This window comes from Lonchura striata, chromosome 2 (genome assembly GCF_046129695.1).
Source record: "Lonchura striata isolate bLonStr1 chromosome 2, bLonStr1.mat, whole genome shotgun sequence".
Lineage (NCBI taxonomy): Eukaryota > Metazoa > Chordata > Aves > Passeriformes > Estrildidae > Lonchura > Lonchura striata.
Window position 1 is genome coordinate 69,130,314 of NC_134604.1, and position 132,411 is coordinate 69,262,724.

At 41.7% G+C, this 132,411-nt stretch overlaps 2 protein-coding genes across 9 annotated transcripts; one reads left to right on the forward strand and one right to left on the reverse strand.

The window, feature by feature from the left end:
• Positions 1-28,992: 28,992 nt before the first annotated feature.
• Positions 28,993-46,569, reverse strand: LOC110476762 (uncharacterized). 2 transcript variants are annotated; one of them, XM_021541986.3, is made up of 3 exons: positions 46,439-46,569; positions 38,429-38,503; positions 28,993-30,333 (listed from the first exon to the last, which is right to left on the reverse strand). In XM_021541986.3, the coding sequence occupies exons 1-3, from the start codon at positions 46,462-46,464 to the stop codon at positions 30,048-30,050; spliced, it is 387 nt and encodes a 128-aa protein (XP_021397661.2). In that variant the 5' UTR covers positions 46,465-46,569; the 3' UTR covers positions 28,993-30,047. The 2 variants fall into 2 exon arrangements, with proteins under 2 accessions (XP_021397661.2, XP_021397662.2); XM_021541987.3 differs by having other exon boundaries at positions 38,429-38,499; positions 46,439-46,554.
• Positions 46,570-47,052: 483 nt separating this feature from the next.
• On the forward strand, positions 47,053-106,347 carry LNX2 (ligand of numb-protein X 2). Of its 7 annotated transcripts, XM_021541990.2 has the most exons (12): positions 47,053-47,242; positions 54,061-54,208; positions 54,281-54,431; positions 79,636-80,160; positions 87,976-88,214; positions 89,266-89,465; positions 93,000-93,371; positions 94,876-95,022; positions 97,194-97,371; positions 99,063-99,294; positions 101,024-101,182; positions 103,981-106,347. In XM_021541990.2, the coding sequence occupies exons 4-12, from the start codon at positions 79,760-79,762 to the stop codon at positions 104,114-104,116; spliced, it is 2,064 nt and encodes a 687-aa protein (XP_021397665.1). In that variant the 5' UTR covers positions 47,053-47,242; positions 54,061-54,208; positions 54,281-54,431; positions 79,636-79,759; the 3' UTR covers positions 104,117-106,347. The 7 variants fall into 7 exon arrangements, with proteins under 7 accessions (XP_021397665.1, XP_021397670.1, XP_021397663.1 ...); XM_021541995.2 differs by lacking the exon at positions 54,281-54,431; XM_021541988.2 differs by lacking the exons at positions 54,061-54,208; positions 54,281-54,431.
• The last annotated feature ends 26,064 nt before the right edge of the window (positions 106,348-132,411 follow it).

The following is a 132,411-nucleotide window of genomic DNA, read 5'->3' on the forward strand; positions in this document are numbered from 1 at the left end:
GTGTTGTTTCACATCCTCTCCTGGGCATGGTGGACGGCTCCTGGTCTTCAGCCATCTCTCAGCATCCTAACAGGACCAGTGCTGTGGGCACTAACAAGAAAAACACTACTAAATCTATGCTTCCTTGCCTCAAATTAAAGTTTTTTTCTTAAGGATTATCACATCTCCAGGTTCCTGGTCAGATAAGTTATGAAGTCAGTGGAAGAACTGCCATTTCTTCCCGTGGCTTTTGAATACCTATCACCTTGCAATACTTTCCAGGGGTTTCTTGTTGTCCTCTCTTCTAGGAAACTTGTTTTGTGCTGTTCTTCACACCAGCTGAGTAAAAACGTTCAGCAGTCTCTGATCCTCCTTCCACTTCATGGTACATGTTCACATACCTCTATTTCCCTTTCTGACACCAGGGAGCACAGTGCAGACACCCTCTTCACATCCCACAAGTGCCAACAGCAGCAGCAGCAGATGCTGAGCTGTGCTCAAACTTCAGGGGCCTTCCAGAGTAGATACATCCAGCATGATTAAATCCAAAGTAGGAGCTAATGTCAGGCAACACATCTTGCTTATTTTTGTGTTTATATTAGTGTTTTTATAGGGAACAATATTTCAATTATATTGCAACAACCCCCTGGCTGTCTCCTCATATCCAAGCATATCATACTCCAAGCATATCATGCTTGCTCAACTGAATGGTTTAAGTACATGTGAGTAGGGTGCCTTCTGGAAAAGAACAAAAAGGGAAGCTTTGCCCAAGAGGGACATGAAGTGGGTACAACCCATAAATGTGGCCATGAGGACCTGAACCAGCTACTGGCCTCTCAAGCAGCAGCAAAGCAGAGGCACAATGGATACATTGGCTCCAAATCATGTTCAGAAGATGGCCCCTTATCTGAAAATGAACTTAGAAGAATGTGTTGCAGATACTTCAGGTTACACACCTGCCTCTACTATGCTGCACTGCTGTTGGGGTGGGTGCAGCCCCAGGAGACAAATGTCACCCATCCATGGGGACAAGCACATTCTCTCCAAAGCCATGCCTTCAATTCATCATGCTGAGCCTGTGACTTTGTTTATAAATTACTGAGTAGATGGAAGACTGAGCTGCAATGGAAAAACAATACATCTAAAACCTAAATTGTGTTTATTCTACTCCTAATCACTGCCTATGTTTTGACCACTTTGCTGAAAAGATAACAGGGATCTGGGTCTCTAAACCCATCTTTCTCTGCTAGGACATCACTGACAGCTGTGAATGAGACTTGCACAATGATCATATTAATCCCAGAACAGAGGAAGCTGCAATCAGTGTATGGCCTGGCCCCATCTATCTGCAGAGTTTTGTGTATCTCCTGGTAGGTTACTGTTATGAAGATGCATGTCCAAAAAAGAGTGTGAAGCAGAGTACCTGTAGCTCACTGCTACATGCTTTGGCTTCTCCAGGAGGACAATTGGCCTCCACAATGCAGCATTTCTGCCAGCACAGGGGGCTAAGCCCCAAAGAGAGAATAATAAGATCCCTGTGTCATATTTGTTAACTCCTCATGCATTAGAGAACTGTGTATCCAGAAGCGGGAAAGCCCTAAAGAATAAAGCTGTTAGAGTCCAGAAACAGCCACAGTCTCATTTTCACCTTATGCAGTACAATACAGCCACGTTACTACACAGACCTGATGATGAAAATAATTTTGTTTTTAACATTTGGTAGCACTAGGAGTAGGACAAGACTCTGAATTTACAGGTTTTACATCAGTTGGTATTTTACTGGCTTTTTTATTAGTATCATTATAATAGAATAAACTTGTGGCAGATAAGGACATAAGTGCAATGCAAATTATTAATATGATTAATAAAAGGATAGTTGTCTTTCTATGGCAGAAGATGAGAACCAGACACAAACATATTCTTGAACTTCTTTTCTGCATATGTCTCAAAGGTCCCTTTGTCCACTTTCTAGATTGCTCATAGAAATGCCTTTCTCAAGCAGTTACTATTCATGGTTTCACAATGAACATGGAAGTTACTATTGGAATCAAAAAATTTAAAACCTCCAAATTTTTCTTTTGCCATTAACTTCTAATATGGGACAAAAAAAGTCTTTATTTCCTTCAATAATAGATAAGGGTCAAAGGCTACACATTAAAATCCCCTCCATTAGGCACAGTCAATTGAATTTTGAAGTTGGGTTTTTATTCTGGAGTCTTGGTTGGGAGCTAAATATAAGAAGAAGTTACATTTCCTGGAAATAAAAAAAAAGCCCGAGGACAAAGGGACCTGCTGATGAGTGTTCACACGACTCCAGGCTCTGGCAGCACTGCAGACCAGGTTCTGACTCTCAGCTCTGAGGAGGCAGTGATGGATGATGGCCCAGTGTGAAGGCTGAGCAGTGATAAATGAGGCAGCCATGCTGAGCACTCTCAGGGTAGCATGGTAGTTTTACAACACATCATAAAACAACACTGGCTGCTGCTTTGATGGACAAAACTCGTGGAGACTGGAGAGGAAATATCAGCTGTCTGTGACAAGCTGGGAAGGTCTGGCTGGCAACTGAATGAAAACAAGAGCACCTTTGATGGTGTTTCTGCTGGGAGAGCAAGAACAGCCATTCTGTAGGAAAAGACAGTTGATTTTCTCTGTGGATTGCCATCCTTAGAGGGGCTGTAGGTCAAGATTGCTGAGCAATACAGGAGACAAAACCTCTGAGGTATTTTGAGCCTTGGTCTCAGATACATAGGTATGGTGGGACATTTGGGACCTTGCTCCTGGATTTTGGAAAGAAACATGCCAAAACTTGGTGGTAAAATTTCAAAGAGGTTAACTGAGTGAGTTCATGACTTCATCAGTCCTTTGAGTGTACCTTCCTCGTTGAAGATAGATGCCCTTAATCCTGGGAGAGAAGAGAATGGCCAGCTGATGCATCTACAGTCATAGGGGACCTGTCTCGGTGACCTGCAGCTTTGCAAGAGCTCCAGCCAACCTCATTTCCCTAAGACCCCATCCCAAAACTCTGTCAGCCACCTGCCAGAGTCATACTCTGCCCCTGAGCAGTGACTGATACCACACTGCAGTTTCATTACGCCAAGGCTGAAAACTGTCCTGCACATGCCTGACTCTCCACATGTGAGCACCTGGTGTTAAGAACACTTGTAACTCAGTCATGTCTGTGGACTCACTCTGATGCATTTGAGGAGGAGAAGCAGCTGGAGAATGGACTGAGCAAGGGTCAGGCAGGAGGGGGTGGATGGGAGGAGTGCACTGAGCCAGCAGTGTTGCCTAAGGCAGAACTGGACGCGTGGTGGAGAGGTGAGGGCTGTGGCCTGGCACAGGAGATAGCCAGGGCACCTCAGTAGTCTCCATCAGAGAATGGGACTGTGAAGAAGCCTGTGACAGAAACATCATCACTGGCCTGTGAGAATGGCTGATAAAAGGTATGAAAGGAGAAAAAAATGGGGGGAAATGGCTGAAATATAAATTGTGGTGGTAAGGAGATAATGGGATGAGGATGGTCAGAAGAAGTCAGATAGGGGCAGGAGACTATTACCATCATACCACAGAATGGAACTTCTCCTCCTTCATCATGCCTAGGAGCACATAGAATCACAAGCTTTGAGCTTGGCTTGATACTCTGGGTTCTCATGCACATCCTGCAGAGCATTCTCTGTGCAAAGCAAGGGAGAAAGAAGCACTTCAGACCCACAAACTGCTAAATTGCAATTCAGTGCAAATGCTGCCCTGTGGCTGCCAAAGCTGAATGCAGAGGAATAAGAAACTTGGATTCAGTCCCAGGCAAGGCATGTTTGGTCTGATGCAAACAAACATGTTTGTATTGATGTGGACCTCAAAACACAGCAGGAAACAAAACCAATCTCTGAGCACGAGGGGACTCTCATCCCACATGATTCAGACCAAGATGTAAGAAATGTCAATGGGGCATTACAGTGGCAGCTTTGCAAGGCAATGGGACCTCAGAGCTACAGCTATTGGCCACTGCCTGCACCCTGCTCTGCACCCATCCTGCTCCAGGTCTCTTGACCTGCTCCTCTGTTTAACTCTGCAGTGTCCCACCTCAAGGTGGACATTTTCCCCCAGAATTCTCAAAGAGGATTTGGCTTTGAGGTTTTCCTTTCTTTTTAAATTGTGTTTGGAGAGGCACTATGGTCTTTTGTTGCCCAATGCCTTTTGATCTGTGCTGCTGCAGTGAAGTCTCTACCTGCAAACTCCTTTCTTTGTGTTCTAGGGAGTTAGTTCAGTTTTCCTAACAAGACAGTGTCTTTGCAGGCTCAGGATCCTGTTCAGGTTCAGAATAAGGATAGACATCACTTCTGCATCTCATCTCAAAGATAAGCAATATGGGCAGCTCCATATCTCAGAGAATAATGTGATTGTAATAATAAATCTCAACTTGTCTTCTTTGTTTCTGATGTTTTCTACCCCATAGCAGCTTCCTTTTCAAACTCTTCTCTGCAATTTGGACAACATGCAGTATGGAGTTATGGCTGTTTCTTAGCCCAAGCTGAAAACTTCATACAACACAGAACTGTACGATCATGACTGATTAAAAATAGAAATCAAGAGATATTCACTGTATCTGCCAAACATGGTACATTATAAAGATCACTGTTTTTTTGCTGCTGTCCAATTTGCTGTGTTTATCTGTCAAAAAGTAACCCAGGTGAGGATTTTCTGTTTCATTGCAGACTCCCTACATGGAACTATTTTCCTTACTCTGTGTCCCCAAGTCTTTTCCCCACCTGTTGCTTTTCATGCGCTCCCTCCTTTCTGTTACCTTGGACACAAGGTGTGTGTTTGTAGCTACTCTGTTTCAGCTGCAGGAAAAGTCCAATCTCCGACTATCATTCAGCCTCTGAATTAAGCTTATTTTCTTCTCCACTTCTCTGCCTTTACTCTTTACTTTCTCTTCCCTGCTCTGGTCTAAAAAATTAAAAAAGTTATATTTGGCTTTTGTTACATAAACAAATAAATGACACATAAAAGAAAAAAGCACAACTCTCACAACTTTCACCTTCTCAAGTGAAGCAGCTCCCAACTCCAATATTCTATTGAATGGTTATTGAGTCTGGATTGGAATTCCAACTCCTGAAGACAATTTTCTGTCAAACAGACATCTTTGTCAAAACTAAAATGTGTCCAAGGAAGAAAGCAAGCAAGAAAAAAATTCATTTAGAACTTGCAGTGTGTTATCATGTTTTTATTATTCCTTAGTATGGAATAATGGGTATTGTAAAATATTCCATTTTGATAAGGTCAAGGCATAATGTTTTGACACTTTTATTCATTATGATGTTACTGTAGCACATGTGTTCTATCATTACTTAATTTTTTATTACAGTGCTTTCTCTTTATTAACGTTAAATGAATTGCTAAATGAAAAGGTACTGAATCACCAAAGCAAAATCCTTTTAATGAAACTTTCCTAATATAACACCAAAATGTTTGAACTCATGTACTTTCACCAAGGCCGTGTGCACTGATCACACCCTCATTATAGCTTAAAGTTTTGGTTTCGATTTATTGATAATAATTCCTCATTAAATTTTATTGAAATGGGATGTGCATTTAAAGCAAACAAGGGTGTTCATGACTAAATGTGTTTAAACACCTGATTTCAAGCAAGCCTTAGCTGTGCTCTGTCACAGATGAGGCTGAACTGATATGTCCAGGGTCTTGAGAAGCTGAGACATGAGTGGCTGAAACGCTGCTCCTCTGCTCTGCCACATCTTCTTCTTCTTGGCTTTCAAGTAGAAGCCTGTAGAGTAAAATCCTTGTTTACATGCCCCTAAACAAAGAGCCTGTTTGTACAACACTTCTGAGTGAGAATACATTGGAGTGTTTTTCATCTATCTGCAAACATTTACCTGGACCAACAGGAAAGCCAAGCACTGAGGTGTTTGTTGGGTCGGTGTCTACCACCTCACATGGAGTGGTGGAATAGTGGCAACAATTAACAAAGCCAGACTATCAAAGAATAGAATCAAAACTCTATGGAAAATAATGGAACATTTCTGACTAGGATTGTTAGAAAAGATCCAAAATGTTATTTTGCTGTTCATAACAGTTTGTGGCTCAGTGGGAAGACATTGATGTACTTTGAACTTTAAAAAACTAATTTTCCTGCCCAAGCATTGTGTATTACTTCTCAGATCAAGACAACATTTGCACCAGTCTAACTGTATAAAGCAAAGTGAACTCATTAGCTGATGAGATGGAAGGTCTAGGGAGGAGTCATAGGTAAATTACTGTTGAATTTCTTTTTCATGGGATAATCAAACAGAGATCACTTTTCAATATTCTCTGCTCCATGTGGCTTTTGAATGGAGTAGAGACAATGTAAGATTTTCCTTTTGTTTTTTTGTTTGTTTGTTTTTTTTTCCTCACAGCCAGTGATGCCAGTCTGCCTTATTCACCAACTTCACCTTTTGGTCCTGCACAAGTATAAATCATTGGATGAGATACTCATAGATCTCTTCTTCTGACTTCATCCAGAGTGTTGATCTCACTGACTCTCCTACATTTGCTCACCTGTATCTGCCTTGGCACAGAGGAAGCCAAAAAAGCTGGCTATCATAACAAAAAAACCATATCCTCTCCTTTCCACAGCAATCATAAAATATGTCTTGAGACACTTTGCAGTTGTCTTGTGAAAATTCCACTGTTCACATTTTCCAGTTCAGCTACCACAAGCAGAAATTATTGGAAATGAAACTTCCACTCTAGAGGTGCATTGGTGTCAGGGCTGGGCTCTCCCTGACCCCTGTTCATACTCTGGGAGCCCTGTAAGAGATCTTTTAGTCTTTACAGTGAATTCTCTGTAGACTCAAATTGTAGGGAGAACATGAACATCTGGCTATTCCTTTCCAAAAACCTGTAGTAGCTTCTACTCCTTTCCATGCCTCCTAGAAACTGTCTATCTATATTAGTTACAACCTGGCCCTCAAACTTCACAGCAGAGAAGATGCACTGCCCACCAGAACTGTCCACCCTAGAGCTTTAGCAGCAGTGCCTAGGCTCTGTGACTGCTGTCCTTCAGCAGGGATGCTAGTTATGGCACTAAAGGGAAAGGTGAAAGGATCATAGCCATCACTAGGCTCATTTCCAGCAGACTTTGGTTCCACTATCTTTAGTGTAGGGTTGGGGCAAGACATGAAATACTGGACAGATGGAAGTTGTGACTCTCTTATAGAGCACTATAAATTGCTGAAGATGCTGCCTTCATGAATCTTACATTCTTCTCCTTGCTGATGGATGTGAGGCTATGTATAATACCCCATTGTCTGCCATCCTACAGGCACTTGCTGTCTACTGTACTTTGACTGGTTTGTCTCCTCGTGTGTGAGTGCATTATACACACCGTCACTGTCAGAATGAGACTTGTCTATACTCTACATTTTCAACTACAGAATTGTTAAAATGTTTGGGGCTCATTTTTTGGTTTTTTTTTATTGGAACTTAAACTTGTGAATCTAGCATTTTTGGAGAAAGCTCAGATTGTTAAGGAATCAGCAGGACACATCACCAAGTTACAATAGGTTCACTTTCATGTGGATGCTGTAGCAGGCAAGCCTTCATGGAAAAACTCTGAATGTGAATTTAGCTAGTTTTGGATAAAGACGCCTTTCAGCGTCAATAAACACCATGAATGCAGCCACGGTAGAGTTACAACTTAATGAGATGAGGGGAAGTGCACAGGGTCAGGCCTCATCTCCCGGCCTCTGTCATGCTAATCAGCTGGGCAGCCTGCAGCTGAAAAACTGCTGGAATTTTTATTTGCATTTCATTTAGTTGGAAGGAAATTGACCCAGATGGTCCACAAAGGCAATAGAAGGCTGGCAAGCAGTCTAGTGCTGCACACTTTTCTGAGGGGCTGCACTTGTCCGCCCGTCCCTCTTGGAGCCCAAAACATAAAAGATTAAAACAGCGTAAGGGAATTGATTTCATGATTTTTAGATAATTTCCCTAAGATTTCAGAAAAGACCTAAAAAACCTAATTTAATCAGCCAGGAGCTCAATAGTAATTAAAGGGAAGAAAAGCTGAGATAATGAAAGAGGTGGTGGGGATTTTTGCTGTTGCTGGTGGGAACCTTTCTTAATTAGAAAAAGTCTAAAATCTAAATGATGTTAATGACGACAAGCATGAACATTTATTGCAAAGACACTGTATTCTTGGTCAGTTCAAATGATTGATTGCCAAATCTGATAAACTTCTTTAGAAAAAGCTAAAATAATTTGCTACGCGTTTGTGTGAGCTGAGCATTTCCATGTGTTTGCTCACATGAAGGATATTGGTGCCACTGTTTTCCTTTGGCCAAAGCTTAGATATTTGCACAAGTGTTGTTTATTATACACCATCTGCTCATGGTTTCACCTATTTTGCCTTGACATCTTAGGTAAAGCTCTGACAAAAATAAGGACACTTCAGATTCCACTTAGTTGTTCACTGGATTTTTAGAGATTACAACACTTCAGAGCAAGTTCAGCAAACTCACAGACCTGATGGCATATCCCCTTAATTGGAAGATACAAGCCATAGCTGTAATAGTATTACATAAAGCTTTTCCTAAGGGCAAACCTTCAGAGGGAAGTTGTCATGACACACCAGGAGTGCATGAAGTTGGAAGAAATGGCTGGGAATCCTTTATCTTCTAGTGAAGATGCCACTTTACCAGTGAAGGTTCTGCCCTTTACCTCCAGCCTTCCCTGGAAAGGGGAAACTGACTGGTCTGCCAGCATTCCTCCAGTCCAGGTGAAGCTTCTGTCTTTGTAGATAGTTTGGTGGCCTCAGTCTGCAGCATGCTAGCCCCTCTTGTCTGGGTCATTATTGAATATGAGTAAACAAGTCTTCCCAGTGCAAGTCCTGGGGGCCTTGGGATACACCACCAAGGTGACCCAAACATACCACCTGGTTCCTGCTGCAGTGGAGACAAAGACCTGGCCTTTGTCTTCCAAGGAATCAGTGACTCAGCCATAAATTGTCTTGAGGATTGTTCCTTCCCATCATTAATACTTCAGTTACACTTCAGTTTGATTTTATAAAGCTTACGCAAAGAACTTGTTCCCAGTTCTCTATGGAAAATCTCCATTTCCAGCACAATTAATAGTCCCAAACTGTTCCTAATGTCCCTGTTAACATTTCAGTAGCTAAGAAACAATGGAAGAATAATAGAAGGTCATTAGTTCCTTTTCTTGATCTGGTAGTGTTCCCCCTAGTAACCTAGAGCAATTTATAGGACAAATATTTATAAAGGGAGACAAGATTTATGTAGCTCTGAAGACCAAATAACCAAGATGGAACATCCTGAAATCATACCTAAGAACCATAAGGCAGCATGCAGAGCCACTGTCCACACTGAAGGTGGCTAAAAGAGTTTTGGGCTCTGCAAGTCCTTAAATTATCTCTAAAGAGATCAGTACTTTCCATGTGGCTTCCAACACCCCAGTTGCCCTCCACTGTAGAAGGGAATTATGCTGACTTTTGGGAGTGTCTCAGGGATTGAGCACATTGCATAGGAGTGGTGTTGACAAGCAGGTTAACACTTTTATTTGCACACATCCTCCTATCCACTCAGGAGCTGGGCAGTAATAGGACTTGGCAGAAAATGTGGAGGCCTGAAGTATTCAGGTGATGCATGCTAAACCTTGAAGCTCATGAGAAGCTTCTTAAAAATGCTGAAAACAGCTCTTCCAATGAAGGTAGCAGTGGCTTCACCACAGGATCATCTTCTGGAAGTAGCAGTGGTCTCAGCAATGTCACAAAGTGAAAGAAATAGGAAGATCAGGTCAGACATTCAACATCACTTGGACAAACTTACTCACAGATATGGCTGCTTCTGTCTCCTCAGGAGCCTTCTCAGTGCAGATACAATCCAACCTCACAAATGAGTAGGGAGTCAGTGCTAGAACTGAATGGGGCGGGCCCTGGTGCACAAGCTACATTTTGACTGGTGCCCAAAATCCAGATAAAAAACAGAAATTGCCTTCTTTTCATACCAGCATGGCAGGAGAAAAAAGTCTGAGGTAAAGGCAGAGCTTTTAAATTGTAACTAGAGCACTGCTGACTGACCTAGAGCTGTTCATCTGCAGTGTGTGTGCCGTGCTCACCACCCAGCTGCCCGTTGCAGGTTTCAGTGTTGCATGAAAGCACCCTCGCTGTCCGGGGCAGCTGTGCAGTGCACATGGGCTGAGCTCACTGCACCACACGCGAGGGCAGCAGCAGGCTGGGCCTCGGGAGGCACACTCATAGAGCCCTGGAGGATGCCTACAGGGCAGATGGTTGACTGAGCTTGTTCTCTGCCCCAACTTGCTCATGAAGCTCATGCTGAAGGAGTTTGGATGAGCACGGTAGAAATGGAAACTAAAATATGAAAAAAAGAAAACCCAAACAAAAAACCATCTGTGGAAAACAGCAATTTCTTTAGAAATCATTAATTATAGTAAAAGAGCCTTGCTATCACCTTGGCACATGTTTTAGCAGCTATCACTAAAAAGGGTTACCAGAACAGAAGCCATTGCTGCTGGAGAAAATGGAAAGATTCGTTTCAATTAAGCTAAAATAAAACTAAAAGCTATCAAATAAACTAAACACAGTTCTAGGATCAATGACTCCTGTTGTGTCTCACTGCAAGACTCTGAACCCTGCTGGTTTCTAAGTATATTTCAAAGCATTTCAGTATCTACCACATTTTCCTTAAAGACTGCAAAAGCAAATTTGTTGTTTCTGCTGGAATCCCGAGAAGGTCTCTGGAAAACAGGGAATGTTTACTTAAATATCTAGCAAGGAGAGCTACAGACTGAGCTGATGCAGGCAAAATAGAGAGCCCAGTGGGGACAATAATAATGACAGCAAGTCCAGAAAGGTGATAGACAATGAAAGAACTGGAGTTGCTCTACTGTATGTCTGGGATTTTCTGATAATATTTTTCAAATATATCAAGACCTGCAGGAAGTGAGCAGAATGCTCTTGCTGCCCATACAGGACAAGAAATAACATACTTAGGTGCAGTGTAGGGGTTCCCATGAGACACTTGGAACACTTGCTAACAACGAGAACTGTGAGGGACTGAAGCTGTGCTGGAGAGGTGTGTGCTGTCCAAGCAGCTTGTGGAATATCCCATCTGATGGATGAGGGTGGTCATGTCTTATGGTGATGGTTTGTACTAGAAGACTCCTTGAAAACCCCTCCAGCCTTATTTTTGTAACCTTCCACAGTGAATCTGCTTTGATGGCTTCAGCTCCCTGGATATCTTTGGTTTTATTCTGTAGAATCACCTTACACCCTAGGTAAGGGTGTCTGCAAGGATTCATCCCTCTAAAAACAAAATAGTGTCAAGTATAAGTCTCTGCTATTTTGGTACAAATCAGATAAATGCATTCGGTTTGCAAATTCTTGTCCCAAGTCTGAATTTGATTTTTGTGAATGCAAGAGAAAAGATATATAGAATTGATAAAGGGAAATAATTTCAAAAAAGCTAAATTATTTTAATGGAAGAAAAATCATCCTGAACAGCTCTGCAGTTAAAATTCAACAGAAAGTTAATTCATTGGTAAAGCCACTCAAGCTTGACTAATAACAGTCTGAACCAGAAAATCTAGTGATTTAAAGGGAACCCTTAGCTGCGTGCATAACTTGATGCATATGATGCCAGCTGCAGAAATTGCCATTCCCAACCTTGCTCTGGGTTGGCACAATGGGAACAAATAGCTCTCAGCTGCAGGTGAAGCCTACCAGACCTTTCTCCTCAATCCTTGTATAGTGTCAGTTCTTAAAAAACAGCCATTAAATTATCGCCATTGTCTTGGGGGAATGGTGATTGATGCCTCTTCTTTTATGCTAACCCAGCTTGTCTCTCTGCTCTAAATGGCCTTGTCTTTGGCATGGGTGTTGGTAGCACATCATTAGGTTTTGGTACTGGCTCGAAGCTCTGCAAACAAGGCTGTCAGATGATAAGGGTGTGCAGGATTAGCACAACTCTCCTCAACTCTTCAATGCAGGAAGCCACAGGCTCCTCCTGCCTGATGGGGCTCAGGGAGGGCATTTTTACAGCGAGTGTCCTTCCCCCGTGAACGTTAAGGCGACAAGGTAAAATACCAGGGCTTTGTGGTCCTGTTGTATCAATTGGGTGCCATCCCAGCTGCCCCAGGTGGCCTGGGAGGATGCACACGGGAGAGTGGGAGCTGCGGGGACTCCCGTGATGGCAGCGGAGACAAACCCAACCACTTCAGGTGTTTATGTTGGCGTTCAAGCGCTGTTGCTCTGTAGTTGGCTGGAAATGTGAGCTGCTCCCAGCTGTGCTGGTGCACTGCGGAGGGTGGCCTGTGTTTGTGCACAGCTGATTGCTGCCTGTGAAAGTACAGCCATAAACCTGCCGAGAAGAACAGAAAAGAGAAGTGAGAACAAGGAGAAAGCGAAAGCTCTAGAGGTCTGTAAGGAAAAAAAAAAACAAAACCAAACTGATATGCAAACACCAGTACAAGCCCTCAGCAAGCACAGAGGTACTGGTGGCTGTCCCCGGGTGCTTTGTGCCATGCTGGATTCCCTGGGAAGCACGGCGTGGCTCCAGATGTGACCCCGACACTCCTGTGGGCAGAGGAGAGGGTTGGCTGCCATGCCAAGAGCAACCTCCCTGCCACACCCCACTGCTGGCCTGTGCTGGGACTGGGACTGAGCTGGGAGTCAGACCTGACAGCACTGCACCGCTGGATGAAGAGAGTTTTCAGTCTGGGCTATGATTTCAGCTCACTTAAGTTGTTTTGCTGTGTTTGCCTACAAAGCAAGAGTAACTGTGCCGTACTCACCAGGTGACTTCGGAGAGCAAATTTCTATGGAGCTGTGGGGATGTCTGGACAAGGAAATTACAGGGCAGGGAGGACAATGGTAGGAGTGTTTGAAGATACTTTTATTGTGTGAAAAATCTTTCTTCTAAGACTATAAATCTTGCAATAAGAGAGCCAGGCTTTACATCTCTCTGGTCCCATGTGTAGCATCACCCTTCACCTCACTGGTCCTGTTCCCCTTTTTCATCCCTTACCTATTTTTATTGCAAGATCTTCAAGCAGGGAAAATTTCTTGAAATGTATCTGAATCAGCATAACATTTCTCTAGTACTGACTGCAGTTAGTCAGAATAAAATGAGCCTTAAATGCTTTATTTTTTTTGTTTCTGCTCCTCAAACAGCCATAGTTTGAATTAGCTGTAATCTTCACAGTTCATAGGCTTCAAACTTCCAAGTAAAGACAGTAAGTATTAAAATAAATAGGATACATCAAAATTCTCACTTAAATTGATAAAAAACTTAGCCTATCAGTTACACACCCTACCTAGGGAGTGTGTGAGGCTTGTCCATGTTTCTGTTCTTCAGAGATGTGTTGCCTGAGCTCAGGGGTTGTTACCCAGGCTGTTATTTTTAAGCAGCCTGATTCAGGAGGCAGCCGACTGTGCTGCAGCCACCAGGGCATCCAGTAGGTGTCACATGGACAAAATCTCTCCCACTGTGAACCTTGTTTGAGCCAAAGCTACTCACAGGACTAGTGAGGCTAGTACTACTACTAGTGAGATTACTATAACCCTCTATATATTGCATAATGTAGTTTCAATTTATCTCATTTGGTAATATTTTTCTGGGTTTTTTGGGGGGGTTTATTTTGGTGTTTTTGTTGTTGTTTTTTTTTTTTTGGAAGAAGAGAGATTGAAAACCTTATTTCTCTCATGCATTGACTATTGTGTGCAGCTCAGGTCTCTGCATTACAAGAAGGATATAGTAAAGTCAGAAGACACAAAAAGGAAATGAAAATTACTCTGGGGTGAAGCAGCCAATTTATGTGGAGACACTAAAGAGGCTCCTTAGCTTAGAGGGGAGAGGGCTGAGGGGTTATGTACAAAGTTCACCAAACGACAAATGTGATTGGAAAGGCAAACTTGGAACTGCTGTTCAGTAAATCCCTTAATGCAAGTGCCAGAGAGTGCTCAGGGTAACTTGGGGAGATCAGTTTAAAATAGAGATCAGTGCATGGCTGGTAGCAAATATCTGGAAATCGTGTCCATGGGAGGCTGCAAAGCTGAGTAGTATCAGCAGGTTCCCAACTGGATTAGACACATCTGTGAACAGCAGGCTCTCCAGCTGGGATTCAGGGTCTGTGCAGGTACCTCCCACTGACATCCCATCACCTCTGGGGCTGGGGGCTTCCACAGCAAGTGACAGAAATCCTGTGCTGTCCCTCACAGGAGCTCCTACTGTCCACAGCAAATGAGGAGCAGATGGGTGGATGAGGGATGACCAGACCTCTGCCCTAACCCACTAGGGTGTGTCTCAAGTTCACCTTCTGCAGTTTTCTTTCCCAAAGGAAGAAAAACTCTTGCTCTCCCCAGAGCCCAAGGAAAGCTCTCACTGCAAAGGGGACCACCTTGGACTGGCAGGAAAAAGGAGCATGACATGGACTAGAAGATTTTCACATCTCTCAATGTGGTCCTGGAGCTACTTTTATTCTGCTCTGGTGGTCAGAAACTATACTCCTTTAATAGAAACATTGTTTTAGAGTTACCCTGTTTACAGGCAACTCCAAACAGCTTTTTGCAAATGTTTTCCCAAATACAAAATAATCAGTCTTCTTTGGTGGCATTCAATTCCTTCTTCATCTCATTCCTTTCCAGAAATGTGAGGGCAGTATGGTTTCTTAGGATATTCATGGACACAGAGTCTGGCAAACATGTTCCTCCATGAAAAGTCACAGTAGGAGGGATCATCTGGTAAATCTTCAAAGCTCCAGGAATTGCCCAATTGGACATTAGAAAATAGTGTCTCTAAGTTACCAGTTATGACCCAGTCACACAACATTAACAAAAAAAACCTTGGAAATGTGCAAAGCAATAGACAAGGAATCTGCAGACAATCCAGAGACTACCCAGTGCTGAACAGAATGCTATGGGGGAATAATTAAGGCAAAAAATCCTTCTACAGATAATTTTGCAAACAAGAAAATGCCAAATTAACCAGCTCTGTTCAGGACTCCTGTTCTGTATTTTGGAACCTTGATTTTGTACAAAATCAGAATAATAGAAAATAATGGCTCAAAGGGCTGTTTCAGATTTGGTTTGGTGAGCTTTCTCCTTAAGTTTGCAATTGCTTCTTTTAAATGAACACTATGTCCTTGGAAGATTTCTGGGAACTACAGAATTCAACCAAAAGCTATAGAAACCTTCCTTCATACCTCCATTTTCCCAGCCAGACTTTCTGTAAGATGATGTCTTGCCATTAGCCAACACCAAAGACTTTCCATGTGTTGTTTCTGCTTCTTCTTTTCATCTTTGAGGTGATGAGATACATAAAATCATAATTCTGTGAACCTAGAAATAGAATCAGAGCCTATTCTTTTACAGACCTACTGCTACATGAAAGGGATTAAACCTGCTCCTGGACTTTCTTTTGAACACTTAAACTCATCAGCAATCCCATATGAGCTGCTGTGTTTACTGAGTTAATTCATTTTACAGACGAGAGCACTGGTTTTGCATCAGCTCAGAGCTGGATGCATTCTGCTGGAAGGTCCTGAGAAAGCATTTGAACTTCTTCAAAGCTCCTGAGAGCATTGCTGCTCCTAGGGACCATGAAGAGCTACCTGAGTTCAGAGGGAAAGAAGAAAAAGGGTGGGTGTCGGGATGGCCAAGCTTTGGCTGCACAGGAATCCAAACACAGCACAGGCTAATATCTCTCTGCTCATTCCTTATGCTGTCTTCTCCCTCTTCTCATATTCAGTGCCCCATCTCCAAAGGCACCAACTCCCTCAGCCTTCAAGGTGAGCGGAGACCCTCTTGGCTAGCTGTTATCCCCAGTCCATGGGCCTGGTGAGAGCCTTGTCCATGAGAGCCCTGGAAAAGTCAGGTTTCTCCACCAGGTTATCTTGGTTTACTCCAGTTGGATTTGGGGACTCCTGCCCTGTCATCACTGCAGCTCTGAGTCTCCCTCCTAATGCCAGTCATGAAAACAATTTGTTTCTGGAAGGTTGTGCTGCCAAATACTTGGATCTTGCATGATAACTTTTATTGACATTATAAAACTGCAGATCTTCTTAAGGCAAGTTGTTTTTGAAGATCTGTGTGGCCTGTCATTTGACTAAAGTTCACTTTCATGTTTGCAATTTATTTTTATTTCACTCCACTCTTCCCACTGTAAATAAGTCATGAACCTCTGCCAGGCAAGCAAGGTGACCAGTCCAATCCAGACTCACACAATGGCATCCCAGGGGAAAGACAGGGACCTTGGCTTCTGCTCTCGACCCCATCCCCCCAGGGCAGGACCTGCCTCTGCCCTGCCTCTGCCAGTTTACAGTCAGTCTCCCCCTTCTCAAACCCACAGCAACAACTGGGTCAGCCACATGCAGAAACACCTCTGAGTCCTTCTCACTAGGGCTGAGTGAAACCCCAGGTTTCCAGCTGTTTGATGTCTGAGTCCATGCAGAAGCCCAAACTGAGACTTAAACCTATGCTTATTCTCTAAAGGCCTTATGCTGTGGTTTTATGCTGTGTTTCCAGGCAGACTAAACACTAGTTGCAAAATTTGATCTCCAAATGCAGAAGGTTTATTTAATGATACAGTAAAAGCTGATCATTTCTTTCTCCCCGATAGTGCGGTTGACCCTGAGCATGGCAAGAGTCTAATGTAAAGCAACAAATCTCATCCCTGCCTGTCTGTGCACTAAAGAGATTTAAATATTATTTATCTACCCCTGAACTTTGCTATGCCCTGTTGAACAGATGACTTGGGGCAAGAAAAAATGGCCAGTGGGACTGTCTGCAAGCTTCAACTTTTTTTGTTCTCATTTAAGAGAGAGAAAGCTCTGATGAATTCCATCAAAGCTCTTGAAAAAACTGGACAAAACTGCCACTCCAGCTATAGCCCACACTTCAAATGGCCGTGAGATGGCCTTTTCTGTATGTTACATAGTTCAAGGAGGCAGTGAAGTGCTCAGAGGAAGATTTTGTATGGGAACTTTAACTTCCCATTCCATTTGACTTTTGGTCTTTAAAATACAGGTCAAATCAATGAATTTAATGAAGGCCGTGAAACACAAAGGCTTTGCCTTGCATTTTGACCTAGATAAAGGAGAGTCAGTCCAGGTCAAAAGGCTTTAGCAGCACTTTAAGTGGTTAGTACACAAATGTGACAGAGTGTTTAGACTCTCCAAGACTTGCAAGACCCAGTGACAAGCCGTTAAAAGTATTTGAAATAGCTGCTTGAATGAACTTTGATAAGGTATCGCTATTGTCTTCCATTGTCTCTTTCTTTTCATACCAAAACACCCCCAAAAGAACAAGAGTCAATGAATGTATAATGCAGTCCCACTTTTACTGGATTTGGGGCTTCTTTTGGCCCTTTGGACTTTTTTTTGTGAACGGTTTATGCCATTTTCATTCATTTCCTCACATTAAGCCTTTCTCAGAAGCCAGTGATTAATGTGACTTGTCAGTAAGAGCTTTTAAAGTGCAATGATACTTTCAGAAGCTATAACATGTCAATCGAATCTAAGATTAAGAACAAATTAAGAATAAATTTACTCTTAGTGAACCCTCTTGAGAGATGGAGCTACCCTATGTGAAGGTGGTGGTGGCACTTTCCACCCCCTACCTCTCAGATCCAGACATCTGAGGCAGACCTGTATGGTAAATTCTGGATTAATATCTTTCCCCTCTCTGGGATTAAACAACTTGGTGAGACCATCAGGCACTTAAAACACATTCACACACTCTATGCAGGCATCTAGGTTAGGTGTTTGAAATCAGCTTGTTGGTAAAGGTTAAGTTTCTATAATCAAAAATAAGTATATTTTAATGGTGGAAAGTGTACTGTTAGAAAGCACAGGATCTGCCAGATCTGCCAGAAAGCAAATCTCCATTTAAATATGTAATTATTCTTCATTACCAGAAAGCATTTGTCCAAAGAAAACTGGTAAAATGTGTAACAGTTCATTATTCAGGACTAAATTTGTCTAGAAAGACCAAAATCCTAGTTAATTTGTGCCAGGCAGAAAGGTTCAGTTTTGTTTTGCTTTTCAATTTTGTTGTAAAAAGTCTGCTTCTTGAAAGCTTTCCAGGCCAGAGATCAGGTTCCCCCTTTATAATAGGAGCTATTAATGCCTGAAATGGGCCACTCTAAAGAACCACATGTCCGTTTCACATGGTTTGATAGCTCCAAGATTTTGCTCACTGTGCTTTTGGGACTTTTCTCAGTATTCTCTATAGTGAGATTTTTATTGTATTTTACTCCTTTGTCTGGTTTTTGTGTTAGAAATTTTTCCCTTATTCATTGACCAGCAACTTTCTGTCACCCATCTTTGACTTTTCTTCTTACATCTGCATTAAAGCTGTCATTTACTTATGCTTTTTCCCCTCTCTCCATATTTGGCAGCAAAAGCCTTCATCAGCTTTTATCCCTTTTTGTTCACATTATGACATAACCTGCACAAAGTGGCATAGCTCCCCAATTCTTGTATATAAAATTTGCAACATTTTTTGAGACGGGTCAATGCCCATTTTTGGGATCCTTTTCTTTATCTGAGTACCGTGTTAAAACTTTTTGCAGATGTGAGCTATTCAGGAGCAGCCTGCGGCTGCATGCAGAGATGGGGAAAAGAAGAAAAGGCCTTCCTATTTTGTGATTGCCATAGTAACTCAAACATTGCCAGGGTGTTTGTCGGTTTGGTAGGGCATAGCCAGGGAATTTTATTTCCTGTGCAATCAAGCCCTCTACTGGAGATCATGGCTTGTATGACACAGGGTTACAGAGAGGACAGTGGGCTTGTTAGGCCTGGGATTAAGCATTTCACTTTAAAATAATACCCATTTGTATCCATTTTGTTCAACATAACAACAGCTGCTGGCCTTGGGATGACAGGCTTGCCTTTTTAACTGAAGTCTCATATGACATTTATGAATGAGACAGACTCCATTCATTTTCACTTTGAATTCACACTGGTTATTTTTGTTTTTTTGATTCTTCCTTTCTTTAACCATGTGGTCACAGTCAGCATTGTTCTTCCAATTACATTTGTGGTTTATAAGAAGGCAAAATCTAGCCTTATTCAGGGTGTCAAATTGTCATTTTCATCTGGGGGGAAACAGGTTAAAAAAGAAGGAGAAAGAAGTGAAGAAAGCATTTATATCAGTATAGTGGATGCTTTTTATTAAACCAGTGATACAGATGGAGAAAGAAACCTTCAGGTGTAGGAGATTTTCTTCAGATCTGTCCAGGAGCTGCAGACTTCAGGCAGTAAAAGTTTCTGTCTCTTTTTCTACTTGTTGCTCCAAGAACTTCCCATGTTTCCAGGTTGTGACAGACACTACTACTCCCTGCATACTGTGCTTTGCATGCACCCGCCCGTGCCACCCTTTATCCGTGGCTGCTCCAAAGCATCCCAGCTTCACCTGGCCATGGCTTAACTGAGAGGCAGCAGCTCCACCAACCTTGTCTCCCGGCCCCCTTCTGCAGTGGGTCCCAAGAGAGCACTGGAGATGCACTGGTGCCCGACATGGAAACAGCAGCTTTTGGACAGGCTCCTTCAAAGTATTGATTTCAAAGGGAATTCGATTTTCTGCTACTTCATGGTCATGCTTTCTGCTGACTTCAGGGCTATAGATAAAGGGCTGAGAATTTCAGATGAAGCTGAGAGATACGCTTTGTCCCTCATCCCCCCAAAAAAACTTGTTGTATTTTGTTTGCATTTGCGATCTGAAGCATGTTAAAAAGTGAGGACCTTGTTGATGCTGGTGGCAAGAGTTCCATCCAGAGAATTCAGGGGAGATCTGCAGCTGAAATTCTTGTGGTCTTTGGCCCTGGTGGGCCTTCACACTGCTGTCAGGTCAACATAGGGCATTCCCATTTCAGTCAGGCAGCAATGGCACTCCTGCCTGGGGTAATGCAAAGGGGCAAGGCCAGGGTGAATCATGGCTGCCTGAAGTCTTCAAAGATCTCAGGACATGGACACAGGTTTCTTGTTTACACCAGCTCATCTCCAGACTTACCTATTCCTGCAGCAGGGCTTTGAGAGACTCACAAAGTTATCTTGACACATCTCTCCAACCTAGACTCTGCATTCACTGTAGAACTACAGCTCTATTTAAGTAGCAGCCAAAGTACTTGCAATCTGGCACATTGGGAAGGAAATCTATAAGGGAAGCCTCCCTTCTCTAAAGCCAGAGGTGAAATTTGACTTTCCTTTTCCTAGACATACTCCCTAGAGAAGACAGTCACCCTGACCTTTCTCCTCCACTGAAGCTCATATTTATGAGCTTCCCTGACCCGGCACAGCAGCACAAAGCAGTTTGGTGCAGGTGACCTTTGGCAGAGCCTTGCAGCTGCCTGCAGAAAAAGCAAGATGGGGTGGGAGAAGGGCGAGTGCTCTTGGTGACACCAGCAAGCTCAGCATCAGATCCCTCCTGAAGGAGAGAAGCTGCCTTACACCATATTAGATCATTAAAAAAGCTCCTCCCTTTCATCCCTCCCCTTTTCCCTCTCTCCCCATCTCCCTCCCTCCCCCATAGTGAGGTTCAAATTTTTTATTCCTGAATCCTAAGAGAGGTTCCAAACTAGGTAAGACCACAAAGCTTCCTTCAGTGCTGGTGACTGAGGGAACAAAGAGGACACCAGAGGGGCTACAGTCTGACTTAGGCAGATTAAGTACTTGCTTGAGCTAATGTAGAATGAATAACAAAGAAAAGAGTCAACATTAAGATGATGGAGGGGCTGATCTTCTTAAGCATCTATTTTTCATAAACTACCTGCTTCCAGATTGAAAAATTTACCATTCAGCTATTCCCCTAAAGCAAACAGGATTGTAGCCCATTGCTACTTCTTTAAAAATACTTAAAAACCTGGATCCAGATCACTCAGTCCACAGTATCTTAGAAGCCTGAACATGCACATTAACCATTAACCCACGAAAAACCTTCCTCAAGGCCAGCTTTCCTCTGCATCACCTGGCTCCACTTTCTGCACGGAGGTGGCAAAGATAATGTAGGGACTCCTGAAGAGGCTGCTCAACATGTGCACCCCTCCTGATGTGCTACCCACTTGGTGGGTGGCTGAATGGGGCTGCAGTCCATGACCTGCCCTCTTAGTGCCCACGGCTGCACAGACCAATACTGTAACCACCTGTAACTAATAACATCACACACAATAAGGCAGGAACATCTGGAAATACCACCTCTTGGGCTGAAAGCAAGATCTATCTGTACTACAACCCCAATTCTGCCCTGAGATCTATCCAGTTATCTCAAAAAGGCTCATATGCATATCTTCCCTCCCAGAGGAAGACTTCCTTCATCAGCATAAAGCTGCTTACATTCTGTGCTATTTTGGCCTCTCTATTTTGCCAATAAATCAAATTTCCCATTTCATCTCTTTCCTCCTCCAAACCAAAGAAATAATCCCCCTGGAAGAGCCACCATTAATAAAACAAACATCTTTATGCTAGCATAGTTGATGATCATAGTATTGTTTAAGATTTTCCCATTTCCACTACCAGGAATTCTTGTTCCATTACAGCAGGTACAAAATATTAGCGGGTTGGCAAGCTTTTATGGTGTCCCTTATCTATGACAGTGAAATCAGTCACACTGCTGCCAGTAAGCAGTTGAGCTAATAACAAATCATCACATCGTGATGCTTGGAGATACTCATAACTCCTTGGAGATATTCAGAAGTCTTCTGGACATGGTCCTGGTCAATGAGCTTCAGGTGGCCCTGCTTGAGCAGGTGGTTTGGACAAAGTGACCTCCAGAGATGCCTTCCAACTTCAGCTCCTCTGTGATGCTAGGTTGAATGCTGAGCATTATAATAATGCTAAAACTCTTTATGATGTTGATAAACTAATGTAAACAGCTTTCAGAAAGGAAAGGCAGCAAAAACCAGCAAAAGATATTGAACTTTAAGGATAAAATAGACTACAAAACAGCTTCACTTCAAACTTGCATCAGCATAAATTCACAGTAACTCTTTGGTTTATGGATTTGCACAGGTGTAAAAAAGGAATCCAGTCTAAGTCCCATAGTTCTGAAATAGGGTGTCTTAAAGGTAAGTACAACAATGCATGGAAAACCATTGTTGTGGAAAACTTCATTTGGAAGTTTTACTTCTACTTACATTATTTGCAGAAGAATTTAACTGTTTTTTTTCCCCCACAAGGCGCTTCATTTGTAAGTTTTACAAGCCCAAGCAACTCAAAATATTGTATATGTATGCAGCTGTTTCCATCATTGTCAGACCTATTATCACAGCTCTGTTTAGTGGGATCATGGTCTTTCTTGCAAGTGAGTTGTGATTCACTGAGCAGCAGTAAATTCTTTCAGCATAGGAATTAAGATGGTAGAGGTATACATTTGCATTTAGGTTAGAAACATTAGAATTCAGAGAGTGGTGATCTCTGAAATAGAGAGGTTATATGCCTTTTATATGAATTCCCAAATTTACTCTCCCAAATTTATTACATAAAATACTGATTCAATTCCAGGACTAAATGATAGGAAAACCTTACTGCAATAGCACAACACAATGGTGTAATCTGGTTCTAGGGAGGGGACTGATGTGTCTCAGAGCTTGTTTGCAAGGTGTGCACATCTTCCTCACTAAAATTGTCACATTAAGATTGTTATGTAACAGCTAAAATACACCTCTGAACTGGGAAAACCAGTAGACTGCTATTGTAGCTCAGATATTTTGAATTTAGCAGAGCTTAGAAGCTTCTTCCATGTTTTTATCCTTTGCAGAGAGAAGTTTGCCATGGGATTTAACTAAACCTCAGTACAATTCTTCTCTGTGTTATTGCTTCACCAGGTACTTTAACATGATATAAGCACAATGAAAGCCAAATAAAACCTGAAGCCAACTCCTCCTCAGCAAGGTACATAGTATACAGCTCTGTTTCCACTGCTGATGGAAAGGGATGCACAGAGCAGCTGCCTAATGGCACGGGAGAGAGGAAAAGAGCCTGTGCTAGCCATGGCATGGCTGTAGTTGGCTCTAGCCCTGGAAGGGTTAAATGCTTTGTGGTGAGGTAGGACAAACTTCACTTAAACTCAGTTCTGTGGCCAGTCTGATTGTTTTGACACCTGCACTATGTGAGGGATGGCATGGTCTCCTTTGTGGTGCATAATGACACATCTTCATTATTGTTCTAATACTCTGGAAAAAAAATCCCTAATCTTTCTGTGGTGCCAGTGACTGTAACAATGCCGGGACGTTTTATTTTCCTCCTTGCTCTCTCTTTCCCTTAACCCGCTATTGTTGCCATAGCCACGATGGTGCAGTACTGCTGGTTCAGGGAAGTTTCTGTACTGTACCGCCCTGAGCTTATTGTTTAAATCTGTATTATTCAACTGTTCTGAAGATTTACATTTTTAATGGCTCATTTATGTAATCCCATAAATAAAGTAGCAGAAAAGCATCCCACACAAATGAGTGAATTGGGGTTTGAAAAAAGCTGCTGAAGCAGGTCACTCAGGGTCTCAGCTGCGGGGCCTTGATTGGTATCAGCGATATAACCACTGTGGCAATGGACTTAAGACCACCCAGTCAGCCCCAAAATGGTGCATTACCAGGGAATAGTGGAATAGTGCTATAGTTCAATCTCCCCTATTTAACAGGGAGCAGAGTTCTGCTGCAAAAAACCATTTCAGCCTCAGACTCATTTACCTTATAGCTTTGACAGCTGCACCTCTCCCGCCTCAAAGTTTCGATGATTAGCTTTTCCCTCCTTGCAGCTGATGGTGATAGGTTTTTTTTCCTTAGCCAGTATATTCCCGAAGGCTGATAAATTCCCTCTGAAGAGCCTGTGAATTCAAGCACCTGTCTGAAGAATTTGTTTTACAAACTGAGCACTGAGATGGAGATATATTCTAACAATTCTAAGCTTCTGCCCAGTGTTCCCTTTGCTGGCTCCCTCCCCACACACAAATCCTTCATGAACTGTAAACCCCCTGAGCAGGACAAGTCTATTTAATTAGTTGTGCTAATAAAAAGTTGGGGAAGATGTTTTGTTTCCAGTCAGTTCTCACCCTTGAAAGTCGATTTTTGGTTGTTAGCTCATAGAACAGCCTCAGGGCTGCTGCATATTTGGGGCACTCCACCTCGGGGCATCCACTGCGGCTCACTGTGGCATCCTGCTCTCAGGACAGGTACAGGCAGACGGCTGCGGGGCTGACACCTCGCACCCTTACACTACTCGGCTGAGTCAGTAGGAGAAACCCACCTTGTGACTCTGGCACAGCCTTGGGTACACCAGCAAGCCTTGCCACAGAGGGTGCCAGGCTGAGCACGGGCAGCTTGCTGGGATTACCCCGTTTATGGTGCTGCAGCCAGGCTGGTGTGAGGCGGCTTTCCTGGGGCTGAAGGATGAACTGATGTCACTGCAGAGAGCTGGTCCTTAGCACATGTCCTCATCACCAGGACAGCCTGGGCTTTGGGGGAGCTCAGGTCACAGCAAAACTAGGTAGCTGGGGCAGGGGGACAAGCCTGACAAATGGACATAGGACTGGCACTCTCGTCACCACAAGAGCTCTCCTGGGGATCCCAATTGGCACAACGTATTTGGAGAACAGTTTGCTCTCCTATCCCCTCCAGGTGGACAGCCTGCAGCTGCAGAGGGAAGCCTGTCAGAGGCACAAGGTGAGACCCTGCCATGGGGAGCCCCTACCCCTAGGACCTGCCATTGCCCACCTCCCAAACGGTACTGACAGGTAACAGTGGGCACCATCTTTCCCCCGGCAGCCAGGCCTGGTCCCACACATTCCCTCCTCCAGGAGAGCTGTGGGAGCACACGGCTGTGAAGACAATGCCATCTATCCTGGCTCTTCCCAAGGCGCTCAGGACAAGTGCCAGCTGAGGCACCGGCTGGAGGACAGACAGGCACCACACAGAGCTGGAGTGCCATGACCTTGTGTCCCCATCTGCAATACCTGGCCTGCTGTTACTGAGACACACCAATGCTTCCCTCCACACACACAAGCATTTCAAATGTGAAGAACAAGGTGTTTTCCCTAATTCCACAAGGAAGTAGCTCTTCACAGAGGTGTATGCCTGCAGGAAGTTCTGCTGGCAGACAAACTGCAGCAATCGACAGGCGAGGGGCAGACAGACAATAGCCATTCCTCAGTTTACCTGCTGGATCTTGTTCTGCCTGGCTGCATGGAGCAGAGTCAAAGGAAGCTGCTCAGAGGCAGGGAGCAGGCAGCAAAACAAAGGCAGGGAGAATACCAGCTAGCCCAAAGGAACAGTGGGGAAGCTGGTAATTGGGCCATGTGTGTTTGGCTTTCGCTAGGCTAGCAGGTTTGTTTTTCCCAGGCTGGAGCCTAGACTGAAAGAGACACGAAATTATTAAAGAACTCAACCTAGAAAGGATAAAAAAAAAAGGAAAAAATGTTAGCAGCAACAGCTGGAGGGGCTCACCATTCCTTTCCAAGGGCATAGATGCCTGGGAAATTATTTTCAATGGGCAAAGAAAAATTAAGTTTAGATAAAACTCATTCCAGTTGACTTTTATTGCTAATTTAACTCACTTCTTAGCTGGGAGCTTACTGGGAAGGATGCATTAGATCTTGCTGCAGAGAGGTAGAGCTGTGCCTTCCTGATCCCTTTCTTGTTGCAAGTTTCCTGCAGAGATCAAATGAGACCTGTTGATGAGGCAGATGCAGAGCCACCCTCAGGGACTCCCCCACAGTGGGGCTGATCCTCAGTCTTTTTGCCAGGCAGACATTGCAAGGAGCTGTACATCTACCTGCAGGTCTGCTGCACTTCTGGCAGGCAGGACATGTGAAGGAGCTCATTGGATTGCAGCAGAACTTCCCCGATTCACACCAGCTGTGGGTTTACTCATTGACCCAGTACCAGCCACTTCCCTAGGAGTCTGTGCTTTCTCACAGAGATTTATTTAACTAGACTAACTCAGGTGCTTGACATGAAGAAGGCCTTTCCAGTAGCCATGACCCACACAGCATCTTGCTGGTGTCCTCAGGGAGGGAGGTGGAGAGCCAGAGCATGGGAATCTTCACCTGCCTCTCCTTGGGGCATCCCCCAACTTAGTAAATGAACACTAGGAGAGAAAGAAGGAAGTAACACTCACACTTTTCTCGACAAAACATATTCTGTTCTCCAGGGATTTAGCAGGCACCTTCTTTGCATGGAGGGGTTCAGAGAGGTACTGACCATGCAGCAATGGTAGGTAGTGAAAACTGTATTTGAATATAATATACAGAATCAAGACAAGGTAACAGCTCATGTAGGGCATTTGTTTTCCTTCATGTGTTATACTCCTTTCTTAATACTCTTTTATTTAACTCAAACAACAGCTCATTGCCAGTAACTGTCAGTTGTTACAGGTCCTGATGGATTAGCTGCTTGCTGGCATTTTTCTTTGAGAAATTTTAAATGACAAGCCTTAGGCAAAATTTCATCTCTCTAAAAGACATGGGCAATTCTTTACCAGGAAAAGCTGGAGAATTCAGAAGACAGAGTCCCAAGCAGAGCAGAATACCAACTCAATTTCCCAAAACCAGACTTTGGTTGTAGTTACACAACTGATATTGAAATGAGTGGTCATATTGCTGCTATAGCACCTTCTGAAGGCAAAATTTTAAGGCCTTCTTTAATTGGAGTTATGTGCTCTTTAGCATTTACTCTTGATTATTTCCTATTGATAGTCACTAAAACAAAGCGTATATTAATGCAGACAGGAGTTTCATTCATAGATGGTGAGCTACAACAGGATTATTTGCAAGTGCAAAGATCACTCACATGAATAAAGATTTGGTGGATCAGTGACTCCACTGGTAAAATGACTAAAATCCTTCTCCAAACATAATCCAGATATGTTTTCTTGCTGCTTATCCAAACTTCTGTGTTGTTCCAGCTTAATTAACTGAAAACACATAATTATTAGTGAGAGCTTCCACAGGACAGGAGAGGAAACATGCTTCTTGGTGATCAACTTGCAGCCACAACAAAAAAACCCCCAAACGAGCTCTGTGCAGGAAAAGCAACCCCCTCCTGCTACATTATTCCATTGATCTACAAACATTTACATCTCTTTTGTTAACTAGTTTTCTGTAGAAATTTCATGATCACTAAGGAACACTCTTTCAACTGCACCTCAAGAAACTTCTGGTTTAGAGTGATCCAGTCTAAAAAAAGAGTGTGTGTTTTTGCCCTTAATTTGTGTTATACATGAAATCTGTCTGGCTTTTCTTGGACATTCAAGATTCATTGTAAATAATTCAAACTGGATTTACAAAAGAGAAGAGGCTGTACAATGAATGCAAGAACTGCATGTTACTATCTCTGACAGACAAAACTAAGAAAAGCATTTCATGAAGGCTACATAAAATGTTTTCTCCTCTTTCACATTGTTTTGTGTTCTACATTCAGTACCAGATTGATGAAAATGAACATTTGGAGGATTTCTATCTAACATAATAATAAAGTCTAAAGAACAAACTGTTCTATGGCAAGAGAATAGTTTCACCTGAATAAACTTTATCCATATAATGTGCTCTGAAACTATACACAGACAATCCTGGTAGCTCAAAGACTAACAAGGAACACCTGTGAAGCATGGCTGCAGCAACACTTAAGGTAACCATGCATTCCCTTCCCATGGGAGTAACTAGGGAAGCTGAGACCAAGAACATACTATTTATTTACATATTTATTTAACAACAAGGGCACAGCAGTTAGTAACACATTTGGAAAAGTAATGTACAAGTCTTAATTTTCATGGTTAAATCCTATCTTTAGGTTGTCTTATAAACATGATGCTGGGGCTGCACAATATGAGCAACTGCAGACGAAATACAAAACTGACTTTGTGCACCCAAGTTCTTATTAAAAAATCACTGTGCTCCCTTCCAGTTTACCCACTCTGTGATTCTATAAAGAGTTGCCTTAAGAACAGTTAATGAGCAGCAGAGGATTTTGTTTTTATTAAGTAATTACAAAAGAAAGCATTAAAGATGGAATTTACCAGTGGAAGATTAATGATTTGTGTGTATTCTGTAAGTCAGAAAAATGTGGAATTGAATCTGAACCTACCACGACCACTGATGAAAAGCTTTCTCCAGTTATCAGTGCAGGTCATGTCAGATCCTTTAGCTGAGCATTTCCAGTATGCAAGCATTATCAGCAATCCAGACTAATTTTGAGAGCATGCTCTAATCAGTTTCCCTACCTGAAAGCCTGGCATAAATTAATATAGCATCAACAACAGCCCTTATCCCAAAGTGATGTCTGAAGGTCTGAGAGGTGAAATCTTTCAGGACAGTATATACCAGCACTAGCCAGACCAGCAAGAATTCACAAAAATTTGTTCTGTGGAACATCTCCAATCCAAATTCTGACCAATGGTGAGATGAATTCTCTGCTTCAAAGTCACATCAATCCAGCACTGTCACTGCAGCAGAGCTCAGCCCATGTTATAGCTGTTGTCCTCCCAAAAAGGATTATTAAGGAGTACACAACAGTGATCAACAAAATAAAGACTGCAAACACCATCTGTTTATTTACACTGAAGATAGTCCTTATATTCTCCAAGGATACTACTTTTTCATTGATCCCACTTAAATAGTTGTAAATTTTCTGAAAGGCTGGGAGGTCTATTTTAGTGCTGTGGATCTTTCAGGGAAATAGAGGACCTGTACATAACTCCTCTGGGGAAACGTCGAAGCTCCCCACTTCATTGGATATGCTGACCCTGCCAGTCTCCAGAGGGCTCAGCGCCGGTATTTCTACCTTCCCACTGCTCAGAAGAGCAATTCCCAGGTCGTGCACCAAAATCCAGCCGAACAGAGCCCCGCCGTGTCCCTCCCGCGCGGAGCTGGCGCGGCTCTCCAGAGGCGGGTGCGGCCCATAGGTGGCGCTCTTGCCCTGGCTCCGCACGGGCGGGCCGCGGAGCCGCGCCGCTCCTGCCCCGCAGAGGCACCCGGTAAAAGATCCATTCCGCAGGGCACCGTCAATGAACATCTTCCATTTTATTGTCAACACACTCAGAAACAAACCTACGTTGAAAACAATTATTTCTGAGAACAGTAAAATACAAAATTTCACAGAGAAGTTTGTTAAGGTAACACAAACAGAAGCGAGACATAGATGCCAATGTGCACCATTCGTGCTCATGGTCACAAGTTGAAGAACTGTACCACTCCAGAATTGTCACACAGGCTTGGAAAGTGAGCATTTGACAGTTTAGGCATAATCTCTGTATTTCTAGTATTACATATTTACTTGGAAACTTTCTAGCAGTAAACAGAAAAGATTAAAATTTTGTCTTCAGGGTTTGTTTTGAAAGCACCAAGACAACAGACTGTTCCAACTACTTCCTTACAGAGGGAAGTCTAAACAGAGACAATTATTGCAGTTGCAGGTTTTTAGGGGTAATGTTTATTGTTATCTATGATAGGTTTGTGAATATACATTAACAAGCAAAATCAGTATTTCCTGACAGTCCCTTCTGGAAAGCAAAACCAGCATTGCCCAATTTAAATTTCTTCTTCTTATATTAAAGAAAGCAATGTCTTATATTCTATATAAAATGCATATGCTTGGCCAGGCACTGACCAGCTTTCTCTTCTAGATTCTAACCCAAATAAGCAAAACTTCTTTATTGGTTAGCAGCAAAGAAGTTCTGCAAACTTCACACAATAAATAGAATTCTACTTAATTTAGATTTATTTCCAGAAGAGTGACATGATTAAATGATTTGTATTAGACAGTGACACACGTAACACGCTCCATCACCAATTCCCTAGGCTTAGTCAGAAGGGGAGAGATGAACAGAGTAAAGGGAATGTCTGTTCTAAAACAACTGAAAGTTTTATGCTTACTTCGATTTTCTCTTAAAGGTCCCAAAGTAAAGTTTCTAAAGCTACCTCAAGGTTACTTCTCACACAGGCAACTTGGTTCCAAACTCAAGTTTGAACATCAACTCTTCTTGAAAAAACTGAGACTTTCCTATACTCAAATGACATTCCTGACTCGTAACAACACATTCTTGTCACTCTCCTCTCCTCATCGCTTGCTTGATCGCTTTTCATGTTTATCCTTTGTGTGCTGGTTCCTGCTTTGGTGCCTTGGAGGAGAGTAGCTGACTCTCCTTCTGGATTGAAAGCTGGGTGTATATGGATGAGTTCTGCGTTTCTTTGGTTTTTCTTCTTTTCTGCTTTTGCTTGGTTCAGACTCCTTATCATCTTCCTTTTGCTCACGCTCTTGGTCTTGTTCTTTTTGAGATGGCAATGTGTTTTTGATGGTATTAATAAGAAATCTTTTATTCGTACCAGCAAGAGGACATTTCAACCTGTAAAGACATTTAAAAATCATCAAAAGACAAGGTAAAAACTTCCCAAAACAAGTCTGAGATTTTAACTTCAGTGATTTTAAGACAGATTTGTGATTTTGGCTTTCCTTGCATGCCACCTAGTGTAAACTCTCAGTACAGAAAAGTAAGTTCCAGATCATCACCATTCTTTTGTCTTACTCTTTATGGGAAGAAAATTATTTTACTTCAACACAGTGAAAATCCACATGACTTTCTCAAGGTAGTATGTGGAGGTGGAAGCAAAGGATGCCAATATATTTTAAGGTTGATGGTGCCTAACTTAGGTTTCAGAAATCAAACATTTAGTAACATACTCTAAGTCAAATCAGAATGTCTTACAGAGATTAGAGTCTTCTAAAGTCACCATTATCTAGTGAACTGCAATATTAAGAAAGTAAGATACACATGCAGCAGGAACCCAAATAGCTGTAGCATAAACATGCACAAGACTTAACAATTTAAACTTATACTTAGCAACCACCAAAGTGTTTTAATTATTTTTCTTAAACAGTAAAGATACTTATCCAACTGTTTTCCATTTTTTTAACTTTCTCACTCACAGCTAAGCCCTTGTGCACATAATTTATCAGCTGGTTTTAGGAACCAAGTATTGTAAATTTCATTTATCTTGCTGGTATCAGCTGTACTCTACTTATTCCTAATTTATCATTTCTTAAAGAATGGAATAAAAAAAAAGTTTAAATATGTTCCTATATGAAACAGAAATCACTCTGAAGACTTTGTTTATAGTTGGAGTCACCGTGGTGTTTCTCTTCACATTTTTGAGACAGATTATAGGATTGCTTTAAAAAAAATCAGAGCTGTTAGAGATCACAGTAATTTACTGACTCAACCACAGAGTCATGGGATCCTAACAGCACAATGTTAAGATCATCTATTCTACTTGAATATTTTGTGTAAGTGTAGAAATTAAACACTAACTACTCAGAAACGTTTGACACTTCTAAACCATTAGAGGAATTAGAACAACAAGCAAACTACAGCACAGATCATGTATGATTATTTAATACACTTCATGACTTAACTGGACATGGAATTTACCAGTGTTTTGCTTCAGGTCTGCTTACTAAGCATTCCTGATAATTGTTCTTGTGCTAAATCCTTCAAGAACTTAGGAGAGCAATTTTAGAAGTATACAGCCACACTGTTTTATTTCCACTAGGTATTTTCTGATACCCATCTACTGCATAGAATTTTAGAATTTTCAAAACTTTCTTCATATAAATCTACACTATTTTTCTTAAATCCTGTTTTTAAATAAATAAGGTCTTTAATCTACTATAACTCTTTTGTAAATTAGAGAAACTATTTATCCATTAATTGTTTTACTGAGTAAAAACATGAGGATAATAAATGCCAGTAGAACAGGGTTCCTATCTGAAGCTACACCACCGATGAACATGGTGCTCAATGAGTCACAGCACAGGTTACACTTAAGACATAAAAGAAACCAGTCAACATTAAAGTCCTTTCTATGTCTTATGAGTGCATAAACTATTGTACCTCAACATTTCCTACAAAGGAGGGTAACCTTTTCTAGGCTGCATCCAGGCAAAATCTATTTCACATTTGTTCTTCCTCTTGTTTTTTCTTAAGAGCTAATGCACTGATTCAAGCACTAATATATAGTTCTAGAATGAGATAGTCCATCTGCCCTATAATAAATCCATCTGGCTGAAGCATTTATTTCTTTTTGACACTATGAGTGCTGGCTGAGCTACACAAAGAATGAAAATTGATGAGAAATGTTGGACTTGAGAGTCAGCTAAGAGATGCCATTAGTTTACCATCATACTGTGATTAAAGCGAGCCACCAGGCTTTCATGGAGCAGCCAGTAAATCATGGAACTGAAGAAAAACATTAGTTCTTAGTTTTATTAACTTCAGACTTCAACAAAGCAAATGCTATCTTTAAATCTTAAAGCAATCAAGATGTATGGCATGTACTATATATTACACGCACGCACAGAGCACATGTTTACATATAGCTATGGTATATATGGAACTGTGAAGATTAAAAGTGAACTATATGAATCCACTATTATCTTTGAGATAATAGTGTCTAATGTCTAATGGTGAGGAAATTGACATCTCTAAACACCGACCTTAGGTTTGCTGTAGGGTCTGATCCTGCAGTGCTCAATTCATAAACAGGTTTGCCCTCAGGTGAGTTCTGAAGGGCTGGGAGGCAATCTCAGCCTGGGTATGGTGGAACACAATACTGCTGTGACCAGCAAACAGTGTCACAGAACTGATTTGAAATGCTTTGGTTTAAAACAAACAAACCAACCAACCAGTAAAAATCAAACAAGTTTTTGAGACCAAAAACCCCGTCTCAAAAGAACATTAAAGTTCTGAATTGAAATATGCCCCAAGCAGGGCTGCAGGCATGTGTGAGGCAAGGACACAAACTGCAGTGCTAGAGCATTCCTGTCTACCAGACTCCAGTTCCATAGCAGAGTATTCACCCATTGTAAGATTCACTTTTTGCTCTGCGTGCTCCAAAAGCTAGACTAAGCTATTCTCACCAACAGAATATTGCCTCCCTCCACAAATAAATCTCACACCCCTCAAAATCTCTCCACAATGTAATAACCAAGACAATGCAACATACTGCATTTTGACAATGATATTACCTTTTGAGAAAAAAAAAATTAAATCTGTCATTGTGAACATAGGTCAAATATTAATCCTATTTTTGACCCTTTAAGTCAACTTCTGTGCAGTAACACAGAATTTCCAAACAGTGTCGGTCACCCAGAGCAGCAGTGCAGTTCAGCACAGAAATGTACTATACAAGTTCTTAACAGTAAAAACATGCTGACACCACTTAAGACAAGAGCACAATGCCATGTGCCAGTCTTGTCTCTGCTGAGTAACTGAACACACCAAACAGGATTGGCAGTTAGCTTCATGATACAGAGCCATCTTTCCAAGAAAAAGAGCTCACTATGGATGAACTGACAATTACATTTCTACCATTTCCAAACTACCATAGAAAATATCATATTTCAATATAAGAGTGACTGAAGGGAGAGGGGAAACAGCTGGAGGTTGTTTTGCCAAACCAAGTAATCAATGCTGTCGCCCTGTCATGGGGGACCTTACATAAGAGGATGCCTCAGAGGACACTGAAGGCTTTGAAATATGGTCTTGGCAGCCAGGTACAGCTGGCAGGACTTTGTAGGATCATAGAACCATCTGGTTTGGAAGGAACCTTAAAGATTATTAAGTTCCAACCCCACAGGCAGTGACACCTTTTCACTAGATCAGGTTGCTCAGAGCTCCATCCAACCTGGTCTCAAACACTTCCAGAGATGAGGCATCCAGAGCTTCTCTGGCCAATTTGTTCCAGTGACAGCTTGACTCAGGATGTGCCCTGATTATAAGATTTTAACATACTTATTTTTCAATCTCTATATGTACCCTGTTTCTCCTCCTCCTCCTCATATTCAAATGAAAGCTGAGGGGAATCCATTGCAGTCTTCTTGCACACAACACCCACTCAAAGACAAGCTGCAACACAGCACATCACAATTTCAGTATCCTCAACATCATCATCATCATTTTGTATTCTGCTGTACTTTTAACAGATTTGGTATTGAACAGAAAGCTATCTATAGGAATGACAGCAATTTTATGATTGCTTGACAAAAATATGGAGTTAAAAATAATGTAATGCTTCCAAAGTTTTTAAATTGTAATTTAATTTGCTCTTACAATGCAGAGCTGAACATACCATCCAAAAATATAAAGTTTTCCAGTTCTTACTTTACATAAGTTTTTCAAATAACATGAGAAGCTACATTTGATTTGCTCATGTTATCAGCATCTTTGAAGGTCAGACCTATACACTGGGAAAAAAGGCATCTAGAACTTTCTTCACACAGTAATTTTTGTGGCATTTTAACTGCCTTTCTTAGTCAAAGCAGAATACCTGCTTAAAGTCATTGCTATAAAGAAGCTCATGAATTATGTACATAGAACTAAGAGAAACACTTAAAAGAAGCTGAACGTTTGGCTTTATTTTAACAAGAAAAAATGGAAACCCCCAAATATCCTATTTCATCTATGTCCAATAGCCTCTGATGAAACAAATTTATCTAACAATTTCAAATGTTCTTAGACTATTTGTCCAAAACGTCTCACGCTGGATCCAACTGATCTTCCAAATGTTAGCTTCCAGACAACTCCTCTGCTGTCTTTTCTCATCTCAGAAGTTCCAGCATCACAGCATCATCACTAGGATTCAACCACAGATTTTGCTCTGTTCTGATTAACACTTCCAGGATTAAGACACCTTCAGAAGAGAGTTCTTCCTTACCCTTCTCTCACACATTTCCTTATTGTGATTATCTGTACTAATGCTTGAGCCAGATACATTAGCAGCAGGATCTACATCACACGTTATCATAAGGATTCAGGAAACCACCCCCCCCTAACAAGAATCACCACGACCAGAGAGTACATATAAAAGCAACACTGCAGGAACTAGAAATACTGCATTGCTGAATGAAATCTACAAATAAGAATATCCAGCATTTCTTGGATTCATTTACCACGGATCTACATACTGCCTATCTGAGCAGTCCAGAGAGTATGGAGGCCAGTGAGCTGAGATTCTCAACCAACTAAGAGATCATGCAGCCCTCTGGCAATACGTTGTTCCACGTCCAGAGAGCCTCAGATAATTTCCCTTCCCAAACAAATTCTTGGGCAGTATCACTGCCAACCTCCCTGCTGGTTACTTGTCCCAAACAAGGACAGGCCTTTCTGCCACTAGCCTCTAAGGTTGCAGCACCTGTCCATGTCATCCACATTAAACTTTTAAGACAATGTAAAACCAGCAAAACATTCCCAAACTAGAGGAAATACTAACAATACTGTCCTATATTTCAAGGCTCAGTCTTTGTATGAAAGACTGGGCTGCAGATTGATTGCTTTGTGCATTTTTTTTTTTACCTGTCAGCTAAGCTGGTTTGGATACTTGTATTTTAGGCTACAGCTACCATAATCTATCTCAAATGATGAGACAGCAAATGCTTATGCAGTGTGCTTGGGGAACTTTTTCAAATAGTGTACCTGAGCTATGAAGAATTTATCACTCTGGATAGTAACAGAGCAATGGCTTGAACCTGAGAGCAGTCCCAAAACAGTGTTGAGAGGCTTGCTGGCTAAGGTTTTGCTGCTATCAACATTTACCAGGAGACACTACTCCTGTGCAATGGTATGCACAATACAGTCACCCCACCTAGGAAAGCAGCTTCTCCGTATACCTCCCTTTGACCAACTTCTGTCAAATGCCACTGACTCCAGAAATGTATTTCCCAGTATTCAACAGCTGCTGAACAGCAACATAAACTGGAATCAGTGAAGTATGAGCAGTAGTCACCTCTGCTTGTCCTTACCCAAAGACAGATGGCAGAACAAATCTTTTCTTCACAGGTTGAGCTGCTTCAAATTTCCAGTGCCAGTGCAGGACTGATGGCCTTACACTAGATGTCTCCAGGGTGTGTGCATCTCTTCTCCAGGACTCCTCTGACAAAGGGCTGAGGAATCCCAGAAGTCCTCATGAAACACACCTGTAAGCATTTTGAGTTTGGCAAGGAAGGAAGGTTTTGTGTTTTACCTGTTAGCACTGTGCTTTGCAAAGACAAGTTGTTGATGACATTGTCTTTGCTTCTATGACTTAAGATTTCCTCGATCTGGTCTACAAATACACATTTTCATGAACTAACTTTTCTGCTCATTTCATTTGATATCCACAGAGCTCTGAGCAGAAGTTACTTTCTTCTCAGTAGTTTACACCTTGCAAGGTTACATGTCAGTCCTGATGTAATCTCTGAAGCCCTTCAGGATCAGTAGCACTTGACAGCATTTTGTTGGAGTGTGATACTCAACTGGGCATAGTTAAGTTTTCTTCCAAATATCTTACCCATTATATCTCCCATCGGTTTATGCAATACCTAGTTGTTGGGCCAGTTCAGAAGCACCAGAACAGCATAACACAGCATAAAAAAATATTAAAATATTAAAGAGGTGACAGCAGTGGCACCTTTTGTTCTATCTGTTGTGCCTGCAGAACTGGACAGCAAAGACTTACTGGGAGTTTGCCTTTGAGGGGCTTTATACTTTCCTTACAGCCACACATGCCAGCCATACACTAGTTTATGTCAAACGCTACAGCAGATTTGTCACAAAAGGGATTACTACCAGTCTGTCTAGGTGAGAGATAAAAATTCAGTGAGATAAAAATCCCTGGAGGTGCATTACATACAAAGAAATAATCTCTAAGAGCATGATATCCTGAGCTGCAGAAGAAGTACGTTGAAGAAGGTACTAGTGAGCATACTCAGAAACAAAGATATTCAGCAAATCACTTCCTAGGCACTGGGTATGAGCCACTGAGGGACACAGGGCACTGCAGGGATGGATCCTTTGTTTGACCCAGTACAGCTGTTTACATGTACCTCTGCAGTCGAAAGTACTTCAACAGCCTCAGTGCAGGATATCACCATGCCAATCCCTATGTCAACAGTCTTCCTCTGCCTGGAGTGGTCTTGACAGGCCTTTCCTTCTACAACTTTAAAAGAACAGTAACCTACCAAGCACCATTCATCTGCAACTGCTCTGAACAACAGGTCACCCTTGCCTATCCCATTCCCTGGCAGGCCTCGGGCATCAGGCTTTAGCGAACTGCATTCTGAGCTGATCATCAGAGCCAGCTGAACAGGGCCACTATCCTCCTACAAACAAAGAATAAGAAGGAGCCACATTCAGGAGCAGATGCCCATACACTCTCCTGGCAGGTATTCCAGACTGCACAAGTGGCAGCAAAATTGTACAGGGGCACCTGATTACCTCCCGGCAGAAATCTTTAGTTTCCATATCTGGATCAACTTGCAAACTCACAGTGACTGGATGCATACATCACTTCATGGTGCTAATTATGTGCACTGGGTTACCTGGCCACATGGCTAGGCTGACAGGATCAAAGCACAGCAGATCAGGACAGCTGTAGCCACTCTGGGAGATTACACCAATTAAGTTATTTTAGCAGAAACAGTATGAACTACATCCCTAGAAGAAATACTGAGTAAAACATACAGAAAATCCCAAAGATGTTTGAAAACACAAAGGAGTAACTTTTTTTTTTCCAGCAAGACACTATTTTAATCTCTTCAGAGCTATTAAAACAGACAACTGAACTGAGACCTTAATGAATAGTGCAGACTTATCTCTTACTACTGTTGATGGAGGAAGACAAATCTTATTTACAAGTGCACTTAGTGCAGTCAACCGGTGCACTACTTGTGTGAATGTCCCTAGATCCAACAGCTTCTTATCAAAGTCATGTACATTATTTTATGAATGACTGTCCCCAGTATGTTATTACTTCCCTAATTACAATTACATGCATTACATTCCATGTCAATCTAGCTGTAAATCTGGACTACTGTATTGAAGAATAAATGGTATATTTCATTTAAGATTTAAATACTGCGATTTTTTTCCCAATTACTATACAAATTAGCCCCTGGATTTTAGTATTTTTTTCATATTAGTAAGTAACCCTCATTCCAAAACTGGATTATATTTTTGAGTTCATTGAGCAGCTTTTTGGCTACAATTTATATATGAATTGTCTACTAAAGGATAGTTTGTTGACTTATTAATAAAAGGCTTTAGGTTTCTTTGTCAGGTTATGAATTCCTTTCACTTAAAACAGAGTCTAACCCAGTAACATGTACACAACATGTAAGTACATGCACAAAGACTCATGAGATTTCAATCCAAACTTTGCAATTCTATTATAAGAACATATTCCACATTTTCCAATTGTTTTGTGCTCAACACATTCAGACAAACAATTTCATGACAACAGAATTTACCTAAATTTCTGTCTTATTTAGACTGGATTTTTTTGCCAAAGTATGTGGATGAAGACAAATTATTTAAACATGAAACACATAAAAAGGCAGAGACTTCTGTCACACATTAAAGACAAGATTTATTTTGGCATCAGCATTCATTTCTTCCTGGCACAACTTACCAACCCATAGCTCCCATTGTTTCAGCTCTGGTTCTCCCACGTTTGGCCTCTTTAAGTAACTCTTCCACAGCCTTTCTAAATAAAAGAAAAGGGAAAAGGTCACCACTTGTGGAACACAAGAACTTGACACTTTATGCGCTTAGGCAAATAAAACAGACAGATTTATTCACTGAAGTGAATTAAGTAATAAAGAAGCTACCAAAATCACCTTGACTTTTAAGATAATGCAAATTCCTATGCACCAAGATTAAAAAAAAAAAAAACATTCTGAAATATTAAAACCAACTAAAGCTGTTGTAAATACGAAAACTGTAACACTGAATGAAGAACAGGGCTTGGGGTACTTCAAATCCTTTTTAAGCATACTTCTGCTTGTGAGAACAAGTTGGGTATCCTGTCATACTACAGGCACTCATGGAAAGGAGTATCTCCCAGGTGAGCCATCATCAGAAGATACCTTCTCCAAGATGCCAAGTTCAGTGCCAGCAACCTCACCAGCTACTGCTGCCTTCCCAGGTAAGAGAAGTGATGGGTGAGGGATGGCTACTTCCAAGAACACAAAAAAATAAATGGTGCACAGGCACCAAAAAAAAACCCCACAGGCTGTAGCACTGGAACATGAGAGATGTTGCATACACAGGTCTTCATGAAATTACAGCAAAACTTGTTTTTTCTCCAGACCCAGAATTTGCTATCTGAGCATCCTGAGCTAAGTTATAGCCATGATAGTGTGAACACACGGCTTTTATAGAAGCTTGCCCTGAGCCTTCAAACAGCAATGTCAGACAAAGGTGAGGAAAGAGGGGAAGAAAGTGTCTGACTTTTAATTACCAGTTACCAAACTTGGTGATTCTCTTTTTAAGAAACCTGACTGAAAGATTAAAAGCCTGTCATTATTATTGTACTATAAAAGCTGTAACAATTATAATTGAAAAAAGAAACCAAATAATCTGAGCTACAAAGCACTAATAAAGCACAGACATAGGTATTTTAAACAGCTATGATTCAGTTTTAGGGAAAACATCATAATAAATTAACATGGTGAGACCAATTGTATTAACTTAGGTAGGAATTACATACCTTTAAGTATTTTAGACTTTTTTTTGTTAAAGCTCAGACTGACTTGGCATCCACCTTAGCAGCCTTCTAGTTCCACACCTTCATTATCAAACATTGTTTCCTAATCGCTCAAACATTGTTTCAACATCGCTCTTATTCACTGCAGCTTTACAAAGCCCTTTTAGCTTGCACAGACAAATTAAATGCAATGCCCAGATCCTCTCTGAAATAATGTTTCCACTCACTGAACTTATATCCTCTAGACAAGTAAGCCAAAAGCTACACAAACAAGTTTTTAAAATTTGCTTTTAGAGGCCTCGTGGGACTCCACATTCCTCGCTCTCTTCATTTTTACAGCTTGGTTACAGTACAAACAGTTCCATGGCTGCCAGCTTCAATTCTAAAGGCAGCAGCATGAGCAAAGGGAATGCAGCATGTAACTTTCACATGAGAATCATCCAAACACTTGGGGACTGATAGGAGGGAAAATTAGGGACGGGGCACATTTAAGAACTCTGTCATCATTCTGACATCTTTTATAGCAAGCACCACTTAAAACTTGCTGTGGCAATTATTTTTGGGCAATCAAGTTGCAGAATTACAGTAACATGAAGGTACAAGCAGTGATATTTTTATCTTCAAGAGTATGGTACAAGACCTATTTACATTTTTGAGCAATTAGACTTTTTCCTCTCACTGTATTCCAAGGTTACAGGCAAAGTTCCCATTGCATATATCTTAAAAACCAGTATCATAAATGCATGTGTCAAAATAATAGAATAATTCCTAGTCAGGCAAAATGAGAAGTATTTTCTATTCCTCACTCAGGGGAAGAGCTTCATAATTTTTTTCCAAAAGGTCAAATAGATAGACCTAAAAAATGAAAAATTGGTAACAAAGAGGAATGTCTGATAGTTATAGGCAACGAAAACACCATGTTATTACAGAGACCACCCATGGTTTGTGATTACAGATGAGAAGATGTACAATGCCACTGAGAGGCCAGGCAGCCTCCATATGAAGGTCCAACCAGTAGCAAGGCTGAAAATCAGCTCCTAGGAGGCAAATGCACACACCAGCCACTTACACTGCTGGCCACATCCATCACAGACATCACAGACAGACACACAGCATGCTCAGACCTACAACTGCATCCTGCTCTTCTCTCCAGCCAGGTGTGGGAGTCCCCAGTACTTCAGCCCAAGTGCACTGCCAGTACAAATCACCACACAGGACTGACTGGGACACCCTGATCCCCCAGTATCCAACCCCACTTCAGTCTTGTGTGCAGAGACACACAGGTGCACACACACACATCTCACCCCTAACCCTACAGTCTCTTTAGCAGATGGTCAGGATTCCCTGGTCTCAACAGCTAGCTCCTCCTAGCTCTTGGAGATACAAGCTCACACTCCCGCTCTCTCCTTATTCATCCACTTACCAGCTGTTCCAACTTGATCTTCACCAACAGCCACATGGTCCCTCATACACCCATACTTGCTCAAGTACTACAACACAGATAAACACATGGCACCCAATGTGTTGTACCCCATTTCAGGGGCTAACATTTGGTTTTACTCACTCCAGGAAACGTCCCCAGTTGCCAGTGCACAGGCCTCCAGCCCAGGGCCCAAGCCCAGCTGCTGGCAACCAAACCTTCACATGTACCAGCTGCTGGCACCATGGATCCACCGTCTGTAGCTGCTAGCACTGCAATGTACACCCTCTCCCCTCAAACAGAGTCCTTCCCCCAAGACAGAGTTAGAAAGGAATTTAACAAGAAGACAGGACATACTGTGATGATTAGGAGCAGGGCACGACCAGATAAGAGTACCAATCAGCAGCCTATACACACACAACCAGACCTTATTATTTCCTTGTTCCTTTATTTTCCCACTCTCACTTCTCCCCACATCACTAGAACATCACTAGACTTTCCCTGACTTTGGTTTCTCCCCTATACATCCCATAGTAAGCCACAAGTGAAACAACACAGACTGGTAACCAGGGTGACCACCAAGCCACAGCTGAAATGCAGAGCGTGGATTTCTTTCCTGACCTCACTAACAAGGCCAAGCAGGGACACACAGGGACACAGGCTCCCTTAGGCTCAGTTCATCTGAGTGGCCAGGGGAGCCCACTGCTCGCCCCAGTTTATCAAAGGGCCTCACACATGCAGTTCATCACCTTGCTGTACTTTATATCATCTCTGGGCTTTTGATCTCTCTCTCTCAGCAGGAGGCTCAAGCCTCTCTGTGAAAATGCCTCGGAAGTCTTTGATAACATTTATGTTATCTCTACAGCTCTGTCAAACCAGAGTATAATCAGCAGCAGGCATAATATGTGAAGTTTTCCCACATTGATATTCTTAGTATTCCCAGCTGCAACATAATTCGAGCAAAACTACTCCCCTCTTGCCAAATCTTCCCTTTTTGACCCTTTCCTCCCAACAAGCCATATGTGATCACAAAATGCTTTTCTTATGCATTCCATAACCCCTCCCGCAACCCTATGCAGCATCACCCTTAAGTCCCAAAGGACTTAAGTCCCAGGACTGACTCATCTTGATGGATATCATGCTTGGAGGCACAGGCTGTCTTTTGGGATAAGTCCTGAAGTGGGAGGGGGGCCCAAAGAAGACCTTATTGTGAGTTCCCACCTACTGTATGTGTCCCATTGCTCCTTTGGTCTCATGGAGATGGAGCTCTGATGGGCTGGTAATTCTTGGCACGGGGATGGGAGAAGCCAGGACTGGGTGACATTTGGGTTCCCCCCATCCATCATGGTCTCTCTGTAGTCCTCAGTGGGAGCTTTCAGCACACAACCTAAAAAACTCTGCCATCTCCACCCATGCCACCATCTCATTAAAGATCCTGATGAGAGCTCTAATGAAAATATTTCTATTGGGATTGCTTCACAGCACACAGTCAGCTACAGAAGGGCACAGACTTGGAGTAGGAGGGCAGTGCTCATGTCCAACATCTCCCAGTCAGAGAAGAGACATCTTTAACAAACACATCCTCATGAAAGCATTAATAACGGTTTGCAGCCTATTCCACTACTATTAAAGCTCAAAGACCAAGCTTCTCCTCTACTGCAACTGGGAAAAATCACACTTAAGCCTACTTTCTGAGGAACTGCAGGTCCTGACAGCAAGCTGCAAGGTCAGTAAAAACAATTAGCAATTTTTAAAATCAATTTTCTCAAAGCAGTTGTATACTAATGATACAACTTATTTTTAACTGTGCATGGGATTAGAAATAGAAGTGAATGTTGGTATTCCAATTACAGCTGAATAATGATTATCAAGACCTTAAATCAAACAAGTGACTGAAGACACTGACATTGTTATTTAAAATTAAATCTCATGAGCTGGTCCTATCCACTCACCCTTACTAAGAAAACTGATGAAAATGAAAGTCAGGAATAAAAGCTATGCCATAACTACAAGAGCAAGAATGAAAAGAAGCACAATACACCACAAGCTTCCTGACATTTGTTCAAAGTCAAACACATCGCACACTGGGGATAGAAATGCTCTCATTCTTTGCTGATCAGGTTTTGTACTTATTTAAGTATTCTACTTGCCAAGTCTTGTGAGTGTTATTTGCAGCACATTTCTGTGCTAATATTCTCACTGGTCTGAGTAGCAAAGTGAACGTATCACTCCATTTCAAACACCAATCCTAGCTTGCATACCACTTTTTCTTTTCTTTTTTTCCCCCCTTTTCACCAGGGGTAAGGAATACTTAATCCTGACACTTGACTTCAACTGTTAAAATCAATAGTAAGAACCATTAATTTTCTCCAAGGCACAAAGCTTGCTTTTCAAAAAGTGTAGTTGGGCTGCCTTATGAAGCAAAAATATTAGATTATTGATTCTCAACTCAACTAGAGGCCTCTTGTTACAGAATTATAGCATTCTTTGTGACTCAGAGCAGCATCTCCTTAGGAAACACTTAATCCCAAGTAAATGATGCTATAAATAAGCTTGGCAGGTACTTCTAATAAAGTATGATATCCAAGGTTGTGGAATGTTTATAGCTATTGAAAGACAGAATGGATTATGGAAGGATATGGACACACAGTATAACAAAGCCACTTCCTCTGTATTTGAAGAGAAACAACGCATCTTCTGTGCTTCAAACATACAGAACCACAATGGCAATACTTTAGGAAGTAGAGGGGGAAGAAAGATTTCATTTTTTATGCAGGAATGAAAATGGTGACCTACATAATATCTCAGTGTATATTTAGTTGAAATAAACTAGGAAAAGCAGTTTCAGGTGCTTGCAGAGGAAAGAAAGTGAACAGCTCCTACTAGCTGATTCCCTTTTTCCACCTCCTTCTTACATCATAACTTCAAATACCATTAATCATATGCTAACATAATTTAGAATTTTCTTAAGAATCACATGGAACCTTAAGGCTCAGGGTCTTCACTGATGTACCAGCAAGTTCACAGGGGAAAATCTTAGTTCATACTTCTTCCATCAGAGGTTACTGGGTGAGATGGAGTAGAGGATGTAGTTCAGTAGAATGTAGCAAATATTACTGTTTTACACATCTGTGGTATTTATAGCTTTTAGAGTTTTAAAACCCACAGACTGTTGCATTCTGTATGCAACAGTCACACAGGAACTTATAAGTACTCAGCTTCGAGGAAAACCTCACTTCATATTAAAGTGAGGAAAACATCAAAAGCAAGATCAAGTGAGAGTCAGAAACAGTAAAACTGAAAAATAATATTGGGAAATGTGGCAGTAAGGATAAAAATAAAAGAAGCTAGAAGAAAAGACTTCTTAGTAACAAAAATATAGGGCGATTGACTTAACAGATCACTTTTTGGAATACTGGGACACAAAATTAATTTCTGACCTGAAAAAGCATGCACAAAAATATTACGCTTCTTTCTCCCTCATGGTTAATTAAATAAAAAGCACATGTACAAAAACCTTGAATTTTTATTTAAGTCTGCATTGCAAGACAAGCCTGGATTCAGAGACAGACTTCTCAAAATATTCCACATAAACCCATTTTTGAACACTAAAAATGCACTAAAGGAATTAATACTATGGCTACAGAACAGAAACACTATTATTTGTATGTTAAACCCATAATACAAAACCCTTAAAAATTATAAGCCTAAACTGCCATTACTACACTATTCACAGGATGATATGATCAGTATGTTATTGAGTATGAATCTAAGACATAACATCTGTAACACAAAGGATAAAGAAAGATCTCTGTTAGACTGGAAGGGCTCTGTACTGAAGACTGTACAGTGAAGCACTATTTAGAGTGCCAAAGTACACCCTCTAAATGCACACAGCACAAACTGAATTCAGTTCAGGGTGCTACTATCAAAGTAAGCTGTCATGAAAACTTAAGGTATGAAAAAGTAACTGATGATAGGTGGATCGAGGACAGGAAGAGCCAATTGTCAAGTGCACTACACTGTAGTTATAATGTGTTTGGGGCCGACTAAACACCCTCTGAGGTGCACAGTGACACAGATTGGTGACACCAAACAGCTAAACCCTACCGTGCCACTTCGACAAGTGACACTGAGCTTCATCCTCATTATTTACCACACTGCCACAGAACAGGAATAGCAAATCCTAACTTGGAGTGAGCCTTTGAGGAAGGTAAAACTTCAAATGTAGTTTCTGGGAAGAAGAGCATCAGTCAGGAGGTGGCTGTGGAGCAGCTGGCTACAGCTGGTGAGGTCAGCTATGCCCTGAACTGCCCAGAGAACCCCAGGCCCCCAGCACGGCAGCAGCAACCAGAAGACAGCATGGAAGAACAGTGGCATGGTTTCAACTTGCCATGAATGAAAAAGGTTTAAGTTTAGAATGGCACTAGTAAAAATAACATTCATGCATACACCAAAAGAAGCTTTAATTATTAAACTAATGATCTGAGAACAGAAACAGCTCAGCAAGAATTAAAAGCCTCTTAGAAAGCATTAAGCGCTCTAGCCCTTCCACTGTCTCAGTACTATTGCTTTTGGCACATTTCAAATACCTGCCAGATACAAATAGAAAAAAGTTATTTTCGGTAAGCATTCCCAGATACGGTTTCTTAAAAGTTAAAGGAGAGAACCATGAGAACAGTTCAGAAAGCTTCTGGTCATCACTTCACTGTAACAGTTGTTTTAAACAGCCGTAAGGAAAATGAACAACCCAGAAATAAGCTTGCAAAAACAAATTCCCATCAAACAAATAGCACTGTTTTGCAAAACATTTGTGATATAAACACCAAAAGTCTATTCCTAAAACAAAAGCAAGAGAGGCCTACTTTGAGTATCCTAATATGGAAATCAATGTTTTATTCCTCAGTGTTTGCTTGAGAGCACTGCAACTCAAAACGTGCAGCAAGACAAATCCACTGGTTCCAACGAAATGCCAAATAGAAAACAGTTTTAGTTTTTGACAAAATAACTACCAACCATTTTGTATTTTTCTCATACAAGAACACGACAATTCTAACAACTAGTCAAAGGGCACAACTGAAAATTGAAATCTCTAACAACACAAGGTGTTTTGGGATTTTTAAAATTTATTTTGCCAAGTCCACAACTCATCAAATTGTAGCTAATGAGGGGTGAACCATCCAAGACCTTCCAATCCTGTTTCTAAGCGACATCAGCACGCACCCAAAGCTCTGTGCGGAAGACACGGCAGAGGCAGCCCCAGGCCGCGCTGCCCTCGGGGCGCGCCCTGGCCGCACGCCCACAGGAGGGGCTGTCTGCGGGCAGCGGGCAGAGCCCGGCGGAGCTCGGGGCCGGTTCTGCGGAGCGCTCGGGCCGGGGGAGCCGGCCGGCCGCAGCCCCGCGCTGCCCGGGCCCCGCGGCGCGGGAGGCGCTGCCGGGCCCGGAGCGGCGCAGCAGCCGCGTGGAGGCCGCTCGCTCTCGAGACCGCTCCCCGCGCTGTCGCTCCCCCCTACCTCTCCAGCTCCGGGTCCTCCTCCATGGCTGCCCCACCGCTCCCCGCTGCGGCTCCTCAGGGGCAGGCCGGCGCCATCACCCGCGGTCGGCCGGGGGGCGTGGCAGCGGGGCGGGCGTAGGGGCCGGCGAGGACCCCGGCGGGAGGAGCCGGGGCGGGGCGAGCCGGGCCCCGCCACACCCCGCCGGGCACCTGCGGCACCGGTGGTCGCGCCCCCCGCCAAAAGGAGAGCGGGGCGGTGGGCTCCCTGGCGGGCAGGACCCCCGTGCCCCGCCGGCAGGGCGGGGGAAGCAGGCGCGGGGCGGTGACTGAGTGTGGGAGGGTGGGAGCGCCGCTGGGGCTCTCAGTCTCGGAGACGCCCTGGGTTTGCTCCTTGGGCGCGGCCGCAGGGCTCGGGCAGGCGGGGACAGGTCCGCGGGCAGCCCCGGGCGGGCAGCGCCCCACCCGGCCCCTCCTCCGCGCCGGCCCCGCCCGCGCTCCCCACCGCTCCGGGCTCCGCACAGCCGATCAGGCGAGCGGCGGGGACACCCCGGCCCCGGGCTCCAGCGCGTCCCGCCCCGGCCCCGCTGCCATAGGCTGCGGTTCGGCCGGCCCCGCGCCCGGGGCCGCCGCCGGAGTGGCGGAGCGCCGCTGTCACTTGGGCCGCGCCGCTGCCCGCGGCGGGGGGCGGAGGCGGGAGCACCGGCCCGGCCCGGCCCGACGAGACACGTTCTCCAAGTGCTGCTGCCCGGAGTTTGCTTCCCCTAAGGCGGGGCGGGCGCAGCCGGCGCGGCTGAGGAGGAGAGCGCTGCGCGGAGCCGGCGCGGTGAGTAACTCCCCTGCCCCGCGCGGTGCCGGGCGCTCAGCCCCGCTCAGCCTCCTTCAGCCGAGCGGCACCGGGGGTCTCCGCGGGGGCGGCGGCGCCGGGCTGAGCTCTGCGCAGGCAACAAGTACGGGAGTGGGCAGAGCTCCGGAGCCGCCGTGCTGAGGTGGCTGAGGCTGAGGTGGGATCCTCGGAGCAGCGTCCCCGCCCTGGAGCCCCCGGCTCGGCGGCGGGGCTGAGCCCGGCGGCCCCTGCAGCGCGTCTCTGCGAGGCTGAGCTGTGAGCTCGGGTGCTGGAGACCCACTTGGAAAGCGCCTGGTTCTGGGTCCCCCGATACACCTATGCTGCTCTCGTGTGGCTTCATTAAAGAAGCTCTTTCTTGGAGAGGAGTCAGATTTCTGCGTGCGGGGGAGGCAGAGAACAGCTGCGAGCGAACCCCTGCTGCAGGAGCGGGTTTCAGGTTGTGTGTTTTACAGCTGCGCCAGAGGAACTCGGGGCTGCCTGCGAAATGCCGCTGAGTCCGTGTGGTTGGCAGCTGTTTCCAAACGTTCACGCTAGCCCTCGGAGCTCTGACCCGCACTCCCTGGTTTGTCCCCTCATTTGTTAGCTCTTAGCACTGAAAATGTGGTTAGAAAAGTTTTCGTCTTTTATACTTTTAACAAGGCGTACTTTAAAATTACCATTGCTCTTGATGGAATCATAGTACTTGGTCAACTAACTGAGAAAACCGTTCCTGGAGCTCTGGTGGGGGTGAATCTGGTAGTCCCTGGTGACTTTTCTTACTGTGTTCATAATGCACAGTACTGATTGTTTGCTTCTCTAGAAATCTATTAAGTACTTCTGAGCTTCCTTTAATTCCTCTTTTAATTACATGATTTAGGGGTTTGGTTTTTGTCTGTGTGCAGAGTAAAAAATGTCTGTGACAGATTAGCTTTGGACTACATTTGATAGTCTCTGGAAATAAATTTCCAATCATAAGTACTTTTAAACTTATATTCAAAATAAGAACTGGTCTGAACTGTGCTCTCATTAGATAAAGACTTTGAATTACTCATTTTTTTATTCCTCTACCCACTTCTTCTGGCTTTGTAATGCTTTATTCTAAGCTGCAATCCAGCTCAAGGAGGCTTAGGAAGAAACATCAGATGAAGAAACATCAGATGGTTTTGGTTAGTGTCCCTTCCACTTGGAAAATAAACATGTTAGTACCATATGCTGCCCTGTCTTTATTAAAACAAATTTCCTTAAAATGGAAGCAAGTTATATCAGTGTACTTGCTAGAACTGTAAGACTAAATAGGAGTCCTTTATAATTATTCTTTTTTTCTAATTATCAGATATCTAAGGAATCCTCTCTCCTGAACACAGTACAATATAAAATTATTAACTCCAGAGTCATCAGGCTGCAAATAACACTACTGTGCCCAAGTAGATTTTTTTAAATAAAAAAGGTCATAATATTATGTTTTAAAGTGCTTGTTCTGTTGCAATTTGAAAATGTATGGATCTTAAAACTCATAATTTTGCCATGAGTTTTCAGTTCTGAATTTCTAACTATACTTACCCTTTACATTGCTTGGTGACTTCAGGATGAGGGAGCCCAGGGCCTTGGACTCAGGTCTGAGATTTGCAAAGGTAGTACCTTTTCCTAAGACTGCACCTGAATTTTCTGTTACCAAAACAATAAAAAATGTGGCAGTTTAGGGACAAAACTTTGCAAGAGGAATGTAAGCAGGTGATTGGGTGGAAAAATACTGTTCTCCTGAGATGGGTTAAAAAATAAGCTTACTAAAACCTGTCCTGCCAAAAATGGTGGCTTTGGCATTGCAACATTTGGCATTTGTTTATTATGTGCTACCATGGAAGCACTAATCACCTCAGTGAAAGTTTCTTTTTTTGTAAGCCTTTACCCATACTGAGCGGTCTCAATCTTGGTATATATTTATGGATATATATTTTAGTAATATATTTATATTACGAAAAAACAGCAGAAGTTTGTTAGCTACCAGTTAAAACTATGTCTGAAAATATGCCAAAATACCCCCCTCTTATTTAATCTCATTTTTCTGTACTTCTAAAAAAAAGTTAATATATTTGAAAGCAACTGGGAAGAAGTTATACCAGCAATATCAAAGTGAAATGTGTACTAGATGTTAAATAAATACAAATTATTGCCTTGCATCAGCAAAATGTTGTTTGTTTAAAGAGCTACTAGACACGAACGGCTGTAACTAATGAGAAAACAACATTTATTTCGTGTTAAAATGCTCCCTGGTGTAAAAGGCACCAGAGGAAGCTGGTTGTCTATTTGATATGGCAGTGGCTTCTCTGGTATTTGGAAATTCTTTGTTGATTTGGTTTGCAGAAGCATTTTTAATGTGACGCCATTGACTTGCATGCTGTTTAATTGCTTTATTAGGTCAGTGGAGTTTGTCCTTTAGAAATTCTAGTGCCTTTTGAAGATGAAAATGCTTTAAAATATTAGTATTAAGTTATATAATTGATAGGTTAAGGTATCTATGGAGCAGTAAAAATTAATAATATTATGGAGTGTACTTTTTGTGTTCTTTTTGTTCAAATTCTGTAGATATTTATGCTTGCATATGCTTGATTTTAAACATCCAGATAGTTCTTTTGCAATGAGGCTTAATGATAAGCCTGCATGTAAGTGTTTTCGGGATTTATGTTTGCTAAATTCATGGGCTGAACCTGTCATGTGTTTTCATACTGACTACTCTGTATTCTGTATGAGATAGTGTAGGTGGCTGATGGGGCTGGGCTGCACCTTGATGACACATGTGGAGATGTCCCCAGCCCCAGTGTTGTGTTACAGGGGGTCTCGGTGCTGTACCTGACCTGGCTTCATTCTTGCAATGTGCTCTGCAGTACTACAGGCATGTCTTTTGTTTCTGAAGCACTTTGGTGGTACCAGAGATGTCAGTCATTTATGTTCTCATGGGTGCTTATTTCAGCTGATGTCAGTTCAGCAAATAATTTGCGGGCTGGAACAGGGGCAGAATCTCTTGCAGAGTCTTTCCTGCTGAGCTGTGTGTTAGGTGGTGGACACAAAACCCAAAGCATGCAGCTGTTTGATATAAAGTCAGATAACTTGTGAATGTACAAGATTTCAAATTGGTTTGCATTTTTTCCATTCAAATAATGGAAACTATTTTTGATGTGGAAACTTGGGGTTATATAGCTCAATATTTGCAGTCTCATTTTTGCTTCAAGTAAGCAAGTTGATATTGCTCTGGAGTTGTGGCATGTTGTTAAGAGTGTCTAGAATTTTCTCACTGTCATCACAATAAACCAGATCAAATATTAGATTATAAATGAGTCAGATCAATGTTATATGGAAGGTAATTTTACCCAGGAAGAGTTGGTTAACTTTGGGATGGAGTGATAGATGTTCTGTTTTGCCTGGCTGTTTTTCCTTTGTTCCACAGAGAGAAATCATTGAGTCATCACGGAATGGTTTGGGTAGAGAGGGACCTTACAGATCATCTAGTTTCAATCCCCCTAGGAAGGAACACCCGCCACTGGACCAGGTTTCTCAAAGCCTCATTTTGGAGGATGTGATCTTTGAATATTAACCAGCTTTCTGGGGCTCCTCTTCCCTCAAGGCCGCTATCCCATGATTCTCAATCAAGCAGATCCCTGGAGAGGCCAGTCTGCTCTCCTGAAGCCTGGGGTACAGAGCCTGCTGTGCTCCCTGCTTGCTGCCTTAAGGTCCTCAAACTCCACCATTCCAAGGTCACTGCAGCCAAGGCTATGGACTAGCTTCACGTTCTGTACCAGACCCTCTTTGTTGGTGACAACAATGTTCAGCATAGCACCTCTTCTTGTTGGCTCTTCTGTCACTTGGAAGAGGAAGTGGTTTCTATTTATTGGAGAGATTTGACACAATCACTGGATGGACTATACAGGATTTTTCAGAAGAACCTTTGTTTGTAGAACTAAATGCAGTTTGCTCAAGTAGTATATCCAATATGAGAACTAATCCAGTTTTAAAATGTTGTAAATTGTAGTAATAAGTAGTTTTAGATAATGAAACAGAAGGAACTATGACTTATTTATCCTTTTTCTAGCAATAGAGCACAATGAAAAGTGGTCCGTGTTAATGGAGAACCTGTAAGTGCCTGGGCAAAGGAAGGCACTCAGTAGCTGCAGAAAGGCAAACCAGGACTTTTGGATTGTGTTGCCTGGAGTGGTGTAGTGCTGTCAGATATTATTCTGCACAGTGGGGAAAAATGAGCTACATGCTTCCTGCTTCTGCTTTGTACATTCCTTGCAGTAGGAGTGATTTTGAAGTGTGATACAGGCTATGTTCCCCAGCCTCTGAGATCACACTACCACTGTGTGTTCCCATGACCTTCTCCAAAGAGGTTGCACAAGCCCAGTGGAAGATGTTAAGATGTCTGTGTTGTGTATTCCCAGAGGCTGGCTCTTTAGAAGACAATTGGGAATAAGCACAGTTTATTATTGGGTTCAAGTCAGTGTTCGTAAATGCTGATGCTTTTATTGACTCTTGCAGTTGTACTCATTGTGTAGATTTTTGTTATGTTCTTCGCATGCAATTTTTGCTTCAATCTGAGCTCTTTGCCACAGACAATCCTCTCTTACTGCAGTATCATTGTCAAAAACTGTGGACTCAAAAGACCAAAGAATACCAGTGATGGAAGATTTTTAAGCTGTTACCTTCCTGTGGCTTTCTTTGTTCTTCAGATTGGCACTAATCCTTCTGTCAGAGTTCATAGGAGAAGAAAGCTGGTGCAGCAGAGGTTTTTTGGCACAACAGAAGAAAATTGAAATGCAACCAAAGCTGATGGCTGCTGGTTTGAGTACCAAAACAAGTTTGTGGGAAGCTATTTTCTGTGATTGCTGTCTTATGCTTGGAAAAACTGTCCTGTTCTGCCACAGGAATGTTATGTTTGCTTTGAAACAACCCACCCAGGAGGATTTTATTATGATACAAAGCAACATTTCAGAATCCAGGTGTTGTGATTTTTCTGGACATGGAGTTTTGATTGGCATTCCTGAACAAGGTCTTAATTAAAAAAATCTTGGCTGGTATCAGTGAGCCACCTTTGTTGTTGCATTTTACTTTGTGAAAGTGCTTTTGTCGACATACCTCATAGTCCCCAGATGAAATGAGCTATGTCATAGTGGCAGTAGAATAGAGCCTCTGGTGGGGGTTTCTGTGGCTATAGCCATGTAATCCAGATAATTTCTCTAACTGACTGGCAAAAGCAAAAAACCAAGAAGAAAGCCCATAACCCCTACAAGGCTCTTAAGCTAACCACGTTCTGACTTCAACACAGCTGGTTCTTCCATTGCTGTCAGTAACAGCCTTCACAGAACAGCAAGTTCAAAGTCCATCTTAGGGCCAAGTAAGTTAAATTTCAAGGAGGATGCTGGAAACATTAATGTCTGGATGTGCCTCATGGATAGTGCACTGAATGTCTGTGATAGATTAAATACTTAAGTTTGCATTTTCTTGAGTTGCCTCTGCGTGTTTGGAGGTTAAAAGTTACAGAAAAAAACCCGAAACCCAACCAGTTACTACTATTGCCTCCTCTGCCTGAAGTGGATTCCTTGTTACTTCCAAGTTATGAATTTATTTACCCATTGCCCACCCTTCTTTGTCTTCTTGCCTCTTCTTACTGGATCTATTGCCCTGGCCCATGTAATTTTCTCTTGTATTGCCCTTTTTAAATTGAGTTGTTTAACACTTGTTTATAAGCAGAATGAATTAACCATAAGTGAAAGTTGGTCGATGCATCACAAGACCACATAGATCCTGACGTGTTGTGCAAGCGTTCTGATCGTGTTGGAGAGTTTGCCGTGAACCCTGTCCTGATTGAACAGCTCTGAGTACCCTTGGCACAGTGCATGTGTGCCACAGCGCTCAGCCAAACCTATGCTACACCCCATGGGCTGCCCCAGCTCTGAACTGAAGTAACTTGTTTTTTTAAACTTCTCAAAATATATTTTCAGTCAAGCTTCTTCCGGAGCAGGTTGACAAAGGTTTCCTCCTGTCTGGCCTCTTTTTTCCTGTTTTTAGGTCTTGTTTGTTCTAGAGCAGTTTTCTCAGGCTTTTATTGTTATTGACAGAAGCTAATGAAGGCTCACCTACTTAATTAATAAAATAGTTCTTTCCTGCTTTTATGTTAATTAAAAATTAGTACCAGTCAATTCCTGAACTGTTTTTACAATTAATCCATTGCTAAACTGTCATTTCTGCTTCAGATGAAGCTTGAAGTTTCAAAATTCACAGGATTTCCTGCCTAGTATTAAACCAGTATTGAATGCCTTCAGATTTTAGGTTTGCTTCTTAACTATTTCAATGCCTTTTAGACGTTAAAGATATGGTTAGACTAATTCAGATTTGATTAGGCTAAAAATACTTGTGGATCTGTCATTCAAATGTCTTAAAAATGTGTGTAAGTTAGGTCTGTACATACACATTTAGTGACAGCTCCCAAATGTTTTTTTGAAATCGCCAATAAAAAAGGTATCTTTCTACTTTGTCTGGCAAAGTAACTACACTTCATTCCTGTTATGAGGGGTTTGCTCAGCATGTCTGTTCAGCACCGATACTTTTATATTCTGTAGCTGGAAGGGACATGAACTGAATTGGACTTCACCACATGTACAGCAGCAAATATATGTGTTGTGATGTATTTATACAGTTTTGGAATGATCCTGCATAAATAATCTATAAGGATTTAGTTGTGAGGAGGATTTTTCCCCCACTTTGAAATCCATTTTGACTGTAGCTGCTGACTTGCTATTGAATGTGGCTCTACTGCTTTTTTGCAGGGAAAATAACTTTGCAGTGAAGCAAAAGTGAAGGTGATTCAGTGGTGGTAAAAAGGAGAATCAGCAGCACAGCTTGTCTGAGCACTTGACCTGAGCTGTCTTGCCGTGTAAGCAGAAAAAGAGAATCTGTGGGAAAATTAACGCTAAAGTGAGTGGTAACACAATATTTTGGGTTACTGGAGTGTGAAATGAAAACTGTTAACAGTCCTTTCTTTTGCAGTAAGGGATGTGTGCCATTGACCAGAGAAACGCTGTAGAAGTGTAATGCTTTCCTAACTCATTTTGAAAAGTTTGGGAAGCTGTGAAGCCAGGAAATGTTCTGAAGTGTTGTGCTGTTATGAAGTCGAAGATACTTGACTAGGAAATTTCAGGTACAGCTTGACTTGCTGCTTTCTACAAACAATCACACATGAGTTTTACAACAGATGAAGCCTTTAAGTAAGCTTAAACTTGAGTTCAGCAAAGACAATTTATTTTACACAATAATGTCAACATTGTGCTGAGATTATTTTTGCCTCAAATTGTCAAAAAGGAGAGAGTTATGTTTTAGCTGATACTAACTTTGAGGTTTTTGGGTTTGTTTTAAAGTGTTTGTAAAGGCAAGTCTGTCTATACCCGAAAACCTGCTAAGCTGGTTAAGTTGATATGCAGGAGAGCAGGGACTTTATTACAATGTACCCACGTGTGTTAGGAGCAATTGCTATGCTGTATATATAATTTTTCAGGCGATGTATCACATGTTGAGGCCTATTTTGCCATCCATATAGTTTGACCATACAATTGAATCCATAGTGTTGATTCCATAGGGTCCTTTATGGGCATGAGGGTCCTTTTGCCTGCTTCTGCTCCCAAGGAAGTCACTGAATTCAGCACAGTTATGATTATATGGTACAACAAAGCATCCCTGGTGGGCTTTCTTTGCTAAGGCTCAATCGCTGCTTGTACAGATCTGGTTAACATTCTGCTTGTCATTGAACTTTACATGTTTGTATATGTATAATTAATTTCTGCATGTGAAAAAGTAAAACAGCATAAAAAGGGAAACAACAAACCCTTTCTCTTTTTCTTTTTTTCTTTTCAGATCTTGGAAATCCTGCTAGCTTTACCTGTTAGGAATTTTTATGGAAGAATAGAGTAGAAATACAGTAGTGAAAGACATTATAAGAATATGATCCAGGATGTTTTTACGAATTTAATTATTGTTCAGTTCTGTAGTGTTTATTTTTTAGTTGTGAAGTAAATAGTCTTTTGATGCTGTCAGCAGTTACAGCAGTGTGGAGCTTCAATCATGCAGTGTTTAAATAGAAGAGCAGTACTGTTATTTGTCAACACTGATTATAGAAAATATCAGGAACAGTTTATGGGTTTCATTGTGGGGATTTTCACATAAATCGCCACACCACAACTTCAGGACACAGTAAATGGGTGATGGAAAAAGATTAACCTTTGTAAGATAAAAGGAGTTAGTTTCTTAATTTTCCAGCTGATGAGTAAGCATGAAAGGAAAGACATAAAATTTCTTTTGCTATTGTGTTATATTTTTATTAGTCCACAGGTTGTTCTGTCCTTATTTAATATTAAATTTAGTTTTTTACCATAAAATTATCCTGCTTCTCAATTTTGAAATAAATTGGAAGCAATTAATAAGTGAAATAATCAAGCAATCATTTAATCAGAGTTAAAACTGTATGTAAATATATTTAAGTATTCATATATAAAATTGCATTTAAGTATAGTGATAACAGTCTTTATTAGAAAAAGTGCTCTGATTTAAGACGAATTGACAAGCATTAGGATTTAATAATGAATTAATTACTGTTTCCTATTTGAGGGGGAAGATATTTTCCCCAAAGACTTTGCTTTTAATACTACCATCTTTTTTCCCAGATGTTCTCAAATACATTCTGCATTGTTTTAAAACAACTCTAATCTTTAATATGATTATCTGCAAATTTCCTTTGTTTACGGAGGGATTTTTTCAGATTATCAAATCACTTTATATACAAATCCTCCTTTCCTTGGTGCATACTGTAATTCTCCATTGCATGCCCAAATCAGTGCTCCATATGAAACCAACTGACATCAATTATTGATGATTACTCTGCCTGCTGGGAAGCAAAATCAAGTCTCCAGTCTCAATTCAGGATTTGTTTCAAACACAGGGTAATGAGAGCAGGTGCAGGGAGACACTGGAGCGTGTGCATTGATTTGCAGTGTAAGCATAGGCAGGTGATTTACAAGTACACAAGACTGAGAAGAGAAAATGGTTTCAGCCGGAGTTGTCATTGCTTCTGAAGAACTTGGCTGGTGTGTTTTCCTGGTACCAACACCAAAATGAGAGGCACTTTTTTTTCTCATCATGGTGGTAATGTTTCATTACACTGGGGCATGTGATAGCACTTAACAGGTGGGGAACGCCCCTCTCTCCCTCTTCATCTGCCTAAATTGGCCTGATTTGGTTTGCTCTGACTCCTTCAGGCTTCACAAGCTATAGCTGTACTCCCTATTTCTCATGCACCAATAACTGTCTTTCAGTGGGGTTTCCTAAGTGTGAAATCAAGTAACTTAACAGTGGAAGTATGCTTAAGCATCCTTTATGCCACTCCCTTTTGTGTCTGTCCTTTGTGAGGGATTGAGTTGCAGGGGGGAAAAAATGCTTCAGAACAGAAACCAGCAACTGAGTTACAACATAGGTTCAGGAGAAGTGAGGGAAAATTGAAAGGCAGTAGATAAGCTAAAGCATGACATTTCTTAGTTTTGTAAATGACCTCCATGTAATTGTAGGTGTCGTTTACATGTGATTTTTGACATTGTCTTTTTAATGCATCAGTTGCAGTAACTACTGTCATTAGCAAAATCTTTATTGCTTGTGAGGTTTAGAAGGAGCTGGAAATACTGCCTGAGCTACAAGATAGCTTAGAGACAGCTGAAAACTTTATTATCATTTAGGGGAAAATAAGTCTGCTTTATTTGTTTCTGGAGGACATGAGTAATGAGTGAGGATTTGGGTCCAGCCAGATTTCCCTCACTGCAACTTCTTTCCAATGCTGGCAGCACCTTATGGGCCTGCCTGGGTTTCCCTGTAAAGCATTCACTCTTGCCTGTTGTTTTGGTAAGCTGTTTTCAGACTTTCAGAACAACAGACAAAAGAAGGGAAATACTCATTGTTTACAAAACCCAATGTGGAATTTCTTGCGACAGAGCAAGCTGTGCATAAGCATTTTCATGTTCGAGGTTGTCAGAATTTCTTGTAGGAAAAAAAGTTTGGATATGAATACAAGAGTCTGATATTTCCCCATCAGGACTGCCCCTCCATTCTCTGGATTCAGGAGCTCCAATGCCAAATGTTAGGCAGGAGTAAGAAGTAAGTGAAAGAGGATGCATCTTCGAAGGACAGAGCAGTGCGTTGAGAGCTTCCCTTGCTGGCAAAAGCCTGAGTAAGCAGGTGGGGCTGGCAGTGTGCCCTGAAGGATAATGCAGTCGGTCACCAAGCTGGAGGGGAAGGTGAAGCTCTCACTTCTGCCCAGCTTCTCAAGAAGGGTCCTCTGAGCAGGCTGCAGGCTGCTGCCTCTTATTTCACCTTGGGTGCTGGGAGAAAGAAATGGTAGCTAGGACCGAGACAATGTAAGGCTAAAAAAAGCCAACACAAAAAATCAATGTATATAGTACTGATGGCATTTAGAACCATGTTGGTTTCTTCCTTTGGTGAGCTCCAAGCAGCAGCAGGGCCAGCGTTTCCTTTCTTCTGCAGCTGAGCTGCCCCAGAGAGGCTGCTGTCTGCCCACCCAATCACCCCAGCTGCCTCTTGTGTTGGCTGGGGTTTTATGGTGCCCCGAGGCTATTCCTGGATGACAAGTCTATATTAGAGAAATATTTTTTTAGTGCTAATGCAGGAGTGGTTTAGCTGAGCACAGACAGTGGTATTGTTAATTTTCCAGGCTGTTGCTATCTTACTCTCAGCCATCCCTAGACATCCTCACCATTTTATGTTTCCTCTCTAATGGCATGAGCCAGGATGTCATAATATTCAAAATCAAATGTACCAGAAAATATAATAAATTAGAGTTGGGCTAGCAAAGTAATTGAAGAATAAACTGAATTTAAACTGAACAGGATTGTGTTACGAACTGATTGCTATTCACAAAATGCACCAGAGGAGTGTGTCTTCATGTAGATTTACTATTGATGGCAGCATTTTCTAGATGGCTATTGGCAATAAAGAAATGAAAATGGCGTGAACTTTTGGGTTAGTACCAGAACATAATAATATAGTAAAGGAAAAGTACCATTCTTGTTACACTGCAAAGTGATTCTGGAAGAAAAATTTTCCTGTGTTTTATTTATTTATTTAAGATGTTTATGTGTATTTAGAAATCCTTGAGTTTATAAAAAGGGAATGCAGGCCTTGACATAGAAATAACTGATTTTTTCCTCAACTCTTAATGTAATTCTTCTGTAAAAAACTACTTGAGAAATGTAGCGGTAGAGAGGGTTCCCCTCAATTCAAAAAAATGAGTTTAAGGACATTTGATGTCCCTAAGGAATCTTAATGTTGTTTGCCGAGACAGTTTTACAGCAGATAGTGTGTATTTTTCTTTGAGTAGAACTTTCTATTTTGTATTTCGTTAAAACCAGGTAATGTACATACATAAGACATTTTAAAAATAACCCTTCAGCTGTGATGCTAGTAGAGATGTAGGTAGTTGGCATAAGATCTGGATTTGTGAGCTACAAGTTACCTGAGCTGAGCCCTGTGTTCTTCTGTTCTGTTGAAATGTGAAATGAGCTAGAGCTAGTGAAAGGCACCCTGAGGGTTGCTTGTACAACTAGAAGCCATGGAAAGCTTGTGCAAATGGAAGCAGTCAGCAGCAGGTACTTGCTGAAACACAGCAAGTGTTGTCTGAGCTGCTGGGTTGAGGCATCTGCGTGGGTTGTGCGAGGGCCAGCCCTGTGCTGAGCAGGCCTGTTAGTGTTGAGGCAGTCAAACTGCTGGACATTACTTTATTTTCCATTTATTCTGAGTTTGAGAATGCTCGAGAAATTTTGGAAGAATGAGATTTTGGGGGGCTACGCTCTAAGCTCAAGGCAAGATTCTGCTCCTTCAAAATTATGTGCTGTGGTGGAACACCAGCAAATGGAAGGGCTGTTCAGTGGTGGAAATTGAACAAGCCTTTGGTGTTGGTAGGGACAGATGGGTAAAAAGCAATATTACTGCACCAAAATAATTAATTTTGTAATAATTAAGCAAGATGATTTGTTTAATTGAGCTCTTTTAAATTTAAAGGTTTAAGTTGTGTTTAAATGTGAAATGGTATTGTTTATTTTCATTATTCCTGTAAAGTTTAAATAAGGTTCTCTACCAGGAATGGCAATGAAATCCATTCAATTTTTAAGCTAATGCTACAGAATGGTTAAAAAAGCAGCTCTTGTGAGTTGATTATATACAGTAAGGTTTAGCATTATTAAACTAATTGAAAATGTTGTTAAATCCCTTGATTTAAATTACTTCACTGTGCCATGACCTGATGGAATTAGAAATTAATCTAGAAGATGCAATTAATAGACTACTTATATCTCTCATGTAATACTTAAAATTAATTATTTTTCACTTAATAACTTATCTCTTTGCATCCATCCCATATCCCATAGAAGTAGGCTGAAGGATCACCCCAGGAAGGAGGATGGGCAGCCAGTCCTAGGCTGACTGGGGAAGGCCAGTGAGGGCCAGTGTCGTAAACAAGCTGCCAACTACCTTGGCTCTCTCTTCAAACTTGTGTAGGAGAGAACTTGGGAGAATGCTGTTATAAAGAAAAAAATAATCTTCCTAACAGTAGGGGGGAAATAGGCAGCATTTAACCCACTTAAAAAGAAACAGGCAGTACAGGAATTCCTACAGGAATGTTTTGAGGAAGGTAGCCTTCTAGATTTGGTATTTCTGCTTGCTGCAATGGGAAGTTCTGGTATTTTGTGAAAAATTAAGAGCTCTTCTGTGCTAGTGAGGACTCCGTTACTTTCCATCTGTCCTGCATCCCAGGTGACTTTTGGTGAGTTACAAAACACTGCTTATCTTTGAGAGCTTTCCCCAGTGGAGCACAGCACTTGTAACAAGCATTGTCTGATTAAGGCTTTTTTCTAGCTGTGGTCAGTCTCTTTCCTAATGCTTCTTACCTTGTTAACTTAGCACATGGAATCTGTGAACTATGGGTGGGCTTTTACTGCAGGTAAGACCACTGGAGAGACACTGAGTGCAGTTGTTAGGGAGAAAGATAGGTAAATGGGGTGGAGCATGATTTTCTTTTAAAATGTGCTGGTGGCATGGAAGAGGGTAATTATTTCTGATAAAGTTCATTTCAGTAGTAAACATTAGAAACAACTCAGTTTGAGGAGTCCATGATTGTTTTGGAAGCTGCAGGCAGTTGAACGATGTATTCGAATTTAAGTAGTATATTTTCTATAACACTTGGAAGCAGAAAATCTAAACCATTTTCACAGGGTGAATGCATCCTGGAAACATGCAGCAGTTACCATAATTAACCATTTGAAAATACTGTAGTGCTCAATCCTGTAGTAATGTGCCCAAAAGTCCTTTGAGGACCAAAAGGTGCTGTTGCTGGGGTGTGGGGCACAGGTGGTACTTGGGACCAGCCAGTTTTTGACATGAATGCTTTCACTTAACATGTGAAAGCTGGAAGACCTTGGAAAGAAAAAAGTTTAGAAAAAAATATTGGAGGATGCTTTATGGTATTTATTCAGGAACTCTTCTTTCCTCATCTAATTGGTAAGTAAACCACAGTGCATAAATGTAATGGAAGCTTTCCTAATTTAAAAAAGATGTTTACATATGTGGTGGCATCGCTGATGGGCAGCTAATCCAGCCAGGTATGCCTGGTAACAGTTTGCTACAGACTGGGTAAATATCATAAACACTTAATGATGGGAAACCCTCAAGAACCATCAACATGACCAGCTAACACCAATAGGTAAAGATTTCACTCTTGGATCCGGAATTGCGGAAGCGTGTGTTTAATGTGTACACATGAACTAATCGCTTCAGATAGTTCCATTGTGCAGTGATGCTGTTGGGATCAGCATTTAATGTTTCAATTTCTGTTGAGGAATGCTTTTTCTGCATTAGGTGGGCAGGGAGACAGTGTTATGTACAGTCATTGATGTCATTACATGGTGGCTGATAAAGGGGACAGGTGGGATGAGGGATCTGAGACTGATATGCAAGACACCTGTCTTTGTACACCCTGCTGCTGTGATGGTGTAGGACTGTTGAGGATCATTGTATGGTATGTTGTTGAATCCTTTTAAGGAAAGCCTTTTAAAAGGAAAAGTCTTCAAGGTCTGGCAAGTCAGCTTTGCCATGGAGACTTTTATGCCTGAAGAATCTTTTCAGTCTCTTATTTTAAATTATGAATGCCACAAAGCAAGTATAAGTCATAAAATCAGAAAATACCAGGGTGAAAGGGATCTCAAGGATCATCTGGTCCAGACTTTCTTGACAAAAGTACAGGCTAGGCAAGATGGTGCAGCACCCTTTCCAGATGCATCTTGAAAGTGTCCAGCATTTGGGAATCCACCATTTTCCTGGGGACGTTATTCCAAAGGCTGATTGTTCTCATTGTGAAAAATGTTTCTTTTGTGTCCAATAAGAATCTTCACAGAGGTAACTTGCATCCATTGCCCCTCATATTTTCCATGTGTCTCCTTGTAAAATAGGAGTCTCCAGCTTCTTTGTAGCCACCCTCTAGATACTGGAGCACGTTGATAATGTCTCTCCTAAGCCTTTCCTCAAGGCCGAACAAACTCAATTCTCTCAGCCTCTCCTCATATGGCAGACTTTTCAGTCCTTTGATCATCTTTCCCCTCTCTGGGCCTTCTCCAGTTTCTCCACATTGCTTTTAAACGTTTCTAAGTGTGTCCATTAGATGGGGAGATGAACAGCTCATAAATTCAGATGTTGCTCTGTTTCATGTTCAGTCAAATAGACTTTGATGGTATTAATGTAGCAGCACAAAGGCATTTTGAGTTTGTGAATGCAAAAAGGAATATTAATTCCAGCTTTATCTCTGAAAGGTTCAATGAAAAAACAGGGAAGAGCGTTTCACATGTTTCGCTACATTCTTTTCCAACCTTGATAAGAGCTGCTTCTATTTAGCCTTTATAAAGGATGTTGTAGCTGAAAGGAAGCTTTCTTCATGTGAAAGAAAAGAAAGTGATAAAATGAGTTTAGAAGATCATCAGCAGAAATATTTAATGGGGCTTTGTATGAAAATGGGAGCGCTGCAGATACGAACTAAGTCCCTGAATAAGGCAATATTTTGTTTGAAGTGGCATACCAGTAAAATTCTTTTTTTTTTCCTCTCAGTCCTTCCACATTTCTGAAGAGGGTGTAGGAAAAGCCCATCAGAAAAGTTCATAAAAATTAAAAAACCTTTAGGATTGTCAGTGGCTTAGAGATTATTGGGTAAAGGCATTAAGTAAGTGGAGTATACAGTGACTTTATCATCGGCAGTATGTTGTTCTGTTACACCTTGCAAAGTTAAAATGTCATGAGTTGAAAATGTGTTTCCTCATATTTATGCACAACATAGACCAGCACAATTGCTCAGCTAAATAAACAGGACATTTTCAATTATAAGGTGCCATTACCTTCGTGTGTTCTTGTCATTTATGAAATCAGTAGGTGGTTAATTAAATTGCTCCTTTGGACTCTCCTGAAGGCTGTATAATAATTATATTTTAGTGGTGGTGTGCACATTTCTCTACTTTATAATGAGGGTAAAAGTTGTTTACCTCTTCTTTGTGAGTGCTTTTTTTTTAGGTAGGTATAATATGAGGTTTTGTGGTAGGTTTTTCTTTCTTTCCTGTAAATCTCATTATTCAGCTGCTCTTTGCAATCATGTGGCATGCCTTAGTTTAAATGAAGTCTTAAAATGTTAAAATTTGTGTTGCTAAGTACTACTAAAGCTACAGAGTCTGTGTATTAAACTCCGCATTGTTGGAGGGAGCAGGTTCAACACTCAGGAGAACAGGCTTCCTTCAGCCACTCAGGTCTTTTGAAGACACGGCTTCTGAAAGCAGTTCTGGGGCTCACACCCAGAATTCTTGTTCAGCCTGTTGGCTGGGCAGGCAGATTTTGGCTTTCCTCCTCCTTTTCTTGGTAGAAGGAGCAGCACTGATGCTTGCAAGTGCAGAGGGAGGCTTGTGACTGCAGCGCTGGGTTGGGGAGCAGCTTTTGTATAGCAGGGTAAGGGCTGTGCTTATACCCCCTTCCTTTGCTGTGTGGTGTTTCATCATGCTGTTCTATACAGCTGAGATCCTCATGGTAAAAATTGTGCTATCTTAGCAAATGCTGTTTCTAGCTATGACTTTAATTAATGACATGTGCTGAAGAAATCCCCTGTAAGTGTAGTACTGGTGTGCTCACAGAGTAGCTGCGATTGGTTTGTGTTGGTTCTGCAGCTGAAATGGGGCTTTACAAGTAGATGCAAAAACCCAAAGAAAATGCTGCTAGCCTAGCATAAGTATCATTGACATTGCCATTTTAATGCTGTTGGAAGTGTCTCTAGCAGAGGTCAAAAGTTTTCTTAGTGCTATGTCTTTGAAATACCATCACAGGTTTTATCTCATGGGAAGGAGCAGAATGGGCCTCACTTCTGACTGGACAATTTATTTAACTGGTCTGATGGTCTCACCAGGGGTGATGTCTCATCTAGGCCATGCAGCTATTCTGTGAACCAGAACGACATCAGTCCTCTTCATTATGCTGTTTATCCAAGCCTGTTTGTTTAAAGGCATACCAAGCTAGGAAGAGGCAGGAAAAACAGTTTTGCTGCTTTTTCATAGGGATGATTTACTTTGCAGTCATATTTTCTCAAGTGGAGGGTATTATAAAGGCCACCCTGAAGTCTTCTGAAGTATCCACCAAGACCTCAGACTGAACCCTTTGTTGCTGGAGAAAACTCTTCCACTGCTCATTTATCATGCTGTTTGTAGATTGAGGTTGTTTTTTTTATCCATTTCATGGAACTAAGTGAAGGAAGAGGACAGTCTTGAGGGATATGGAAGTTATCACATTTAGCTGGCTGACAACTCTGCCGTATGTCGTTTGTATACTGTCCAGTATAAGGGAAAAATAATACTAAAGTATTGAATTTGCAAGTGAAGTTACTAGACTTTATAGAATCTGCTGTGGAAGATAGTTTGTAGTTTGTGAGTCTGCAAATAAGAATGATTTCATAGTGTTCAAAAAGCCAGAAACTTATTTAATTTGAAAGAAAACCATAATTTTTCCCCTCCTTTTTTTATCAACAAAAGTAAAACAATTTCAGGATGTAAAACGGACTTTCTGTGTTGAATACACCTCTAGTATTGAGATACTGAATTATAAAACTGTACAAAAATTTTGACTTTACCAGAAAGTATGTGCAATTTTGAGAAGAGTTTCAATGTTCCACTTTTATTTTCTCCTTTTAAAAAGCAGAATATTCTGAAATAGGGGAGTGGAAGAAAGAAAAAGAATGTTACGTAATCTACTTTGTTGTTTTTCTTGTAAACATCATGTTGCTTTACATAATATTTATAGCATATAGCATGACAGGGACTTGAAATGTCCCATCTGTGTTGTAAAGCCACCATACACAGGGAGTTACTGTAAGAATTCCTGCGCAGGTCATCCCCGCATTCTGTGGGGTGTGCTTACAAAACTGTGATGTGCTATGTGGAGTAACAAGGTTTCATTCTGCATTCACCAGAAATTGCTGGCAACATTTTAGCCTGCAGTTAATTTTAATGTTAAGTTTAGGTTTTGAAAAGGACACAGTGTAAGAGATTGCCTGCAGATCTTTCACGCTGGCTTCTGCTCCTTCTACTAGTATTTGCTGAGCCACAGCTGTTAGGGCTTCACTCATATTCGTGTGAGGTTAGGTGAATAATTTACTGCTTTAAGGAAATCAACCCGAGAGCTGCTTAGTGGCTTTAGGAGGAACTGGTCCTGTTTTAATTACCCATTGGTGAATTCATTTTTGTATACCAGCACGCCGACAACCTTTTTCCTCGGAGTTCCCTGTTGTCATGTGATATCCCCTCCTCCAGGAGATCAACAGTATATTCTTCTTTTCCTGTTGGGCAGGTGTTTTGTGTTGCCTCCTCATCTCCACTGGGATGGAAGGCTAAGAAATGAAGACTAAAAAGGTGATGAAGGGAAGGGGCTGTCATACTCTGTGTTGCAGGTTTTGTAACAGATCCTGGGTTCTGGCTGCCAAGGAGTCGTACCAGGGTGTTTCCAGGGCTCTGCTCGGCATTTTAAGGATGCTTCTCTTCAGAGGCTGGCTTCAAGTCCTTAACTGCAGGTTAGACCCTGTGATGAGAATTGCAAACAAGAAATGAGGGAGATGCTTTTGATTCATCTTATTTCAAATGCATAGGCTATTCATACATGAAGTGGAAAGTGAGTCTTTTTAAAATTAGCTGGTTTGTTCTTTTTGTTTATTTTTTAAAAATTTCTTTTTCCTAGACTTTTTCCTAAATTATATGGTTCTCTGGTATGGTTTTGGTTTTTTTGTTTTTTTGTTTTTTTGTTTTTTTTTTAACAGGATGATGCTTTGCAAAATGTTGTGGTCAGGAATCTAGATTTCACTTGACTAAATATACAAAGGCTCTTTCTGGTGATTTATATGTATGTGTGTGAATTTTTAAAGATTAAAAAAATTTTAGCTTTCCACAGTGGTAAAATTCAATTTTGAAAACACATTTCCTGCATTACGTGAGATAATTTTACAGAGTATCTTTGTAGTCAGAATGTGAGAAGAAGTGAAATAAAATGAAACATTTAAGCATACAAGCAGAGGTGTGTGTACCTTCTGCCTGAAATGAAACCAAAGTCCTCCTTTCTCATGCCTATTTGTATTATTTATAATTGCATGAGATGTGTATTGAGAGGGTGGCTGGGAAATAAGCTCTTAAATATGAAAGCTCTTTGGTCTCCTAGGATACGTATGTAGTAATAGTTGTACAGTTATCCATAAGGTTTTCCATTGGGCATCCTAGAAACCCTGTAAACTTCAAGGTAGCCTTTATTAACCACCTTGCAAAAAAAAGGTTGCTCATTTTTTAGGAAGAGATGACATGCTTCTGAAAAACAGAATGAGAAACTAAAGATCATTCAGGTATTTGCTCCTTCTGTTTTCACTAAATCTGTTTGGCTTCAGGATTTGTTGATGTATAGAAATTTCGCAAAAAATGCACTTAGCATTTCCAAGTGGAAATGTTTGTCCAAAAGAGTACTTCCCATTTTACTGTTTTTCCAGGATTTGAGAAGGAGAAGGAAGGGAAGAGAAAAATGGGGGAGCAAGTGGGGTATCAGGTCTGGCTGTCAAGCACTGTTTTTCTTAATTGAAGCTAAGAAATTGTTGGAGAGGTTCAGTAGTTTTGTTGGTGAATTTTCTTACCCCAAGCATGTTGTGTATCAATGTTAAGCCTAATTATGTGGGATAAGATTTTATAGCGGTGAATAAGGTTTTATAGCAACTTCATTGCATGCTTTGCCCCCAGTTTTCCACTAACTAGGAATCTCTAAGCCAAAACTACCCCTTGGTTGTATCTGAAAGTTTAAAGGGAATCAGGATGCCAGTGGAAAACAGGCCTCCCATTTGAAGGGAATCAGGAGGCCAGTGGAAAACAGGTGTCTCCAGCCAGCCAGAGCCTCAGCCGATGTGCTGTTCTCTAAATCTATCATCTAGAAAAAAAAGCACACCTTTTATTATATATGGGAAAGCTGCAGTAATTTATTTCCATGTACTCAGTGGAAACAAAAAGAGACTTTGTAAACCCTTTCTGTTTTAGATTCCATTTAGTAATAAGGTTTGGCTAAAGCAACAGAAGAACATGCTTTAACAGAAAAGTATCAGTTCAGAATTTAACTTTATTGAAATTTAATATTCACTCAAACTGGTCTGTGTGGACAATCCCTAAATCTGAGTTCATAGATTTCTAGACCTGAAGTTTACAAAGGGAAATGTATGCAAATTACTCACTTCAGCCAAAGTATGGTATATTATTGCAGTAGCTTTCCAGGGTAACTTCTTGGTTCCATGAGCAGTTTTATCTTTTCAGTCTTAAAATTCTTGAGCTAGGATGGCCTTTTCATGACTCTGTCTTCACTATGTCTTTTATTTACAGTGTCAAGTTGCCTGGGATATTATCTGTTGTTTCTGTATTCTCATCCCATATGTCTGATATTAAAAGGCAGTGTTGTTTGTAGTTGAGTCTCCTGCTCCTTTGAATGAAACTCTTATCATGTTCTTGCCTGGACTTCTGGTTTTCAGATTGCACACAGAAAGGACAGGATAAAGGCTTTTAATTTCTGTGTTTTCCCTCCTCTTGGTTCATTAAATTGAAATTATTAACTTTTTCACTCTGAAAATCAGTGGAAATCAAGGCTGTTTTGTTACTACAGTATTAAACAGTTCTTCACTGATGTGTGAAAAGTTGGGTTTCTGACCCAAATATTTGTGTCTAGGTGGAAACTGGTAACTGTAGAGCAAACTATTGTTCAGGAGTTTTTGTGTGGGTTGCCTCATTGATGCAGAAAGAACCCTTCTCAGGACAGTGTGCACTTATTTTCTGGGTATTCGTTAGCTTTTTTAGTGGCTGCCAAATGAAGATGACTTGTGGCATTGTCTGTGTGACCCATTAGACCCTATTCCTCTGAGTCACTGCACTTGATGGTAAGTTTGAGTTACTTAAAAGCTCTGGGTTTTAGAAACAGGAAGTTTGCAGGTGAACTTCTGAGTAGCTCCTTGAATCCTTGTTGCTGCTGATAGGAGTAAGAAAGCTTGGAAGTCTTCTATTTCCAAATAATCCATTGCATGGTAGGTCTGTTGCATGAAGATATCCTGGCCTTATGAGCACAGCAGCTACTGCTGCCACCTCTGTATGAAGGTAGACAGGTGTCTGCAGTTCATTTAGTCCTTGTGTTGCATTTCTGGCATCCCACAGTCTTTCTGCACAGCACTGCTGCCTTTTTGAGGAAAAGAAATACATCCCATGGGAATGTGCATACTTATCTTGGAGACCCCATAATACTTTGGGATCATTCACACAGCTCCCAGTGGAGCAGGAGTGTTGTTGGGGGTGGTTTCTTACTTTTGGACAATGTAGTAATTAAAAAAAGTTTAGAAAGTTAAAACCCAGAATATTTAATGTAAGTATCTGGCATAAAACATGTGAAAGTGTTTAGTATGAGTTGGGAGTTAAAAAAAGTATGGAAATAAAAGGTGGTTTGAATTTCTTATGTCTGTGAACCTAGCCTAACTTGTTGAGAAGTGCTTGGTTTGGGAAAATGAGAACTGTGGTTAGAGAGTGCAAAGAAGATGGACTCACTCCAGAGGGTGAGTTGTCTGCCTTTTAAAGACCTTTTTCCAAAAGCACTGCTAATGAAGTAATATCCTTCAAAGCAAGACTGGCATTTTAAAGCTAGTTCTTAAGGGTTGAATACATAGAATAAATGAGGAAGCAAAAATTGTATCATCCCCCACAGATGCAAAATTTCAGCCTGCTATGAAGAGATTGGACAGGGAGGAGGAGGAGAAGGTTGGCTCCTTCCCGACGTAGCATGTTTCTGTCAGTCTCTGTTGCTGCAACCATTTTGACCATGGATACAGAAAAGTGATGCCTGAAGTTAGGAATCTGAACTGGTAGGGCTCTTTAGCACACCACTCCTTTACCACTGTCTTCCCAAAATGTGGTGAATTGGAATTCCTTGCTGATGTGAGTAAATGTCTTGTATATATTTTGCAGATTTATTGTTAACTATCTTAAGAAGTGAAATAATTTTTCTTTTGTAATTTCCTACTTTGGTATTTTTAACAACTTGGGTTTTGTTTACGAGGTAAATGTAGCAGTTGGAGTCCTGATGACTCCCCACCCTAGCAAACGTTTGAGCTTTCCCCTGTTTACTTGTAGCCTTCTGTGAGGACTTAACTCTCTTTTATTGAGCAGTTTTCTTCTAGTCTATTTCTTGATTTATAGTTCTATTAATAGATCTCTTTTCTATAATTTCTGCATATGGCTACCAGTTTTATATTTTACATAGATGCTGCCACTTACCTGTTTGTAGTGTCTTTTTTTTCTTTAGTTTTAATTTTTGCTACTCACTTACAAGGTTATGATTTTAATTTTTTACCTTTCTTTAGGAATATTACCTTTTCTTAAAGAGAATGAGACTACCAAGGAAAGCGGACAGAAATGCTGTAACAGCAGTTCAACTTTCCCTCTTCCACATTATTCATTCTGCAAGGGGGAGTTAGGAGATTGCTGCTTAACATTTAGCCCCTGTCACTCATGTGAGAATACATAGCAGGGCCTGCTGGCCTGCTTTGTGTGTGCACTACTAGGCAGCTTTGCTAATATTTCTCACTTGAATCTTAAAGATCTATTTTTCAGCAGTGTTACCACTGAGGGAGTTTCTTTCTGAGGGCACTAACAGGAGTCAGAGAACAAGCTAAAGCAGCCAAACTTTGCACCTCAGGTAGGTAAAGAGCTGCACCATAGAAGCCTCCCTATGTAATAGCTAGTATTTTCCAACATATGTGTGTGTATATATATATAAAGTGCCATCAGCTAATAGGGAATGTGAAACAAAAAGCTAGCAAACACAGGGGATAGAGAAGTGTGTTTAGAAAAAGGTCTTTGTTTTTTTCATTCAATAACTGTTGTTTCTACTCTTTCTTGGTGTTTGTGTAATTATAAGGTCTGAAGTGGAGAATATATGATTCTTACAGCAGGACTAAAAACAAATGCTTCTATATTATTTGCTTCATATTATTTATGTCTGTCAAATATGTATAACCAGACTGGATTTTACATAGTCACAATGTTCACTTCCTTTTCTGAATCCTGTCTGGTGGCCTCAGATCAAGCCCTAGTCTAATGTGTATGTAAAGACCTGTTTACATACAAAGTATTTAAATGGGCTTTATTTAAGATAATATTTGTATATTTTAAGACTACAACTTCTAGATCTAACATGTTCTTATTATGTAAATTTTGCTAATGTGAGGAGCCATTTATTTTCAGTATCTATACAGAGTACCTCTGTTGCAGTATGACAAGTAGCCTAATTGGAAGGTCTCAGTGTAAAGGTTTTAATTTCTAAAAAGCATCTTACGAAATAATATGGGGGATTTTGCACAAGTCATGTTCTGCCTTTCTTTGTGTCCCCAAAGCTGAGTCAGGCAGCTGGCTCTGAAAAGAATAATTTTACACATTTCAAAAGGAAAGTTTCTCCTGGAAATTAACTGGAAATCAAGTTATGTACAGCAGCAAAGTGAAATGTCTTCATCAGACTTAATAGGGAGAGGCACAGCCATCATCCTAAAGGGTTAAGAATCAAAGAACTTGTCTTTATTGTGGCGTTAATTCAAGTGTTGGCTAGTGCATGGCATCCTAACATAATTCCCAGGCACGAGTAGAGACTGCTGAGGCATGCCAGTGCTTTTGGAATGAGTCACCTGCTTGCCAAGGGGTAGCCAGAGCCAGCCCAGCTTTCCCTGATCCCTGGTTGTGCTGGGCTGCAGGCCAAGTGGGGCAGTCGTGGTGGTGAGTCAGTCCCTCTGCGTGCAATACCCCTGCTCATGGGCAAGTTGTAATTTGGCCTGCATGTAGGTAGCCTGAGTTGAATGGTCTTGACTATGGGCTCAAGAAGGCTCTTATTTTCCTCTTTTTTTTGAGAGTTCTGATGTGGCGATACTTGGTTTATTTCATTAGGGAGAAAATAAACAGTCTCTAGGCAGGGCAGACCGGTTTAAGGGGTTGCCTTAGCTCACTAAGTGTTGTTCCTTAGCTGCTGGGGTTTGGCAGGTTGAGGCTGAAAATTGAAGCTGCAAGCTTCAGATCAAGTCTAGACCATTCTCCGTGCTCTTTCTGCTGTACTTTCAAGTTTCTTTCTCTGGCCATGGGTTGTCATGAGCTCCTTGCAGACCATGGGCATGCACTCCTGCAGAGGACTGTGTGTCCTTTCCTGCAGGAGGAGGACAGTGTGTAGCTTATCATTTATCTGAGCTGTCTCTAAACCATGTTCTCTTGGCTCTGTCTTGCACAGATCTTAAGATGCTTGTTTTCGAAGAGATTGAAGGTTTTCGTTAGCTTAGGAGGTAGCTTCATTTTTTTTCACCCTATGTCAAAGCTAAAAAAACTGCTTAGTAACAGCAGAGTTTACCTTTGAAAATAGCTTTCACCATCACTCAAGTTATGATTGATGGGGGAAACCAGCTGTAACAAGTTATGCAAGGTGGCATATGCCTGAAGGAAGGGATAGGATGGTGTTTCTCCCTGAAAATAGTTAAGTCCTACAATTTAACTATTCAGAAAGTTCTTTTATCCTTTCTACCCCTCCACCCCCAGCTTCTCTCTGTCATCAAAGCCATTTCATGATAAATCGCAGTGCTGTCTCCCTGAATTTCCTCCATGCACACCCCTAGGGATGGGGGCTGGTTATAAAGAAGTGTGGAAAAAGGGAACATAACTCTCAAATTCCTTTATTTTCTTTGAATCACTGCTGCCCCTTAAAATTTGAATTAATCAAATCAAAGTCTCTTTGTACATATCCAGGAATGAGCTAAATTTAATCTAGTTAAGTGTATTCTGTTCATCCACAAAAGTCCCTGTTTCAGGGCAAAGTGCATAGGGGAGGGCTTTCCAGAAGGTTTAACATCTTGATGGACAGCTTTCTGCTGCCTTCATCTCTCCCAGCAGAAAGGGTGGCACATATGGCAAGGGCTGGTGGACAGATTGCACGGCAGAAAATATCCATGGCGGATAAGCAAATGTTTTACTCTTTCTTGCTCTTGTCTGCTCCATCAGCAAGAAGAAAGCCTCATTAATTGTCTCCTTTTCTTTTTGACTGTTGGGGTACTTTTCTCACTTCCACTGGATATAAAAGCCTGCCTGTTACAGCAGCAGTAGTTAAATACTGCTTTCCTTATTCTTTTTGTGCTAGGAAGGAAATTTGTTTTCAGGTCTCCTGGCAGGTAAGTCTGTTTTTCTTCGCTTTTATTTATGTTTCTTTCTGTTTACTTTTTCACAAAAATCCAGAAACTAGTTTAGGTACTTGGAGGCTTCTTGCAGGCTTTTTTAATACACTTAAGCCTAAAAGTTGCAAACATGCTCGATTGCTGAGTCCTGGGAGCATCTTGAACTCCCCAGGTGCTTGTCTTGTGTTTGGGGGTTCCTGGCATGGGGTAATTTTTGACACAAAGCAGGGCTAGCCTCCAGAAACAGGCACTTCACTTTCCACTTAACAGAAAATTTAATGTACTTACAGAAAATAGATCTTCTTGCAAATTGTAAAGGGAGCTCCTACCTCTTTTATGAAACGTGATGGCAGACGAAGGCAAATACTTGAGCAATACTTTGATAGGGTGGGTAGCAGTGCCTGACGAAGAAAGGGTTCAAGTTCTTTAGTGGGGTTTGTGCTTCCTGCAGACCAGGACATCTAACTGGCCACCCAAACCTGGGTGGCTCTAATTTAGCTATGTTTGTGTGTCATATTTCCTCCTTTTTCAGCATTCCTCTTGTTCAGTAGGACTATGCAAAATTTAATCTGTAGCTGTATCTTGGTTAAGGATTCATACTTGTCTCCTTTTCTTCTATTCTGAGATGATTTATTGGATGTAGCTCTGTATTTGCTTTAAAGAATGGGTATTTCATTGCAGGAACCTCTGTACAGTCACAGTCCTTATCTTCCCTGTCTCATTCGAGACCAATTTGACTAAAGTAAAGCTATTTTAATCTCCTGGTCCCAAAATAGAAGCCATTCCATTTGTGCCATAGAAGATGGCTGCAGCAGGATTTTTGTCTGTTTGAGCAAAACCTTCTGTTCACTTGTTTTATCTCTGGGCACTGAGTCCCTCTTTCCTCTTGTCATCCCCTGATGTCGAGCATCCCTGGCTTTGAGGCGGTGGTTTTGGGAGGTGGGTGTCATCTGTCATCTCTCCTAAGGATGGTTAGTCTTGTGCTGCCTCTCAGTTTCCCCATTCCACACATTCCTTTGCTCACTGCTATGCCAGTAGCTCAGATCCCCTGGACCTCTGCAGACAGCTGTGGGGCAGAGAGGGGAGCAGGCAGTGCTCCTGTGGTTCCCCTGCCTGGCGGTGTCTCACACGCCCGTGCAGCGGGGACCTTTAATGTTGTGATGGCAAATAAAGCCCATAGCCCCCAGTTGCCATGGAAATGCAGCACTCCACAAATACAAAACACAACTTAGTCCTGTTAATTTTCAATGCTCCTTATTTGTCAGATTTAAGTGGGGTTTCATTTCATGTCATGTCCTTGAAAAATGCTGGACTGTGAAAATACCCAACAAGGGAGTTCGTGTGCACTCTCTTTTTGAGGAATTGCATATAAAAACCCTCACCCCTGGGGCGGAGAAGGACAGTCGTCACCTGTGACCTGTTGCCTTTGCAGTAATGGTGCCACATCAACACCTGGTGTAGGGCTGACTCCTTGTCTGTGAGGGCATTCCTTTGATGGAACAAAAAGACTAACACAGAGGCAGAAAAATAATCTCTGGAGAGGTGGATTTACTGCAAGCCCAGCGTTGCCTGGTTGTGGTTCAGTGGAACAAAGTTGCCATTCAGGCACAATATTATTTAGTTTGAATACAAAAATTCCAATAATTCTGCTGAACAACTTAAAAACGTGGAAGAGGTTGCTCATCATCACTAAAAATAGATGTGTTGGGTAATTGGCATGTGGGGCTGCAGCAATAGCAGAAAGTGTCCCAGGCTAATTGCTGTGCCCTGTCCATCTCCTGTAGGTTTTTGACTTGGAGCTGCCAGGTGTCATATTTTGACAAATCTTACATTTGCTTGCATTTTCAAAAGAGGAGGAGTCTAACAGAATTATTGCCTCATGAACTTGGACAAGGATTGAATTGGTTTTTGGTGTTTCAAGGCAGTGTAGCCCTTGGATATCACTATAATTAACACGGATATTGTAAAGTCAATACATGTTGCTAGTACTGCTTCACTTGTTTGCTATATGACTTTAATATTAAAGCAGAGATTGTATCTAATGAGCTAGGTCATGCTTACTGGGCGATGGGAAATAACACTTTTCCCCTATGGTGATGTTTGCTAGCTATTTATTCTCATTATGTTTTTTATTAATTTCTTCTGTCTTTTATTCTTTCACTTCAGCTAGGGGTCTGCTTAGAGAACAGTTACAAGTCATCAGCCTGATGCTGTAATTCCTTTGAAGAATTGTGGACTGGGAACTAAGAAGTAATGTTTAATTAATGCTGTGATGTGGTTTTAAGCAATGGATTTAACCACTGTCTAGATTTACTTTCCTGGGGCTTATGTCAAATGCTCCTGACTGCTCAGAGATCCCACTCATAGCCGTGGCATTTGAATAATGCAGGGGAATTTGAGAATTATGAGACCCTTCCTAGCAAGCTTAGGCAATCAGGGACTATTGTCTATGGAGAACGGATTGTGGAAATCCTGTGACATTTTAAAATTAAGCCAACCTTTCCTGAAATCCAGGGTGATGACTATGCTGTTGTTCAGAGTTATTGATTGGTGTGTTTTATGTATTACCCCTCAAGGTCAAATCTGCCAGGACAGCACTGCCTGAATTTAGGTTACATGAAATCTTCACCATAGCTGTTACAATTTTTTCCATATGCTCCCTTGCCACACTGGAGAGGAGTAAGGAAGGGTTATATTAAAATGTTGCTGCGATGCTAGCCAGCAGCAAAATTTTGGGATCTCATCTCCTCTGGGTTGAAGAGAAGAAGCAACCAATACCCAGTGGCCTTTAATTAAGGGGAAAATACAAGTGGACAGTTTTTCACTTGCAGCTGGTTTAAACTGCACAGAAGAAATTAATCATTGATTCAGTGATTGAGTTAGATAGATTTCTGTGCAAATACATCCCTCTGGTTAGAGAGTTCTTAGGTTCAGAACTGAGATTTGCATCCCAGCCATTTTGGGATACAGAGATATTGAAGTCCTCCAAAGAAACAAGTCACTCATCTCAGGGCGTTCTTTTGACATTTGCTTTTGGTCAAGAAAATTGCATAGACAGTTGTAAATGAAATAAAAAATTGGGGTATATTAAAGGTAATTTTTAAAGAGATTAGTTGTCAAGATGGATATTTTGCATAGTTGTTTACTTTTGGGGTATAGTTCGGTTTTTTTGTAAAATTTTGAACAGTCAGTTAATGGGCTGTAAATCTCTAGGATTTTAATAAGATAATGTAGAAATAGATTGCTTAAATCTCTGAGAGCATTAATTGAAAAATACATGTTTCCATTAACTTCAAACTGGAACCTAGTGTTAACTATTTGTAAAGACAACCACAGTTAAAATCTTAACTTACTGCTACAATTCCAGTTTGCTTGTGGTTTTCTTTTTTTTTTTTTTCTTTTTTTTTTTTTTTTATAACACCAATTTGGAGAGAAGAAACAAATATTGTGAAATCTGATGTAGGTATAAAGTATGACATGTAATGCTTTTGTGAAAATATGTTGAGCTTCTCCAGAGAAAGCTCATTGCATCAATGAATTGGAACTAGAGGAAACTTAAGGATAAGGCTGTCTTTTTCAGTCTAAAATCACTCTTGTGCACACTCCACTTAGAAAACTAAAACAAAAATTAGCACATAAAATTTGCAGTTGGGTGTCCAGTCTTGCCCAGTTCCCAAGTGGATTGTAATATAAAACTGAAAGCAGGGCACCACCTGCACTATTTGACTGTTTTAATGAAGTCCTGGGAAAACTCTTTTCTAGGGAATTATATGACTTGAATAACAGGCCTGGCTGGCTCTTTTACCCACTTTGTATTTTTTATAATTCTGGTTATTTTTCCTGTTTGCAGCTTTCCTGGGCTATTATCATCCTGTGGAGGTGGTGATCTGCTGTGATAGGAGACAGAGAAAATAATATAAGGGATGCAGAAAGAGGGTTGAAGTAGGGTATTATAAATGGCAGTGCTCTGGTATTGTGGATTTCAGGGATATAATACTTTACATCAGAGAAATTTAGACCTGACCTGTCATCCCAGCTGTTGCTCAGACCACAAACTGTGTTTGTGAACTTTGTAGATAAACTGATGTTTTGCACTGGGAACAGATGGTAAAATGACTTGAGAGCAATAATTAAGCAGCCACAGTATATGATCAATAAAAATCCTGGTGATAGTTTCCTTGGTCATTGAATGGCCTGCCCCAAGTACGGCACAGAAGTGTAAAAGTAAGGAAATCTTGATTTTTCTAAATTTTTTTTTCCCAGTGTAGTAGTGGTATCTTTATTTATCTATTTTTGTTCGTTTAGTTTTTTGTTGGTTTATTTTTTTTTTTTTGCTGGGTTTTCTTTTTTTGTGTTGTTTCGTTTGGTTGGTTTTGGGGTTTTTGGGTGTTTTTTTGTGTGGGTATTTTTTTTTTTTTTTTTGAGGTGGCAGTGAGATTTTTCTTTTCTTTTGAATCTTCATTCTGTAATCCACTATCTCTTTCTTCCACAGCTCTGCTGACAGAGAGGTGGTGGAAGGGGGGTCCTGTCAGCTGCAGAAGAGGTGGTTGGCTTAGTTTATATGGCATTTATTGATGGTTTAAGTTACCAGGGCAGTGGCAGCACTGAGGCAATGTCAGCTGCCACCAGGAGCAGCCTGTCTCTGGCCCAGGGTAGCACCTCTGCAGCAAAGCTCAGCCCAGGGCATCTGTCCCTGCACCAGCAGCATTCATACCCTGGGATGGGTCAGACGTAGGAACAGGAGTGTCTGCTCACCTCCTGCAGTGGTGGCAGACACAAAGGCTGCCTGTGCCAAGCACCTGTGATTACAGTAAGCAGATCCTGTCTCTGGGTATACCTTTCCTAAGAGAGGGGGCTTGTGGTTATAGTTTTTTACATGGTAGTGAATACCTGGTTGCTCAATAACTTCTCTGGTTTTGCATTTTGTTCAAAATTTAAAGGAACTCGTTAAAATTTCTAACACAAAAAATGATTAATTACAACCTCTTAAAAGAGAGGTGCAGATTTCTTTGACCATAGCCAGTTATAGATGTCAGAATATCTCATGGGTATATTTACTCTATGGCTCTGATTCATGCTCTGTCACAGACTGCCATGTGAGTTGCACAGACTTCAAGGGATAGAAATGCTAGAAGCCTTCGAGGAGGTCAGTTTGGGATGGTCACAGTCAGGAGTCCTGACTGGATCTCCATTACAGTAGTGCACAGAATGGTGTTGGGTTTTTCCATAGCCTCAATGATGGCCTTTAATATGCTCATGGTGGGATGGGGAGGGGCAAGTACCAATATCCACATTCCTCATAACCAGTGACAGGACTCAAGGAAACAGCATGAAGTTGAGGCAGGGAAGGTTTAGGTTGGATATCAGAAAAAAGTTTCTTACCCAGAGGATGGTTGAGCGCTAGAATGGTGTCCCCAGGGAAGTGGTCACGGCACCAAGGTTTACAGAGTTCAAGAAGGGTTTGAAAAAATGCCCTTAGGGACATGGTGTGACTCTTGGAGTTTCCTGTGCAGGGCCAGGAGTTGAACTTTATGATCCTAATGGATCCCTTCCAACTCAGAATATTTTATGATTCTACATATAGGACTTAGTTCTTTCTTGGGTTTTGGTTGCTTGGAGAAAGAAGAAGAGTCCTGGTTGTAGTCAGTAGTAGAAACAGGTGTACAATTCAGGCAGCACACTTGTACAGTGGCTTTTGCTGCCTGTTCTGTGTGTCACTTTGCTTTGCAGGGCCTGTTGGTGTTGCAGGTACAATGCAATTCATGCCATATATTCCTCCCCTGCCTCGACTGACAAAATAATTTAGTACAGTCACAAATCAATGCTGTGTTTTTCTAGAACATTTATCTGGTTTATTTTGCATTACATAAAGACCGGCCATTAGATGGGTCTCATTCCTTCTGCATTAATCCAGTAGCATGAATGCAGAGCGAGAGAGCTTTGGTTTGAGTATGAGGGCCCTGTGCACTGCTCTCCAATCTTTAAGCTCTTACATAATATGTTTAAGACTGTTTTTTTGACTAATCTCTTTTGGGCTCTCATTTTGTGTTCTTAGTCTCCAGCAACAAAGAACTGCTATGCTCTTCCCTTGTGAAATCCTTTCCAGAAGGTGCACATTATCTGCTACAAGACAGGGAAACGATGAGCATCGATTTCCATGGTAGAATAGAAGCCTGGATTACAAATTACGATTTAATCCTTTTTGCGTCAAAGGATATAATAATCCTTGTAAAATGTGCTCTAAGTCTTGTGCTTGGCTGTGTGAGGTTAAGGGGCAAAAGTCAAAATAGGGAAACTCATAAAAAGTAAGACATGGGGAAATGTGTGCATGAATTTCAGAATATATGTTTAGAACTGCATTTCAACAGTCAGAAATAAAGATGATGAGCTGATGCCTAGACTACTAGTTTTCATTTCTCTGTATCTTTCTACTACACTGCTAGAAAACAGTCTCTGTTGTGAGTGTTGTGTTGTTTGTTGAATTGCAGTAAAGAACTTAGATACATAGTAAGCATTGCTGTAATTTGATTTTTTTTCTCCCTCAAGTAAGAACATTTACCACAACTAACAAATATGGAGGTGTCTTAAGACTATGAGAAATTCTGTTTTATTTTCTAAGTCATCATGCTATGTGTATCAAGCATCATGATTCTGTAAGGGAGAGAAGGCTAAATAAGGTTGGGAGGGATAAGGATTTAGTGTTTGAAGTTGCTGACTGATGGCTGCACAACTTCCTGCCCAAGCAGCTATTTTAAGAGGGGCAAAGTTTAATAAAATGAAAAGTTTAGAAAATAAATTCCATGGTGACAGACCTAGGGTTCTTTCTTGCCACACTGAGTGTGCTGTAACTTTGTTAGGTAAAAAGCAAAACAAATACTTTTTTTGGAACCAGTAGTTTCATATGATTAGTTTCTTCCATATCTTGATTATTGGCCTCTGTACTAAATCAGATGAGTCGTACTGGATACAATCTGTCCTTCTTACTGTGTAGCAAACCTAGAACTAAGTGATGATATATTTGCAATATTACTAAAGGAATGAACCAGGCTAAGCTGTTTCCTGTTTTTTTCAGTGCAGTGTATTTAGAACATTACTAATAACCAAATATTCTGTATGGTCAAAATCAAAAAAACAGTAGGACCAGATTAAAATTGTTATCTCATATTAAAGAACTCAATTATTTGATGATATAACCATCATTCCACAATAGGGTATTTTTGTACCAAATGCTAATTGCATGCTTCTAATTTGACAATGCATAATGTGGTGTCCTTGCTGTCACAAAATAGTCATCTTGCAGGTGAAGACTGTGCACTGCACCAGCCCTTAGGAAGCCATAAAGTGTTTGTGTTGTAAAAGGATTTGTATTTGTAGATTTTTTTCTTGTTCTTTTCTTTGACAAACTTACAAAAACCAGGACTATTTCCCTGATCTATCTTGGTGTTGTATTTTGGTAAACCCAGAAGTCAAATGCTTTGAAGAGATCACCCATATTTCCTGCAAAATGAATAATTTGTTTCTTTATTTGATACAGAAAATGACTGAAGAGCATATATAAGTCACCCTGGAAGAAGTTGCTTTGCTGTGAGCTTTACATGAACATTCCAATCCTATGAGAAGGAAGAGGAAAAGGATCCATCAGCCTTCTTAGCTGTAAAATGGGGACTGCAGGTGATGACATGGCTGCAGTGGAGCAGAATGCCTCCTTGAACCCTCTGTGCTTTGAGTGTGGCCAGCAGCACTGGACAAGGGAGAACCATCTCTATAACTACCAGAACGAGGTGGATGATGACTTGGTCTGCCACATTTGCCTTCAGCCCTTGTTGCAGCCATTGGACACTCCCTGTGGACACACTTTCTGCTACAAGTGCCTAAGGAACTTTCTTCAGGAGAAGGATTTCTGCCCACTGGATCGAAAAAGACTCCATTTTAAACTCTGCAAAAAATCCAGCATCCTTGTTCATAAACTGTTAGACAAGCTCTTTGTTTTGTGCCCCTTCTCTTCTGTGTGTCAGGAAGTGATGCAGCGATGTGACCTGGCGGCACATCTTAAAAACAGGTGAGCGCTGCAGGTGCTTGTGTTGCATTTTCTGTACATGCTTGTTTGTGGCCAGTTTATGTAGCAGTACAAATTGTGGGCAGGAGAAGGGGAGAGAGTTGGTGGTGACTTAAATTCACAGCAGAAGAACTGTGAAGAAGACACTAGGAAATGGTCAGTCTGTAGCTATGCACAGGCAATGCGCTAGATTACCCTTCTTTTGTACATCACAACAGAAAATAGTGAAGACTACTTGGTGATAGTCATCGGGAAAATGACATGGATCATTAGAAGTCTGAAGAAAACCATTTATCAAAAAAAATACAGTAGTGAGTGATTACAGTAGGGGAAAAAAGGCTGAGGGAATGGGAAAATTAGAGATGTGCAAACTGTCTGCAGAGAGGAGAGAACTGGTGCAGTAGGAACAAAGAAGATCAAGTTCAGATTTTAGTGGAAAAAAGCTTTATAATGGTCAGGCACTGGCATAGCTTGGTTAGGTAGTAGTTGTCTATTCCCTATTTTTAGATGTGATTATGAACACATAAACAAACTTTCATCAGGAATAGTTACATCAGAATTGGTTCTGCTTTGAGGTAGGCAGATGGACATGGTATCTCTTAGGACTGATGGGCCTTCTCTGCGTGTCGTCCAGTCCAGGGACACTGGTGGCCACCCAGACAGGTTCACTTGAGAGGTACGTGGACCTGTTCCATGGACTTGATTCCAAGTCTTGGTCTTTGTCCATTTGGAGACTCTTGGAGTCTCTTTCTTCAGGTGGAGAGTGATGTTGCAGAGGAGATTGGGAGTGTGTGTGGTGCGGATGTGCCTGCAGGCAAGTGCTCTGCAAAAAAGGGGAAAAGGACAGAGGCCATCTGTCTTAGAAACTGTTTGCTCACATTCATATTTCCAGTGTGCCTGCCCTCTTCCTTTTTCCACACATCCTGAAGGCTTCTGCAGATTCAGACGTTGGGAGGACCCTCAGTATGCAGAACATGCTGCAGTCCTGTGGACTGTGGTGAGCATGGAGCTGCCTGGCTCCATGATTGTGGTAGTATGGTGTCCATGTCAGGGAGTTACAGGGGCTAATTAGGAGCCTTTCTCTCTAGGTTTTTATCTTCTTTTTTTTTTTTAATTCTCTACATGGCTTCCACGTTAGTTTAAGCACTTGCTTGTTTACTGGTGGCAAGTAGTTTCTGATCTATAAGATGACTTGGGGTGGTGAGGAGGCCTGTTTTATGATTCTATTTTAAAAAAAGGCAAAATTTAATTGATTCAATTTTAATAAAAGGCAAAATGCTAGCAAGGCTGCTGCTAAATATTTGATTCCTCTTCTGCTTTCCCACTGTCATATCCCTCACCTCTTCAGTCCTTTTTCCTTGATTGACATAGTTTTGAATGATATTAGGGCTGTTTAGAACAGGGTCATGTAATTTATTTGTACATAGAACACTATGTATGTACTCTTTAAGTATACGTGAAATATCCATTTACTTAATGCACAAGGTTATAATGGAATTCAAGTGAGCTGAGTCACAAGCTTTTTCTGTTTGTTGGCTGGAAAAAGCTTTCAGTTGCAGAAGGCTGCTCATTTTCAATTCCTTCTGTTGTCTTGGTTATCTTGGCTGATACACGTTTTGAGTATATGGCGATTTACAATTTTCAATTAAGCTTATTTGCAAACATCTGAACACCTATAAATTACCATTGCTGACATAAATGATGGCAGCAACTGCATAATTTGAATTTAATTCTGTAAGGATTAGTGAATCCAGTGAACTTCTACTACTGATCATTACATTTAGGAAAGAAATACAAAATTCAGTATTGTTGTAATTGTCAGCATTGATTAATATAAACCAGTCTCCACAAGCCTTTACATAAGGTGGTTTGTGTTTCTGAAGAAAGCAGTACGGTTGGTTAATTTTCACTGTCTAAAAACCTTCACACTAGGGTTTTCCGGTGTTTTTTTATTGGCTTCATTTGGGCATAAAAGCTGGAAGAAAATGTCATTGTATTCATCAGGTGCCTCAGAGTGTAAGGAGCATTACTGTAAGATGCTCCCACAAAGAGATGAAAGGCATCAAACACAAACCTGATTACTTCACAGTCATTAATTGCACTCCATGATACCTCATTGCAGAAAGAAAATGTTCTTGATTTCTCAAACTCTTGAGTTTCATTACATTCACTTGCAAACTTGTTTTTAAAGTTAAACACAGTGCATGTAATATGATTTAAAGGGCAGAACCATGTGAGTCATGTACTGTTTTTCAGTCACTTGGTATAGAAAATTTTTTAGTGTTTGGTAAAGTAAGTGTCATTTTCATTCCCTAGAGTTGTTTAAAGAAAGACTGGATGTGGCACTCAATGCCATGGTCTAGTTGACATGGTGATGTTTTGGCATGGATTGGACTCTATGGTCTCAAAGGTTTTTTCCAACCTAGTTATTGCTGTGTTTCTATGATTTCTAGATTATCAAAGGTATATTTATGAGAAGAAAATCTGACAAAAAGTTAATGAGATTTTCTGTGTATGATTTTAATTGTGGTAATTCTTACAGATTATTCAGAAGTGAAAGAAGTCTATTGTACAAAATCATATTGTGAAAATCTTAGAACTTACATAATGAGAGGGTTGAGTATTGTGTTAATGGCTTTTTAGTGGGCTTTTAACTGTCTCCTCCTGCATTTCCCTATGGTATCTTAGGGTACCAGTTTGGATGGAGACATTTTTCCAACTGGGTAATGTTGCAGATAATTTTATGTCAAATTAATTTTGACCTTTATGTAGGATTGCATTTTTTGGAATTGAAGAAACGATTGAGCTATTCACTGGCTGTCACTTAGCATGCTTAATATATGGATTTAGAGTAACAAAATCCATGGGAAAACAAGCTGTAAAGATACAGAACTTTGTCATTCAAAACCATGGCAATGCCAGTTAATTTGGTGTTTGTCAGTGCTGATGAGCCCTGTTCTTCCCACCCTTTCCCATGTTAGCTACGGGCACTCTCCCTGCCTGGCACTTTGGAGCACCAGAAGTGAAGAGGATCTGTGGGATTTAACCCTCTTTTGAATAAGTGAATAGGCAATAGATTCATATTTTCTTACATGCCATATGGACTCTAGCCATTGCTGGAAAGGTAAACAATCTCTCTGTGGTTGTTCTCTGCTCTGAAGCCACTTGACTCCTTGTAAGCTTCTCACATTGTTGGGTGGGAGAGAGAAGTATTCAACAAAACCACTCTTATTTTTCATTAGTCTTCTCTGATTCCCAAACCTAGATAACTCCTGGTGCTCCATTTTCCCCACTTGCTTTTTTTTTTTTCCTTTCTTTTTTTTTTCCCCTGTCAAAAAGAAACTAAGACCCAGACATTTAACTTTCCAAAGCAGCACCAGGTTTTACTTTGAATTGCAGCTGTAAATCTTGCCAGAATTACTGCTTAAGGTCACTTTGCTGGCAAAGTTTTATGAGCAATAGCAAAAGCACTTGGGTTGCTTCTTTGCTTAAATACAGCTCCTGCTTGGAAAATGATTTAGTGCAACTGGTTTGAGGTTATTTAGTGTGTTTGCTTTTATCAAAACCACTGGACTGGGCAAAAGCTGATGGCATAGTTTACAATGAATTCTTTCTTTTCAGTAGTCAGTGAGCAAATGTGTTTTTCAAGCTCCTACTGTTATTCCACAGAAATACCCTGTAAACTACATCTTAATTTTGTATGAAAGCTCTTTTTATCGGCAGAGAGGGATTGCTGCTAGTGTTCCAAGAAGTCAGCTTTTATATGAGAAATCCAGGGGACTTGGCTGTAAAATAAATTACAACAAAAAGCCACCAAACAAAAAGACCCATTTTTCTTCTCTGTCTGATATGAATTAAGAGAAATTGAAGGTAAAAGCTATACTTTGTCACCATCCAGAACTGAGCAGAAGCTGGTACTGAAGAGGGTAGAGGAAAGAAGCTGAACATAAGCAGAATCTAATTTCACGTGCCTAGAATAACTGCCCTTCAATCTTCCCATTAAGTAACATCACTCTGTTGATTTAGCTGGGTAGTTTTATTTTCATAGAATAGTTTGAGTTGTAATCTTACTCTTGAGCATCTTGATTCATGAAAGAAATTAAAGAATTTCTAAAAATTCTTAAAACAGTCCTCCCTTTGTTTTTGCTCCTAGACAAGATGTTCTGGCTTTATTGGTAGATATGAAATACCATTTCTCTAAGTTTGAATTCAACCCTTATTTATACAACTTGTTTTATGAGAATGCTTATATGAGTAAAGGAATCCAATCTTAAGAGCTTGTTTTGATCACAAGATGCCCATCTGTGTCCATAACACATTACAAGGTTCAGTCCAAAAAGCATTTTATCCCAGATATTTGGTGTTAGTGAAAGTGTGCACCTCTGGGGATTTATTGGCACTTAACTGTTACAACTGTTATACGGTTTTGCTGTTTGTGAATAATACATTCTTACTGCCAACAAAAATCTTTTTATGTTGCAAGTGGAAAGAAAAAATCTCTGTATAGATGTGCTTGAATACCAATACAGGGCTTTGCTGCTTGGAAGGTGGGATGCTGTGGACCTAGACCTGGGAACTGGCATCCCATGAATTAATGTCTCCACTAGACTTCTGCTTTCCTGGCAATGCAGTTGCACTGTACTAGACTGAAATTCAGAGTCTATTACAATTACTGGTTAATTTGGGTAAGAATCTGTGGGGTTTTGCCCTTTTTTGCCTCATACAGTGCTGCACAAAAGGGATTCCATTCAAGAGAAGGTGTGCTCAGGAGGCTGTTTAGATTTCTTGGTACTAGCTTTTGAAATTATAATTATACATCATTGGCCAAAATAAACCTCAAATCTATTTATATTTTGAGTGATGACTTTTATCAGCTGCCAGGTAATGATGAGAGAATGTGCTGCGTGAGGGAGGGTGAAGGAGGACCTGGCTGTGGTTTAGGAGGCTTTGACAGAAATAGGATACTTCCAGGGATGAGTTTTATGTTGTCCTGGTTTGACACAGCTTAAAAAACAAAGCTCTAAGGTGTGCTTTACCACCTTGAGCAGGTCCTTTGGGCTCCTCAGGCCTTTTGAGATGGCTGAGTCAGAGTCAACAACAATGCAGTGGTTTGTAGGAGGTATTTAAGGAAGTGTCTGGCTCACAGATGTAGTCCAGTAAGGCTGGATTCTGCTGGCAGGCTCGGAGGGATTGAAGCATGGTTCTCTGACAGTGTTGGTTTTGAGCTGTTCACTTACAGAAGTGGTGATTTCTCTTTGCTGAGAAATTACCACTTCTATAGCACAGCAGTTCAGGCACAGCAAGGACACGCAGCTTGGGGTGGTTTTGTCCTAAATTCTGGTGAATCAGTGTGGGAGAGCATGTCTGTCAGAGCTCCCAGCAGACAAGTTTTCTCTGCAAGAGCATTTATCCCTTGCTGTGTTGCTGCAGAAATGAGTGATGTTGGAGATGGTTCATTTTTTCCCCCTGTTGCCAGCGTTAACATTTGAGGGACCGTAAGGTATGTTAGAAATACTGAGGAAAGTGATAGCATCTTTCCTTTTCTTGGTATTTTGGGCTGTTGTTTTGAGGTTTGCATTGGGAAATGATCAGTGATAGAAATTTCCTGCTGATTTTCATGTGTAATTGTGTGTCTCTGGCCACCAGACAGATACATTGTCTGATCTGTCCAACTATACCAGTGGTTTTCTGTAGTAAATATGTCTGGGCAAAGCCAAAAAATAGGGTTATATTCCATCATTAAAATAAAAGAAACATTTTCACAAAGCAAAGCCTTTCAATTTTCATCTTTTGTACTTATACTTCCTGAACTTTGAAGAACAAAATGATCATCGGTTGCTTTGGGAAAAACCCCAAAGAATTATTTCTGAAATGCATCATATCATAATATGAACTGTCTCTAATGTATGTTTTTATGCATATTTCAGAGTATATTTGGGTTACGTTTTTCTACTCTTCTAAACATGGAGAACACAAAGGGAGACAGGAGACAAGGGGAGAATACATGGAGAACTCCTCTGGGAAGGCCATAAGGCCTTTCGGTATCTAAAAGGATATAAGAGCTGGAGAGGGATTTTTTTTTTTTTAAGGGCATGTAATGATTAATTAAGGGGAATGGCTTTAAACAAAGAAAGGGTAGATTTAAGTTAAATCATAGGATGACATTCTGGTGTGGTGAGGCACTGGAAGAAGTTTCCTGGAAAAGCTGTGGATGCCCTATCACTGAAAGTGTTCAAGGCTGGGCAGGATGAGGCCCTGAGCAACCTGGTCTAGTAGAAGGTGCTCCCTGCCCATGGCATGGAGATTTAAACTACATGACCTCTAAGATGCATTCTAACCACAACCCACTCTATCATCTATGTGTACAATAAAAAAAAAAAAAGGTAATTTAGTTTCATATATATCTATATCTAATGTGATGCATGTATAACATGGCTGGGGGTCACAAGAGCTTTATCAACATTCTTTGGATCTGAAAACTTTGTTAGCAGGTTATCTTCAAAATCCATGCTGAAACAGTCTATAATAATATATATAACAGTATAACATATAACAGTATATAACATATATAGCAGTCTATAAACCATATAATTACCAGATTCTACTCTAATAAGTTAGGATGTCATTAGGCTTCTGCTGTCTTTTACTCTGTTAACTCATTTCTTCTCTTGCAAGAGTAAATAATTCTTTTTTTATAACAATCTGCCAGATTCCCAAACACTGAATCCTTTCAAGAATGTGGTTTCTTTTTTTCTGAGACTGCTCCAGTATGTGCATTTTGGGATGGTCAGCAGCTTCAGAAGCAGGAACTTTAAGGACATCAAATACTGTAAGAAGTGATTTATCAGACACTGGCAAAACTGTTGCAGAGGCAGATAGATGTAAAATTTGTGTCCACATCTAATTATGTGCACATAAGTGCAAGATGAGTCAATAAATTAAGGCATTACATAAATTTGCAAGATTGTGGCCCTTTTTTGCAAGGATCTATTTTAAACATAAGCAAAAAAAATATACTGCATTAAGAGTAATGGAAACTTTAAAAGCATCAAAAGCATTTGATGAAAAGCATCAAATACTGTTGCATAAGGGAAACAAAAATTGCACCTCCTGTGTGAAATCAGAAAGAAAAAACAGGAAACAGGAGAGAGATAAGAACACCTTCTATTGGCCCAAGAGACAAGTGATGAACAGAGTCATTACTTTTGCTAAACCTCTCATACAGACTCCTAGAGAAGCAGAATTTTATTTCAGTATTTTAACACTTAGATTGCAATACGGGAAAGTTTTAATCTCTTTGCTCCTTTGAATAAGCCCAGGAAAATATGATGCTTGCTTCTTTTGGCTTACTAAGGTGAAAGGAGATGGTTGCAATAGGTCTCCAGTTTTGTCTTGGAACAGGTCTTCTCACGTGGATTTTTTTGGCCATCTTTCCAGCAGGTTATCTTCCAGAAACTGAAACGTACAGAATTACCCTTCTAGTGGAAGGTGTCCCTGCCATTCTGTGATAACAAAACAAGTCCACATTCAGAAGGTGTTATGGCACATTGAGTTCATGGCCAAAAAACTACCTAGTAGAAGGTTTGTGAAGAAAGCAGTGTTGAGATTAGTAGAAGGTTTGTGAAGAAAGCAGTGTTGAGATTTTGTCCACTAAAACATATTTTGGCCTTAAAATTCAATGTGTTTAATATTTTTTTAATGCTGTGTTTAAAGCTATGGCTTTGAAGAAGACTGATTTAAATTGATTAAATACTTGGGCATTCTGTGCTACAAACAGGGCTGCAGGCTTGAAGCATGATATCAGTGTTGTCCTTACAGGTGTCCTGGGGCTTCTCATCGGAGAGTTGCTCTGGAGAGAAGGAAAACGAGCAAGCTGCAAGCAGAAGCAGAGGGTGAGAGTGGTCTGGGCGGGCCAGAGCAGCCCAGCAGTTTGTCTCCGGACACTGATCAGGGAATAGTGCCAGCTGAGCCAAGCTTTACCTCGCCTGCCCTGCCCGCGTGGACAGATGAGCCCGGCATCGACAATCCGCCTTTTGAGGAGAACACCGTAGCAGACAGTATGTCATCACTTGTCTTCTCAAGTCTCTTTTATCAGATGTGGAAACATTTGTGGTGTCAGAGCTTGTCTCTTACCAACTGTGAATGTGCATCTTTGTCTTTGGCTCTATTCTTTTGCAGTTTCTGGAGAAATATTAGTGGGTTTTGATTATGTGCAAGTTTACAACTGAGATAAAGTCACAGGAAGGGAAGAAGTATCTCAGAGTGTGTGCCAGCTACTGTGGTGCTATATCATCATTTATTGTGTCACAGTGCAGTAGTTAATGTAAATTTGCTAGTGAGACTGGCCTCACAAGTGAGATGGAAGGAGTATAGTTTCTGTAAAATTACAGAAGTTGTTTTCTAAGATGAGATTTGTTTTTCCCTGTTCACCCTTTCCCTCCAACTGGATCAGCATCCTTCTCACACACTGAGTGCTGTTGTGCTCGAGCAAAAAGGCAGCTGAGTTACTCCTGCATCCATCTGCACTGAATGAGCAGTAACACCTTTATCATCTGGGATTTTAGACAGGAAGTGCTGAGCCTTACCACAGAGGAAGGTGGTCCTGTCCCCTTTCTTTATATTTGCCATCCTTTAGCATTCTCCTTTTTCCTCTTTAGTTGTCTCCATGTTTGCTCCCAAGAAATGGGCTCCTTAAGTTGACCCAGTAACTCAATAGCAGCTCCTCATGCAATTGCAAGACAAAGGCATTATCGTGGGCTAACCCCTAAAATACATTTTTATCATTATCACTGAATGCAAATCCCAGGGTGAACCAATGACAGATATGAAGTGGATTATAAAGCATGAGATCCAAAGAGTTCAGAGTATCCTGTTCCAATCCAAATGATCCCATTTCAGGAAGCATGGATGCAACTAAGTCACTAGCTGCTTTCCAACAAGCTAGGGGTTTCAACAAGTAGTGGAACTGATCCATTTGCACTGGTTTCATTTTTTTGTTAAACTGCTGCTTTGTGGCCTGTCTACATTATCTTTTGGTGATTTATTTGATTGGAAGTGAATGAAATAGAAAAGATAATAATTGTCTTTCTTTTTAAAAATAATTGGCAGCAAATCAACAGCCACCTACCTTGCCTGAAGGAGAGATCACTACTATTGAAATTCATCGGTCCAATCCTTATATTGAATTAGGAATTAGCATAGTGGGTGGCAATGAAACACCTTTGATCAACATTGTCATTCAAGAAGTTTATCGAGATGGGATCATTGCCAGAGATGGAAGACTTCTTGCTGGAGACCAAATACTTCAAGTATGGAACCTAATTACGTATTCTGTCTGCTTGCTTTCTGTTCACTCCTTGCAGAATTGTTGTTAAAATGAAATGGGAGATCTTCCTTGTCAGACTATGTTGTGTCAATGTTAGCTTTGCAATTATCAGTTGAAAAGCAAATTAATATTCAGAGCAGAGCCTGTTGTTCTCATGATAGCACTTTTGACTATCATGCTTTATGTTATTTGTCGGACCAGTCCCTGGAATTATCTTTCCTCCCTAGCATCTGTTATCAACATTTAAAACACAAGTTGTTTTTTTTTTACAAGTCTGTTTTTAAATGCTGTGGGACTTGGTCCTTATTTCAGCTTTACTCATACATTCCAAAGGAGCGCCCGAGGTTATTTCTGGCTAGCAAGTTGGCCTAACATGTCCTGTGTAAGAAGCAATTTGTGGATTGTAAGGTTGGTTTTATCTAAACTGTTATTTTAATATGGCTTCACTGTTGTCTTCCAAAAGCTGAGGCAGTTGACCAACATCTTTCAATATGTATAAAAGACTCCGTGATAGGCTTAAATAAAAGAATTTGAAGCATTTAAAGAAAAAAAATGTAAGTTGATTTTGATTCAGTGTATATTTTTATTTTGGTTTTAAGTAATTAACCACAGGCAATAGAAAAAGATCAAATTCTATTAATTTTAAACTTTTAGTTTTTATACTTGGGGAAGGGGTTGTTTATATGGCACTAAAGTAACCGAGCGCTGCATAAACAGAACAGTCACCCAGCTTCTATTTTTAATCATTCCACATGAAACAAATATATTATTGTCAATTCAAAGTTATTTCAGTAGGAATGCTTGCTTTTGATCTGGCAGCCTAAGATCAACCCAAATGTAGTTGTAAGCCTTCTTCATTTCACTGTTTTGAAATCAAGCTGATAGAAGTAGCTTAAATACAGTAGTTACCCTTGGAATAAAATTAGTTTGCACTTCAGAAAATAAAGTCCCTTTTGAGAAATGTGCCTTTTTCCGCTCTTGGAGTGTAAGCACAGTGGCTGGCCAAGAAAACAACCCAAGAGCTTTCCAAGATGTTTCCTTTTCAACAAGTAATTGCAGACACTGATTGAATGCTGCCTCATTTATTTTTATACTAAGGGCTCTACTTGTTTGACAGAAAAGGGAGCTTGAGTTCCAGTGAAGCTTTGGAAATTCCTGCTGTTTGGGCAGGTGTCAGTTACAGTTTCCAAAGCCATAAATGGCAGTGAATTGACTGTAAATAGGAATTTACTAGCTGCGGTCAGTCCTCGCTATCAACAGCTTGGCAGTGGGGCTGTCAGATGCTAAGTGGGTGTCCATGAGAGTCCTTCTCTTATGCCAAGGGAGAGATACAGAGGGTAAAACGTAAATTTTGAGGAGAGATGGTTATATCTCTATTTCTTTGAATTTGCCTGTGCAGGTGCTGGACTGTTGTATTAAAATGATCAGGTTCAATCTCTGCCATTTGTAATTTGGTGCACTTAGGTGCAGCTCAGCATGGACACTTTGGTTGAATATTTCTAAAAATGTCTTCTAGGGCTTTTATGAGCTGTAAAGGTCTAAAAAAAAGACTCAGGACTGTGAGATGAAACTCAGCATTTTCTTGCCCAGTCAAACAAGAAATATTAGCCTTTTAAGAGCTGTGGGAACAGCATTTAGTAACAGCTACATAAAAGCTTGTGTTGTCTGCAAGGTGCAGATAGGTGCCTAACAACTTCAAAGTGCTCTACAAATTGTCTCTTTTTTGTGCTGGACTGTGACTGTAATTCATGTGAAGCATGTCCTAATGAGAGTATCTTTCCCCAAGAAGTGGTAAGGCTGTTTTGTTCTGAAATTTTAAACTGCCTTATAGAAAGAAAAATTACATTTTATTGCATATATTCTTCTGTGCCCTTTGAGTGCTCACATATTTTATTTAGCTAGTTAGAGTTAAAAATAAAAATGGATTTAATTTAAAGGCTCTGATGGATGAGCCCTAGTGGTTTTTGCGGGAGGCAGCTCTAAATGTTATTTCTCCTAGCTATGCATGCCTCTTTTCCCTCTGCCCAAGGTCATAGCCTGTCTCAGGGCAGTAGCAGAGCAGGACACCACCATGGTTCTGTCTGAGCTCATGGTGCTGCCAGCAGTAGTGGCTTTGTGCTGGGTTTTGGGCTGAAGGTGTCTCAGGGAGAGTGAAGTCCTCCTTCACCATTGGAAACCACCACAGCCAAGTGGTTTGGCACAGACTCCTGGGAGCCCCTCAGCTCAGATGCATGATGTAAATGTGGCAGCTGTTGTACATAGATTGCTTTATATATTTTTATAGTTTAAATATTACTATTAGATGATGAGAAGATGCATGTTTGGTTTTACTTACTTAGGTTGCAGTGGGGTCTGTTAAAAGGCTTAGGTAAGGCACATCAATCAATATAGAGTGTTTGGTGTTATCTTCTATCTGCTGAAATCGTGGGGACAGGGGTTTCTCCACCAAGGCTAAGGATGAAAATCTAGTGTTAACTTTGAACCCGTTCTTACAAAACAAGGTAAACACAGCTTTCGTGCTGAATTTTTGTCACACTCCTCTTTTCTATCAAATCTCATTGTACTGTCAGTTCTTACTTTTATAGTGCAAGAAATGACTGAAGATTACTGATCTTTACATCAGTGAGCTGTAAAACAAACACAATTCTTAATTCTAGGTTGAGAAAGTTTAATCTGTTTTTCATTTACAACTGGATTTTGGGTGATATAGTTTATAAGTCTGAAGCTCTGGCCTACTTGAAATCTGTGGAAAATCCAAGTTTATGCTATGACTATAATTAGTACAACTACCTTTTTGCTACTGTCTTAGCCAATTTCATTATTCTTGACTTCAGTTTTTTAAAACGTTTTTTCACATAATGGAGGTACTGCATATTGTAAGACACAAGCTTGCTTCAGAGATTTGGATGCATTCTTCTTACAGCTATTATTTTGCACTTTTAAGTGATGCTGGGCTTGACACTGAAAGTACATGTCATGTTCTTGTCCTGGAGAGCAGACAATGTAAAGATCTAAGGAAGACAAATGTAGGAGACAAGGAGGGCAAAAAGCTTGACCTGTGATGGCAGAGGGTGTTCACTTTTGGGGACATGTCATCTTTGTGGGAAAAGGCCAAAAATAGTGCAAGGGGAAGCTTAGATTGGATATTAAGAAAAATTTATTCACAAAAGGGTTGTTAAGCACTGGAACAGGCTGCCCAGGGAAGTGGATTCACCATCCCTGGAGATGTTTAAATGTAGATATGGAACTTGGTGACATGGCTTAGTGGTGGAATTGGAAATGCTGGGTTAACGCTTGGACTTGATGACGTTGAGGATCTCTTCCAACCTAAAAATAAATTTGTAGATTGAACATCTGATGTGAGTTTGCAAGAAAGAATGGAAGGACAAGAGAGGAAGCCTAGTGAAGTCAGACATGTAGTTGTCTCTAAGGCTGGTTTTGCAGCGAGTGAATTCTGGGAAGGACTTTACTAAACATAGGAAAATGTTGTTGTGACTTCTTTTGCTGTTGTTTGCAGGTCAATAGCTTTGACATAAGCAACGTGTCCCACAACCACGCTCGAGCCGTGCTGTCGCAGCCGTGCTCGGTGCTGCACCTGACGGTGCTGCGGGAGCGGCGCTTCGGCAGCCGCACGCACACCCACACGGACGCGCCGGGCTCCGGGCGGGAGGACAGCTTCCAGGTGACCCTGCACAAGCGCGACTCCAGCGAGCAGCTCGGCATCAAGCTGGTGCGCAGAACGGACGAGCCAGGGGTTTTTATCCTCGACCTCTTGGAAGGGGGTTTGGCTGCTCAGGACGGCAGGCTCTGCAGTAATGACCGCGTGCTGGCCATTAATGGGCACGACTTGAAGCACGGCACGCCGGAGCTTGCTGCTCAGGTTATACAGGTAATTTGCTTTCCCTATCTGAGCCCTTAGCTTGGCTTTATTTCTAGAGTCTGTTCCCAGACAGAACAGCTTGTGTGAGGCCTAAAAGCCTATGTCAATGTAATTTAGAATGATGTATGTTTTGAAAATAACAGTGAAGAACAGGATCTGCTCTGGCACCTACCAGAAGAACTTCACCTCCTCAGAAGTGAAAAATGCATTAGTCTTCCCTGGAATGCAGCCTGAAGGCTAGAAGACAGCTCATGTAGCAAGGACAGTAGTCTATTGTAGTGTACTGCTTATCAGGGAAGAAGGAAAAAAAAAGAGGATTATTATTATTTCATTTATGTATGTATTGTATTTTAATCTCTCAGTAAGCTCTATAGAAGTGGCTTTGTTTTTTATTGATTTGCCTGTGTATGGAATTGAGTTAAAACAAGAAAGTAATTTGTCAGACATTAGAGTCAACAGGTAGCAGCTGGGAAGTCAAGTAGAGGTTTTCCATGAGTTCTGCATGGTACAAATAATTTTTTGAGTGTTCAGAAAAGAGCTGTTTCCAATGTCTGGTTATGTCCTGGACACAAATACTACCCCAAGCTTGTTGCAGGTTGACATATGACCCATCTGTGTCCCCACAGGAAAGCCTTTACTCCATGTCTTTCTCCCAGTCTGTAAGGAAACAGATGCAGCACTTTACTACTTCCTGCTGATGGGATGTTGGTGAAAATAGCTTTGTTTTTAGGAAAGTTAGAATATACCAGCAGTATGTTCCTGCAGTCTAGTGCAGTCATCTTTGCTTAAAGTACCACATTGAAAACTCTGGTACAAATGAGTAGTAAATACTTGTTTCAGGAATCATTTCAAGAGTTTTCCTTGCACTGAAATTAAAATAACAACCGCCTTGGGAATTGTAATTTCAGTTTCCCAGTTTTTGTATACAGTGATTGGAATTTAGCACTGGGTAACTTTTACCTTTTAAAGTATTGCTTTGCAGCAATAAAAAGAGTTGATGTTTTATTAACATCTAATAACTGGGTCTCCCAGTATTCCCCAAAATCCAGAATATTATGATATGCTCATGTGTAACATCTTTCTTGCAGGTATCTTTGGGAAGTACCAGAGGTGCTCAGGGTTTTTGATCAAAAGCTGCAGATCTTGAAGCTATCATATAGGCATTTCTTCCATTTATTGCTATGTGTTGCTAGAGTTCACGGAGGCTGCAAATGGGATGGGGTGGATTTTAATGTTTGGAGCTTTGTTACACAAAGTGAGAAAGGGTGTTTTTGACAAAGGATTTTTAGCTGATGTAAAGGTAACATCAGAGTTGAAGGAGGAATGTTAATTTCTCCTCCATTTTGGGAGAGATTGCAAAAAGAAGCAAGTAAAGGAGTGTGCAGTCTAAAAAGGAGCTGGAAAACAAGGTCTGCTGTTGTCTTGTTTCACATTCTGTCATGTTTTCTTCCCTTTCTAATAATCAATATCCTATCAAACTTGATGACGTTTGATGACCTAATGTATTCAACAGGCAAGCGGGGAGAGAGTGAACTTGATCATCTCTAGGCCCCTGAAGTCACAGACAGTGAGCATTATGCGAGACCCTGGCACCCACAACAGCAGCTCACACCAACACCAGTCCCAGCAGCTGTTTCATAGCAGACCTAACTCACATAAGGTTGGTGCTTCTCCTTCTGAAAGGAAAAAATACTGGTTTACTTATGTGGTGGTGCGTGTAGCAAGGCAAAGCTAGAAGAAGAGATGATATTTTTTAATCTAATAAATAATAAAATGATGATGACTTTTAAGTTCTCAAGTCCTGCATCATATGTGGAGTAGGAACAAAAGATACACAACAGGTTTTCAGTACATTTTTGGATTTGCTGACTGCAGTGAAAGAAGCAAGTTCTGTGAGTTCATACAGCTGTGGTTGTTAGATCTTGTCTAAGACAGTGGCTGGTACTCCTGCATGGAAGGGATGTCATTCAAGACTGTTACACTTACTGTTGCTCTGTGCTGGTTGCAGCCAGGAAAGACATGAGGTGCCCACACCATGCAGCATATAAAGAGCATGTTGGAGGGATGTGTCATCTCCTTCATGAGTCAACAGTCCTGGCTACAAGGCTGCTGAGTCTCAAGCAGGGAGAGAAAGGCAAAATGAAGAGACTTTCATGGAGCTAGTATTATTTGGAAGACATGCTAAAATAGAGCCTGTGCTCAAGATGTTCTTGTAATTATAAAAATGCAACTTCTTACTCTTAAGTTGACTTTGTGAAATAACTGTTATGTTGACCATGTCAACAAATCCACCTTTCCACTTGTCCACTCTATTTGCTTTACTGTTTAGTGTCATATACTTCTGTTGGGATAACTAATATGTGTTGATAGTATTTTCTTTTAAAAATGGGGATCATTTCAGAAAAGAACAAATGAGGCTCTAGGAAGGTTGTTTTCCTCCTGAGGAACAAAGGTGAGGCTCCTGAATACCATGGCTACAGCCCTGGGCCATACCTACACAGTGATTCGTTTGGTGATGTTAGAGCTTGAAGCAAGTTTGCGTGTGCCAGCAGGAGCTCTGCTCTTACCACAGGTGATCCAAAGTTGGATGCGTGGACTTTTCTCATGGATCAATGCTATCTGTGGCCTCTTTTTAAATTGGAAGTCCCATGTAACAGCAAGTGGACATTTCTCATATTTTGTATCAGTTATCTTTCTCTCACTAACCTGCAATTGGCTTTGAAGCCTTGTGGCTCAAAATATGTTTATATGATTGTGTGGCAGCAGCCAGTCCTGAAGCTCTAGAAATGAACTGTCTGTATAAGCTATGGTGTGTTTACATATAGCTGCTTCCATGATAAATGAGTATGTGAGGAGCAGAGCCAGTCAGGAGCACATGACATTGGAGGTCAAAGAAGACAATGTTGTCATTTTAACAAGAGAAGGCAGGAGAATATATACACATACACATTTTGAAAAATATCCCAGGTTGTTTCTTTCATTAGTTTGGATTCCTTGCAAGTATTTTGTCCATTTAAGACGCTACTACAAGTGTATGTGCAGTGGTTTGAATCTTTTACCTTAATAACCTGAGGGAAAGGCTTCGGCAAATAAAATTTACTTTGATTTAGATTTAGATCTTTTTTTTATTGAGCAGAACTAAATATGGGCTGAACTTCATCATTCAGTTGTTGGAAAATTTAATATAGGCTCTCTTCTTATTTCAAGCTTGAGTCTTCATTATAATCATTAGGGAGGCTGCCCAAGGTACCCATTAAAAGTCATTAGAATCAGTTGGCCTTACTTTGTGCTCTGGGAGGTTCTACATACCAGCTGCAAAAGAGAACATGATGCAGAAGGGTTTCTCACTGTCATCATGAAACACATTTTCATTTCTTAGGAGCTTCTTTGTGGTTCTGGAGAATATTCTACTGACAAATGAAGTAATGCTGATGTTCACCAAGACTTTAAAAGATTTTTATCTGGTTTATCTCCAGACTTTTGACCATATGGTTTTATAGTGCAGTCCTAAAATTTAGCCTTTCCAGTGCAGGATGTTAAACTAGAGTGAGATTTCAAAATAGGTCTTTATAAGCTTTCTATCTATGTTTAAGTATCTACATCCAGGGGGTTTTTGTTGATGATTTGGGGATTTTTTTGGAGGGGACAGGGATCTGACCTAGAAGAAATCCAGCCAAAGCTGAATTTTGTTACTTAGTCCTTTGAAACTGTTCCATTAAAGTGCCAAACTGTGGCTTTGGGGTGTATTTAGTTGGTTTGTTCTAGTTTTCAGTTTTGGTTGCTTGGCTTTTTTCCTTAGTTTTAACAATGTTATTTATCCTTATTAAACAGGATCTCTCCCAGTGTGTTACATGCCAAGAAAAGCACATTACTGTGAAAAAAGAGCCACATGAATCTCTGGGAATGACAGTGGCAGGAGGCAGAGGCAGCAAAAGTGGCGAACTGCCCATCTTTGTGACAAGTGTGCAGCCTCACGGGTGCTTGGCAAGAGACGGCAGGATTAAACGAGGTGGGGTTTGGCTTCCCTGGTGGCATGGGTGCCTCTGGATGCTTTTTGATCACTACGTTCTCTGGAATCAGGTGGTGTCAAAAAATCTTCTTACAGATGTAGGAAAATGCTTGTGGATGCTTTTCTTCATTATTTAATAATGGAAATACAGTATTTAGTGTTGCACTTTAACCTTTTATGGGAGGGGAATGTTTACAGCATGATAGCAGGGGAAGTGGATAAGATCAGGAAATGTATGGTTAAATTCTTTAAAGCTGCTGGTATTCCCCTGAGCTGAGGGTCTGCTGTGATGCAGACACACCCTGTTTTTGTGTTTGATTTAGTGGGTTGTATCACAGCTCTGTCCAAGGAATCTCTGCTCCCTGGTATAATATCTGAACATCAGAGAAGCCCTGATGACAGACCACAGTTCACCCACACAAAATTTGCCCCAGAAGCTACATCAGTGTTAATCCTGGTTCCTAAAACCTTTCTTATCCTCTGGAACATCATGAGTTTGCTGGTCTCTGGGGATGCTGCAACACCTGTTCTTGTTCCCTGGCTTTGTAAAAGTGAATAAGAGGGCAGAGGTTAGGCTCAGCATAGGTGAAGGCAGTCCTGCATAATTGATAGCAAAGCATTTGATAATTAAAACATATTATGTCATATGTGAATCAGAGACTGCCTATGGGATCTCTGTGATTCACAATTCCCAGAATTACAGGATGTTTCAGGAAAGAAATTTAGGAAAAAAACTTCACAGATTGTACATTTAAGAGAACAGTGTGGGAGCATCCTTCTATGCTTCTGAGAAAGGGAGATTTACACCCACACACCAGCAGGTATGCTTTCTTTTTCTGTACTACTATGAAAAACACACTTGATAGAACAATCACTATTGTTCTTTCATTGTGTAACACTAAAGTAGCCACATAAGCTACTGGGAGGAAAAACCTTTCAAAAACTGAGTCTCATACCAAATGTGACCCAGGTGTTTGCACTTTTGCTCTGGTTTTTCTGGCTTTCATTGGTGAGACATTGTGTGAAAAAGGAGTCTGCCACTGGATAGTTAATAGCATTCTGGGGCCTTTTAAAAAACATAAAACTGAAAATGTGGAAATCTTTTTCTGGCTTTGACTTTTTCCAGATTAGCTTTGTAGAGATGCTTCTTTTCTTTATTTGAATTAACTGAGTTTTGTACCAAACTTGCCAGTAGTTTTTGAATTCCATTTTCTTCTCCCAAGTTATTAAAACCAGATTAATTAAAGCGCTCTGTGGAACCTCACCTGTCTACAATAATTGGTTACTTTGAGGTGCCTGAATTGTTCCTGTGGTCATTCTTCCTTCACTTCTAAAGTTAGGCTGAACCCAAGATCCTCATCTGGAAACAGTTGTGTCATGGCATCTGCAGTAGCAGTTGCAGCTGAACTGGTGAGGTACTTAAGTAATTTCTATTTCAGATTTTCAGGGCATTATACATAGGAGTCAGTATTTGGTGTATATGTGGAATAAATTGCATTAATCCAACTTGATACAAGCTCGATACATTAAAGTTTCAAACTGACAATATAAAGGCTTCAGAGCTACTAGTCTGTTAGTTTAGACTGTCTCAGGTCCAAAGACTCCAGTATGGAATGAAATCTTGGTGTAGGAGGTGCTGTGGGTGGACAGGACTGTTGGATTGATTTGGTCTCCCTTGTGGCTTTGTACAGGTGATGTGCTGCTGAACATCAACGGGATTGATCTCACCAACCTGAGTCACAGCGAGGCCGTGGCCATGCTGAAGGCTAGTGCTGCCTCTTCAGTAGTTGCCCTGAAAGCCCTGGAAGTCCAGATTGTAGAGGAACAACCCCAGGCTGATGAGGAACAATTGAGTACCATCAGTGAAAATGAATACGATGCCAGCTGGTCGCCTTCGTGGGTCATGTGGCTGGGGCTACCAAGGTACAGAATTAATCAATTAAGTACTTACTTGGCTGTTTCAAGCTAAGTCCTGCAAGAGACATAAAGAAGCAGAGACCTGCATAGCTGCAGCACATCTGCCCTTGTTTCTGCCTGGCCATCTTGGCTGTGTTCAGTTAGCAGTGTGCTTAGGAAGTGGGCTCTGAACAGGAGCAATGTTTCCTTAGGAAACTCGAAGATTAATAGACTGGATTTATGCCTTCACAAACCATAGTAATGACCCATGTGGAATCTTTTGTTCAGACACAATTCATCTTTTTTATTGTTTCATTGTACTGTAATTTTCTATAGAATATCTAAAACCAGAGCAATTACTAATAAAACCACAAAGTATGTATCCATCTGTCTCTTTACTAATCTGCTACCTAAGTTTATGAGGCCAAATACTTAACTTCAGAATATTGCATCAGATTTTGGCAATTGTGACAGACTCTTGACATGTCCTGTGCCAAGACTAGCCATGTAACTATAGGTTCACATTGGTTTTTTTCAAGAATCCACTACCATCTCTGCCAAACACAAAAACGCTTAGAGATTTGCAGCAAGCTCCCTCCCCTTAACGACTCTGCAATCTGCTGGACATCACTTCATTTGTACTCCTCACTCTCTTGAGGCTGCAGCTATCATCTCATTCTGGCATCACTTGTTATCAAGAAGAGCTCCTACTGCAGCTAGTAGAGTTGTTAACTTCAGTCAGGGCATGCAGGTTAATTCCTTTCCCTCTGATGGATTTACCAGATCTGTACTTAAAGTGTAAAATCACAACACAAACCAGACAGACTGGGAGCAGAATGCAGCTGAAAATAACACAGCCATGCATTGGTCCTCCAGAGGTTTAACTTTTTCTGAGTTTAACTGTCAATTAATTTCTCTTCTAATTAAGTATTAATGAGTAATCTTGATAAATGGCTCTTGGTTTTGGTAAATATACTTCCTTTTCATGCTTTAGCAGCAATTTCTTACCCAGTGGTTTATTTCTCTCAATGCTACAGATGCCCATGTGTGGTTCCTAACATTATGCTATGCATTGTGCTTTAAAGCAGTGCCAAACAAGCATAAAGAACCTGGTATTTTTTTACTGAAAAGTTAATTTTTATGTCTATTTATTTTTTTAAATTACTGTCATTGCCAACTTCACTGGCAAGAATTAATTTTCACTAGGGCTAATAACATATAGTTAGTGAAGTGTAATCTGAATTATTTACATTCTGTGTAATAAAATGGTTAGTCATTTATATTTTCATTACTGGTGATGAATCAGTACAGAGGTAATGAAGATTGTGCATGGACTTTTAATTTTTACTTAAAGTAGTAAAAGCTTAAACTGGCTGGGGGTGGAAGACAAATGCTCTGCATTTTTGACTTGGAAATGGAACACATCAGGTATTGATTTGCCACCCACATTGTTGCCACCTGTGAAAGCCCTAAAATGCAGTTCTGTTACTGTCAGTTTACAGAGTTAACTGTGTTTAAGTAATTATTCTAGTACTGTGTTACTTCTTTTAAAACACTTTTCTTTCTCAAGATTGTGGGGGTTTTCTGGTAATTGATTTGACTATTGCAAAATTACTCTGGAAACAGAGGTCTAATCAGCATCACTCCCCTTCCCTACCACACTTAGCACAGTGGTAATGATGAGATAGCAGATGCTGTACCTACTGTAAAACCATACATGGCTTTTTCTCTTGTTGTCCTGTGCTTCATTCCCCAGCTGCCTGCATAGCTGCCATGACGTGGTGCTGCGGCGGAGCAATTTAGGAAGCTGGGGCTTCAGCATCGTCGGTGGCTACGAGGAGAACCACACAAACCAGCCTTTCTTCATTAAAACCATTGTTCTTGGAACTCCTGCCTACTTTGATGGGAGACTAAAGTAAGCCAAAGTAACAATGGGAGAAATAATAAAAATAGGAGTAAAAGCAACAATAATGAACCACTTTTAAATAGTTATGTGCAACTAATTGCTTAAGGAGATGCACTGTAGCATCTTGTGCTGTTGGATCATGCAGCCCTGTGTAGTAGAGGGAGGTAACAGGGTGTTTCTGCTGGGGAAGGGGCATCTCAGGGGTGATGGCATCTCCTTTGATCTTCCCCCGCTGTGCTGCTGATGTCACCTGCTGTCTCCCTGTTGAACTCCACATTAGGCCAAGAGACAATGTGCACTGTATATGTGCAGAACTAGCTAGTTTTTGTCTTCCTGTAAAATAGCTAAAACTTCACTTCTGCAGAGTGGGCAAAACTGCTTTATGCTTTCACATAGCCTTCTGAAGCCACTGGACACTGACACTGAAGATGGGGGGTGCTGCTTTAATAGAAGGGCAAGAAAGTAGATTATAAAGATTTCTAAAAAGATTGTTAAGGACCCAAGTCCCCCTGTCATTAGTTGGTAGGAAAGTCACGGATAAATGAAGCAAGTTCAGCAGAAGCCCCCGAGATGGTGGAGCTGGAGCACTTGCCCCACAAGGAGAAGGCTTCAGGGGTAGCCAACAGTCCCTTCCAGTACTTACCTGGAGATTGTCAAGGAGACAGAGCCCAGTGGTGCGGGGTGAGAGGATGAGTGACAACAGGCACAAATTGAACTAAAGAGCTTGAGACTTGTGATGAGGAGGAACTATTTCTCCATGAGGATGGTCAGGCAATGGCATAAGTTGCATGGCCTCTGCCCTTGGAGGTTTCTGTGACTACTGGATAAAGCCCTGAGAGTCTTGGTCAGAGCTTACAGCTGACCTTGCTTGCAGTAGAAGGTTGTGCTATAGACCTTCTGAGGTCCCTTCTGATATTAAAGATTATATGACTTTACTTGCATGTTACATTTGGATCAGCCCCCAGGTTTAGTATCCAGATATACATCTTAGCCTCGTGTAGGATTAGTTCAGGACTAGGACTTAAAATTCCCATTAAGGGTTCTTTTGTTCATAAACTTGATTTTTTGTGAAGGTGGTAGTCAAGAATATACAACTTGAAGTTTCATGGCATGATTTTTACATGCAGATTTTCTTACAAAGTGACTTAAGAAAAGAATGTACTTATGCCTAGAGCCTTGACAGTAATTGATTTTTCAGTTCAGTGACTAAATAAATAAATGAAAAAATAACTTGGCTGAACATAAAATTACTTTTTTTTTTTTTAACTGTGGAACAGTTTGGATTAAATTAAAGATCTCAGTTCAACTCAAATTTAATAATTTCAAATTGGAGACTTAATAACTAGATGTCTTCACACAAATGGAAATTCAAGCATCATTCCTAAGAAAAATTGAAGAATCATCATGGTCACATTTACCTCCTTGTAACCTATGGAAAATATGCTCTTGTGTGATAATGAGGTAGTACTCTCTTTTCAAATGTACTGTTCCACCGAAAATACAGACTTAAAAATGGGCCATCAACAAGGGAGAGCCCCTTAGTACCTGCACCTTGAGTTATTGTGCGGCAGGTCTCTTCTAAAGCTGTTCTGTCTTGTTTAAATTATCTAAATGTTAGGCTGGAGAGGAAGGGAATAAATAACTTCACAGGTCAGTAGTTTAGACAATTTTCTGCTTACATGATCTGCCTGGTGGGATTTTATAGAAGGCAGAATGGCTTCCTTGGAAAGGCTGTAGGAGTGAGATGTCATTCAGTGACTGTAGCACTTCGGTTTGGGTAATGGGGTACCTTGGTTCAGGCAGAGAGGGACTTTTGAGTGCACATTTGACTGGTGTTGGTTACTCTGCTCCCTCTTCTTCTGCTCTACCCTAGGGAAAGCTCAGGAGAGTATCTTTTAGCCACCCATTTTGGTGCCTTCAATACTTGAGTGGATCAGTTTCAGGAAAAGTCCTGTTTGATCTTCAAGCCACATTTGACTATTCTGGGGAATGTCACTTACTCAAGTTGCAAAGCAGAGGTGTCTGCTTTTTTTTGTCTGTCTTAGGAACATGCTAAATACAGAAAGAAATTAGGCACAGTATTGAATTTTCTCTTGAGGTTTTAAAAACCAGAACTTAACCCTTTAAGGTCAATTTTCTCAGGGCCGGCAAATGGCACCCTCACAAATTTGTTACCCATTTTAAAATGCAGAGATGCTGCAATTGAACCATCTGCTGAGGGAGATTTCAAGCCAAATGGTTATATTTGACAAAATCATAAGCCACGGAAAACAAGGTTCTTAGTTGGAGTGTGGTTGGTTGGTAATCATAAGTATCTTTACTTACACCTCCTACAGAAAAGGCATGTTTGGGGTAAATGTGTTATAATCCACACAAACAAATAGAAATGCTTCTGTCATGCACATGCTATCTCATCTTCCCTTGACTCCATTAGGTCTTCCCAAATGTCTTTTCTCATGTTTCTGTACAGGTCAGCTCTTAATGCAGAACTATCTTGGTATTAGAATGGAAATTGAGTGATTTGGGAATTTCTCAGATGTGTTTCAGATTAATCCTGGAGTATCTGGAGGTTGGAAGGGACCTTTAAAAAGTTATCTAGTCCAACACTCTTGCAATGAGCAAGGCATCTTTCAGTAGTAGGACAGACTTCAGATTGAACTGCTTTGGGAATTTTAAGTAACACTTTCCAGCCTGATGCAAAGGAGGAAAGCATCTACCCTACCACTCCAGCAGTGAAATGCTGTTTGTTGGTGTGTACCAATTACTGCAGGACTCATAATGTGTTTTTTACTTCTTGTGTTTTTTAGATGTGGTGATATGATTGTTGCTGTAAATGGACTATCCACGGTTGGAATGAGTCATTCTGCACTCGTTCCCATGCTGAAGGAGCAGAGGAACAAAGTGACTTTAACCGTGATTTGCTGGCCTGGAAGCCTCATATAGAGTTGTGAATCACTTTGGTTCAAGCAGCATCTTTTTCTAGATAGCTGGCACAAAAATCTCCTCTATCTTTTTTTCCTTATTGATACAGCTGGTTAAAAGCAGGGCCAAAACTGCTGTATGTTCTTTTTTTACAGGACTCTCAGACTTACTCTACCTATTCTGCCATCCTGAAATAGCTATTTCTGTTTGCTATGTCTATTGCTGACACAAATGCAGATATATTAGAGCTCACAGAGAAACCCCCACTCCACTGTGGCTGTCACTGAGCTTTTCCCATCAGACTTGTAGGGTCTGCAGAAGAACTTAGCGGTTCTTTGGGTTTCTCTGCAAAATCCTCAAGTTGTATCACGATATGTAAATGTAACATTCATGTGCCCTCTCTTCCTGGCAAAGAGAACGTGTCAGTACCAGAAGGACACATCTGTCTGCTGTTGTGAACCAAAACCTGTTTCCAAAGGTTACATCTCTTCATTGCGTAAACCTTTCCGTATATATAATACTGATTCAAGTATTCCATCTCACTCATCACAAATTACTTGGTCCCCCAGATTTTTCTTACAGGGCATCAATGTTCATAGAAAAGTAGGAAAAAAGCCTGATATTACTAGAATTTTTATAAAGTGCAATAATTGGACTCTTTGTTAGGAAACTTTAATATATTACAGAGTTTGTACCCTATACAAGAAATACAGAAGTAATTCCTGTTGCAATGCTGGCAAGGATTCATGTACCCAAGGTCGCCTTTGAGTGAATGGCTTGCAGTATTAGACTTTACTTTACAAATGAATGTTTTGCTATGTCAGAGAATTTTGATGAACATTTTTATGAGGATCATTTTTACCGTTTCTATTGTAGTTGTCAGCTCTCTTTATTCAAGTGTGGAAACAATACTTTGACTCATACTTTCTAAATGAGAGAATTATTTCCAGGGAGAAAAGCAAGCTATTAAGAAACCATATTTTATGGTTTACAGGTGAGCAGGCTAGAAGGAAAGCTCTTTGATTTCAAGTCCAACTGCAAAGTAAGCTGCAAAATTCACTCTTACTGTCACTTCCTGACAAATGTGCAAATGCCTTGATATCAAATGCTGAAAAGAGCTCTTTTGCATTTCAGGATATTTTTTTCCTTTAGAGAGCACCTGCTATTAAGTTGTCAGTAATACTGTTTGTCTTGGATTGTATTAATATTTTTACAAACCAACCTGTAACTTCTAGACTTTGCCTTTCCATGGTATTTGCAGGCTAAGCACCCACTTGTTTAAGGAAAGAGGGGTGGAGCACAGAAAGAAATGTGCTGACCTGGAGCTAACCCTGTGTGTTGTCAGTGTTCTCAATATTTGACAAGAGCTTCATTTATAAACCAGGTTCCCAACCTGAACTGATTTTATGAATGACCTCTGTATTGTATTATTAATTACCAGAGAATGTATTTGAGAGTCACAGCATATTTCAATTGTGAAGCATGAACTTTATTTTCAAACTTAGCTGGTGTAATATCGGGGCATATTATCGCATGTCATTAATTCCAGTAGCTTTGTTTTCAAAAGAAATAAAAGTTACTCTTTTGCAAAAAAAAAAAAAGTTAAAATCTCATATGAATGGTTTTATTCCTCTCTGTAATGTGTACTATTGATTTAATTTCATAATACTAAAATACAAAAGAATGTCCTCTCCAGTATATTACTGTAGTGAGAATCCTTGTTTCTGAAGCGAACACCAAATTTATTTGATACTCTAACTGATTTAAGAACCAGTTTTCTCCCATCCCCAGATGGTGTTTTAACTGTATGCTTTGCCCTTAATGCAGATTTTTTTGTGACGTACATCTTAGTGTGTAGGCTCTAGGGAAGCTTTTGACATATGTACTAGATTTAGTGGGTTTTATTTTAAAAACTACACTTTTCATTCAAAATTCTGCAAAAAATATTTTTAGATTTATTTTTCCTTTTATATGTTAAATGTAACAAAAGCATGGGTTAGCTTAAACTGTGCAGTTTTGTTTCTGTGTGCTGTAGCTTTTGATCAGAATATCTAAGTGATAAAACTTCTGAATAAATACACTTTCTGAATCATTTTTCCCCTTTCTCTTGTAGCAACATAGTTGGGTTTGGTTTTCTGTGCCTTCTGTTTTAAATTATTTCAATATTATTTTTTTCCAAATATTGCTATCTAATTGTATGGTATTAATGAAGGATGAATGAAAATAAAAGTTCATTCTACACATTGTAATAATTCAAAAGTGTTGTCTCACTCTTTGCAAAAGATATGGGGAGCTCGGTGCAGACTTGGTTTAAAGATAATTTTTTTTCTCCTGTGATTTATCATAAATTACAGTTAATGAATGTACCATAAGGGTCTGAGGTTATGCTCATCCTGCCAGGGTGACATACCAGCTGTTTAACCATTAATCCCAGCACAGAGAAGTGTTTCTAAAGTGGAGGTAAGATCTGTGCTTTATGCTGCATTGCCACAAGTAGGGTTTCCTCTTTCCCCCTCCAAGCCAGCTGGTACTGGTCAGCTGGAGGATGTTTTCACAGCAGAGACTTGATGCAAGGAGACAGTCTTGCTGGAAACATCAGTTTTACAGTTGATACTTGAGCCTCCTGGTTATCAGCTCCCATGTCCATCTCCTGCAGGCAAGGATGCTCTATCCTTAGATGTCTGCAATGCTAGAGTAAGTCTAAAAATTTCTCAGTGATTTGCAGTAAAGTTGCCAGACTCAGTATTGCTGCTCCTTGCTGTAGTTAGGAATAGTTGAACTCCTTTAAAAGAGAACCATGCCTATGTACAGAAATGCAGAAGAAACCTGCCACATTTGCCAGTAGGTTATGAGGTCTTGTAGGAGCCAGACCATCAGAGTTTTGGTTTATAGGCAGATGAATGAGTTCATTGTGGCAGGGGGAGGTGCACAGAGCTTTGTGTAAGGTGGTGGACTTGGTCATCTTTGTGCTGGTGCTTCATGGAAGGAGCATCTTTTCCAAACAACCCTAGGGATCTCCAGTTAAGAATGTGAAAGAGTTCATTCTGCATCACAGCATGCCAATAAAGTGGAATTTAGAAAGATCATTTGCCACAAAATCAATGTCACAGAAGAATTCAAAATATATATTTCCTAATTCCAATATAGAATTGGGGTGGATACAACAAAAATCTAAACTTAATTCTCAGAATGTTACCCAGACAACATCAGAAGCAAGGCAAGTTCCTTTTTTTACAGAAACATTTTTGAGGCAATTTTAAGGGATCATAAACATTCACTAACAAACTAAGGCAGGAGATCCTGATGACTTTAAAAGGTATGTGTATGCCAGGCAGGACAGCAGCAATGGCAAACATTGAGTTAAGGCAATATATGCCACATGGCCTGAGGAAAAAGGTGATGTAATGCCAAGGAAGGTCATCCCAGTTTTCTCAGACAACTTCTAGGTGAGCTTACTTACCTAACAAGTGGTTCTTTGTAAACACACAGAGAGAGACCTTGTCACACATGAAATAAATCTGTCTTGCTAGTGAAGAACAATTCTTACATTACAGTTGCTCAGAGGATTAGAAGATTTTAGACTTTATACTTCTGGAACAATTCAAATAACATTATATGGATAAGAAAGCTTACTCTTAACTAAATGTTGATGTGTCCTTCTGTTTGTTGCCTTACCTCACATGGATGAATCTCCTGAATATCAGCAGAGTATAGATGCAACACCCATGTCAGTGGTGCATTGCAGCTGATACAGTGGTGATGAAATCCCTTCTGTAGAGTCACACAGAAGTGTGTGACTCAGTAGTGTCACACAGAAGAAACACAGAAATCAGTTTGGCTCAAGAGTCTGGTTACAGACAGCCTGTTCAACATGACCTCTGGCATCCACTGGGCCTAAAGCTGGTTAGAAGGAGAGGAATATGTTTGGGTTTGGGGGTTGTTTTTGTTGTTGAGCTATGCTGCTAAAGGCTGGCTGGAGGAGTCTGTGGGTTGTAAGCCCAGCCAAACAAACAGTGTGCTCCTCAATGGGGAAAGCCAAGTTTGTTGCACAAGGAGGGATGAGGGCCAAGTGCTCCCATCACAGGCTGGGGAGGAATTGTGCATGAAATAGAAGGGCAGATCCTGCTCTGTGACTCTAAAGGGCAAATACCGCATCTAGGAGGGGCTGCCCCTCTTGGCTCTCCTTCACAAGTAGTCGCCTTGACTTCCAGACCTTTCCTACCCTGGCTTAGCCACAGCAACCAAGTGTAGAGATCCTGTAGAGACCATGGCTCATGTTTAGAGAGAAGAGGGAATGGCTTTGAGGCCACTTTGCGTCCCACAGCAGCTTGCCATAGTGGTGAATGCCAGCTTCACCTCTATAGGAGCTGGTGGTCCCAGTGGTGACTCAGTTTTGGGGAATCTTAGAGGGAGGTGGTCTGCAGAACAACCACCCCCCACTTTTAAGGTGCAGGGGTTGATACAAACACATCAGGAGCGTTCTCTAACTCAGGTCTTGGAGCTATGCTTGCTAACACTATGGATCCACAGCATACAGAATAACTTCTGCTGTGTAGGGAGTCTGTGTGCCAAATCTCTTTTTACCCCAAAGAAAAATGGTGGTACAAAGCCAGCAGGCAGCAACACCCAAAATGCCTTTTTTTCTGCCCATGAACAGGCAGCTATTGAGCCTTAAGCAGCCTTAGGGCAAGCCCAGGCATTTGGTTCCACAGCCCTTTCTCAGTGAACAGCTCCACTAAAGCCAAACAAACCGGGTTTGCAGTTTGGACACAGCTTTGTAGGGTAAGGAATTAAGTACACAGTTAAGGAATCAATTTGGTATTTTGTTTGATTTGGGACAAACCAAAGTGCTATTGCTTTGCTCCCACGCTTTGCTATAAAGTGATTGTGGAAAGCTACAGAAGAGAAGCCTTTTAATCAGATTAGAATAGATAAAGAGTATAACCCCTTGGTTATACAATTGAGCTTTCTAATCATATTAAACTTTAATTCCAGCGTCAGTGCCATATTGGAACAACAATAGTAAAAAGCTGTAAGCATAAAATATTACAGATCCTTAAACATATTACAAAATGTCATCCACTAAAGTTGAAAAATGTTATCATGTCTGGGGAAATGTGCCAGCTGAAAAAAAACAACACCCGTGAGGCTGAAGTCCTGTGTACATGTGCAGATCAAATGCAGCACAGCAGAAGCAAGACTTGACCTTTTTGTTTCTTACATTTCTGTTAATTAAATTGCTTCCCAAGCAGCTACTTCTCTCATGGCTATTACCCACCTTAGCCCTCATCTACCAAGGTTCTAAGTACACTTAACTCTTTTTGCAATCAGTTAAAGTGTCCCCTGTTGTAGGATGCAGCAAGAGGTGGCTCCTCTTTACTGGTGAAACCCCTGGAAAGAAACATCTTTAGACCTCTTGCCCTTGCACTGCTGCAGCCAGTGCTCAGCATCCAGCAGTGCTTAAAGCCAGAGAGAACTGAAGCCAAGAGCCAAGGAAAGGGATGTTAATGCATTTCAAATGCCTGATTTAAGTGGGTTGATTTTCTGGCATCTCTGTGTTCCTCCAGGTCTGAATTTCCTCTGCGAGTCAGGTTTGTGAGTACAAAGGACCCTGCTTGGAGTCATGGTCTGGCACTGAACCTGTGCCCATGGCTGCGAGTCCTGCCAGGACGCCTCCGGGCTGCAGCCGCCTTGAATCGTAGCAGATGATTGTGGCTGTGCCTCCTTGAGTGAAACAGCCAAGCAATAATTCAAAACTGAAGGTTTTCCTTTCTTCTTCCCTCCAGCTGGAGTTGTCTCTTCCCCCAGACGTGCCGGAGGTACGGTGCGGTTTGTTTTGACTGAGCAGAGTCAGGGTACCAAAGACCTCAAATTTCAACCAGGCAGTCTTTTCTGGCTGCAGTGTGAGCGTGGCTGGCAGCTTGGCACGGGGTGATGGCTGAGAGGGCAGTCCAGACAGGCCAGGAGCCACCATGCCACTGCAGCCCTCATCCCATCCTGGAGCTGGTCAGGGGTCCTGGGTTAGCTGTCCAGACGCAGCAGGTTTTCTCCTGTTTTCACCCCAGGGTGAAAACCACACCAACCCATCTATGGTTTTCACCTTGGGGTGAAATTTTATTTTGCACCTCACAGTCTTTCTCATCTTTAAACTAAATAGCATTTAGCTTCAGATATTTCTTCCCAAACTTTCCACCGTTTTATAGCCCTTTTGTGTATTTCCTGACCACTGTCCCTCTGCAGTCCCTACAACTGCTGCTTCCCTTCAACATCCCTTCGCTGATTCTCTACAATTGTCTCAAGTGCTGTTTTTTCCAAGGCATCTTCCAGCCCACTAATGCCTCCTCCAGGCTCCCTGGGTTTCCCTGCCTCATCCTCTGACACGTAGCACACAGAGAGGTGTAAAGGCTACTTTGAGCTGGGGGTTCAGGGTGGCACCAGGACAACTGCTAGATTTTCTGTTCCCCATCCAGGGCAAGACTGGGACCTATAATAGCTTGTTCTTGGAGAGGTCCCACACCTCTGGTGCCCACCCCAGCACCCCACACATCGCTGGCCCCAGGTTGGGGTGGGGCTCAACATTCTCTATTCTCCATTCTCTAACAGCCTGGAAGTTTTGCTCTTTATGTTTCTTTGCCATTGGTGTCCTGGTAATTATGCACGTTATGAAGATATCCGATGTAATCATACCTTCTAAAAATGCCTCGGATTAAAAGCTTTTCCTGGGTCTTTAGGTGATGGGCCTGCAATTACAGAAAATGAACTGCATTTTAGCGTTCCATTGAAATTAATAACAGTGGTTCTACAGTTGACTCTGTGAGTAGTTAATGGAACAAACGGGATGCTCCACTACAATGAGGGTTTTAAAGCTATTTGAGAGAGATTCTGTGTTTCAAATAGGAAAATAATTCGCACAATGCAAAATCATTTTGTGTTTGCATCTTTGAGAAATAATGGCTATGTGTAGCTTTGAGATTCAACTACTTATCAATAGTTGTTTCTGTGTGTTCTTCTATCTTTTGCTGCACTGGAAAAGAATGACCTGCAAAGAATTAGGGAAAAAGAAAAACAAGTCAATGAATTAATGATGCAGAAAGGAACTCCAGCCTGGGCTGAGCTCCATGAGGGGGTTTTACCATGAACCTTGAAAAATAGATTTTTGTGAGTTTGTGCAGGGCAGAACAACAAACTTGTTGAATTTCAGTTACTCCATCTCCAACTTGGCTCAGTTAAACTCAGCCTCTGAGAGCTGGCAAATTTTAGAGTGCTGCTGGTGGGTTGTGGCCCATAACAGGGAGAGAGGAGCCAGTCCCTCTCCTACATCCCGGTTAACCTGACCCATAAGCAGGGGCAAATAAACTCATACATCTTCTGCTGCATCAGCTGCCTTTCATAGATTCTTGCCAGCAGAGTAGATGTGTGTTTAGTGCATCATTCTCCAGGGGAGTGGAAAAGCAAGCTGTCCCTCTGTCCCCAGTGCCTTTTTCATATTAACTGGGTGGAGGATGGACCAGGATCCAGCTCTGCACCTCTCACAGTGAAACCAGTCCCACTGCTCCTCTGCCCTGGGGATACAGGAGTTTCAGAGCAGGTTCAGACATACTTCCCATGAAGCAGATATACTGCAGAGCCACCCTATCTTTGCAGACACTATTTCGGTGTCCCCAGATTTATCTCCCATCCACTGAACACCTCTGCACTGTGATACTGCAGCAGAAAAGCCACTGAGTGGCTCACTGGGATTGACACCAGGGCTGGCTCCCTGATCCTGGTTCCTTTAGCAAGGCAAGAAGAGCCCTGAGCATTCCCACCTCCTGCCCAAGCAGTCCTTCCTTTGGGCTGTCCTCCCAGGGTGTGGGGCTGGTCCTTGCTCCCACATGCTATATCCTGCCAGGAGCTGCTCCTCTGGCAGTACTGCCAGTTTTACTGCCTTTTCCCTGGATGATGGCATCACCTATGTAAGTTTTACTGCATTCCCTGACATCAAAAATAGTTTATTTTCAGGGCAAGTGTCACAGCAACCTGTCCAAAGCAACCTGAACTGCAATCTAAAGAAACTGTTTTGCATGGAGTTCCTTGAATGAAACATTCACTCGTCTTTTCTCTCTCTCCAAAAGTATCTGCCAGAAATCCAGTGAGACAATCATCAGTGAGACAGAGGAATAATTTTATTCATCTGAGTCTCCTGGGACTCACAAAATCACAGGAAAATATTCCCTCTATCAGTAGCCATGTATGCAAACCTGTAATTCACCTGCCTCCTCAGATACCCTCAGGAAGGGTGAGAGGCACCAATTTCCAGCAACAAACCAAAATCTCTGGCCTGGGCCCAGAACTACTTGTAACAGCAGTTCTTGCACAAGAACAGGTTTTGGCAATGTCTTGCTTCCCAGCCAGGCTGGATGTGATCCAGAATGAGGGTGTGTAACCAACAAAAACCTCAGGACATGAGACTATAGCTAGCTTTCTAGCATGTTTATAGATAATATATTTTCATGGCCTATATGTTACTTATTACCCATATATTATAATTATCCATATAACTAACTTAAACTACCTATATGATATAGGCTAAAAATTGTGGATAATTACCTAAAGGTTTGCAGCTTTTGGGTGGCCCAGTGGGCAAGACTGAGCTTTGCTTGTTTGTTCTCCTTCCAGACTTGCAGTTCCTCAAGGCACAGCTCTGCTTCCTTACACAGCTGTAAATCAGCCTAAGCTAGGTTTAAAAAAGCCACCCACAGTCAGCTTTCCTTTTTTTCCTTCTCTCTTGATTCACCTTTCCCTCACTATTTGTACAGCCTACCTTTTCCAGAGGGCCAAGACCTGGGAAGGTCTGACCCCAGCACCAGAACTGCTGCTGCAAGTACAGCCGGGACAGGTAACCCCAGCACAGCCTTTGAAGGCATCCAGCAGCAATGCTTCTGTCTACACTTACTTGATTTTATGTCTGTGTCTCATTATTTTTGTTGCAAGGAAGGCACAGGGAGGGGTTTTTCATCAGGAGTGGAATCAATCAAGCACCACAGAAACATCTTTTGGCAGCTGCTGCTGCTGGAATCCCATCTTCTGTGAGGCAGAGGAAATCTTGCCTAATCTAATGAAGTCTGATGTGTTTACTTTTAGAAAATCCTTCCTTTATTGCTGTGCTTGGTTAATTTTGTTAGCAAATTCATCAACTATACCCACATCTTCATGTGTGTGTTACAGTCTCGTGCCACACAACTGTGCTGCACCTGGGTTATCACCAGGAGGTCTCTGTAATGACTGTACTTTAATTTGTGCTCTGCCAGCACAAGAAGCCACAGCTCCTCAGCTGCTGCTGGTGGTCATGGCTGGGGCACTCAAATGCCTATTCTTAGAGATATAATTACACAAAAAACATGCTCCCTCAACAAACCCCTCTGTGCAGAGTTCCAAAGCAAATCAAGCTTTACACACATGTGCTAAAGTCCTGGAAAAGGAGGTTTAAGTGGCAGTGCTGCCACTCCCCTGCTCAGAGCCACTCTGATGACTGGCTTCACAGCCATGACCCTGCCCAAGGCTGGTGGCCTTGTTGTGGCCATTGGCTGCCCCAGGCTGGCAAGGTCTTCCTGGGCACCAGCCACAGCTCCTTCCCTGGGACTCCAGGTAGTCAGGGTGAATGAGAGGTGAGGCTCAGGCTCATCCTTTGGTTGTTATTTTCCAAATGGACAGGCAGATGGACATCTTCCTTGGTTTAGGGTAAATGCCTTGTCAGCCCTACCCTTCAGATGCTGCATTGCTCTCCCCCTGTCTCTGATTCACAGGAGATGCTCACCTGGGCTTAAGAGTGTTTGATTTCCAATCCTATGGGTTCTGATGCTGGGAATGGGAAACCTATCTACTTTATCTCGGGGTGGAAGGCTGAGCACAGAGATGCATCGTTGTGATGCAAATTTCCCCTTTGTTTAGCGTTATTTTTCATTGTGGAACAGATAAAAGCTAAGCAGGGAGCAAGGAGCAAATCTGGCATGTTATGACAGGCGCTTGCAAACAGCAGACATAATGTGCCGATTCCAGCTTCAGCCAGGTGTGTCTGACTGTCACTCGGTGAGTCTTTGGAAGATTTGGGTAGCAGATATTTTAATTATAAATACTCAGCCAAGTCAATACATTTTTCAGTCCAGAAACAGTGACAGATAAACAAACAAACAAACAAAAAAGTATTTTCTTAAAACTGAGCATGCACAGCAACATCCACAAAATTTAAAAATAAGTACATCTTTAAGAAAAATGTAAATTAAAACTCATCTATACAAACCAGGAAGAGCAATAGTACACCTATAAAAGAGTACACCTATAGGGAGACTCCAGGTAAGCTTCAGCCCAGGCTTGGAAAGATACCTTTCCAGCCTTGGAAGCCTGGGAAAACTCGCCATTGTGTAATTATGCTGCACTCCCATACCTAGAAGGAAAACACAGCTGTGCAATCTTTGGGCCTTCATGATGGGGAAGAACTGCAGCAGATGAACCTCTCTCCCACCAAGAGAGGGTCCAAGAGTGAGGCACAAGGACAGGGATGCTTTGCCCAGGCACAGGTATCTGTCACGTTGATACCTAATGTTTATATCAGGGAGCTTGGGCTCCCTTTCTCCTTAATGAAGAGGAACTGGCACTTCCAGGTGCTGTTCATCTCATCCTAGTGTAGTTGTCTAAAACAAATCAGATGCCTCCTCTGTGGGCATAGCTCTCCTTCTCCCCTCTCTTGAAAGAGAGTGAGGATGAGCAGAGCAACTTTTGCACAGCAGTGTCTAAAGCTCAGTGAGAGGAATCTTGCCATAGACAGCAGGAGTTTTCCAAGTTAGTCAGATGTAAAGCCCCTGAGAAGGGCTGCTTTAAGAGCAGCCAGGAAAGCATGCCCTCTGACCGATGAGGGGTTAGCTGAGCCCTCAACCCTGAACCATCATCACACTGTCACAACCAGGCAGTAGTGCTGGGATGTGGGCTTGGAGGGCAGACATTTACATCAGGCATAAGCAGTGTGATTTTAAACACTAAAATAATGCATTAGTTTGACAATTGTAATAATTAATGATTTCTCAGGCCACATATTTCCTGCTGTACCTGAACTGAAGAAATGTCAACTCCCACCTTGAAGATATTCAGAAGCTGGCTGGACATGGCCCTAGAGAGCTGCTTTGAGGTGCTGGACTAAATGACCTCCAGAGGTCCTTTCTCAAACCTTCTGTGATTCTATGAAATAAAATAATTTCATTATTAAAAATAATACAGAAATTAAGAATCAAGCTTTTCCTAAAAGAAAACTGAGGTTTTCAAAAAATACTTCCATCACTTGGGAGCACTTTGTGTTTGAGATGTCACGAAAATACACTTTCGTGGAAGCCTGCCAAGATCCATAGCTCACGCAGCACTTTCCAGCAGAAAGGATCATCCTCCTCCCACCTGGCTGGACAGGGGGTCATCACCACCACTGCTCAGCAGGGAGGCAGCACCAGGGCATCACCCTCTCCCTCCCCTCCCGGCCTGCCCCTGGTCCCTGCCCCATGGTGGGGCCGTGGCTGTGGGGCCAGGCATCCCCCCATGGTCACCCCACGGCCGCCAGCCTCACGCCTCGCTCCTTCTGCTCAGATTCTCACACACACCACATTCACACCATGAGATATGGACAGCAAAACCTCATCCCTTCCTCTCCTTCCATGGCTCTGCACCTGCAGGGGAAGGGGATGCTGATGTTGTTTAGAGACAAGGGTAAAAAACAAAGAAAAGGAGCAGGAGGCAAAATAATTCTTCCCTGATGGAAAGCTCTTCTGTTTGTTCAGATCATTACCATATCAGCAAACCTACATAAAAGTACTGTTAATTTTAATACTTTCCCAAGACTAATTAGGTTTAAATTGGGTAGAAAATATTGTGCAAATAACTAGCCATGCATAAAATCCTCGGTGAAGTTTAATCAGGAGGAGGAGAAAACAGGGAAAATAGTTTTTATTAATGCATTTACACCATCTTAGAGTTTCCCTGAATTGTGTTTTACCTTGGCTATAAAAATGAAAACATTTAAATTTCTTTAAAATTACATTTGACTTAATTACAGCCAATCCCTAATACCAGCAAACAACCCATTTTGCCTACTTTTCAGCATAAATAGCCACCAGCCTCATCATTTCATAAAGAGTTGTTTTCCTACATGATGTTCTCTATGTGCAGAATGTTAATAGCTACTATAGCTGAATATGAATAGGCTTTGTAGCTCCACTTGAAATATAGAAAAATGGCCCAGACATTAAAAAAGATAAAAGGGAAAAGGGCAGTAATGAATTTAGAGGAAAATGAACATTAATGGTACTAGCATTACCTCATGTTCCACATAACAAATTATTGGAAATCTGTCAAGCACACCAAATTATCTACTCATCTGCTGTTGTGGGGCCCTTTGGAGCCATCCAAAACCAGCAAAAGCAAGACAATTTAAGCTAATTTTACTATTTATAACAATAGAACAGACCATTAAGATAAATTAATGTCATTATCAAGTTTCTATGAAAATGACAAATACCGCTATTTCAAGCAGCTTTAGAAGCTGTTGACTATAATGAAATCTGCTGTACAGGTACTAAAAAGAAACACTCCAAGTAATTATTTTCTAGTAGCTTGTTTGTTTCCTTCACATTCATTTACTTTCACCACAATTAGTTCTGTACACAATATATGGTAACTAAACAGTCAACACTACGCAGCATTAGGACTAATTAGACAATTATGATGCAGTTTTCAGCCTTTTAGGTCCTAAAGAGAGCCAGGAGTAAACATTTTAGAGGCAAAAACAGTGGTACCGCATCGATTTGCGGGTTTGGAGTTTGAAGGAATACAAAACAATGCAAGAAATAAAGCCAGGTAAAATGCTTTACACAAAACATCCTGAATTGAGATGGTTATTAAATGATCTAATTGCTGAGCTCCAAGCACGAGGCTGGACATGGCCAGCAGAAGCCAGGCAGGGTCGGGGTGCTGGAGCAGGCTGGCTCCCGGGTGGGCTGTGGGGCTGGGGGTGAGAGCAGTGCCAGGTCGGTGCTGGCAGCCCCAGGCTTGGCTCAAGGCAGCCAGCTGACCAGCAGCCAGTGTGGCACCAGCTGTGGGTGGTGGGTGGATAAAATGCACATCCTGGGAAGATTTGTATGTATTCTTTCAAAACTTCCTCGATGTGGTAACTCCAGGTGTTTCACGTGTGCCAGCCCATCCCCTCAAACCTCCGGCATCACTGCACTGGACAAAGAATCCTGCAATAAGAATGTGTTTTCTTACTGCCAGTCCTGACTCTGCTTCAGGGGATAAAGAAAACAGAAGCTCATGGTGCCTCCTTCTCTACCGCTCAGGATTTCCTGGACAAGGCTAGGAAGGATCTGTATGTACTGCAAACACAGCACAGATGCCACTTGGTACATGAGCACATTCCAGCCAAAGTATCCACGTTCAGCTGCATTAACCAAGCACACCGGAGGTAGCCATGGAGGGCTAGGTGTAGACATCACACTTTCCCTGGCCAGCCTTGAGTCTTCCTCCCCACCTCACTCACTCACACAGAGGGGAAAAAATACAATAAGGAAGCTTAGCATCCCTCTTTGAACTCCTTTTCACTTTCCCCATTTCTGTAGCTGCCAAGCTTTTATCCGCTCTGTGTGTGCCACTTCATGCCAGCGACATAATGAAATAATTTGCATATTTGCACATAATTTCCAGGGAACCATCTCCAGCTTTGAAGCCCCTGTATGGCTGGGTTGTGGGGCCAGCATAAGTTGCAGGGACTGCTTCCCTGGTGTGATGCCTGGGCGTCAAAGCTCTGCCTTCATCCCTGCCTGAGGACAAGCAAGTTGGGCCAGGAGCCTCCTCCTTGCTGCAAACACAGCCAGGGGCTGGGCTGGGCCTCCCCAGGTTGCTGTGGTGCAAGGCACAGCCCTCGTTCTCAGCTCCCTGCTGCAAGGGTAATGCTCCACAGGGCAGATCCTGCATGGGGCAAGCTGTGCCAGAGAACTCCCAAGAGCCTGAGGACAGGGTTCCCTGCTCCCAGGGCCACAATGTTATCTCCAGCCCAGGAACCAGTGAGGAAGGCACCAAAAGCAGCTGCTGACAAGAAGTCTCCTCCTTTCTCCTTTTCCTCCTGGCCATTCCCTTGTCCTGCATCTGGCAACACCACCATGACTCCGAGATATCTTAGTTTGGGTGCTTATCAGTTCTATGCTAATGATAATGAAGGGTAATTAGTCTATAAAAGCATTATCACAACATTCATTGTTATTTATGACATTTTATTAGTGCTATCAGGCAGGGATTTTATGAAGCAGAGGTTTTATTTTTCCTTAATTAGACGTTTATGAGAGAATATCAGATCTGACAGTCCATTTAGGAATTTATTACAGAATAAAGAGACTCCAGCTGAAAGCCAGCTTTGGTTTATATGACCAGTTTTGCACTGGATTTAACAGAAGCTGCATCTATCTGCAAATTTGACTCAATGTCCCTGACTCATCCATCAATTTAGGGAAAGCTGAACCATCCACCCTGCTCAAAGCTGCTTCTGAAGGCTGGAGATGCTTAGGTTGTGTGGGCATGCAAGAGCAAAGGTCCTGGGAGCTCCTGAAACAGGATATTTTCTAATGCTTTTTTTTTACAGTAACTGCCTACATGAGTGCTTTTAAAAAGTGCTTAAAACCTTCCTAAAGCTCTCCCAGGAGCAACTGGAGCCCAGCAACCATCACACAGCAGGGTCTCAGTGAGCTCAGTCACTCAGATGGATGTCTGAGCCCCTGGGACCTTCACTTTGGTTTCTGTCTTGTTACAGTCTTTGGCCCTTGTCCTTTGTCCTGCATTTTTCATTACCTGGACAGATACTTGCATTGCTCCACGTCAGAAAGGTGCTAAAAGGAATTCAAATTCAGCACCTGAAAGAGGTGATGATCTGGCTGCTGGTGCCTCATCCAGCAGCTGTCAGCAGCACCAGGACACTCAGCAGCCGGGCGCAGGGTGGGGTGGCTGCGACAGGACACAGCAGGGGCTGGCAGTGCCTCTGGTGACCAGGAGAGCAGCACCTTTCCAAGTGGCTCAGGAGCAGCTGCAAGGCACAGGACAGTCAAGCTGGGCTTCTCAGTCTGCCAAGCCCTACAGAGAAAAGGCTTTTGAAGCCTGGAACGAGATGCAGAGCAGTAGGGAAGGGGACAGGACAGCAAGAAGGTGTCCAAACAGGAATGAGGAATTCAGGGAAAAAGCAAGAAAACATGTCCTTTGTGTGCCTAAATTGTCACTGCATACCCAAAGGAGCTCAAAGGCACATTTTAACTGTGCACATTGATCACTGTATCCACTTCTCACCCCTGCAGTTCAGGAAGGTGTTCAATATTTAAGAAGTTACAGTAAAAAAAACTTAAACATTTCAAGACTTGGAGAAAACATTACCGTGAAAAACCTGAAGTGTTTGTAAAGGATAGTGACAGCTGACCTTACTACAATTTGTATGAACTTTTGTTCAGGGAGAAAATAGCAGTTGCAAAGGAACAGATAGAGAGGAGAAATCCATAGCAAAAACTGAGGAATGAAGCTGCAGCCACACAAATTCAGCCTGGAAGTGGAGTGCAAACCTCCACCAGCCAGGGTGCTTAACCATTAACTCTCAGTGCCAAAGGCAATAGCTGTTGCCAGCTCAAGGCTGGATGCCTGTTCTCCCACACAAGTAACTGGGCTCCAGACAGAGGTGAGCAAAGGAAATGTAATAGCCTGCGATAGACAGGCAGTCTGTCCAAGTGATTTGAGGTTCCTTCTGCCCTCAAATACTGCGGGTTTGTGAGAGGGACCTGCAGGCTGAAGAGCTGGGTCAGCAAGGAGCTCACCTGGGCACTCACTGAAAACACACACCAGCAAGGACCGTGATGGAAATGCCACAGCAGTCGCACACTTTCTGCTTTTTTCAGAATTTCATCTCTGTAAATCAAATACACGCTGGGAAGTTTCCGAGAAAGCAGGGCTTTTTTTGTGCGGTCCTCTGCAAGCACAGGTTTGTGGCGGAGGCAGGAAGGATTTACCACAGGAGCCAGTTACATGCTTAAATACCAGCTCTCCTTGTTCCACTACAAACAGATGGAGCCCACCGACCCCAGACTCATCCTCGCCTGCGATGAGGGCGCTGGAGGCCGGCTCGGCTTTGGCAGGCGCGGTGCAGAGCATCAGAGCAGCCAGAAAGCGTCCGAGGCGCGGCGGGCCACCAGCGCCGCGTCTCGCACCTCCGCCGCGCTGCCAGGAGCCTGCGGCTGCTCCCTCCTCCTGCAGGCTGCTCAGCGCTTTCTTTGTGCTCTAGTAATAAAAGTTAACACTTTTCGTGCAGCTACGACCCAAGGAGGGGAAGGAATATTCTTCTCCGATCCTTCATCCTGCCTCTTGACAAAACTGCTTTTATCTGTGTGTGTGTGTGTGTTAGGGACAAGGACACAGACAGACGATGGAAAAAGGTGCGGGAGCACGGGTGAGGATACAGAGGAAGACAGAACAGAGCTTTTCCCCATTTCTCCATGCTTTAGCAGGAGATGCAGGACACCATGGCTGGCTTTTCCCTCCTGCCCTTGCCTTTGCTTGTGCAAAATCCAGAAAGTCCCAGTTCACCAGGAAAGTCCCTCTGCCATGACATAAAGTACAGAAAATTTTCAGCAGATTTCCCGTCCATCAAGCTGAGACTTTGCAACAGATCCAGCCTGAATAACCCAGAAAACCATGTGGTCACTGGTTTATGTTGTTCTGGACTTTTCTGAATTTGCATTTAAACCTTCCCTTTACACCCCAGAAGCACAACCTGGATAGAGACAAAGAAATTCCTCCTCCCACTACCACAAGCATTTTTTCTTTCCCCCTGCTTTTAGCTGATGCAAGCATGCCATGATCAAGGGAATGAGATGGTGGTCAAAGACTGCAGGTAGCCTGGCACAAGCCACTCCAAGGCATGGGCTAACATGGTAATTTAAGCAGCAGTGAAGTAAAATCCAAAGTCATCAATGTGCACCTTACTGAAAATGGAAGTTTGTGAGCACAGAGACAACACAGGAGTGTACTGGCAAACCAAAGAGCATAAAACTGATCCTATTGCATAGTTACAGTCAGGTGAGTTTCATCAGAACTCTCCATTTTAAGAACCAGATGGATTTTCAAGGACTTTTCCATTCAAAGAGCTCAGACAGCAGGAACCTGGTGCAGAGCTGACAATCAGCTCACCGCGGTGCTCTGCAACCTGCAGACACGATGCTAATAGCTGCTTATCGCATCTTTCTCCAGGCTGGATGCAGACACTCAGCCTCTTTTGCAGGAAAATGATCCATAGTACAGGGTGTGCCAGGCTGTACTAAAGGAAAAGCTGTAGTCTCCTTAATTGTCTTTAGGCATCTCTCCTTCTTCCAGGAGAAATTAACCACCATTCCATTCTGAAGATGGACAAAAGTGTGTTCCCTTCCATAAAACCAACAAAAGAGTACAACTACCGAACACAGTTGCCCCCAGATGAATGGATCACCTGGCAGTAATTGCTGTTCCTGCACTGATGGAGCCTTTTAATCCCAGCAATGCTTCCTGCTCACTCCAGAGAAGCCTCCTGAGAAAGCTGCAGAGCTGGGTTTAGAGGCTGCAGCCCACATTTGCTGCCCCTGTGAGCAGGTGACCTCAGAGGCGCTTTGCCATGCGGTGTATTTCATGCCCAGTGGATGACAGTGGATTGCCTTTTCCTTCACACTCTCTGCATGCAGGCAGTGCCAGGCTGTCCAAGCCCTCTCTGGTGTCCTGCTACCATCAGGAACTTCTGTGCCTTTGATGGCCAAGCTATGCCTGGGATGTCCCAGCACTTCACCCACATTAGATGCCACTGGACTCTGCTGCCCTTGGAGCTGGAAATGCTCTCAGAAAGATCCACCTGGGTGTTCTTGGCCTGAGGGGGATTTGGGGGACAACACAGTCTGTGTGATTTATAGCCAGCTTGGAAAATACTACGTTAAACTGAAAAAATTATTTGGTCCAAGAGAGTTTCAGAGCAGTGTTGAGTGACATGGGGATTACTTGACTTGCTTCAGCAAGTTAAGGAAAGAAACTGGCACAAAAATTGTCTAGAGAAGCACTTTTCTGATGTACCTTCCTGTGGGGAGGTGAGCAGCTCCTGCCATGCCTGAGGGGACCCTGACCTGCCTGCTCCAGGGCTGCAGGAGGGACCTGCCATCCCAGCCCTGCAGAGCCCTGCTGACAGGCAGGGTACAGACACCTTGCCAAGGCAGAGTGCTCAGGGGCACCCACAGGCTGTCAGCTTCCACAGCGTATCCCTGCGTGTGCCTGAGCTCATGGGGAGGGCTAGAGAACTGATTTTTCTGTCCTCAGTGAGGAAAGGCACACACACACACACAGAAAGCTGACATGGAAACCTGCTAAGCAGCCTTGTCGTGTGTCTCGTGTCCTGGAAATGGCTTCCAGCTGGAGAGCAGAGGGAATGGCACTAGCAATGACCACATCGGTGTGCCACTGTGGTGCTTGAATGAAGCACTTTATCACACAGCAGCTGTGGGACACAACAACATGTGCACAAAGACTCTCAGGCATCAGGGGCAGCTGCTGATGCTCTGCCTGTGTGCTTGGGCTCCAGAGTAGGGATGGGGGTACATGGATACCCTGGAGGTATCACAAGTCCAAACATTCCCGATTGCAGCACTGTGGGGGGGATTCTGGTATCTCCATGTGAGACATGGTAGGACCTTGGAAACATGGGAAGCACAGAATATGATTCCTGGGCTGTACACATTTCAAATGTATTTGTATTGTGTACATTTCTAGTTGCCACTAACAAGACAGTCGATCCATATTTCCTCCCAAATCCATCTTCAGCATTCGCTTCTGCGTTTGGTCTGCCCGCCAATTGTGCCAGCATAGTCATTTGTGCAACACAGGGTGAACAGGATCACTGTGCTTACCTGGATGACAAATAACCCACCTTTTTGCAAAGTCATTTTTCAGCCTTTTGGCTCAGCAGTCATGAAGCTGCTTGTGCCAGTACAGCACAGGTGGTAGCATGGTGGGTGGGCATGAAAGGGCAGGGAAAGGAGACGAGAGCAGTGGCTGATGAGAACTGTCTCCACATGAGGCTGCAGCTTTGTGGCAAGCAGCAATGCATCTCTGCCCCCTCATTCCTGCAGCACATTCCTTTGCCCTCCTGGCACCCCGTTACATCATGGATCTGGAGCATCCATTTTGCAGCCACATTGTGAACTGAGGTGCTTTTGGCTTCGCCTCTAAAAAAAAAAACCTCTGCAAAATATTTATTTTTAAACAGGATCAGCTTTTTAGTCACGATTCCCAGCACAGACGTAAGTTTCCCACTCAATTCAATGGGTGGTGTGACATAGCCTGGGCTGGAACAAGGGAAGTGCAATTTACAGCAGCTGCCGAGACTGCTTCATAGAGTAACACCATTGAGCACTCCAAGTCAGGACCAAAGTGGGATGTGTGGGTCCACAAAAGACTTCACAACAATAATCACAACATTCTTCAACACCCCCACACCCCTTTAAGCTTAGCAAGTGCAATCTGCTGAATGGCTAATGATGTAAGGCTTCTTAAAGGAGTCTGTGTTTCTTTTAAGATTGGTGTGATAAAAACAAAGGAAGCAGGAGATGTACATTGTCACACTTCATGATGGGGACTGAAGAGATAAACATGGGATATAAATTATTTTGTGATTTTGTGGTCCCTGAACTTTATCTCAAAAATCAAGTTCTATAAATAATAAAGCTTAAGAAATAAATTAATACAATAAATAAGGTTTAGCAAATAAATCTTGCCAGCTCCAAGCTGGACCTGCTGCTGACCAAGGCTGAGACAGACTCAGCAGTAACACCTCTGTGATAACCTATTTAAGAAGAAAATGTTATTTTTCAGAAGCAGTTGCAGTCAGAGAAGGGAGGAGTAAAAATATGTGAGAGGAACAGCTCTGCTGACACCAAGGTCAGTGAAGAAGGAGGGAGAGGAGGTGCTCCAGGTGCCAGCACTGAGATTCCCCTGCAGCTTGTGATGCAGACTGTGGTGAGGCAGCTGTGCCCTTGCGTCCATGGAGAATCAGAGAAGAGCTGATGCTTTTTCCTCAGTGGGCCTATCTGCTCACACTGCTGTGCCCTTTCAGTTAAGAAATAAATCCTCTTCTCCACTAGCAGGTGTACCATGATGATGAACTGCACCCTGGAGCCTCAGTCCCACCTGGGGAGCTCACTGCACTCTCCAGACAGAGCATTTTGCACAGCACCTCTGCCACTGGCCTGAAGGACACAAGTCATGACTAAATCATGAAATGGCAGCTTGAATTATACATCAATTCTCTTTCTTAGAGCCCATTAATAGCAAGCCATCTCCAATTGCAATAATTTGTGGTCATAAATGACAATTAATATCAGATTTGACTGGGAGAAAGATAATTTTCTATCTAAAATGAGGGACATGAAATAAATTATTATGCAGGTGCTGCTTAAAGATATGATTTGGGTTGCTCATGGGGACCATCACAGGCTAGGCCAATGCTATCTTCGGTCAGGACAGTTATGGGATATCTTGACAAATGAGACGTTCAGAGTTCCAACTGTTGTGGATGGAGCCTATGGACTTTCCATTGACTGCTGAAAAGTATGATTTAAAATGTGGATCTTAGGGCTTTCTTCAGCCAGAGTCTGAAACTCTGCAAGGACTAAGATTTTCTGGCTGCCTGGGAGAACATTCTGTCTCCATGGAACATCTTTACATCCAAAGAGTTGCCTTAGATATTTCATTCCCCAGTTGCTTTCATCTTAACTCAGGTACAACACGGCCAGTAGGAGCTTTGCTTCAGACACCTCCATAAGTACTTTTCCTTCTGGGCACAAGGAACTTTGTGCCGTTACCTTTTTTTCCCTCTTTTCTCCAAAAAGCTCCCTCTCAGGTCCCTCATGAAGAATCTTACAGAAGTGGGGCTGTCACGAAAGATCCTCCTATGAGGATTATGACTAATCTAAAGTGGTTAAAAGATGTGAAACAAAAGGTGAAAAAGATGAGATAGTTTTTCACACTGAAGGAGATAACCACTGGGGAGCTGTGCTGGCCAAGATTTTCATAAGTGATTTGGACAAGGGGTGAATAGCGAGGTGACGAAGTCTGCTGATGTTGCAAAATTGCCTGGGAGTAACAATGACAACTGGGTATGAAGAGCTGCAGATGGATTTTATGCTGTGCAGTGACTTTGAGGATAAAACAGGAGATGAAATCCAACACTGAAAAACGCCGAGTAATGCGCATGAGGGAAAACAATCCTAACTATGGATGCTCAGTGATGGGCTCTAAATTAGGTATTATCACCAGGGAAGAGATCTTTGAACAGCTCTCTGAAATAACAGCTCATTACTCAGTGGTGGTCAAGAAGGTAAATATGATATCAGGAGTTATCAGGAAGCAAAGAGACAGCAAAACAGAAAACACCATTATGCTCTGGTATCGATGTACTCAGACCCTGGATATTCCATCAGTTCTGTCTCACTACCCTAAAAGCATGTGCTAGAGCTCAGAAATGATGAGATAAGGATATGAAAGCTATGGAATTACTTTTATGGGAAGCGACTACAAATATGAGAACACTGAAATGTACAAAAAATTTGAAATCTGATATTGATAAATTATTAATAAAATTATTAATAACATTGAGAAAACAATATAGAATGGCTATTTGCTGCTTCTCAAAGAACAGGTTTTGAAAGGAACACAAAAATACTTAAATTTGGCAATTGCCACAAGGTATGAGATACATAAAGGCACATATGAGTTGTAAAAGGGATAAAATACAAATAGCATATGAAAAAAATCAAACTCTATTAAAAAAATATAAGAAAGCAATGCAATTTTTAGCTCAAGAAAATACAAGTACACATTTCCATAAATGGGAATGGATATGAAAGTACAAACGTGTATATGAATGCACACAAACACAAATATTCCAAAGCCAAAAGGGTACCCCAAGGAAGAAACACCAAGTACTCTGTCAGTACATCCTTCTGTAACATCCACCCTGACCACTGTCAGGGGCCTCTCTCTCCCAAGACTCATTCCCATGGCCCTCCTGCTCCTTTCAGGATCACTGTCACAGATGTCAAGCACTGCTCTCTGCCCTCAGGTCTCTCACTGGAATTGATTCTTCACATACAACTGCTTCCTGGGACACTGGCAGCTGCCTTGAGCATTTAGCAAGAGAAGGTGCTTTTGTTTGTGTTCATCTTTGTTCACAGAACAGCATCTGTGTATTAATAAGAAGGGTGTGGTAAAAAAGGAAAAAATACAATCAACAATTTATTCATTTGCTGATTACTCCTGCCAGAAGGAAGCTAAAATGCAAAATCTTGAGTTCTGCTGGGATCTGACAGATAAGAACATTGCTTTTCTGTCCTCACTTGGAATCTTGTATGACATAATTAAGACCATGTTTACAGAGGAGCTCGGGACAAAGAATCTAGCAAACACCAGGAGGGTCTGAGTCTCCTTGGACCTGTAAGGGCAGGATTGATGCATGCAAACAAATGTTTTAGTATATGCCACACTCTTGGCTTCTGTTATAGCCAAAGTGAGCATCCTGTTGCTCTTTTCCCTTTATGACACAAAATAAACCCTGTGACTGGGAGGTGCAGTCTGGCAGGAAAAACATGTGAGACTGCTCTAATGACACTGCACGTTCATTCCTTCCTCATGATTCAATGGACAGGTCTGGAAAAGGTGAACATAAAAAAGGACGTTGCATTTCCATACTGTTGAGAAATGAATAATGCATTGGAAAGCAAGCGTAAGCATAATTTCTCCTCTAATCAGTATCTGGTGGTTTGACCCGGGCTGGGTGCCAGGTGTCCACCAAAGCTGCTCTGTCATCACCCTTCTCAGCTGGGAAGGGGAGAGAAAATACAACCAAAGATTTATGGGTTGAGATAAGGGCAGGGAGAAATCACTCACTAGCAACTGTCACGGGCAAAACAGGCTCAGCTGGGGGAGGGGGAATAATTTATCACCAATCAAGCCAGAGTAGGATAATAAGAAATAAGCACAAATCTTCAAACACCTTCCCCTGACCCCTCCCTTCTTCCTGGGCCTAACCTTACTCCTGGTATTCTCTACCTGCCCCCAGCAGGAGGCTCAGGGAGCTGGGGAATGGGGGCTGCAGTCAGCTCACGTTGTCTCTGCTGCTGCTCCCTCCCCAGGAGGAGTACTCCTCCAGCTCTTCCCCTGCTCCAGAGTAGGATCCCTCCCACAGCAGACAGTTCTCCATGAGCTCTCCAATGTGAGTCCTTCCCATAAGCTGCAGTTCTTCACAAACTGCTCCAGCATGGGTGCTTCCACAGGGTGCAATCCTTCAGGAACGGGCTGCTCCAGCGTGGGTCCCCTGTGGGGTCACTGCTCCTGCCAACAAACCTGCTCCAGTACAGACTTCCCACAGGTCACAGCCTTCCCTGGGACACTCAGCTGTGGGGCCCTCCATGGGCTGCAGGTGGATCTCTGCTCCTCAGCAGTCTTTGCCACTGGCTGCAGGGGAATCTTCTCTCTGGTGCCCGGAGCACCTTCTACCTTTCCTTCTTCACTGGCCTTGGTGTCTGCAGAGCTGTTCCTCTTCTCTGATTGCTGTTTACTTCTGCCCAACATTTTTTTTCTCTCTCCTTAACTGTGTTACCCCAGAGGCACTGCTGCCATCACTGATGGGTGTCGGGTCTGCCTTGGAGCTGGCTGGCATTGACTCTGATGGATATTGGAGAAGCTTCTGGCAGCTTCTCATGGACCACTCCTGTGGGCCCCCGCTACCACGGCCTTGCCATGCAAACCCAGCACAGTATTATGAAGCACACTACAAATTAACCACTTTCCTCAGACACTTGGTGAATTAAGTAGCTCTAGGCTGGGCCCCTGTCAGGGTGGACCATGCCATAAGCATTTAGAAAATTGCCCATACATTTAGGAAAGTGAAATTCACCCATTAATTAGTCCTGTCAGCATTTTCCCTGGAAACTGTCATTAGCACATTGAGCTAATTACTACTACTAACAGCACTAGTGGGTGTGTGTATGTGCAGGGTGGGGCGGGGGAAAGGTTATTCTAACTAAATAAGGGAAAGGACACCTTATTCTTTTTACATTAAAATCTAAATTCAGAATAACATTGAAATGAGATAAACTTGATATTTTATTTATCTTCCACACTGGAATCTTTGCTTATAGGTGGAAAAAATATTCCAAGTATGGCAGAAATCTTCTGAAGATGATAAACCAGAAGCAACAAAAGTCTTCTAGTTATCCATTTCTACATAACTCTGTGATGTTAATTGTATTTTGACCTAAGAAAAGGAAACTGAATTTGTGTAATACTACTCATTTCGATACCACAGCAATGCTACTCACGTCCTTTTCTACAGATATCCTTGCTCAGGGTATTTTCCTACTTGCTTGTGTGAAGAACCTGGCTGGATAGGAGGACTTGAACATACCACAAAGCTATCTTGATCTGCCCAATTCCTCCTGAGAGGTGAGCCACGGGTGAATGTGGTAAGGTCTTGGTGTGACCAATTAGCACCATTAGAACCAATTAGCAGCATTAACATGAACCTTTTTCATTGTGTGCATTAGAAGATTTTCTTTGTGTTTCCCACAGGTTAGGAGCAGCTGTGCAGTCAGGAAACTGTGGCTCAGTTGATGGACAATCTTTTTTGATGCCATGGCAGCCATGTATCCCTATGATGAAGGTCACTGTATGAACATCAAGGGAAACACAGTGAAAACTCCTTCGGGAGCCTGCTGGATAACCCAACAAGGCAACAGGTGAGAGGGGAAATGGCAGTATAGAGAAATGAAATTACTTTTAAAGGTCTTGGGGTAAGAGGAGGCAAATACTATATCCAGGAATCTTAACTTCTCACTGAGTCAGTGTCATGGTCTTGTCTGGGACAGAGCTCATTTTTTTAGTAGCTGGTACAACCCTGTGTTTCAGATTCAGTGGTGGTAACACAGTGATGTTTTGGTTGTTGCTAAGTAGTGTTTACCCTAAGTCAAGGACTTCTCAGCTGCACAAGAAGCCAGGGGAGAGCACAGCCAGGAGAGCTGACCTGAACAGGCCAAAGGGCTATTCCATACCATGGAGCATCATCTCAGTATATTAACTGGCTGGGAGTGGGGCTGACTGCAGCTCAGAGACAGGTTGGGCATCAGCCAGTGGGTGGTGAGCAGTTGTGTTGTGCATCACTTGTGTTTCTTGTGTTTTGTCACCCTCTCTCCCTCTCCTTTCTATTATTAATAGAACTAGCATTATCATTATATTTTGTTTTGTTTCGGTTATTAAACCGTTCTTATCTCAGCCCACAAGTTCTATTTTCTTTTCTTTCCTCACTCCTCTCCCCATCCCACAGGTGAAGAGTGTGTGTGTGTGGGAAAGGGAGAGGGTGTGTGTGAAGTGAGCAAGGTGCTTAGCTGCCAGCTGGGGTTAAATCACAACAGCCACCTTGCCAGCACACACAGTTGCCCACCCTTAACATCTCACAAATTTTTTCCTTTTTTAGAAATTCACCTTATGCTGCACGTGGATACAAAGGAAGAAGAATTTTAACAACCCCTGCTCTTGTGGCATAAGTGTAACTGCCAGCATTGCCCACAACTCTTCCACATGGACAGCCCTCCACCTGCAGAATGGGAGCAGTTGGGAGGGGAATGGCAATAGTCAGATCATTCACAGCAAAATACAGCTGGCAGATGGACACATTGTCCAGCTGACAGGCCCAGGACATGCATAGGGAGAACACCACAGGAATACCCACACACGTGGGCTTTCCAGAGTCACATAACAAAAGAGCGTGAGACCTGAAAGCATTTGGTAGAAGTGAATGTTTAGAGACCCAAATGTGAGAACTTATGTGTGTGCTGGGAGAGATGTCAAGCTCCACAGGCCTTGCACCCTCAAGAGAGAGGAAGAACTGCTGGTCATACTATCCATGGATTACATAAGTGTCAGAATTGAGGATCCTCTCTTCTCAAGACACTGCAGAGCACAGCACACATTTGTAAGCGAGAGACTGTATAAAGTCACTGTAAAAACTATTCCCCCCAATTGAACACCATTTGCTTTTACTAATTTCACTGTAGTACAGTCCTTGTAGCTGTAACTATCCAAAGCTCTAAGCAAAGATTTGTGTAGGTACATGACAATGAGCCCCTCAGCAGTCCCAGCTCTTCAGCACTCTCCTGCATACATAACTCTTCTCAAGCTTTATATGCCTTCAAAGTCAGTAGGACAGTCCCTGTGTGTAAAGCAATTCCAACATACAGAATCAGACCTTAAGTAATGCTTTGTTAGCCCAAAAATATTTTCTAATTAATAAAGACTAGCAAAAAGTGTTTCTTTCTCAATGAAACAAAAATACTTTAAATGAAATCAGGTCTTTGACCTCAAATAGGGAACTGGATTACTTAAACTTGCTAGAACTTTAACTTGCATTTCTTTGCCTTCTAATACTGACACATATGAACTGTATTTCTCTAGCAACAAATTGATTCTCCTGTGGCTAAAATAATGGTATAAATAGAGTTGCTAATCCTTCAAATGCTTTCAGCTGATTAATACCAAGTTGTAGAGACAGTGAGTTCAGCTTGTATTTTTGTAATAATATCTATTAATTTCTGCCCTCAATCTCTATGTGAAGATACTCCAGTAGAGAAGTAACATGAAATAAGTACAAGGTGCAAAACTATTCTGGTGTTGAAAAATGAAAAGAAAAAATTAAGGAAGAACTTAATCTGCGTCATTCATGCCAGATGGCTGCTTATTTAAGTAATCAAGTTAAGCAAGATGTATTTAGGACTATCTTGTTTAATTTGATTATTTAACTGAATAAACTGCCTGTAAGGCAGTGGGGTTTTGCACATATAATCGGGTCACTTCTACTCTGGTACATATTTGCTGATTTTGATATGGTTAGTTCATAATTTCTCTATGTAGCCAAACTGTTTTGCTTGCATGAGGAATGTTTTAGATCAGATGAGAATTACTCCGAGGCACCAACTGATATTATGTTAATGCCTAGCAGATTAATGCTGCAGCAAATTTGCATATAATGAACACAGAGCACAACCCTTTGCTGAAGTGCACATCCCTGTGTGCCTGCCCCAGATAATGGGCCCTTTTCCTATCAGCAGGGAACTGGGAAGGGAGGAGAAGCAGGTTCTTTAATTCCTCTTTTATGCATTCAACAAAACTACCACCCTAACTGCAGAGGTATCAAGTAGTTACTGCTACAGGAGTGATTATGCAAACGACATTATGCAACTCCAGTGACTGAACTAACACCACCCTAGGACTCTACATTTGTTCAGTCTACAGTGGATATTTCCAACCCATATAGTCTTCAAAAGACAAGTGCTTATATGGTCAATAAACAATGATGTTCTGCCCTTTTTCCTGGCAAACTTTGTAAGCAGTTATTATCTAGGGATTTTCCAAAAATTTTCCACTAAAACTGTTTTTATGGAAAGCTTCAAGTTAAAACTGCATAGCTTTTTTTTTTTTTTTTTTTTTTTTTTTTTTTTTTTTTTACTGAAAGGATGTGTCCTGTCTGTGGAATATTGTCCCACTTCTGACCCAGTGAACTGTGTCCCAAAGCACATTTCCACAGGGATATACTATTCTGAATATTCAGAGAAACTCAGAGTGGGGATCCTTTGAGTTGAGTGGGTTGACTCACAACAGGGTAGTCAAACACTGGAACAGGTTTCCTATAGAGGTGGCTCATGCCCCAAGCCCGCCAGTGATCAAGAGGCATTTGGACAATGCCCCTACTAACATTCTTTAACTTTTGGTCAGCCCTGAAAGAGGTCAGGTAGTTGGACTGAATGATTGCTGTATGTCCCTTCCAACTTAAATTATTCTATTTCTATTTCTATTTCTATTTCTATTTCTATTTCTATTTCTATTTCTATTTCTATTTCTATTTCTATTTCTATTTCTATTTTATTCTTTTCAGGGCTCAGCTTAACTATTGAGGCACAATTTACCGAAATTAGTAACAGGTGTACTCAATGGAATTTAGTTCAGCTAGAAAACCTAGCCTGCAGAGGGCAATGAAGGTATGAAGAGCCTCAGGGCACTTCCATACCAAATCATTCGGCTCTACATTTTGACAAAATATGTTCAAAACTAAAAGATGAGTATCTTTGTCCACTGTACAAAAAGTATACTGCTTGCCAACCAAAAGCTAATTTGTTAATTTCATTGACTACATCCAAATTTGGAAATTCTGTATGCTTTTT

Coding starts and splice junctions, on each gene's coding strand:
- LOC110476762 (XM_021541986.3), bottom strand. CDS start 46,464: ATGGAGGAGGACCCGGAGCTGGAGAG. Junction 38,504..46,438: donor GAGGACCCGGAGCTGGAGAG/GTAGGGGGGAGC, acceptor TCTTTTATTTAG/AAAGGCTGTGGAAGAGTTAC. Junction 30,334..38,428: donor ACAATGGGAGCTATGGGTTG/GTAAGTTGTGCC, acceptor ATGTCTTTACAG/GTTGAAATGTCCTCTTGCTG.
- LNX2 (XM_021541990.2), top strand. CDS start 79,760: ATGGGGACTGCAGGTGATGACATGGCTGCAGTGGAGCAGAATGCCTCC. Junction 88,215..89,265: donor GGAGAACACCGTAGCAGACA/GTATGTCATCAC, acceptor AATAATTGGCAG/CAAATCAACAGCCACCTACC. Junction 93,372..94,875: donor TTGCTGCTCAGGTTATACAG/GTAATTTGCTTT, acceptor TGTATTCAACAG/GCAAGCGGGGAGAGAGTGAA.